Source organism: Pteropus medius, unplaced genomic scaffold (genome assembly GCF_902729225.1).
Source record: "Pteropus medius unplaced genomic scaffold, Ma_sr-lr_union100, whole genome shotgun sequence".
In the NCBI taxonomy this organism is placed as follows: Eukaryota; Metazoa; Chordata; class Mammalia; order Chiroptera; family Pteropodidae; genus Pteropus; species Pteropus medius.
In genome coordinates, this window is record NW_024354886.1 from 3,692,314 (window position 1) to 3,828,601 (window position 136,288).

The 136,288-nt window shown below is 44.3% G+C and overlaps 3 protein-coding genes, 1 long non-coding RNA gene and 2 pseudogenes across 7 annotated transcripts in view; 4 read left to right on the plus strand and 2 right to left on the minus strand.

Annotated features, from left to right (window-relative positions):
• Nucleotides 1–639, minus strand: part of LOC120597580 (uncharacterized) — a 10,166-nt gene extending 9,527 nt beyond the window's left edge. The window contains exon 1 of the long non-coding RNA XR_005651418.1: nt 438–639. This is a non-coding gene — a long non-coding RNA (uncharacterized LOC120597580). The remainder of the gene's footprint in view (nt 1–437) is intronic.
• The window catches only part of ETV7 (ETS variant transcription factor 7), a 20,212-nt gene extending 548 nt beyond the window's left edge, over nt 1–19,664 (plus strand). Inside the window, exons 2-8 of one of the 2 annotated variants that reach the window (XM_039856131.1) lie at nt 1,277–1,412; nt 11,077–11,241; nt 11,646–11,771; nt 13,736–13,963; nt 15,320–15,462; nt 17,252–17,352; nt 17,463–19,664. In XM_039856131.1, the coding sequence (XP_039712065.1) occupies nt 1,277–1,412; nt 11,077–11,241; nt 11,646–11,771; nt 13,736–13,963; nt 15,320–15,462; nt 17,252–17,352; nt 17,463–17,580 (1,017 nt within the window). In that variant the 3' untranslated portion in view covers nt 17,581–19,664. Of the gene's footprint in view, nt 1–1,276; nt 1,413–11,076; nt 11,287–11,645; nt 11,772–13,735; nt 13,964–15,319; nt 15,463–17,251; nt 17,353–17,462 lie in introns of those variants that run through there. The other variant, XM_039856132.1, reaches the window with a different exon arrangement.
• An 11,535-nt stretch (nt 19,665–31,199) lies between these two features.
• Nucleotides 31,200–65,411, plus strand: BNIP5 (BCL2 interacting protein 5). Its single transcript, XM_039856134.1, has 13 exons — nt 31,200–31,423; nt 31,563–31,813; nt 51,113–51,747; nt 52,711–52,833; nt 54,378–54,442; nt 54,670–54,910; nt 55,986–56,117; nt 57,276–57,337; nt 57,663–57,903; nt 58,741–58,875; nt 59,771–59,835; nt 61,192–61,449; nt 63,015–65,411. Exons 3-13 carry the CDS (start codon nt 51,117–51,119, stop codon nt 63,048–63,050), a joined length of 1,989 nt encoding a protein of 662 aa, XP_039712068.1. The 5' UTR covers nt 31,200–31,423; nt 31,563–31,813; nt 51,113–51,116; the 3' UTR covers nt 63,051–65,411.
• A 1,219-nt stretch (nt 65,412–66,630) lies between these two features.
• Nucleotides 66,631–110,149, minus strand: PNPLA1 (patatin like domain 1, omega-hydroxyceramide transacylase). 3 transcript variants are annotated; one of them, XM_039856120.1, is made up of 10 exons: nt 109,339–110,149; nt 89,694–89,926; nt 88,224–88,289; nt 86,791–87,000; nt 85,792–85,852; nt 78,785–79,363; nt 76,369–76,444; nt 74,815–74,940; nt 71,665–71,770; nt 66,631–67,879 (listed from the first exon to the last, which is right to left on the minus strand). In XM_039856120.1, the coding sequence occupies exons 1-10, from the start codon at nt 109,541–109,543 to the stop codon at nt 67,874–67,876; spliced, it is 1,668 nt and encodes a 555-aa protein (XP_039712054.1). In that variant the 5' UTR covers nt 109,544–110,149; the 3' UTR covers nt 66,631–67,873. The 3 variants fall into 3 exon arrangements, with proteins under 3 accessions (XP_039712054.1, XP_039712052.1, XP_039712055.1); XM_039856118.1 differs by having other exon boundaries at nt 66,631–67,883; XM_039856121.1 differs by lacking the exon at nt 71,665–71,770 and having other exon boundaries at nt 66,631–67,883.
• Nucleotides 75,260–75,378, plus strand: LOC120597727 (uncharacterized; annotated as a pseudogene).
• A 713-nt stretch (nt 110,150–110,862) lies between the features above and the next one.
• On the plus strand, nt 110,863–110,981 carry LOC120597736 (uncharacterized; annotated as a pseudogene).
• Nucleotides 110,982–136,288: the final 25,307 nt, after the last annotated feature.

A 136,288-nucleotide genomic window follows, 5' to 3' on the forward strand; every position in this document is an offset into this window, starting at 1 on the left:
CCCTCCTCTTCACTCTACATCAGCCAGATGTGGTCTCTGGGAGTTCCTGCACACTTCACAGCTGGCACACACGGCTAGGCAGGCCTTCCCCCCACCCCTCCTCTTAGCGGTCCCTCTCCATTTGCCATATTTCCGTGGGAACTTCAGAACTGTCCCCAGAGCTGGGCCCCCCCTCCCACTGCCGAGGCCTTTCCCCACTCCCATCTCTCCAAGATCCATATCCATATTTGTATTTTATCAGACCTCTCCCTGGCCTTCATGTTGAAACTCAGCTCTAACTCTCAGCAGCCCTGGAATTCCCCTTTGCTCTTGCATGGAAGAGGGTGGAAGAGTAGAGAAGGAGCTTCCTGGAAGTCCTAGGCAAGTCCTTGGCTTTGAGCCCCTACTCCAGCTTGGCAAGCCCCACTGCCAAGTGGCAGCCTCTGAGGCTGGGTTACCTGGGAAACAGCCCTAACTGGGGCAGGGAGCTGGGGGCCAGTTGGCCAGAAACGAAGTGGGAGCTACCCCAAAAGGTGTTGAATCTTCTGCAGTGGCCAAGGTTTCTGTAGTTCTCTGGCTTCAGAGTCACAGTCTTTTACTGAAGACAGCCTTCCTCAGACACCAAGAGATGAATGTAGTGCTCTTAGAGATCCTAGAGTGAAAAAATAACTCTTGCTGGAACTGGTTTCACTTTTACTTTTCACTGTGTGGCAGCCCGTGGCTGGGTGTGAGCCCCGAGAATCCCTTGTTTCTACAAAATCCTGTCATTTTTTTCATCCCCTCATTCTGATGGATGAGTCAAGTCACCTCTGGGCTAGGCTGATTATAAAATTGTAAAGATACGGACATCCCTTTGTGGGTTTTTGGGGTTCATAAATTTATCCGCTCCTTTTCTCTTTGGAAAAGAGCATTTACTTGTTAATTTATTATTTCTGATTTAAGGTCTTTTTATCCTGACTCTTCAGGTTCCCTGTGTCCTCTCACTAAGGTTCCAGTGAGTGTTCCTAGGTCCTTAGATTTCCAGCTTACAAGTCAAGTCTTGGTAGGGGAGCCTGAGGATCCTTCTGGTGGGGTTAGGCATATACATGAAAAGCTTGAATTGGAAAGATGAAATTTATCAAGTGTCCACTGTGTACATGATGTTAATCAAGCTGAAGACATATAAGGTTCCCATCTCTAAGGCAAATGTGGAGACGGATGCTCTTTCTTTTTGACTGAAATTCTTGATACATTTGAGGATGAACGAGCCTTGATCAAGATGCTGATTTTTGACTGTCTTGGCTTTTTCTTTCTCTAGGAGGTAGCATTGGCTGGTTCTCCTGTGAGCCTCACAGCAGCCACGCCACCCCCAGGGACCCAAGCCCAAGCCAGATGGGAAGCTCGAGTGGACCTGCTGGGTGAGGGGGGAATCTGCAAGCTGCCAGGAAGACTCCGTGAGTAGAAGAGAGGAGAAAGGCTGATTTTTTTAAAGGATATAAATGTGATGCATAAACTCTTCTTCTCTAAGGAATCAACATCTCTCCATTATCTATTTCTTTGCTGACTTTTCTTTAACTGTTCCTTGGTGGGAAGTCAGAGGAGGTAGGCCGAGTGTGAGGGCGGCAGTCTCCTCATTGGTAGGACGAGGGTTGGAGTCAGATGAACGATTGGATCCCTTCCAGCCTAAAGACAAAGAGTTGGGGATGTTTCCAGTGAGGAAGCCAGATGAGGCTAAACAGTGAACAGATGTATGCATGCAGAACCCTCTTTTAAATAATTATGTTTAAATTTTATTGTTACAAGCGTAGCATGTGCTTATTGTCAAAAATTGGGAAATGACAGAGAAGCATAAGATGAATATATGTAGAACAATCAAATTCACCCAAAGGTAACCACAGGAAATATATTGGCCATGTCTTTTCATTTCCTTTTTCCAAGTAATACTCTAGCCTGAGGAAACTCATAACCATGGAGCAGGCTGTAGATTAATATCTTTATGCCTATGTTTCAAATGACAAATCTGAGAGGTAGAAGAGCTAAGTGATATGATGAAGATCACACAGGCTCTCCATGCTAAGGCTAAACCCTGCTAACAATCTAAGAGATTTTAAAATGCACTTCCTCAGCTGTGGAAATCATGGGATAGGCAGCTAGCCGATGGCCTATAGGATCTTCGATCTTGAGTGGAGTCTTGGGGCAGCTGTGGGAAGGCACAATTGACCTGGATTGTAAAGTATTCAGGCCACTTCCTGCTTGGCTGGCCCAGTGGCTGGAACACTGCTTTGCTGATTTCACACCCTCCAGATTTCCTGGCCACAATCTGCTTATTGACAAGACTGAGCACAATGTGGGGGTATGACTTGCAGGCCTTGGGAAGACCCCGCTGCCCCCAACTGCTCTTGCTGTCCACTGCCCGGCATTCTCTTAATTGGGAACAGAGCTTATCTTTTCGTGGTTAAAGGGAAGGTGGGGACTGAAACATGGACAAAAGGACAAGAGAGAACTCCAGAGTGTGGAGGTGGCCCTGTGCCTCAGAGCAGTGCTAGAAGGAAGTGGCAGTATGTTTTGAGGAGAAGGGCGGGGAGCTCTGTAAGGAACCTCTGTTGTTCCATTCTGGCCAAATGCCAACACTGACTGGTAGCTTGGGACTCAGGGGTGCTCCAAGGAGATATTTGGCAACCGTTACATAGAGGGTAGGATTTGGGTTCCATTCCCGGCCCAAACTGTGGTGATGAGGAAAACAGGACCTTGGGGACAGACCTGAAGACCCAGAGTGTTGCTGCTGAGAATGACCTTAGAGGTCATTTAATCCAGTCCCCTCATGGCAACTGAGAACAGCGAGCCTCAGAGAGGGAGGGGCTTTTCTGCAGGTCCCACAGGGCCCTCTGGATTGTCCCCCATTACCTCCCTCATATACAGAGACCACTCCCACAACCGGCTCACCAAGTCCTAGAATGTCAAAGCTGGTGGAGACCGTAGATGCCGCCTCAGGTAACTCCCTCATGTTCCGAATAAGGAAACAGGTCCAAGAGATTTGTTCTGACCTACTGTCAAGTAACCTGCAGTCCCTTCCCTTCTTCCCTTCTTCCGGATGTCTAGCTCAAGTTTACTGGGTGAGAGAGTACAGGAGGAGAACAGGGGATTTAGAAAGTTTAGTCGCCGTCTTGGCAAATATAGTTATGCGAGCCTTTTTATTTTTTGAAGCCCCTGCCAGTGGGACCCTTCAAGGTAGTCATCATCTAACTCACTAAATTCCTGCACATTTCTAGTAACAGGAATTCCCCCCAATCCCACCCCCGCTCCTCATTGAGTCAGTCTGTTCTCTGGTTACACAAGAATACAGGATCATTATGATATATTTAGAGCTCCAGAGGTACTAGTCCTACTGCCGTGGGTTAGATTTCTCCAGAAGCAGACCCTAAAATACTTCTCCACAGAGAAGAGAAGGAATTCAAAAGAGTGTTCTCTTGGGCCAGTCAGCCCTGTGGGCAAGTGGAGCTCAATCTCAATGGTGGACCTCCGGGGGACAGTGAGAGCATGTTCTGAGTTATCCCAACCCAGGGGTAAGGAAGCTGGGTTTTTATTCACTCGAGTCCCATCCTGAAGGGGCAAGGGCTGCTTCCAGGAGCATGCACTCCCCAGCTGTCCAAGTAGCCCTGTTCACTGGCTGATTCAGGCTCAGAGTCAGGGGCAGCATTTGGCATTTGGCTGCCGTCAGACTGTGGAGGTGGAGAGCCAAGGGCCATGGGCAGGGCACCAACAGCTTCTCTTCTTAGATTCCATGACTCACATTTACTTCTGAAAATATTCAGACAACATAGTTCTGGCCCTTAGTGAATATCTAACAGTCTTAAAAGATAGGGTATACTAAATGACTCATTTTCCTGTCAACAACATCCCAAATAAGCAAACTGCTGACACCTAAGGAAGGTTTAACCTTTCAGATGGCTGGGGTGATGTCAGCCCCAACTCTTACATTTCTAGAAGTTGGGTTTCTATTGCTGGACATCTCTCTGACATTTGTTCCCAGTCACTCACCCCATTCCCTCCTCTACCTCCAGCTTCCTTTCCAGTCATCAGGGCTGATTTGCCTCAGCAGGAAGGTGAACAAACAAAACAAATCTGGTTTAGCTTTGTGAGTCAGTGCCAAGTGGAGCACACAAGCTAGTTCCCTGTAGAGCTCACTTTGTGTTTATTTGCCTGACAAAGATATGCAGTAGAGCAGTGGAAAGTCCACTCCGAGGACGAGGACGATTGTGATGTCTAGTGACAGGAGGAGGTCTAGGGTGGAGGGGCCTGATCCACAAGAGCTTCACAGAGTGTCCCCCACTCACAAAAGGAGACTCACGACCACGTGTCCCTCTGGAAGTGGAGAGTGAAAGAGAATTCACACCCTCTTCCCCTGGCCTGTGGCCCGGAGGGTCTGCCTGAGGCCAGGGTGAGTTGGAAGCTATGGAGGCAGTGCAGGCCCTATGACCACTTGCAGGACCCAGGCTGAGGCCACAGGGGGATGAGTCTAGGAGGAGATGATGTCACCTCAAGGGACAACTTGGGGGAATTTTGAGAGGAGGCAATTTAGAGATGATGACCAGCACAGCCTCATTCACTGACAGGGAAACTGAGACTGCTTGAGAGCAAGAGTCATCTGTGATGCTGGAACCTCAACCCAGGCTTTTAGTTCCTGGTCCCGAGTCTCTTCGTTTTCTAGGAGCTTATTCCTGGAGGAAAAGCTCTGTGAACTTCCCATTGTTGGATGTAGAGGGATGGAGATATTTTTGTGTTTCGACATTGACTTTCAAAGCTCCTAGTTGTGACTAAGCCTCAGGAAGAGATATCTAGTATCACCTTAGATTTTCAGATGTCACAGGCAGAGGGGTGGTACCTTGCTGCAACTCTCTGGCAGTATAAATAAGGACAAAGGGTCCTAAGAGAGCTACAACAGAGTTTTCGTGCTCCTGCTAAAGTTCACATCCTTCACTTAGAAGGGAGTCCTGGGTACTTATTCTAATAGATACCAACTGTGCCTTCCTGGTATTCTAAACCAGGGATTTTCCAATTTTAATGTGCTCATGAATCTCCTGGGAGCTTGTGGAAATGCAGATTCTGCTTCCGTAGGCCTGGGGTGGGGCCTGAGATTCCACAGCTCTAATAAGCTCCCAGGTGCTGCTGCTGCTGGAAATGCATTTGAGGACCTCATTTCATGCAGCCAAATCCTAACATTGATTCTCAAAGTGCTGGTCAAAACTCACTAAGGAGGTGAGTCAATTTTGTGGGTCAAGATAGGTATTTTTACAAAATGAAATAGCGTTTATCAGAGTACATCATAAATAGTAAAGGTGATTTCATGAATTTTGTTTTGGTGATATATATGTGTGTGTGTCGGGAGGAGGGTCATGACATAAAACATATTTTTTACTGTGGGTTGAGGTCAGAATGGTTTGAGAAATGCTGCCCTAGATCATGGCATATTAGGAGCAATAAGTTAGAGAGAGGCAGGTGTAAAAGAGAGAGGCAGGGTGGAGTGGGGAGAAATGAAGTTTCTGGAAGCTGTGAGTATTGACAGTGGTGTCATCACCTGACAATGAAAGGGAATATGGCAAATAGCAAACAGGTGGGAGATCCTAGAACTAACAATTTGAGGACAAAGAGCCTCCCCCTCTAAACTCAGGGCCTGGGCTAGGCCATATGCATCTTTGTGCAAATGGAAAAGACCCCTCCTTTGAGGATATTAGCCCACCCCCCATTGATGACCATAAAGCTAAGTGTGATTATCAAGAAAAGCAGTACCAGCCAAGACAACCAGGGCAAGCAATGGGTGACAGATTTGAGGGGCCTCTGGACAGACAGTGTCACACAATAAACTAAGGACAATGTTAACGCTAAGTCACAGTCATCATGGCAGAGAAACAAGCTAGTCCCTTTGTTTTTAGGCAGGCTCAACAATGACAATGCTAATAATCATGACAAAGGCCATTTGCTGAGTTTTTACTCGTGACCAGGTATTGTACTGGGCATGTCAGATACACCATTTGATTTAATGTACTCAGTAGACTTGGGAAGTAGATTCTGTTATTATCCCCACCTTACAGATGTGAAAACCTGCCTTAGAGTGAGGTGAATTATCTTGTCCATAATCATCCATCAGTAAAATGGTTAAATTGGGATTTGAACCCACATCCTTCAGACCCCACAGCTGTCACTCAATCTGAACAATAGCTTCCAGCATCGGATGATGACAGCTCCCATTTTTAGGAGACCAACCAAGCACTGTACATTGTCTCCTGTATTCGTTCTGAGGCTCTGCCAGGTGAGTAGAAGCCAGCTGTTAGTTTTGGTTGAGTTGCTGAAGGTTGGTCCAGCTCTGTGCTCCCGGAGGTCACTAGACCTAGTAATCTGCAGGGTATGGTGAGGAATAGCAGGAAATAGCCTTGATCAGGTGGGGAGGGGCTTCTTGAGGGGATCTCAAAACCAGGGCAATGGGATTTTGACTTGATGGGGTTGATAATTGGGAGCCACTTTAGTTTTTTGAGCAAAAGAGTGAAAGAGATGCTGTGGGAAGAAGGATCTGGTAGGGGTGGGGCTCAGGGCTGGCTAAGGGCTTGGTCAGGATGCCGAGGACTTTTTGGCCCATGCTGATTTGCTCAGCAATCTCATTTAGGCAATTTATATTTATTGAGCATCTACTCTGTGCCAGGCATAGCTCTAGATGCTGGAGAGACAGTAATGACAGACTGGTAAATTCTGTGCCTCGTGGGGCTGACATTCTAGTGGAGGATGCAGTGCCTGCATGAGGAAACACTAAGCCCAGTGATAAGGGCAGCGGAGGGCAATACAGCTGATAGGGGGAGGGGAGCCCCCACTTCCAGCCCTGATCCAAGGTGAGGGATGGAGTGTTGACTCTTCAGGGAGACGCCTGAGCCCTCCCACTCTGTCCTGGAGAGTCAGCTCCTCTGGCTACCCCAGCTAGTGGGGGTTCTGTCTAGATCTGTCCAGAAAGTAGGGTCTGGCCAAGGTGGAAATTCCCAATGAGCAAGTCTTGGGAAAGCAGAGTAAGGCGATATTTGGCTGGAGTCTACAAAGACAAAGGTGGTTAGTGTGAAGGAACTGAAGATACAGTGGATCATTGCTGACAGAGGGAGAAGCCCTGGGCTGGTCTGCAGGTAAAGCCCCAGAAATTTGGTTAGCTTGGTAAGCGGGGACCCAGTTAGGCCCATCCCAGTCATTAGGTTAGGCTTCGGGATAGTGGGGTGGACACCTGAGGTAATGCTCACCAGCATCTGTTGAGCTGTTAGGTGTGCTGGGCCCCGTGCCAAGCATTTTACACGTGTTACCTCATCTAACATTACGAGCTCTATTTGTCTCGGAAAGCGTCTGCCACGTGCCAGATACCAGACTTTAAATGGAATCTGTTGTAGAGTTCTCATGACAGCCCTGTGTGGCTGGTATTATTTGTTCCTCAAATGAGGAAATAAAGACACAGTCATTTAGATCCCATCTTTTATGGCTGGCCTGGCGCCATCATTGGTACTTTTTGTTATTGTATGTTTTTACTTTTACTTTTTTTTTGAGATATAACTTGCACACAGTCAAGTGTACAAACTTTAAGTGTACGACTCCATGAATTTTTAGTTATGTATACACCCGTGTAGCCACCATGTAGATCATTTCCAGTAGATCTAGACCATTTCCAGTGCTCCAGAAAGTTCCCTTGTGTCTCTTCCCAGTCGATTTCCCTCAAAAGGGCGACCGCTCTTCGGATTTCTCTCCCTAGATTATCACTATCTATTCTTGATCTTAGTTTTATGTCTGGATTCTTTCCCCAACATAGTATCTTTGAGCTTTATCCATGTCATGAGCACTCATTTGTATTTTCTGTTTACTGCTGAGCAGCATTCCTTTGCATGAAATCATCACAGTTCGATTGTCCGTTCTCTGGCTGGTGGATATTTGGGATGTTTCCAGTTCTTGTCTGTCGTGAACAGAGCCACAGTGGACATTTACATACATGCCTTTTGGTGGATGCTTTTACCAAGTCTCAGGTCTTTACTTAGGAGTGGGAATGCTCGATATAATTTGTACAGTATGTAGTCTGGGCTCCCTAACTTCAGCACCATGCTGCCCCTCAAACAGCCCAGCAGCCCAGAGAGGCAGTGTTATCATCCCATTTCACAGAGGGGGATGTTGAGGCCAAGAGAAGTTGAGTGGCTTATCTGAGGTGACTTGGCTGGTAAGGGGCTGAGCGGGAACCCAAACCCTGAACTTGGGAAATTGATCCCAACCTAGATAGTTGATTCACTGTTTGGAACCTGGTTCTTTCCTAGGGCACAAGTCCTATTTGAAAAGACTTTTGACCTTAATATTCTTTGACGACACGGGGAACAAAAAAGTCCCTTTTATTTATCACTGAACTGGAGGTACTGGCAGCAGTGGGATGAAAGGTGAGGGTAGCAGTGTGCACGGCATAATGAAAGAAAAACCAAATTACACTCCAGGCAAATGACAGGTTTCAAGGTTTCAAGTGCTACTGTGGGCTGTGTGTGACCTCAGGGTCCCTGAGAAACAGCTTGGGAAGTCCCCTGACCATCTCTGCGGACCTGGGAGAAGGACCACATCTATGGCTGATAATGTCTGCAAAGTTCAGGGTTTTCCCCTCTTAGTGTAGTTGTAGTGTTTTCATGGAGGCAGAATAGCCAGAGAGGGGTGGAATTCATCCCCACTCTCTGACCAAACACAGGAATCATAGTTTTGAGTTTTCAAACTGACAGCCTCAAATACCATGACATAGACAATGCTGCAAGAAATTCAATTACCAGTTGGCGCCAGAGCCTGGAAGCCCTGGCTGGCTGTGTAGGCCACCTCCTGAATGTCACCACCATGTTGTCTCCAAGTGTACACCATAAAGCTTTTCTGTCTCACTTTCTTATCACCGGACCGATCTCCTACAGAGGCTTTAAATTCCTAGTTCCACCAACAAGGCATCCTTTTCCGTGCATTCTGCCAGGTGTAGGTGTTATTAAAATGATGTCTCATTCTTCTGTGAATGCGCCTGTCCCTGACTACTGAGGTGACATGTCTTTTCACATGTTTATTAGTGAATCTGCTCGCCTGCAGAGATTCTCAACTGGCAGTGATTTTGCTTCCCTCTCCTTGGGGACATTTGACAATGTCTGAAGATATTTTTGGTTGTCACAAACGTGTGTGTGTGTGTGTGTGTGTGTGTAAGTGCGTGCGCTGCTGACATCAAGCAAGTAGAGGCCGGCCGAGGCCAGGGATGCTGCTAAACCTTCTACAAAGCTCCAGACAGCCCCATACCAAAGAATTACCAGGCCTAAAGTGTTAATCCTGCTCTACTATGAATTAAAATTTCAGAGGTGCTCTTGACCTATGATAGGCATTAGCCTTTTATCTTTCATTTGCACTGCAAATAGTTTTCTGAAATCTGTTTTATTTTAGTTTTGTTATGGTATCTTTGCCACACACACAAATTTAATGTAGCCAAATGTGTCTTTCATTTTTATTATAGCCTCTGAGTTTCCTGTCATAGTTGAGGTCGCCCCTACCTTTGTTTAGTTCATATGGTTTCTTATTTCTACTTCTATTGAGGTTTCCATTGTTCTATTCGTTAGGCCTTAATTCATCTGTAATTGATTTTTGTGAATGGTGGGAGGTGAGTGTCCAAATACCATTTTTCCCCATGGAGAGCCAGTTATGGTTTTACTATAACTTAAATTAACTATCCTTTCCTGCTAAATTAAAATCCCACCTCTGTCATATATTAACTTTACACACACACGCGTGCGCGCGCGCACACACACACACACACACGCATCTCTGGGTTCCTTCTTCTTTTCCAATGATACTTGTCAATACTAGCGTAATACCATCAGATCTCGATTACATGGCTTTGTGGCACAAAGATCAGTTGTTTTTCCCTTTAAATAAATTTTTTTGGTCAGTTTCAGATTTTCTTCCTTTTTATTCACTCTTAGACCCCAAAGTCAGGTAAGGGAAGCCTTTCCTTCCTTCCCAGCCGGGCTACGGTGCCCTGCTTTGTGCGTTTGTTGCACAGTGCACTTCTCTTTTGTGCTGTTAATCAAGATTGTCATTAGATAGCTGGTGGTTGCTGGGGTCCCTCCCTCCTGCCAGCCTCACTCTGTGCTGTGGCCCCAGCAGTGGCACATGAATTGGCATATGGCCGGTGCTCCTTAGATATTGGCTGCATGAATAAACGAGTACATGATGCAGTCATGAAATATAATTTAAAATGTTTTTCTTTAGTGGAGAAAGTGGCCCATGAAGGCAAGAGTTCCAAGGGCTCACGAGAGTCATAATGTGGCTCTGCTAAACACAATCCAGTTTAGTGAGTTCAACAATTGGCATTAGGAGCATAATAGCCAAGGCAGAGTAGAGGCATAGGGGGAATAAGAGAAGGCAGATAAGAACATATGAACCGAAGGTGGATGCGGGAAACTCCTTTGCCCCCTGAGCAAAGCCAGGTCTGAGCTGGCAAAGCAGAATAGAAGCATACGGCCGCTAGACAGACCTGGCTATATGTCGTGCTACCTGTGTGACCTTGGGCTAGTCACTTGACCCCTGGGAACCTCAGTTTCCTGATTTGGAAAACAGCAACAATAACAACTTCTTTGTAGGATTGTTTGGTCATTCAGCATGTGTTTATTGAGCGCCTACTATGTTCCAGGCACTGTCCTGGAATACATACAGGAGTGTGCCCAGCTCAGTGCCTGGCACATTAAACATGTGTTGAATGAATAATTGGAAAACAGGCCAGGGGTTGGGAGGGAGCACCAAAACTAAATAAGCGAATATATACATAACGCATAGATAATGATAAACATATAGTTATATCAAATGTAAAGTGTAATTACAAAGAAAGTAATATGCCAGGATGGGAAAGAATAGGACATGGTGACAGAGAAAATGATGGGGCGTGAGGGGCAGGACAGGAGAGTGAGCATCTGCTCAGATGGAGTGTTCAGGGTGGGCTTCTCTGAGGAGGTGACATTCAAGCAAAGGCCTGAAGTAGGATGCAAGATTGATGGAGGAGAGTCCTGCCCCATCCCCATGCCCTTCCTTCAGCCCCTGCCCTTGCTGTTACAGGCATCCAGCCTGCGCTCTGGAGCAGGGAGGATGTGCTGCACTGGCTGCGCTGGGCCGAGCAGGAGTACTCTCTGCAGCGCACCCGGGAGCATGGCTTCGAGATGAATGGCCGTGCCCTCTGCATCCTCACCAAGGACGACTTCCGGCTCCGCGCGCCAGGTTCAGGTCTGGGAAACTCACTGGCTTTGCTCTAGAACGATGGAAACCCAGGTAGGCCCAGGGAGGGAGATGGAGGATTGGTTGGAGGATCATGCTCACCTCCCAGCACTGCAGACACCTCTCTTTTTAATAAATGTTTGCCTAGTGTTTTCCTAGCTAGAGCTGCAGCAGAAGAGTCAATCTGGCTGCTGTTTTGCAGAGCCCCAGGGGTCTGTCCCGCTCTCACTTTTCCCTCTCGTTCCCTGTGGCCCTCGTCTCCCCTACCCCTTTCTGCCCTATGGCCTCTCATCTCCATCAGCATGAAGCTTGTGACAAGACATGCCACCTGGGAGGCAGGTGACTGCAGTGGAATGTGGCCAGCTTTCCCCACCCAGTCTGGCCAGCAGTCCCCCTCCCATCTCCTTCCCCAGGTGATGTCCTATATGAGCTGCTCCAGTACATCAAGACCCAGCGGCAAGCCCTGGTATGTGGGCCCATTTTTGGAAGTGCCTTCAGGCAGAAGATGCCCACTCAGCACTTCCCCTACCCCATGCAAGGTGAGGAGGCCCTTGGTAGAGCTCTGAGATCCTTCCCCAAATTGGCAGGGCTTCTTCCAGGCAAGATAATGAAAGAGGCAGAGATGTGGTGAGCTCTCTATCTCCTCCCTGCCCTGTCCACTCAGCTCTCACCTCTTGCCCTCTGGGACACCCCTAGCCACCTGGGGTGCTGCAGCCCTCTGGCCAAGAAGCCTTACCTCTCGCCTCCTCATTTCTCTGCTCTCCTCTGTAGAAAAGGGTTGTTTGTTTGGTGTCTCTTTCTTTTCCTCCTGATCTCTCCATAGAAACCACTCTTGTCAGGGGATCCAGGGACCTGAACTTAGGGATGAATCCTTACTTGCTGTGACCTCTCACAGTCTTTGATCCAGCAAATTTCCCTTGGCTTCTAGGATACTGTACTCATCACTTCTGCTCAGTCTCCTGGTTTCTCCTCTTCTCTCCTACTTCTAAATGTTGGGGTACTCCAGGGCTCAGGGGACCTCTTTTCTATCTACACTCAGACCTAGGTAATTTCCTCTAGTCTTCAGAGTTAAATACCATCTAGTGCCAATGATTCCCATGTATACGTGGACCTCTCTGAATTCCAGCCTTGAGCACCCCACACTGCCTGCCCCGCACCTCCTCTGGGATGTCTGATGGGCATCTCAACCCTAACAGCAACTCAACTTCTAAAGCAAAGACTTGGTTCCTACCCTCTCCCCACCCTCCCACCCCCAAATCCTGCTCTTCTTTTTCCTAATTGCTTAGGGCAAAATGTTGGATGTTATCTTTGATCATTTTCTTTTTTTCTCAGACTTGAATCTCCTCACTGGTTTCTTTGCTTCTACTCTTGATCTCCTATGACCTATTCTTAACAGAGCAGCCGGAGAGATCCATAAGTCAGGTCATGTCACTTCTCTGCTCAAAATCTTCCAATGACTCCCATCTTACTCAAAGTCAAAGCCACAGTCCTTAAAATGAGCTCCTCACCCTCTGCCATCCTCTGCCACTTCTCTCCTCTTTGCTTATGCTTCTCTAGCCACCCTGGCCTCCTTGTTCATTGAATAAGCCAGGGACACTCCTGCCTCAGGGCCTTTGCACTTCCTGTCCCCTCCGCCTGGCATTCCTTCCTCTAGATACCCACATAACTTATTCCTCTACCTCAGGGGTCCTCAACCCCCAGGCCGTGGACCAGCGCTGGTCCGTGGCCTGTTAGGAACTGGGCTGCATAGCAGGAGGTGAGCAACAAGTGAGCAAACGAAGCTTCATCTGTATTTGCAGCTGCTCCCTAGCACTAGCATCACCACCTCAGCTCCAGCTCAGATCATCAGATACTAGATTCTCACAGAAGCACCGGTCCCTGGTGCCAAAAAGGTTGGGGACCACTGATCTACTTCCTTTAGGTGTCTGTTCAAATGTCAGTGAGGCCTTTGCAAACATTTTCTATCTGCTTTATGATTATTTTTGTCCCCCATATTTTATACTGTTTCTATTTACTTTTTTATTTTAACCATTTATCTCCCCCCTCCCCCCACATCTCCAGCTAGAATATAAGCTCCATGAGAGGACAAGGGGCTATTTTGGGGTTTAGTGATGTGTGACCAAGCTCCTTAGAACAATGCGTGGCTCATTGGGGGTTCCCAATAACTATTTATTGGGCGTATGGAGAAAATGTTGGACTGAGATACAGGGCACCTGATCTCTGGACCTGGCTCTGCCACCCCTTGGCTTTGCCAACAATTTTACAGATGAGGGAACAGGTTTGAGAGGTGAAGTTACCTATCTGGGAGCTGGGGTTAGCACCTGGGCTGTCTGGTCCTCACCCATGCCCTCCACTGCATCCCTGACCTTCTAACCAGGGGCTGGGTAGAGGAAGAGTGTTAGGAGTGCTGTCCCACGAGGCTCTCAGGCATGTTATTTAGGGGGAATGGTATGGGGGAGGCTGTGGGCCCACAGAATCACTGGTGCTCATTTGCCGGCAACAGGGACCAGGCTCTCTCAGATCACCCTCCAAAGGGGCCTCCTGCAGCAGCCACCAGACCTGGGGCTTGCCAGTTCCTTGAGCCACCTGGATGCCCCTGGCCTGGACAGGTGGCCCCTCGGCAGAGAGGAGTCCCTCAGCTTATCTCACTGTGTGAAGCTCGGCTGCAGGGCTGAGGGAGTCTGCTCCTTCCCCACGGTGCCACAGGCCCCCATTGACGGCAGGATCGCAGGTGAGTAGGAGGCTGTGTTCCCCTGACCTGGAGGGAGGTGTGCTGAGACCGAGTCCCAGAGAGGTCACAGGTGACAAAGAGGAGGGTGGTTTTGGTCTTGGTGATGAGAAAGTCTGTGCTGAGCAGTAGGGATTCTGAGTGACTGTCCTGTATGCTGGCCGTAATCTGGCCACAGTGGGCAGTGCTGCCTGGGATTGGCAAGTCATAGTCAGTCAGTCAGAGTAGCATGGAGTACCAACACCCCCCCACCCCCTTGCTGGCCACCTCTGCCTTTAAAGCCTTATTTATTTTTAAATAGTCGAGCACTTACTATGTGCCAGGTATGATTCTAAGGCCTTTATTTAATCCCACTTTGAGGTTGGTATTATTATCAACTCCATTTACAGATAAGAAAAATGAGGCACAGGAAGTGTGAGTGACTTCCTCATGTTCACACAGCGGTAAGTGGAAGAGTAGGGATGCGGATCCAGGTAGTCTGACTCTAGAGCTGAACTCTAAGCGGATGATATACTTCCACCTCAGATTTGTTATTAAAGGATTGACTAACAGACAGGCAAGCAGACAGACTGACAGATGAGCCATGGTGGGGCCACTATACTTATTCTAAGACACCCCCGAGGGAGAAGCCAGGCTTCTGGGTTGGAAATGACGGGGAAGCACTAAAACACAATCATTCGATCTTTTTGATAATAACCCTTAACGTTCTTTGAGCACTTACTCTGTACCAGGCACTGTGCTAGGGCTTTTTTTTTTTCCTTTTGTCTATTATGTTACTTCATCCTCACATCATCCCATAAGAAAACTGGCTGGAGGCCCAGCTTGTGGGACTTCCGGTCCCTCAGTGCTCTCGGGCTCCCGCTGCCACTTGCCCCCCACGATGGCACGTTGATTTTTTTTTTTTTGAACCTCCCATTAGGGAGAGCGAAGAGGATGGATGTTACAAACTTGAGTTAACAGAGACCCAAGGGGCTGAGCGACTGGGCCGGGGGCAGAGAGGGCTCTGGCCACAGCCCCCTGCCCCTACTGCCTGGCCCTGAGGGAGGCTTTTGTGTCTGCACAGCTGGGTTAGGCTCCCTGCACTGCCTGCCACCTGGGAGCTTGGTGACTTAAGACATATCTGTACCTCTCTCAGCCCATTGCCTCATCTCTCCCTGAGGATACAGGCAGCTACCTTCTGGAGTTAGGGTAATTGAATGAGACAACAAGTAATAGGCCCCCGTTTCTGTTAATACCATCGTCTTCACCATCCTGCTGCATGCGTGGGTTCTAGCCTCGAGGACCCCAGAGCGCCTTTCTAATGCCCGTCCTCCCAGCCCCAGGAAAGCACCCTGTCTGCACCCCTGTGTTCGATTGCAGACTGCCGGCTGCTGTGGGATTACGTGTACCAGCTGCTCTCTGACACTAGGTACGAGTCCTACATCAGGTGGGAAGACAAGAACGCCAAGATCTTTCGAGTTGTGGATCCTAATGGGCTCGCCAAACTCTGGGGAAACCACAAGGTGAACCTTAGCCAGCAGGCGGGATGGTCTCAACAAATCCAGAAGAGGAGATGGCAGGGGGTCAGAGTGGACCCCTCAGCACTGGGGACAGTCCTCAACTGATGGGGGCTTCACCAGCAGCCCTAGAAGTATTGGGATCAGTTTATTTTGGGAGATCCTGAGGTACAGTTATTTCTTGAAGATGGGGACTATCTCCAGAACTTGGGAGTCTTGCCTTCTAATCTCTTAATTCCACCTTCATTTAACATTTGAACTTTTCAAAGCACATGTACAGGGATTTGTCAGCATACCCTGTGGGGTGGTTAGGCCAGATGGTTCCTTAGGGTAATCTGGGACAAAAATCCAGGTCTCAGGCCATGCAGGAGCATCTGGTGTCAAGGCTGGGAAGGCCTGGGAACGACTGAGCCCAGCATCCATGATGCAAAAAATGCCCATACCTAAATGGATGTCCACCAGGGGATTCTAATATATATATATTTTTAGTAAGAATTAGGATTAAAAAATTTAACTATTGTATTGATCTCATCATTTACAATGGTGATATAAAGCAAGTGTCCTTATCCATAAATTAATTCATTCATTTAAGTGAAAAGAATGAGCCTTTTAAAGAAAACTATTAACAATAATAATAATCTGCAATATGTAACATGTCTTAAAATGGTATAGCATATGATTGGCAGGCACTACTCTGAAGGCTTTACCTGTATTAACTCATTTAATTCTCACAACAACCTCGTGAGGGTAGGTATTTTCAGATGAGAAACTGAGGCACAGAATGGTTTATCAACTTGTCCTAGAATCTGCAGCCAGAAGGTGGCAAAGCAGGGACTTGAACCCAGACCACATAGTTCTCTCCTCCACTCTATTTTATTTCCTCTCAGTAGTGCTGGTGGCTGGAAGAATGCAAATGTCTCCAGTTTGGACATGCTTATCTGGTCTAATCCCTGTATAGTACAGGGAGGGAAAATGAGGCTCAGAGAGTAGTAATTTCATTTAATGACCACATACTACATGTCAGGCACTATGCTAAGGGCTCGCATGGATTAGCAGTTTAATTCTTACGACAAACTCATGAGATGGATGTTTTTATCCTCACTTTATATCTGGGGAAACAGATTCAGAGAGGTAAAGAAACTTGTCCGAAGTCACACAGCTGCCAAATGGTCAGCTGGGGCTTAAATTGACACCAAAGCCCAGCCTCTTTGCTCCTACTCTGCATCACCCACTCCCCAGAGAGAGAGAGGAAAAAGCAAGGCCCTCCTGTCCCCTTCATCATGCTGTCTCTCTGATTACATTTCCAACTATATATATATATATACATATACATATATATATACATATATATGTATATGTATATATATATACATATATATATGTATATATATATGTGTATATATATACATACATGCACACACACACACATATATATACACACACACACACACACACACACATACATATGTGTGTGTGTGTGTCTGTGTGTGTGTGTGTGTATATATATATATATCTTTTTTTTTTTATTTGTTAGTACTTGTGATGTTCTCTACTTAAAAACGACACATGATTCATTCCTGCCCTATGTTTCTCAGTTAGACAGGTGAGAGAAACATCCCATTATTTCTCCCTCAAACTTTCCCTGCCTTTGTCCATCCAAATTCAAGAGAACTCTCATACACCCTCACGGAATCCTGGGCTGAGGAACTTAAGAAACCACCCAGTCCAAACTGTTCTCTTCCAGGTGTGGAAATTGAGGAGTAGGGAGGTGATTTGTGACTGCTTTGCTTTCCAGAATCGGGTGAACATGACCTATGAGAAGATGTCACGGGCCCTGCGCCACTACTATAAGCTGAATATCATTAAGAAGGAACCCGGGCAGAAACTCCTGTTCAGGTGAGTAGTCTTGGGCTGAGGTGCAAAGGGGAATCAGCGCTGGGGCTGGGTGGGCTGGAAGACTGCGCAGCTGGACCAGGGCTGATTTGTAGCTGGGACCTGAATTCCAGATTTCTGAAGATACCTGGGAAGACCATCCAGGACAAGGGCAGCTGCCTGGAGCAGCTGGAGAGCCAGGAACAGGACAGGATGGATTTCAAGGAAGAGATGCTGGAAGTCTCTCCATGAGAGACACGCGAACTCAAGGCACCGGGCACCGATGGGACAGACTGAGTCTCCCATGAAGGCAGCTAACTTCATGACCTCCTCCCTCCTCTCAGGGCATAATGGGTCCCTAGCTGGATTTTGCACTCACAAGATCACAGCTGTTGTGTCAGACCTCAAAGCTGCCTGGAGCCCTGAGCAGGCTGAGAACTGGGAGGCCCACATCCGGGACATTGTGGGGCATCATCCTTTGGGTAGGGCAGCCCTGGGGCTCAGCAGGGGCTAAGCAGGGGCACAAGGCGTGAACTCTCTCCCCGTCCTACCCCTGGGTACCTGCCCAGCTTGGGAGAGATAGCTGGGTCCTGAGAGCATCCAGCCCAACTCCTTCAATTTACAGAAGAAGGAAACAGGTTTTTTACTGAGCCTCAGCCTTTTCATCTGTCAAAGGGACCATTTCATGGAAACCTGCCCTCAGGGGGCTGATGCATAAAATGGACAAAAGGATTATTGCTTTGTCAACCTTAGTAATAGTGAAAACAATGATACCTGACGTTTAAGGGCTGACTGTGTGCAGGCCTGGTGCTAAGGATCCTACCTATATTTTATCTCATTCAATTCACACACTAGCCCCATGAGGTTTAAAGACAGGGAAACAGAGACTGACTTGCAGAGATGGGCTGCCTTTCCAGAACCCAGTGCTCTTACCTGTTTGCTTTTAGTGCCTCTGAGTGTCTTGGGCACTTCTCAAGCAGAGGCCATGTCCCTACCCCTCTGCCCTTGGATTCTTGTGAAATGGTTCATTTCACTTGGCCCAAACCCTTGTCCTCAGTGAAAAAGTCCTTCGGCGACTCTGCGACTATGATCCAGTGAAGATTGCCACCCCTCTCCACCTGTGGCTTCCTGTGCTCCTGTGCCTGTAACTGCCATCTGACTTTGTTTCACCTCTCTGGAGCTTCCGGTTCCTCGTCTGTAAAATGGGAAGGCCACTCTCTACTGATCTCGCAGTATAGCCAGAAACCTTCAAGAAGACGATATTTGTGAAGAGCTTAGTGTATGCCTGCTCTGTAGGAGCACCTCGCCTGTTTTAGCTTAGAAAACTCTGCAAACCGAAAACTGCTCTAAAGCATGAAAATGCTTCTGTCTCCTCTCTGCTCCCCAACCCCCAAGACTGGCTGGGGCCTCCTGGGGAGGTTGAGGAGCAAGGGAAAGGAGTGTTTTCACTTAGTCGGAATAAAACTTCTTAGATTTGTATCTTCTTTCTTAAAAAGAGGAAACTACCTCTGCCTCTTGCCCCCAGCAGGTCAGAACTGACCCCTCACCCCCACCTGACACACACACCCTGTCTGGCTGAGCCTGAGTTGGCCTTGAATCCCCGAACAGGAGAAGCTGATCAGGGTTCTTGGACTTTGGGACTCAAAGCCGTGACCGCTCGTGAGCAGGAAAACTCCTGGCTTAGTCCTGGGGCCTTGGCAAAAAGGGTCAGGAGGAAAATCCTTGTCTCTTCCATCTTCCTTGAGACTGTTCTATCTCCTTGACTTCACTCCAGGATAAACTCACACCCCATAGCCTTTCTCATCATCTCCAAACCAGAACTACATAGCTAGACTGGGAGGGACTGTCAAAATCAACTTGTCCAGCCTCTCCTTTTATAGATGAACAGCTGAGGCTAGAGATAGAGAGTGACTTGCTCAAGGTTACACAGCCCACCTCAGCCTGCTGGCCCCTAATGTTGCCTCATTTATTCTTGTCTCACATCTTGCTCATGGGTTCAAGATATAGAGGTTTAAACAAGAGAATGGAGTCATAAATCACCTCCAGTTACGATGTTGGTATTTGCCCACTGGCTTGTTAATGGTTGAAAACAGCTGTATATCTGAGGGACTATTCCTTGACTCAGGATGATGTATCTCATCCAACATAGGGACCATGGGGGCCGGGAGTGGGCTGTGGGATGTGGGCTTGGGCAGAGTCCACTGCCCCAGATCCATGATCACTGGACTCTCCACCCAGCCCTGAGCTCAGCTTCACCCTCTGCCTGTCTCCCCAGGCACATTAAGCTCTGGGATGGACACCCAAGTGTGAGGAATAAAGAGATTCTTTAGCTCTTCCTTCCATGAGCATTAATTGAGCACCTGCTATGTACCTGGCATCAGGCAAGGCTCTGGGTTTACATCCATTTTTCACACAATTCAATTCCTAAAAAGTCATGGATCACAGAAAACAATATATGTCAAAATGGACTTTCTCACAGATAATTTTAACAAGCAGAAAATATATTCTCATGGTTCGAAAAAGTAGCCAGCCATATCGTTTTTTTTTTGCCAGATTATATTACTATCAACAATAAATAGTTTACGAAAAAAGTGAGTATATTAAGTTCATAATGAAACAAATGATGCAAGTCACTGTCTCCATCCAGTCAAGCCGTTTAGAACATTAACCCGGGAACACAGGCTCCATGATTGTCCATCTTTTCCATGACATGGATTCTTGCTGAGAAAGGCTTTTTCCCTCACAAGGAAGCTCCAGATCCAGCACTCTCCCCGCTCCAGCTTTTTTGAGATGTGATTGATATATAACACTGTGTAACTTTAAGGAATACAACGTGTGGCACTTTCTTCAATCCCGATGGCTCTGCCACGTCTCAGGCCCTCACTGCAGGAAGCCTGGTTGATGCTGGTGACCCATTGTCTTTCTTGTGCAGGATCTTGACTTCATCCTCTGGTCCCTCCCCATGATATCAATCCATATTTTCTACTCAAGTGTTTTCTCAACAGTTTTATAGAGACGTGCAGAAAACACATACATTTACAGAGCAAGGGCTTGGTGTCTCCAAACTAGCCAGCATCTAGTGGCAAATGCAAAGATGGCTCAGAAAGAGCCTTGTCCAAGGCTGATGTCAGGTCCCCCTCCTCCTTGCTGGCTTGGCCACTCCATGGGACCTTTGAATTCAGCTCCCACTGGAACAGCCCCAAGATTAGTGTGGATTGTCCTGAAAATTGAATGTGCGTATTTTAAACATATTTTGATCATGATCTTGCTTTTTTAAATTTCCAAATCCTTGTAAGTTAATTGCTCGTATGGGGAGGAGTGAAGGTGGGGGTGTTGTACAAAGGAGAGTAGGGCCCCACCCTTGGGAAGTTCACACATCAGTGGGGGAAGCGGAAGTAGCTGACCAGCAGAGAGGCACGCCCATCGGGCCAGTGGGCGACAAAGTGGCACCGGTGAATTCTGCTTGGCAGGCGCCAGAGAAGGTGCTCCTAGGAGGATCATACAGGCTTCTGCTCTGTTTTTCCCCCTTTCCTTTTGGAGGGGTAAGGTCTGGAGGTGCAGTGGGGAGGTAGGACTTCTGATCATGATGGGTCAGGGAGAATGCAGGGTGCAGGGGAAATAGGAAGGGGGCTGACTGCAGAGGCAAGGAAGGGGTCCCTGAGGTCCAAGCACATACCCCACTCTGTGGAACACTGATGCTGTGGGGAGGAAAAAAAAACGCATTATCTGAAGCCATTCCACTAGGAGCCTCAGTTGTTCACCCAACAGACTTTACTGAGAAGCGTGGCCCCAGGCCCTGGGCTCGGGGCTTCCCTGCACCACTTCACTGGAGCCTCTGGCCTCTGACTCATAGTTCTAGGCTTGGGGTGATTAAAATTATGCCTTTTTCTCAGAAATGAAGTGAAACCGGAAGGAGAAATAGTGAGAGAAGCAGCTGGCCTGGGACAGGGGCTCAGCACAGGGCAGGGAGCACGTTCCCCTCAGGGAATCACCCAGAGCAGAAAGTCAGGGCCAGGAACCAGAGCCCATTTCAGTATTGCAAGAAGGCTGAGCAGAATCCAACACTTACCTCAGATGGAGCGGCACTGGCCCACTGAGCTCTCAAACGTCTTTGATTTTGCTCAAATTAAGTGAACTCAGTGAGGTGTTGCTAATGCACGAAGCTTGTCATGGTTACTACTGGCAGTTGCAAAGGCCTTTGATAATAACAAATGACGCAATAAGATAATAAACATAAATACTAATATAACAAATATGAAAAGATGCAGTTTGGTAGATAAAATCTTTCAGAATCTGATGTCTGTGGGGAAAAAACTTAAAGAAGTTTTTACTAGGTAGTAGGGGATTTTCATTTGTTTGGTGGTTTCATGGAGGCTCGTGAAGAACTGAACTCAGTTGGGAACTTTTTCCTCTGGGCAAAGACAATTCAGGGTCACTCCCAAATACATAGGTGAGCAGAATGAACAAGTGAGTCTCCTGCTGCCCTCCTCCAGGCAGCTTCCCAGTTTGTTACCCCAGGAATCTGGAATAAAGTTTGGGAAGGATATGTCCCCTCCAATCCCAGGACACCTCTGAGCAACCTCTGAGTCTCGTTAATAAGTCCTCCCTGTAATATTGACCTCTCTGACACCTGCTGGTGCCTGGCCCAGTGCAAGAGTCTGGCTGAGCTCTCACAAACTGGGCGAGTCCTCATGAAACATTACTCTGTTCTGGCTTTACTGCCCAGGATTCTGGGAACACCCAGGCTCCCAAGCTTCTCTCCATAGAGGAGCCTGCAGTTCAAAACTATGTCCACCAGGTAGCGCAAAAGCCTCATATAGGTTTTGGAGACCGCTGTCTGTCTGCCTGTTCTATGACGCAGCATGCCTGCCTTCTACTAGGGTATGAATACTACACTCCAACTTAGGCATACTCCATAAGTAGACATCCAGCCCCTGCTCGAACACCTCTAGTGCCATCTCTCGGGGCAGAGTAAGTAACAGAGGTGAGGGTGGAACTAAAGGCCCCGAAAGGCCACCTGTTCAATGATGCCACTCTTCGTCTCCCAACCCGGAGGTCAATAGTTTTTGAAATTGCTATCTTCCTAGTCTCCTCATAGGAATAGCTTATTATCTCCTTTTCTTTTTACATTATCCCTGAGTGGTTTACCAACTTTCTGAGCAGAGGCCCCAATGAGACCTGTTACAGGTCTGGGGCACGGGTCTGGGGTGTGCCAAAAGCCTCTCTGCCCTCGTCCCACACACGCAGCCCCTGATTACGAATCAAAAGGACTGAGGCTCTCTCAGTTCCCCAGCAGCCCTAGTGAAGTCACCTTCTGGGCTCAGTTTCTACATCTGCAAAATGAGTAACAGCACCCTCTGCCTTGCTTGCCACGTTAAGTTGTCGAGAAACTTCAAATGAAATAAGTATTTATTTAGTTAACATGTATTTATTGAGCACCTAGTATATGCTAGGCACTGTTCTAGAAAATGGGGGATACAGTGGTGACCAAGACTGGTAAATAAATAATAAATGACAGCATATGATGTCAAATGGTGATAAGCATCATTTAGAAAAAGAAAATAGAGTCACATGAAGGGGGCTAACATCAAATTAGGCAGCCAGAGATGTGAAAACCTCGTGAAAGTTAGAGCAAGTCATCTTCACCTATATCCGTTTTCCCCCTGTAGTCTGTCTGCCCCCGTCTATTTGGTCTGTGGTTCATGCCTGAGATAGACACTGTTGTTAGGTCTGTTATGTGCAATCAAATATAATCCTAATGGGTATGAATAATGCAGGCAGGAAGGCTGGAGGGCGACCAACTCTCTATACCCCTCCTTTGCCCATGGGGGAGCCACAAACTAAGACCAAAGAGATCATAAAGTCTCCTGAACAGACTTCAATGCTAAAGGTCGGGCCTGTCTAAACATCCCAACTCAAAGAAGCGCCGTGTATTGTGTTCTGGCTGGAAAGCCCCAGAGTTCTACACGTGGTTCTTGAAATCCAGCAATTCTGATCAGCGAGGGATTCCTCTCTATCATATGATCACACTTTCCAGCCAGAGACCTGCTCAGATTCTCAACCTGTGGGGTGGGGCGGGGAGTGCATATCAGCTTCTCAAGGAGCAGATGCCTGGGGGTGAGGAGTGGTCATGGCGTGTGACTCTCCAGAGAGACTCTGAAGCACCTGACAAGGCACTTTTTTCCCCACAGGCCCTCGCAAACATCATGATCTGACCCAGTTTTAGGCATGGAGAAACTGAAAGTTGGAGATGCCAAGAGAGCCTGAGGGTCCAGGATCTAGGCTTTTATCCAGACTCCCTTCCAAGCTTTGGAACAGACCCTGCCAACAAAACTCTAAAGTGATTTGCAATAAAAAACATGTTTTCCTCGCTGAACAGTGGATAATTCACCAACTTAAGTCTTGTTCGACCACAAAAAGAAAAATAGGGCCTTTGACAAAGCAGGAGATCTGAACTAGAGCTAACAGCAGAAGGTCCCCGAAGAAATACGTAATAAAAACAAAAGCTTGTGGCTCAACAATATCTTTATTTTGAGCAAGGTAAAATGCCTTTCTGATAATACAAATTCATTCACCTGACTTCATACTGGGGGAGATGCACCCAGATCAAAATCTGGCTCCTTTTCTAAGGAAGCCAGTCCTGATGATTCTGCTTCTACTATAGCACATAGACTACAATCTCAGTGGCTTAACATGACAGCCATTTGTTTCTCAGTCATGCCAAGTTTCGTTGGTGGGGTTGGAGGGGATCCTCTCCATGAAAGGCATTTGGGGATCCAGGCTCTGCTCTTTCTCATGTGGTTTCCATGTTGGGGGTTGGGCTCCAGCCAGCAGGTTGGGGGAAGAGGCAGCATAGAGGGTTGGGAAGGCGTTTAAATGGGCGAGATTGAAAGGGGAGGCACTCATTTCTGCTCACACTCCATTGCCAGAACTCAGGCAGGTGGCACGCCAAATACGTTCCTTGCTTCTTCTGAAAGACTTTCTGTCCTTATTCAAACCACTCTCCACTCTTCTTCTTCCTGCTCTGTGATCAAGAGGCTGACCTGTATGGATTGCACCAATAGGCTCCCTTGTCTTCTGCTTCTAAATGGGTTTGTCAAGGAAGCCACTGGCGGGAGTTTGGAGGAGAGCGTGGCCGAGTATTTCCCCCAGTTCCTCCTTGTCGGCTATGTCTCTTATTGGCTGTGTTCCTGTACTAAAGGGCCACGGTTTCTGTCACCGCCCTTTCCATACAGTCTCTCCCATGGTTTCTGTCACTGCCCTTTCCATACAGTCCCTCCCTGTGTGTCTCTGGTGGCAACAACTCCTACTGTTGTTAGCCTCAGAAAACTGCACCATCATTTGTTGCTTTCTCTATACCCTGCACGTGTCCCCATAAACAGTCTCATTATTGACTCTACGTGATTGTTCAGAATGAGTGTGCCATCTATTTCTTGCTGTGACTCTGACTGCTACACATGGTTACACATAGAAGCTGAGGGGCAGGCACTGGAGTCTTGGCCTGGGCAGCCCCTCCCCACAGTATGGAAAGAACTTTTCAGTGGACATGTCTCTTCCCCATTCGCTCTGATCTCTATGTCTACTGGCCATTTTGTATGTTATTTGTGTGTCCTTGGGAAATGTCTCGTCTCTGCACCCAGTTTTCTCATCTGTAAAATGAGTGGCTGGACCAGGAAATTTATTCAACTGACATTTAGTAGCCCTTCCAGCTGCAAAGTATCTCAGTTGGCTCCTTACCTGTGAACACAAATGCAATTTTCTCTTTCTGGCTCCAGAAAATAAGTAATCCTATAATCCATTGCCTACCATATATCTTAACTGCATTTTATGAACTAAATTATATCTCTCCCCTTGCCACTCCACCTCAAATTCATATGTTGAAGGCCTAACCCCCAGCGCCTCAGGATGTGACTGTATTTGGAGGTAAGGCCTTTAAAAAGTTAATTAAACCAAAATGAGGCCATTTAGCATTGGCACTAATCCAAATGGACTAGTGTTATAAAAAAAGATTAGGACACAGAGAGACATCCAGGATGGGTACGCGCACAGAGGAAAGACCACATGAGGACGTGACGAGCAGGCGGCTGTCTACAAGCCAGAGAACCTCAGAAGAAACTAAATCCTGCTAGCACCTTGATCTCGGACTTCCAGGCTTCAGAACTGTGAGAAAGTACATTTTTGTTGCTTACACTACCCAGTCTGTGGTACTTTGTTATGGCAGCCCAAGCACACTAACTCATGTCCTGTCCCGGATTCTAGCCCTTTGGGGCTTCTCCTTTTATGGCTCAGTACTTTGATAAATTAACCTATAATGATGTTTTGATGGAGGTGATGGAGTCGTTCAAATTTCTCCCAATAACGTATCTACACTTGAAACATCAATGCTTAACCCCTAAAAGAGATTGGCAGTGAGGTAATACTGTATCAACCCAGCACCCCTCTTGCCATCCTCTTGGCAATAATTGATTTTGCCTCTGGGAGCAGCTCTTCTCCTTCTTCATCACAGTCTCCTGTCTCTGGCGATGGTGGAGGGCCCTGTAACCTAAGTAGGGCCACTGAGGGCAGGTCCCTTGACCACAGCAATTGGTCTGGAGAAGGTACATGACCTAGGACAGACCAATAGGAGTCTTCCCCTGGAATTTTTCTAACTGGAGCTGGCAAGGAAGTTATCTCCAAACTGCTGGTGGCCATGTCCTCTGCCATGCAGGGATACCAGAGAAGCAGAAGGTGAAGTAAGGTCCCAACAGGGTCTGGTCTTCCAGTTTCAATCCTTGGGATTTCTGAGCTGTCCTGATCCTTGTGTATCTCCTTTCAAATAAATCTCCTCTCACTTAAGTTGGTTTGAGCTGGGGTTTTGTCTTGTGCAAGTAAGAAAGCTCTGACTATATTTTGAGGAGTAGGTACAATTTTTAGTCAAAGGATTGTTTTGAACCCTTCAAGGTCACTTCCAGGCCAACCATATCTCTCTGTCCTAGAAGGTGACTTGCCCATCATCAGAGGTTTTGAAGCAGAGAGGAGATGTCCTTTGGGATGAATCAGAGGGAATTACTGCATTGGAGCTCAAGAGATTTAACTGAGCAGCATCAGATATTCTCAGTAATAATCATTAATCCCATTGTGCATAGTCTCCTCCTGCCAGGGGTTTTAGAGGCCTAGTATTTGAATATGGTTCTAGTTTTCTCACAAATGCATGGATCAAGAGTTTATGAACATCACTGTAATACACCATATTAATAAAATGAAAAACAAAACCCACGTGATAATCTCAATGGACATAGAAGAAGCATTTGACAAACTCCAAATGCTTTTATAATAAAAATACTCAGCGAACTAAGACTAGAAGAAAATGTTCTCAACCTGATAAATCTTGCTAAAAAGAAATAAAAGGCATCCGGATTGGAAAGGAAGAGGTAATACTATGTCTATTGATAGGTGACATGATATTATTGTATAGGAAAAAATCTATTAGAACTAATGAATGAATTCAGCAAGTTTTCAGGATACAAAATTAATCTACAAAAGTCAATTGTATTTCTATACGATAATAATGAACAATCTGAAAAATGAAATTAAAAACAATTAAATTTACAATAGTATCAAGAAGAATAAAATAGGAATAAACTTAAACAAAATGCAAAAAATATGCTCAGGAAACCACAAATTGTTGAAAGAAAAGAAGACCTAAATAAATGTGCAGACATCCATGTTCATGTATCAGAAGACTTAATATTGTTAACATTGTTAATATGGCAATACTTTTCAAATTCATCTATAGATCAAATGCAATCCCTGTCAAAATTCCAACTTCTTTTTTTTTTTTACAGAAAAAGAAAGGCTGATTCTAATATTCATATGGAATTGCAAAATTCCTAAATAGCCAAAACAATCTTGAAATGAAAAATGATGTTGGAGAACCCACATTTCCCAATTTCAAAACTTACTGCAAAACTGCAGTAACCAAAACAATGTGGTACTGGCATAAGGATAGACATATAGGTCGATGAAAGAAAATTGAGAATCTTGAAATAAACCTATACATCTATGACAATTGATTTTCGATAAGGGTGCCGAGACCATTCAATGGGGGAAAGAATAGTCTTTCCAACAAATGGTGTTGAGACAACTGGGTATCCACATGCAAAACAATGAAATTGTACCCTTATCTCACACCATATACAAAAATTGACTTGAAATATATCAAGGACATAAATATAAGAAACAAAACTATAAAACTCTTGGAAGAAAACATAGGAGTAAATCTTCATGACCTTGGTTGGATTAAGCAATGGTTTCTTAAATATGATACCAAAAGCACAAGCAACAGAAGAAAAAGAAGTTGACTTAATTAAATTTAAAAACTTTTGTGTTTCAAGGGACATAATCAAGAAACTGAAAAGACAACACAGAAATTGTATAAAAGATCTCCAAAATGTATATCTGAAACATGACTTGTATCCAGGATCTACAGAGTTAGGTAGTGACGATTGACATACAACTGAGTTAATATACTGAAACCATTGAACCGTACACTTGAAAAGGGTGAACTTTATGACATGAATTAAATTCTCAATAAAGATATTATTAAAGAGGAAAAGAGTTTATGAACAAATAGGGCCATAGTAGAGTTTCAACTTCCCCCAAGAGAGCAGTTGGTTAGGAATACTTTCCTAGGACTGTAAGAGTGAGATGCAGCATAAGGGTTAAAACCCAGGCTTTAAACCCCAACGATTGTGAATTTGAATCCTGATTCTACCTTTTATGAATTATGGAACGTTAGGACTCTGAGCTTCTCATCTAAAATAAAACTAATTCTTAGTTCGTAGGGCTTTTATGAGGATTAACTGCTTGATAGCTTGAAGTATTGAATAAATAGCTATTTTAATTATTTTCTCTTGGACACAGAGGAAAGAGGTCTCTAGAAGGAAACTTTGGCCTTGAATGAAAGGTAGAAAGAAGAGGCCCAGCTTAAATAAGTAGACAAAGAGATTTTGGGTTCTTGCTTGGGCTGGAAGGATATGGAGGACCCTCTCCATGCTTGGCGGATGGCCGGAGGAGGCCAGGGAGGATGATGGGAGAGAGAAAGAGTACAGGTACTCCATCTCCTGCTTGTGTTGCCAGGTCTGTGTGTTGGAACTAAGAGGCAAACCGGGTAAGGCATTATTACCACATTCCATTGCCGCAGCCTCTCTCCCTTCCTCTCGAGAAAGGGCTGGGAGCTGCTCTGCAGTCTCGCGTTAGATGTTAAGAGTGTGCACCCAAATCTGCCCATGCTCTACCTGGCTAGGCTGGTAATTCTGCTTTCAGATGAACAGCAGCAGCTGGCTGATTAGGACCAATATCTCAGTGGGGCCGAATGTTTTCTTCTCATCAATATTTAATTCTTGTGTAATAACAGATGATGTTTATTTCATCTTTTCTGCCTTTTTAGTACTTTTCAAGTTTTCTACAGGAACGAGGTATCTGATTAAAGTGTTGTTAAGAAGGATGATCCATGATAGCATTGCCCTTTGTCTAGGTTTTCTTCATTGTGTCTTAAATGGTTCTGTCAAGGTTAAGTATTTGTAAGCTGTATCAGTCAGGGTTCAGTTGGAGGAAACAAACTTCATCAGCTAATTTTAGCAGAAAAAGAATAGGGGGCTGACAAAATCATTAGAAGGGTTAGAGGAGTGGTTTCCAAATGGCCTCCAAGAATGTTCCAGAATGCCACCATCTGACAGCAGGTGCTGTTGCTCTTTGGAGTGCCCACATGCTGGGATGCTGCTGAAAAACACCCAACTTCTCTTGACCTTGCTTGTCCCAGAGCAGCTGGGTCCATGGGAAGATGCCTCTATCTCACTTGCTCTTCCCAAACCTTGGGCCAGGACTTCTAATTGTCAGATCCGAATTCATATCTGAAACTCCAGCTGCAAACGAGTTTGGGGAAGTGTGCTTTCCAGCCCCTGTGATAGAGGAAGGGACCAGACCCTTAGAGGAGGGTGAGAGGGATGAGAATGGGGTTAATCCATCAGGACTGGCCTCTTTTATCAAGATTCTAACATTTAATTTGGCTTAATACTTACGCGAGCTAAACAAGTGATGGTCCTTTTTTTTAATCTGTATAAAATTCATATTTGCAATATTAAATAATTTTTTCACCAATTTGTGGCATCTATAAATTGACCTCTGAAGCCCTGTCTGTGACATAATACTTGGAAACCTGGAAAAAAGGTTTCGTTTGAGGAGTCCTCGTAATTGACTCCAAGTGCTTTACATTTGCTGATGCTGAAATGAATAATCGCTTTCTCTATAGGAAGTGAGAAACTCCTGTGCAGTACAGGAAGCAAGAGCTTCCATGTATTCTCTTGAGCAGAATGAGCACTTCCTGGAGGAAACAATATAACTCGATAAGTTGAATCTTTTTTCAATAAAGAACCAGCTGGCCAAATTCAGAGGCCAAGAAGCCTTTGAGAAGATGCTTAACTTCACTAATAAAGAAAGGCAGATTAAAACAAGAGTGGCTCATCTGATTAACAACAATGAACAGGCTCAGTAGTGTCCACTGTGGGACACATAAACTACAGCTGGAGGTGAGAGGAGGTGACAAGATTTGGAAGAGAATTCAGCAGGACCTACCAAAAATTTAAATCTGTCTCCCCTGTGACCTAGCCATTCTGCTTCTGAGAATACGCCTTCCAGAAATGTTCTCACATACACGCAAAAATATAGAGAAATTCTCTGAAGCACGGGTTGCAGTTAACAAAATCTTGGGAAAAATCTAAATGACTAGCAATGCAGTTTGGATAAACAAATACAATGGAATACTATGCAGCCAATGTAAAGAAAAGTAGACCTGCAAGTCCTGAGAAGGAGGAGACATGTAGACACTCCCGAAGGTGCGGGGCTGGGTGTCTTGGCCCTTTGCCAAATGGTGATGCCACCCTTGTCCGTGGACATTTGGAACTGGTAAAATCATGATTCAGAGAACATGGCGCAGTAAGGCTTAGGTTAATTTTGTTCTGTAAAATAATTTATGTAAATTATATCAAGGACTTAGATTAAAAGCATGGGATATTCTCTAGTCTTCATGTCTTCCATTAAGTCGTGGGAATTTTACTTACCTCTCGGCACCTGCAGTAAGAAAAGAAAAGTTGAACCTGGATGTTCTAATTGTCAACCACTTGAGATTTAAGAGAGGTGACCTAGCCTTGGACAAGCTGATTTTGGTCCCAGCTCCTCATCCTCCCCTCTCATCCATTTCAGAGACAAAGGTCATCAGCAAAAGGCTGAGAAGCCAGTGTGGGTAAAATGCAATTTTCTTAATGTCACTTTATGAGGGAAATATAGGGACACGGCTGAACACCCCTCTTGAGTATTGACTGTCTCTCGAGTTTGAAGCCTTTCACTTGCTAAGTTAAGAAAATAAACTATTTAGGACTTGGAAGGGAGAAGGAAGTCTCCCCTGCTCTTTGGCCAAAAACTCCCTTAAGAACAATGTTTATGGTGGAACCACCATAAGAACAGAAACAAAAAAAAAGAAAAAAAAAAAGGAGTGAATTGTGGAACAGTGTATATTGAATGCTGTGAAAATGATGATGGTGATGATGATGATGGTGATGATGATGATAATAAGTAGTAGTGATGCTATGCTCTTTTCTATAAAAAGGATCCCAGAAGAGCTTCTTCAAAACAGTGCCTATCTCCAAAGTGTGGGGGTGTTATTTTAAGTCACACATAAACCTGTATTGTTGTAGTGCGGCAGCTCTCCTCCAGCAAAACTGGCCCAACGGGATTGCCTGCCTGTCAAGGTGCTTGTTTTGATAAGATAAGATCTTCAAAGGTTCAATTTCTGGTTCCCTAATGGGAGTGAAGTGACTTTAACTTATCAGCTGAGAGACAGTCACCTGCTAAGGCAAAGGTCCATCGCTTCCCTGAAACACGGCTCATTCCTGCTTGGGCCTGGTTCCTGAGAGCCTGATCACATTGCCCGGGGAATTTCAGGATGGTCAGAAGATCCTGACTCTCACATCTCACCTTGTGGGCAACCTCTGCAGGTGGAAACCTGGTCCTACTTGGAAACTGGAGCTAAGAATAAAAGTCATTAAGGGCAGAAAAAGCTGTGAGTAATGCTTTAGGAATCAACCTTGGCTTTCGTTTCCTTGATACTGGCTTTACGTTTTTAATTTCACAATAAATTAATTTCTCTTTTATGTCACTTTATTTGCGAGCAGAAAATAAATCGACATGTTTTTTTTTAGGGCCACGAAGGGAATACTTTGAAGATAACAGGATAGCACTGTCGTCTGCCTGGCGCGCATCCCTTCTGCTGGACAATCAGAAATCAGAGCGGCATGCTGCTGAGTGCTTCCTCCAGCAGGAAACAGAGTATTCCAGTGGATTTCTGACTCAGAGGAGACAGGCAGCAGAACCATGAGCTTGGATTAGCATTAGCCGAGTTGGGGCACCAGAACCTGCAGACCCACACTGCTGAACGGTTATGTACATAAGAGTGTGTATTAGTTTCCTGTACTGTAACAAATTACCACAAACTTGGGGGCTTAAAACAACATAAATCTATTCTTTCACAGGAGGCTAGAGGTCCAAAAGCAAGGTATTGGCAAGGTTGGTTCCCTCTGGAGGCTCTGAGGGAGAATTCATTCCATGCCTTTCTCCTAGATTCTTGTGGTTGCGGACGACCTTGGCAATCTGTGGTTTGTGGATGCTTCACTCCAACCTCTGCCTCCATCCTTATATGGCTGTCTCCCCTCTGTGTGTCTCGTGAGTCTCAAAACTCCTTCTGCCTTTCTCTTATAAGGACATCTGTCATTGGATTTAGGGCCTGCTCTAAGTCCAGGATGAACTCATCATGATGTCCTAAACTTAATTACATCTGCAAAGTCCTTTCCCAAATAAACTCATATTTATAGATTCTGGGGGTTAGGACTTGGACATATTCTTTTGGGAGTCATTGTTCAACCCACTACAGAGATAGACCCAGTGGGACTCAGGATAGTAGCTGCTTTAATTAGTAATAGCATGTTGCAAATCTCTTTGCCTAATAATTTGCAAAACCCAGATCTGTAAAAGAGGTCCTAGCTGACAAATGGCATCCTTCCAGACAGTTGAGACCTGGTTGGAAGATGGGCATAATGAAGCCCAGAGGAAACAGGATGCTTAATAGAAGGAGGACTAGATGGATACTTCGGGACAGGTGGTCAGCTCCTCAGGAACAAGGGCCTTCTTGAGACCCCTCTCCTACCCTCTGCCTGTTGTCACTTCCAGGCCCTGAGCTGGTGAGGACACTCCCCCACACAAGATGGGAGGGCTTGATTTGGGTTTGTACAGTGCCCAGGGAGGTGGAGCCACTTGGCTTTTTCTTTGGGAAGGAGGTAGTGACAGAGGAGGTATGGCCTGCAGCTTAAATTTCTCTGAAACTGAGGGACCCAGTGCGACATGTTTGAGGCCCTGTGTGGACAGGCAGGAAGCTTTCCATGGGCACGGCAGCCTGGAAGCTGTAGCTGGGTGAGGTACTCCAGGAGCCCTCCCCTCAAACCCCATTTGCCAAAAAGAGGTTAGCCATTCATATAATTTGCCTGATCAGGGACCAAGCCAGGGAAATATTGTTAACTAATTTTCAAAAGTGGAGTATATAAATAATTCATATTTACTATAGAAAAATGGGAATGTTTGACAAAGAATAAAAAAAATAATAAAAATCACCTATAATTCCATTCTAAATGAAAGTCACTTAAAATATCTAGATGATTATACTTCCATTTTTAAAAAACACATGTATGATTTAACTTAATATCATTCGGATAGTTCTGTATATGCAATTTTATATCATGATTTTTCTACTTAATGTCGTGTCACAGTATATATGCATGGAGGTAAACTGTGCATATGAGGTAGAGTCATATATTAACAAAGTTAAACTTTTATCATATATTTATTGATTACTTTTAAATTTATTTTTATTTTTACATTAAAAAAATTTACATCCTTTAAAAAATAAGGAGAGTATATTTTGCCTGTATTATTTGTTGCAAATAATTTTCCCTAGTTTGGTAGTTTGCTCTTTAACCTTTTATAGTGTTTTTGGTATGCAGACGTTTATAATTCTGACTTAGCCAAGACTATATTCTTTTCTTATGTGACTCCTCTCATTATTGTTCTTATCCTTAAAATGCCTTTCACTCAAATTTAGTTATCTACTTATTTTTTAAGTTTTTTAAATCGGCGTTATTTTTACATGTAATGTTTTAATGCATCTGGAAATTATTTTATATTACAGAATAAAGTGTAGCTCTAATTTAATCCACCCCAACTTTCAGCCAGTTTCTCCAATCTCATTTGCTCTCTAATTCACCTCTTTTTGTTGGTTTATTAGCTTTCTTTCTCATCCATGAAATTTATATGTTACTTGAAAGTGTTTCAGAACTATCTATATTTTCCCATTGATTTGCCCATTAATTCTTGTTGATACAATCTTGTTTTACTTCTTTAGCTATATAATACATTTAATATTTGGCAGAGAAAATGTCCCTTCCTCATCCCAATTATTTTTCTTTTCCAAAAAATTTATAGTAATCTTACCTGTTAATTTTCCAGGAAATATAGCCAAGAAAATTTTGTCAATTTCTAAATTCTAATTGTGTCAAATTCTTTAGAATTCTCCTTGGAAGTGTGGTGAACTATAATTTTTTTTTTTTTTTTAACAGCCAAAAGAAAAGCTTTTTCAGAAGGGAAAGTACTCTTCTAGACGTGGAAGTGGGCCTGAGCAAGAGAAGCGTGGCTCAACGGCCTTTCATTTTTTATTTTATTTTATTTTTTTATGGTGAACTATAATTTAACAAGCAGAGACTTGAACTTTTTTTCGTAAGTTTTTCACTCAAGAATATGGATGTATTTATATTTTCTCACATCTTTTATAGTGCTTGTAGATCTCATACATTTCTTAGGGTAGTTAGGGTATTTTTAATTGCTATTATGGCTGAAATATTTTCTGCCATCACACATTCTAACTGTTAATATAGAAATAAAGTAAGTAATAAATAGAAAATATAGTAAATAACAGTAAATAGAAAAACTTGATTTTTGTGGGTGTGTAGTTATTTTGCACACAGGCTCCTTTGTGTTATTAATTCTTTTGTGTGTGTCTCATAGAGTTTTAATTAATCAATCAATTAATTAATTAATTAAAGAAATGATTTAAATTTCTTTTTCCCTGTCTACCTTCCCCTTCCCCCTCCCCCTTCTTCTCTGGTAATCACTAGTCCATTGTCTATGTCCACGAGTTTCTGTTTGTCCTGTTCATTTTAGGTTTATATTCCACATGTAAGTGATATGTGATTTTCATCTTCTGTCTGGCTTATTTCGCTTAGCATGATTATCTCAACGTCCATCCATGTTGTTGCAATGGCAGTATTTCATCTCTTTTTGTGGCTGAGTAATATTCCATTGTGTATATGTACCACAGCTTCTTTATCCAATCATCTGTTGTAGGACACTTCGGTTGTTTCCATGTCCTGGCCACTGCGAATAATGCTGCTATGTGAGTTATTAATTCTAAAAGTTTTTAGTTGATCCCAATTTTCTGGCTGTGTAATTATAGTTTTACAAGTGATGATATTGCCTTCCTATCTATAACTATATCATCTGTATCTATATCTATATCATTTATATTTATATCTATCTATATCTATAACTCTAAAGGATTTCAATCTAAAATAGAACCCGAGGATATGAAATGGAGAATCTCATACATGCACCCTCAGAAGAATAGAACTTAAGAACTGAGACTAATTTCCAGAAAACCAAGACTTATCTTCTGACCAATTAACATCCACCAAGAACCTCTCTTCATCCTCAAGCCAATAAACTTAGTGCTTGGACTCTGGCTGGACTTCTCCCTTTTTGTACTCCTTGCCCATAAATACAGTCTATCCTAAACCCTCAATGGACTTGCCTGTAGCTAGCTACAATATGTGTTTCTAGAACTGCAATTCTGCTATTCCCAAATAAACTCAAATTTCTGATAACTTCCTTTTGCCTCAGTTTAGCTCCTTATTGAGGTTGACATTCAATCCTGTCAGAGGTAGGATCAGAAGGAGATGACCCTTGGAATCAAGTGAGGCACCCTCACTGACCCTCTTGATCTCAAACTTCTGTAAGTTGCCTTCTGTTTCTGGTGTGGTGAGTCTCCTCTTGGGTTTAGAGCACCCTCCTTTTGGTCAAGCTCTCCAACTTTAGTTAGGATTCGGATAAGGATAGATTGTCTTCCTGGTGAGTACTCCTTGGTTTCTGAATTAGAATGCACTTGGTTTGGATTTAAATTTATGGATTTAACTGAAAGCAGAACTAAGATAAAATTAATGGGCACAGGTTGAACACCTAAATGCTGCTAGAGTGCTTGCCACATTTACGTGAGAGACAGCCACCTCTGAAACAAAAGACTCCGGTGTAAGGATAACGTGGTCACGGATAAGCAAGTATTACAATGGGTTGTTCACCACCCGCAAGAAAATTCTGGGCAACGATGGACACCTGGTTATGGGTCAGACAAATAGAGCAAAGGCTGTCTGCCGGGAAAGAGAAGTATCTCATGAAAAGCACACTATCAAACAAAACTGAAGTCCCAATCCTACATATATCCCTTAGGCTGTCTAGGGTTATTTTTTCTTTGCTCTCAGGAAAACACCAAATATGGGATCTTAGTCATCTAAATGCTTTAAGTGTGGCTCTCTATTTAGGAACTCTGCCTGATTTTGTGTTACAAAAGTTATGGTCTCTCCTCATGTGCATGGACCAATTTTACTGAAGACAACTTAGAACTATAATGGACGTTATGAGGAATGTTCTCATTAGACAAGATCATTCATTTAAGAAGTGCGCTTGAAAGCAAGGGTTCCCAAGTTAAACAAACAGAATGGGATACCTATTCTAATTGGCATTCAGAAGGCTCCAAAAGGCTTCAAGATTCCAAAACAGCTTTATCGAAGGATTAACTGCAAAGACTAATGAAAAATAAAAGATATAAGAGGCACCTAAAACAAAGACTGTGAGACTGATGTAACCCTGACTGCTCCTCTCTGTTATCCTTTACTTGAATTTTCATTCTACCAATCATCTGTCTGAATTGGCTTTCCATTCTGAAGAGACTATGTGATTATAAACAAAAGTCTGCCAAGAAAGTGGCCTTACGGACACCCTCCATATCTACCCTTGAAGGAGGGCCTCCAGATGGGCCCCTCCCAGGGCTGATAGGAGTCTGAGAAATTAAAATTAGTGGAAAATCTTGCCAAATTCTGGTAGATAGCAGAGCTGCACTCTCTACTTTAAATCCTACTTGATTTGGAGCCTGCAGATTAAATCCTGGGAAAACTGGCAGAAGCCGGTGAAGGGTGAGCATTCTTACAGAGCCAGCTCTCCCAAATCTCTATCGGTAGTACCCATTTGAGAGAGGAAGGTAACCTTTCCCATTGTCGGTTCTTTTCCAAATCCAGATCCATTCATATTGATCTTTTCTCTCCCAAGAGTAGCTGTTACCTTCTTGTCGGTCTCATTTTTGTCCCGAGAGCTTGGCTTGCCAATCATCAGGTTGGAGACCTCAAAGCATAGCTGACAGAAATATGGGTTGTATGCTATTTGTGGTTAGATATGGCAAGACAGAAATATGGGTTCCATCCCATTTGCAGCTAGAGTTTACTGCCAGCCCTCAGGGGAATTGTCCAAGTCTTTATTTTTTTGGTTATCTTTGGGAGTGACTCTGGATATTGGGAGTGTAGTATCTTTTGCACCCTCTTTGGGGATGCCTCTTGGGTCCATGGGGTTTGTTCAATACTTTCAGGAATATTTACTGTTTTTCCTGGCTGAAACCTGACACGATATTTGAAAGAATTTTTTTTAAAGTAGCTCTATGGTCAGAAGGTGGCTAAATTGGAAAATGATTATATCTGTATCTCTATCTATCTATTTTTCTATTCATCTACCTACCTATTTTACTTTTTATTTCTAGCTCATGTCTTATTGCATCGGTCAGAAATTTTGAGAACAATGTTAACCAATTATGAGATAATTGACTTTATCTTTTATTCCTGTTTTCAATTGAAATACCTCTGGCATTTCACAATTGTGTCTGACATTTGCAAATTTAAGAGATTTATTCTTTTCTTGTTTGCCTTTGTTTTGTTTGTTTCTTTGTTTTGGGGTTTTACAGGACCTCAGGTGCAGTTCGTGGTATGACATTATTGGCCTGTGCAAGGCCCCCTCTAGTACGTGTTATGTATGAATTTATCCATCGTATGTCTTCCTTTCCCAAAGTAACCTGGCTTATGTGTTGAATGTGTATCTTTTTGTTTGTGTTCTTACAAACCTGGCACTGTTGTTTTGCCTACTTGTATTTTTAATGTATATTATGTTATTTGGTACATCTCATTCTGTTTTTTTACTTTTTTTCGCTGAACACTGCATTTTTAGGATATTTCCATGTTGCTACGTGGTCATCTAATCGAATGCCTCTAACATGTAAATAATTCTCCAGGGTGTACATCCATTATATTTTATCTGTCCTTCTCCCAGGATCTTTCGACTCCCTGATACCACAGATAGTGCTGCAGCGAACACCCTTGTTCACGTGTCTTTAAGGAGACGTGTGAGAATGTGGAGGAGTGGAATTGCTAGGTCCTGGGACTACAACACCAGTTGTCCCTGATTGTTGTTCAGAATGGCTGTGCCAGTCCATGTGCCTCCCATTCCCAACAGAGCATGGACGTTTCTGTATCCTCACAGACTCACTAACATCCACACATCATTGTAACATGTGAAACCTGGTTAAAAAAAAACAACAACAACTTAGCATTGCAGGAAACTCACTCGCATTTCCACTCCCTGGAGGTAACCAGTCTCAGTTAATTTTGGTCTTCAGTTTTTCCAATGGTTCCTTTCATTATCTAAACAACATTTTGGGTATTATTTAAGATAAATAATCCTTATCATGAAAAAGAAATACCTTTCTATGCCTAGTTTTAAAAATTTCCATCAGGATTGCATATAGAAATTGTCAAACAGTTTTGTTTAAACCCATTGACATGGTTCCCTGATGGAAACAATTCCTTAACCTTAAATTATCTTGATTTCTAAAATACTGCCTACTGGATGATGACTAAGTCATAGTGTACTTTCAAGTTTAATTTACTGCTTGATATTAAGAAATACCTTTGTATTACTGCTCTGTGTGATCCTGCTGTACCCCGAGAGTGACCTGGAAAACCCAAAGCATGTGACTGTGTTAATCGGAGTGAGCATACTAAGGCTTGTCACCTATTTTTGTATGTCTCAAAGCCAAAAGCCTTTGAGAACGGTTTTTACATTTTTAGATGCTTGAAAAATTTTTTTAAAGAATAATATTTCATGACATGTAAAATTTACATGAAATTCAAATTCAGCTCCCATAAACACAGCCACACTCATTTGTTTACATGTTATCTATGGCTGTGTGCTCACACCAACCACAGAGGTGAAGAGTTGTGAAAGAGGTCATATGGCCTACAGAGCTGAAAATACTTACCATCTGTCCCTTTGCATAAAAGTTTTGCTTTTTACCTCTGGTATACATGATTCAATCAACAAAAGTTTATGGAGAACCTACTAGTGAAGGACATGCTGTTCTGATCCCCTTTGGGTATTTATTGTCCTGCTAGGAAGACAGTCACAACCCTGGGTGACAAATGCTAGGATGGAGCAGGATTGGGGGTTTAAGGCAGATATAGCAGAGGCCTCTGAGCTGCACTGGGGAGATCAGAGAAAGCTTGTCAGAGGCAATAATGTCTCAGCAGAAACCTAGAGAGTGAGAAGGAGCTGGCCATGTGAAGACGGGTGATTAGAGGCTGGAAGAGGCAGGAAAAATGTTCTGGGCAAAGAGAACAGCATGTCCAGTGGCCAGAGGTGTCATGGGTTGTTGGAGAAACTGGAAGATGTTTGCATTATCATTTGCATTATAGGCTTAATTGTAGTTAACCCAAGTTTAGTTTGCATATAAATAAATAATTGCCTATAGAGGGGCTCTTGGTGGTATAAGCAAGGCAGCGAGGAGGTCGAATATCGATGGATTGATTCACTCATTTGTTCATTCAGTGAGAATTTATTGAGCACCTTCTTAGAGCTGAGCAGTGGGCTAAGTTCTGAGGACAGCAGTAAATAGGAGGTAGTCCCTGTCCTGAAGGTTCTCATGGTCTTGTGAGAAAAGCAGATAGAAAAATAATTTCCACAGGTGTGAGGAGTGCTCACACTGCCATGCCATGGAGGGCCCGCTCTATTTCTAATTCCCTTATCCCTGGTCACCTAGTCATTTTCCCAGCCTCCCTTGCAGCTAGGGGTGAACATATAACTAGTTTTGACCAGTAAGACATAGGAGAGATCTGCTGGGAAATTTTGAAGAAAACTCTTCAGATGAAAGGTGAAGCCGCAGATGACACCATCATTTCCTCTCTCTTGCCTGCCTTTGAATGGGATTGTGACAGTGACACAATGGGATCTGTGGCAGTCACCTCGTGGTCATCAGCATAAAACTGGTTCTTGTTGGCATCATCAAGCTGCTGCACCAAACCTGGAACTACCTACCTTGGAGACTTGTAGTTAGATGAAATCATTACACAGCATTATTGCATAAACTAGCTGTTCTCAGCTGGGGGTGATTTGCCCTCCAGAGGATGTTTGGCAATGTCTGGGGACAGTTTTGGTTTTCACTGCTGGCATCTGGTGGATAGAGACCAGGGTGATACTAAACATCTCACGATACAAAAGACAGGCCACACAGCAAATAATTATCTGGTCTGCAATGTCAACAGAGCCAAGATGAGAAACCCTGGCTTCAGCCATTGCTGACCAAGTGCTTTCTTTATTCACACAGAGTGTGAGAGTCTGGCCTGAGCCATAGAGGGTTAGCAGACCAATGTCCTCCTTGGGGCACAGGAAGAGGAGTGCAGGGAATTATTCCAGCCACCTTCACTCATGCAACACTGTTAGACTTGGACCGAGTGCTATGAGAGAGTTATGGGCCCTAGTTGTGCTTTGGAGACTGACAGGTTTTAATCTGCCAATTGACAGTGTCTCTTAAGCATTTTATTTTATCTTTTTCAGCATCATTTTCCAAAAACATTATTATGGGGGTAAAAATAAATAATGCATGTTAAGGCTCTTAGTACAGGGTCTGCCATAGAGTAAACATTTCACAAATGGCTGTTATTGTTAGCACTATTACTAATCAGTGTTACTATTGTTAGTGCTATTACTGGTATGCCCCCTGGGGGCGAGGAGCTGGAGTTGCAGTGCGGCTGTGTTCATGTCAAAGCTGCTATCCTGATGGTCAACTGAGTTGCCCACTTGCAAGGGGAACCCAGGAATAACTAAAGGAGGGGCGATTCTGGGAGCCACTGGAGGGACAGAAAAAGTTACTGAGGCAGGAGAGCGTAGATGAGAATTGAAATTCACTGAGTATTTTAGGCACAAGACCTAAATTCAGTCACGTGTGCAGGAACCAAAAGGATATTCTGAGACCACCTTCTGGCCAGGGCACTTAAAGGGTCAGGTCACAGTCCTTCAGGTACCCCTCAATGAAGAGAGACGAGATACCTCTCCAGGAGCTTGGTTGGTGGGAGGCCCAAACAGAGCAAGTCAGCGCTGGACCTTGGGTTGGTGGATTCCAGAGGGCGTGGCCCTGGGAAGGAGGGTGAGTTCCCCAGGCTTGCTCTTTGCTCTTTGGAGTTGCCAAAGGCTGTGGTAATTTCCATAATGCAAATAGTCTTGCCAATATAGAGGCAGATTTCTGGGAATTGAGGTTCCAAAGTCAGAGAGGTTTGAGTGTTTCGTGAAATTCTTCCTCTCTTAAATATGTGGCTAAGAACTGCCCTGCCCATGACTCCTGAGACCAAGGTGTTCTCCTCTACCCACCTTCGTTTTCATTCAAGACCATGTTTATTTTCTATGTTGCACACCCAGGTCACACAAGAGGGTCAAGAGTCTTTCTAAACAAACATACAGACTCTCAGGGAAAAAAAAGTCAACATTTCGTGACTATACCACTGTTTAGTCATTTTATTGTTACTGGGCATTTGAGTAGTTTCAAGTTTTTGAGTTTTGAGCTGTTACAAACAGTGCTGATGTATCTATCATTCTTATAAACATTGTTTCAGAGGCAGGCGTGCGTGCATTTCTGTTGTGTACATATTGAGGAGTGGGTCAACTGGCAGGTGACTGTTCAGCTTTAGTAGATATTGTCACTCCATTTTCCAAAGTGTCTGTACCATCTTCCACTCCCACTAGCACCATATGAAGGCTCTTTCTGGTTGTCCCACATCCTCTCTGACACTTGGTATTGTCAGTCTGGGAATTTACAGCTACAGCTACACACAGCAGTGTGGCTGACTGTCATAAAGTTGAAATAGAGTGGGGGCAAAAAGCCAGACAGAAAAGAAAACACGTAGTCTGATTCTCATTTATATAAAACCCCCAAACAGGCAAAAAAATATCTAAGCTTTTAGAAGTCAGGATAATGGTACCCATGAGAAGCACAAGGGGTGACGTCTAGGGTGCAGGTAATGTTTCGTTTCTTAGTCTGGGTGCTAGTTAGACAGGTTTATTCCCTTTGTGAAAATTTATTAGGCTGTATAGTTATGATTTGTGCACTTTTACCTATGTCATACTTAAGTTTAATTTTCAAAAAATATTTTCTCTTAATCTTCCCCTTTCTCATCTTCTGTCATCTTTCTTCACATACTTGGTTGGGAACTGTTCCCATCAGAGTCCCCTTCATGGCTGTGTGACTGGTATAAGTTACACAGGGCCCGCACTCAAGAGGGCCTGAGATTGGTTTCATGCTCTGCTGTCTCTGTCTTAAAAAATTCTTAGCACTTTTGGAACAAGGAGCCCTTTGTTTTTCTTTGGCTCTGGGCCTCATACATCATGTAGCTGGCCCTGGCCACAGGCAGCTGCCAGTGACTCTCCACAGATCCCTCTCCAAGGTTTGGTCTTTGACAGGCACCGAAGACAGGGCTAGGTTGCCCCTCTGCCTGATGGGAGAGGTGCCAAATGCCCACGATGGCCTCAGGACTGTTCTCCCCCCATGAGAACCTGGGATTGTACATACCTGTGGATGGAATTACTGGGTCATAGGGTAGGTTCATGCACAATGCCCCCAAGTGGCTCTCTGCCCCTGACCTTCCATCTGATTTCTTTTTTAAATTGTGATAAAAAATACATAACACAAAATTGATCATGTTAACCATCTTTAAATCTACAACCCATTAGCATTAAGTATATTCACATTGTTCTACAACCATCTCCACAATCCATCTCTAGAGTGTTCTCATTTCTCAAACTGATTCTTTGAACCCACAAAACAATAACTCCTCATTCTCCTCCACCTGCTTTTGTGATTTTCTCTTTGTGTCTCTCTTCCCAACTATACTGTGAATCCCATGAGGTCAAGGAATGGCTTATTCACCTCTGAGCAAGAAGGAGCATGTATGATGCATACAGGCCTTGGAGGAGGTGGTTAAGAAAACACAGTTTTGTCAAATAAATGACAAATTAGAGATATGATTTAACCATTGTTTGAAACTGGGTTGGCTCTTGGGCTAATAAATTCTCTAAATTCGGTATTGAGACAGTGCCCAGCACATAGCTAGACTGAAAATCCAAATGAATGAATAAATGAAGCATTAATAACTCTGCTACAAAAATACAATATTGGCACTTTATCGAGCATGAGTTAGGTGCTAGGCACTCAATACACAGAAAAATGCCTGGCACTCAATACATTATCATATAACATATAGATATATATTTCATATAATATAAACAAAGGGACTAGTTTTTTGAGTGAGAAACAAGCTCAGAGACATTGTGTCTTCTGCCAGAGGTCACACAGCTGGCAGATGGCTCCAGGTGTGGGCAACTCTAAAGTTCAGTATTTACTTTTGAAATATTATATAAGTAAATAAATAAATACAATTTATACTCTGGAAATTGCAATTTGTAATAACTCCCCATGTCAATTAATTAAAATAAAATTTCTGACATTTTTTACTTTTGTTTAAATAAAACTAGTTTTTCTTTTCTGATTATAAATATGTATGTACTCTATCTAAAAAAAAATTCTGGCGCTTCAGAAAGTGAAAATGTGATGTTTTTAAAGACTCGTTAGAATGTTCTGTCAAGATTCAAGGCAACCCTATCCAGGGGTAACAGGATTTGGAAACCACGACTCTTATCAACTCTTCCCCTCGAGTTTTGTCTCCAGGTAAAGGAATATATGTGTTCCATTCCATGACCTTTCCTTCCAGATCTTTTCTTTTTTGGTGTGCTTCAGAGGGAACTGAGGGAGGGTGTCGAGACGATAAAATGACCTTCTTTCCCCTCACCCGCGTTTCACATAAGCGCTTGTTTTCTGTTCCATGGACTGGCCTTCCTCCTGCTAGATCCAGGGTTGTTTTTCTGAGCATTGATTTCTTATTGGGGTTTAGGTGTAATAAGGAAGTTGTCAAGTGAAACTCTTTTTTCCACAGTGGCTGAGGTCAGCCTCCTATCACTGAAGGAGTGGGAAGCAGTGCCAGGATAGGGAGGGATAGGGCAGGACAGGGTGTAATGGGCGGCCCCTGGATTGGCTGCCTGTGAGCTCAGCTCCTGGGAGATACAATATATATATGACTGTGACGAAAGCACTCTGGAAATTGGTAGCTGCCATAGCAGCATCTTCTCCCTGGAAGAGCTGGACCTACTATCCCTCACTGAATACAACTTTTAGCTGACAGAGAGCGGTGCTCAGCCATTGCAGAGGTCCCTGATACAGAGCCAGATCTGGAAGTCCTGGCCAAAGGTGTCCTGGGACAGGAGTAACTTTCGTGATCCGAGGTTGGTTGAATGATTTTCTCTCCTTAGGGGCTGGAGCAGTAGGTAGGTATTTCGGGGTTTCGAAAAAGAGCATAGACCCTTTGTTCAGTTCCAATTTGCTTTTTAACTTCCTGGGCCCTCCCTGAGCTTTAGTTTCTTCATCTCTAGAAGGACAGAACAGGGTTCAATGATGTGATCTCAACTGGGTCTATAAACTCTGAACTCAAGTCCCAGTCCTGCTGCGTACTAGCCCAGCAACCCTGAGGAAGGAACTTCATTTCCTTGGGCCTCAGTTTCCTGATCTGCAGAATGGGGGTGGTGTTCCATACTTCTTCTGCTCATTTTCCTGTAGAATGTTTTATAGGTCATACTATAGACATTATGCACAGGTATGCAGTAAAGGGAAACTCTGCATAAATAGGAGGTGGTATGATTACCTATGGCTGGATTAAGGTTTAGATTTCAAGGTTCTTGGAAGTTAGTCTAAAGGCAGGGAAATCTTATGAAGAGAATTCTGGCAGTCTGCTGCTCTGACAGGGATTGGAGGGGCATTACCACATTGCACTGCCTGTGGTCTTGGATAGAGGACAAAAGGGGGTGAGGATGTGATGTGGGCATCTCCGGAGCACAAACTCCAGCGTTGGATGCAAGTGAGCAGTGGTCATTGTTGACGTTCTCCAACTTTGTGAACCATGTCCCACTGCCCCCGTTCCAGGTCTGACTCACTGCTGTGTCATAGTGACCTAAGTTCCACTATTAGCAAGCTCATTCTTCTAGGTTTTGAAAAATTCTCAGAAGATGAAAATCCTGCCCTTCTGGAAAATAGGCACCAGGTAATAAGTTTCGTGATGAAAACAAGGACAGGCAGATGGTCAAAGTCCATACTTTGCACTGAGCTGTAGGTTGGCCCCAGCAGAGCTGACACCCCTAGTGGTGCCAAGTGGCTGCTCAGATGACTCTGTGACCTGAGGCTTGGTGCGGAGAGCCCACTGGGATCTGGAACCCTCCGTCTGGGCCAGGGCCTTATGTTTTGAAGTGGATAAGGACCATCTGAGGAATATCCAAGAAAGGGTGCCCAGGCATGGATGGGTCTAGAAGCAATGTGACTTGAGGAATCACCAAGAGACCTGGGCAATCGGGGCTATGGACTTGAACAGGGAGGACTCAGGGGTGACATGACTTCTTCTTGAGGTGTGAAGGACTTCACTCAATCTGAGGAGGGCTTTTCTTAAAATCCATATTGGCCAACAGTGGAATGATCTCACCTTCAAAAGTGGTGGGTTCCCATTGCAAGAAGTGTTCCAATGGAGATTGCAAGTCTACCTGCCAGGAATGTGGCATACAGCAGTCTTATACTGCAAGAGGTGGGGCTAGATACTTCTCAGGTCCCTAACAGGGATCCCACAAAAAAGAAGGAATATCTTGAACTGTTACTACCTAACACTTGTGAGGTGCGCTTGGAAACAGGATAGGTCCAGTGTTGAGGGAAGAGATTATCACCTTGTCCCCAACTTAAGTCTGGCCAGTGGAGGTTGAGGGTCTTTTCCCAGCAGGCCCCTTGCTACCCTGCATGTGCCAAGATGTGATCTGTGAGGGGACCCGCACCATCAAGGGAGCTCAGGTTGAAGACTTTGAGCTTGGACAAGAACGGCTTTTCCCCAGGGGTTCGGAGTGTCCATGGGGCTGCCTGTGCTGAAGAGAAGTAAACATGAGCTCAGGGTGTACCCCTTTACCCTCTAGCCCACTGACTGGCTTCCTGCCCAGGAGTCTGTGAGCCCTACAGACTTTCACAGAGCCCTGAAGGAGATTGTGTTGACAATCTTTGTCTCTGGGGCACAGGTATATCTATACCTGGGCATGTGTGAATGTGTGAGTCTGTGTGTACAGGTCATGGTGGGCATGTATGTAGATGTAGCTATCTCTGTTGGTGTCAAATAAATTTGCTCACCTCTATGTGTGTGTGTGTGTGTGTGTGTGTGTGTGTGTGTGTGTGTGTGTTTACTGGAAGCCACTTGGTGTGGGAGAGAGAATAAAGAATTTGGAATCCAGAGAAGTGGGTTCAAGCCTCAACTTTTTCTGCTTTCTCACTGTGGGACCTTGGGCAAGTCACTTAATGCTTCAGAGCCTCTATTTATAAACTGCCAGCTCACTTGATTCACAGGGCATGGCCAAGATGAAATGAGATAGATAATAAGATGAAAGGGCATTCTGAACACCATGTGGCAGCACGCAGGTGAGCTGGTCACATCTGTGTATAGCTGTGTATTGTTTGTTTGTTTCACAAACACTGAGAATCTTCCAGGCAGTGACATGGCAGAGGATCATGCAGGCTCAGGTCCTTCCTTTGGAACTCGGTAGGTAGATGAGGAGGTAGATGAGGAGGACAGATGGTAAATAGATGCTCAGATAATTCTTCCCTTGCACTTGGGGTGGGAAAAACACAAGGTATTATGAGTCCATGTAGGTTTACGGTATGCGTGAGTATATTACTGTGACACATGAGTGTCTTAGTCATTTGGGCTGCTATAACAAACTACCATAAACTGGTAAACTGGGTGGCTTATAAACAACAGAAATTTATTTCTCATGGTTCTGGAGGCTGGAAGATTGAGTGAGGTACAGGTGCCAGCAGATTCAGTGTCTGGTGAAGGTTGCCTGGTTCATGGACAGTCAATTTCTCTCTGTGGCCCCACATGGTGGAAGGAACAAGAGAGCTCCCTGGGGTCTCTTTTATAATATAAGGCCACTAATCTCTTTAATGAGGGCTCTGCTCTCATGACCTAATCACCTCCCAAAGGCCCTACCTTCTAACACCGTCGCATTGGTTGTTAGGACTTAACATGAATTTGGGGGGACACAAACATTCAGTCTATAGCAATGAGTATCTGTGGGTATTGATTCTAAGTCCACATGCATGTGCCACACACACTCCCTTGGAGTGGAGAGGGGAGCAGCAAAATCTGTCTATGAAACAGTGCCCACCGCCTGAGCAGTTATAGAGTAACCTAGCCGGCTGAATAAATTAGAGAATAGTGTATAGATGAGGTCAGTGTATAACTTAGAAGATAAACCAAAATGGCAGCATGCTTGGGGAAAAAATTAGCAAGCTTCCTGCTCTGCAGTAAGTCAAGGTCAGTTCTGTACGCTGTTTGTGGTGGTTTGTTGGTGTGTCATGTCTTATCAGAAGTCCCGTGATCTGCAGATCAGTTGAGTATTTCTGAGTAGACTTGGACTTTGCTCTAAAATTGGCTTTCTGCCAAGTCGATAAACAAGTTTACAGGAGTAGCTGGGTTTTTACGCAGGGAGGATCTGCTGCTGTTTTGGGGTTATTAGTTTGGAAGCGTGTTCTGGTCTGAGTGGAATTCCTCAACAGGCCAAATGTGGGTGGACCCCCAGGGAAAGAGGAAGAGAAAAAGAAAGTCTCGCTTTGATGAATTCTGAATGGGTAGCATCTTACATTTAGAAAGTCTGAAAATATTTTATTTCAGCACACATAGAATTTCATGTGTGCATGTGTGTATGAGAGAGAAGCGAGGTGGAGAGAAAGAGAGAGAACGCAATCTTCTCAGAGCTTAGGGACTTTAAAAATCTGAGGACACATTGGCCAAAGAGAGTCTCCCTGAGGTGGGTGGGTTTGCCCTCCTTTGCTAGCCACTCACTCAATCCCTGGACCTAATATTGGAAGACAATCTTAGGAACTTTATGGAGAAGGAGTCAATGGGAGGGGAGCCAGGCTAAGCTTGGTCACAGCTGCCCAGAGAGGAAAAAGTTGCAGAAGAAGGGAATAGACTTGGTCTCAAATGCTGCAGCACCTTAAGGAAGGATGGGGTTTTGGAATTAGGAGGCTTTGTGATTTCCTGGAGTCTCTCCTCACTATGGAAATACTCCTGGATGGCTAAGGCTACACATCACCCATCTTGCCTCCCCCTGCCTCTGCTGCCGCTGCTCCACTCCTCAATCCCCTCACCTCCCTCTGGGCTCAGGGCACTGTTGTTCCAGGGAGGGGGTGGTCAAGTCAAGGCAGTCTTCTTGAAAAAATACCATTGCCTGGTGGAATGGTACTGATGCTCTGATTTAAAGTAGGAGCGAGTCCTTTGAATGTCGTAGGAGGACATGGCAATGGTGAAAATGGTTTCCATAGCAATAATAGCTTTGTAAAAGATTACTGTACCTCTTTTTCCATTAGCTGAGGAAGGATTCTCTGGCCCTCTGTGCTATGAGCCCCCTCAAGCCAAGTTAGTGCAGGAAGAAGAGGGGCTGAGCCAAACAGGGGTGTCCTGTATGTGTGGCTGGTTCTGTAGTTTTGCTATTGAACAGCTTCTCTGCCAACCCCATTCAATTTGCCCTGAGCCTAGGAACATACAGAAAAAGCAGAGAGAACCCTGACAACATTCAGTAAATATTTCTGGCTCAGCTTACCTGGATTTTAAAATCTTCAACCTAAATTTTTCTTCTTTTAAGACCATGTGCTACTGAAGAGGGAGCAGATATCAGGGAACTAGAGGGTCGCTGTCATCATCACTCACTCACATCCTCACTTCTGCACACTTGAAAACCAGAGCGTTCTCCTGGAGGGCCCAACCTGCATCTTGTTCATTATCACATCCCTAGCAATGAGCATAATTTCTGGAACATAGTAGGTGCTTATTAATCTTTGTTGAAAGAAATAAATGAGAAAAAAGATTTCTTCTCCTTATCTCACCCTACTTTCTATTTTGGAAACACAACTCTAAAGCAGCCTCTGAGGCTTTCAAGATCATTAATCAGTTTCCATATAAGGCACAGACATATATTGCTAAAAGTGTTTGTGTAACTCAGAAGTTTCTTTTAAGGAATAGTAAACAACAAATAAAGCCTTCCGAATTGCCAGCCTCTGCCCTGACCCGTTTTGTCATTTTCTCCAAGATTGTCCACATGTGGACGCCCAGCAGTGCCGGTGGTAGCCTCTGGCCCCTGGCCTTCCTCTCTAGTCTTTCCTCCCCAGATCCATGCTTAAAGGAGGGACATCTTCCTGAATGTAACTGTCAGTTTCAAATCTCTCTGAGTTTCCCCGTGCCTTTTCTTCTCTCTCTTTGTGTGTCTTCCTCACGTTCACATGGATCATTCCACATCTGAAATCGCAATTATAGGTTCATATTTTTGCCTCTAAGCTGGACATAGTAATAGAGTACATTTTAAAGAAAACAGTAAGTGCAGGAAATGTGATATAAATACATAACATATAAATACAGTAAATTATACTTAGTAAATGCATGATAAGACTATAATTACAAATTAAAGCAGGCAATCCATGAATCTAAACTACATAGGAATCTCTGAGAGCTCAGGTTTTGAGATGCAAAACCACATTTTATTTTTCTTTTATCTTCACCGAAAGGTAAAGGGTTTCTCAATAACTTTGAAAAAATTGTAAAGCCAGGGGTTTTCAGATTAATGACACACAAATTAGCTGCCCACGCCCAGAGCTGCTTAAAGTACTGCCCAGGAGGAGGTGGTTCTTTTGTCTTTTTCTGTGGGTAGCTGCTTCATTCTGGTTGGAGAATGGAAGGGCTCCTGCTGCTCTAAGATGGGGCTGGTCCAGTTACATTTATTGTATGTTAACCACATACACAGAGATACTTTAAGTATTGTACAGTTTACTGTTTGCATCACATATTTATTCATTCATTTAATAAGTACATATTGAGTGCCACTGATGTGCTGGGCATTGTTCTGGGCACTCAGGATACAAGGCCTAGCAAAAGAGACAGGGCAGGGGAGAGAGACTTAGACAACAAACAATTAAACATCCAGTGATAAACTAAGGGGGTGGGGTGAGGTACACAGGGAAGACCTTTATGGGAAGGTGACATTTGAGCAGAGCCCTGAAAGAAGTGAGAGAACAAATTATAAGGCTGTCTAGGGAAAGAATGTTCCAGAAAGACTGACTGGTCAATGTGAAGGTCCTGAGGCAGAGCATGTCTGAGGGACAGTGAGCAGGGCTATGTGAGTGGAGTAGAGTGGAGTGAGTGAAAGGTTATCGGAGAGGTAAGCGGGGCCAGGGTGTGTGGGGCCTTGCCACCCATTGTAAGGACTTTGACTTTGACTGTAAGTGTAAGGGCAGCCATTAGAGTTGGGAGAGTGGCCTGCTCTAACTTATGTTAGAAAAGCCCCGTGGCTGCTGGGAGACATTATTGTAAGGAGAACAAGAGTAGAGCAGAGAGACCAGTTCGGAGGTACCACGTCCAGGTGAGCGGAGATGGGACCTAGACCCAGGTGGTGGTGAAGGAGGTGGAGAGACATGGTTGAGGTCAGGATGTGGTTGAAAATGGAGCCAACGGGCTTTGCTGGTGGATCAGATGTGGAGAGTGAGAGAAAGAAAGGAGTCAGGGATGACTTCGAATTTTTGTCTTGAGCAATTGGAAGAAAAGAGTTGCCATTTACTGAGCTGTCTTGTGAAATATTCTTAACAGCCTCTGAGATAGATAGACAGGTCTCAGGCACATTTCAGATGAGAACATTGGGCCAGAAAAGGTGCATGAGCTGCCCCATGTCCTGAGGCTAGTAAGGAGCAGGACTTGGAACAACACAAATTAACTGTCTTACAGTTCTGGAGGTCAGAAGTCCAAAATCAGTCTCAATGGACTAAAATCAAGGTGTTGGCAGGTCTGGGCTCCTTCTGGAGGCTCTGGAGGCACTATGGACCAGCTGTGAGATCTGGGCCCTGACCTCCCATGCCTGTTTCTTCCTCTGGAAAATGGAGACAAGGATACCCCTCCCTCCCAGGGTTGTTGAGAAATTTAAGTGGGACAACAGCTTTGAGAGCTAAAGTTACTCACATTAGTGGGTAGGGTGGATGGGCGTACAGGTCAGCATCGTTGGCCCACCTGGGAAGTCTCTGGTGGGCTTCTTCTAAGGGAGCTGTTTGTTTTTGTTGTAGCTCAATGGAGCATCCACAAGGCCCGAGGAAGCCTCTGTCACACAGGAGAGCCAGGTCTCTGGACAGGGCGCAGAACCCTAAGAAGAACTCAGAGTCATGGGACTGCCGGTGCCTTTCCTTGCCCACCACCCCCTCCAGGCGGGTGCTCCCGCGGAGGGCCAGCGATGGGAGCAGACCTCTTGAGAGCCCAGAACAGTCTTCGGAGGCTCAGGGCATCATGGGCTCAGCCCTCAGCCTGGAGAAGACCAGGGAGTGTCTCCCCAGTGACCAGAGGCCTCCACAGGACACCAAAAAGGACAAGGCCCAGAGGTGGGCCCAGCCAGGGTGGCTGAAGATATTACTAAACTTCCTGAGGATAGGCACCGAGGAGACCAAAGAAAAGGCTGGCAAGAGGGCAAAGGGGAGGGAGGGCCTCCTCCAGCCCACAGAAACCTCTGAGGCACCAAGGGAGCCAGCTCCCAGGAAGAAAGCCCATGACAAGAGGGCCAGCCGCAAGAAACATAGTCACAAGAAACATGCTGATGAGGAAACAAAAGAGGACCAAGATCAGGAAGCTGAAGGCCAGGAGGCGACACTGCCCGACATGGCTGCTGCCTCGCATTCTGAAGAGGCTGATCTAAGCCCAGCGCCCAGGGGTGAGCAGACCATGCCTGTTTCTATAGCAACCCCATTGCCCCACCCCCAAGGGTTAGGGCCCTCTAAGCTGGCTCCTCCAACCTCCCAACAGAGGTATGTTGCAGGTGGGACAACTATCAAGGACAAACAGCACTGTGAAATTTTTTTGAGGCAGAGTGGCACTGTGGCTGTGAGCTTGAGGTCAAACCCAAGTTCCACACCAGCTGTGTGACCTGGGGCTGGCAACTTTCCTCTCTGAGCCTCAATTTTTTCTCGTCAATAAAGTGGAGCTAATAACAGTTGCTGTCTCATGGGGCGGCTATGGCCCAGAGCTGGCACATGGAAAGTGCTTCATACACAATAGCTGTTACTGTTACGTACTCTAGTTCAAGGAACATGAACCAAGGAGAAATGGGAAGGCAGGAAGGAGGGAGGAAGGAAGCCCTACCTCCCACAGTACTGCACATGAGAGGACTGGGGTGGGTACTGGGGAAGTAGACAGAACCGGCTGCTGGGTGCTGGTTCTAGACTTGACTCCATCAGGAATAAAAGATGTGTGACCTTGAGCAAGTTGGTGCCCCTCTCTGGAATTCTTTGATTCCTCATTTGTAAAACGAGGGAGCTGGTTCCCAAGGTGCCTTTCTTTTCTGACTCCTGGAGTCCTAGAGTTGATTGCCCCACAGGCACCTAGAGGGAGATGGAGATTTTCCCTTAGCATTCAAAAGTCACTATGTTTTTAATGGAGAGAAGAGACTCAAGGAAGATCCAGGATATTTTTTGGGGTGGGAAAAGGATGTCTGAGTTGGGGCAGACTCTTTTTAAATGGAAACCCTGGTAAGTTTCTGATATTTTGGTTAAGCCTAGAGCTGGCTATAGCTGTGCCCGATCTGCTGTGAATTCTGTGCTCTTTTCTTGTGTTGATTAACAAAGTCAGACACACCCACAAACACCCACATCCTCACTTGCTTTCCCTTTTATTCCAGGAGGGGAGGATTCTGATCTTCACCAGTCTGAGGATAAAGGCCGGAGGCGGCGTGCTGGTGTCTTCGGGCTTTCTTTCCAAGCCCCAGGTCACTCGCAGGAAGAGGAGCTCAAAAAGCTTGATGGTGAGTCAGAATCTACTTAGTGTCCTCTTTGTAGCTGTTACTAAATGAGACGGGCTGCTCTGGATGACAGCTTATGCCTTGGAGGGTCACTCTCAAAATGCATGTACTGATCTTGCCCTTTCTGGTGCTTCTGGTCACTTTTACTTATTTTAAAGTTTCACTGAAGGGAGAATGGCTGCTGGCAAATGCTCCTGCTTGCGCGTTAATGAGCTTGGGACATTTTTTTTAGTCTTTTAAAATTTACAGGACTGTTGAATAAAGGAATATAGAATTTATATATATATTTAAATATACATATATTTAAATATATAGAAGAGTGGAAAGAAGAGTTCTATGCACACTCATATTCCCACAATTCTTAATTCGGCTGATTTGCTCTGTGTGTGTGTATGTGTGTGTATGTGTGTGTGTGTAATTTTGTTGCTAAACCATTTTAAATAAATGATGTTTCATCCTTAAATACTTAAGCATGGGTCTCCAAGAAATAAGGACAGTCTCATACACAACCACAACACTGTTATTGCTCCTAATAAAACTGATAATTCTCCATTAACCAAATTCTATAAAGAATGGGCATATTTTTAAAGACGTGAAATGAAGGAGTTATGCATCTGACAAAGAATAAGTAAAAGGCGTTCGGTTGGTTATTTTGCAGGATGTTTATTTTACATGCTAATTGTTTTGTCACACGGTCAGCTGGTATGCTGAGTCAAGAAGAAAAGCCAAACAAGATATATAAATGAGAGAAGTGAGGGAGGGAAGTGAGAAGTGAAAAAGTCTGAAGACAGCCTGGGAACACAGAATCTTGTTTGTACCCGCTTTGTGTAAATTGATCAACTGGAAACTAGAGGTACATTGTCTTTGCCCAGAGACAAAGGGTGACTGGGGTATCAAAGAAAACCATTAACATTGCTTGTGGCTTCTCTGTAATGACTCAGTAGTGTGGCTGAAGCATCAACGTGGCAGGCTGTCTGTGTCACGTGGGCTGGAGTCCCTCCAGCCCCTACCTCCAACCCTAGGCCAGGTTCTCACCCTTTTTTCCACTGGCATTTTATGGGTTGGAATGTCAGCGTTAGCCTTGCAGAATATTTCCAAGCACAGTCTTTCATTTGATGGCCTGACAGCCTTCTGAGGGAAGCAGAACAAGGATTATGATCCACATTTCGCAGGGGAAGAGATGAAGGCCCAGGGAGATTAAGAAATGTACCCAAGGTCACACGGTTTGCTGAACCTAAAGGAGATATTTACAGATCTGTAAAGTTCAAAGGAAATAGTGGGCACAAGTTGAATGTTTGAAAGACTGACCTGAAATTTTCTGCATAAAAGTTTATGCTTTGGACCAGTACCCTTCCTCTGTGGATCTCCCAACCCTCTCTCAGAAGGACCAGACCCTGGGATGTGGTGCTTTCCACCACTTCTGTGGCCTAAGAGGACCCTCATTTGATACAGAAGGCCCAAGTTGGTCTCAGAAGTCCAAGACAGTTATTACAAAGAGTTCTCTGTGCATCTAGAAAGATTAACCAGGTACATTCACTTTCTTCCAGAGGATATTATCATCCGGATGATAGTGCAACTTCTCCAAAAAGTGGGAGACCAGTGGGAAGAAGAGGTGAGGAGCTGACTGTGTGTGTAGATCCCCAGGGGCTTGCTGTCTTCTCCTCCACCACCTCCTTCTCCTTGCTCAAGCCCTACCTGTCCTCCATGCCTCCTAGCTCTCCTGCTCTGGGCTCTGTTGCCTCCCTTGCCTGAGGCCACCCTGAAGCACTTGGTTGCTTCTCAGGGAGCTTTCCCATCTCCTCCAGGTCAGGGACCCAACTCAGTTTCTTTCCCCTACAGCAACTCCAAGCCTCTCAGCCAGAGGTGTCTCCACAAAACCCAGCACCAGCTGTCAGGAAGAAATCCCAGGAGAAAAAGTCTAACCTCAAGAGAGTCTTTTCACTTAAGAAACATGGCTCTGAGGAGTCCAAGAGAATGGAGGCTGCAGATGTTTCCAGCCCGGAGTCCCGGCCGTCAAGGAAGATCAGCTTTCTGCCCCTGTGTGTTGGGGGCCATCGGCCCTCCATCTCCAGCAGTCCTGGTGAGCAGGCTCACAGTTACCATAGCAACACTGCAGCTCTGGAAGCTTCCCCAGGGCTGGAATTGGCCACTTTAAGAGCTGCCATCCCAGTCCTGACTTTTGCTCTTCCCTGAGCAATGGGGGGAAGACTGTGGGGAGGAGAAAAGGGATGCCAGCAGATCGCCTCCACACACGAAACCTCACCATCTAGGCAATCCAGCTAAGCCCTCGATGGAAATTGTATTCAGGGATCCCCACCATCCTCAGCTCTCCAAAGCCTCAGTTTCCACACCCTGGGCGTGGGATGCATGTGCAGGAAGGAACTGGAGCCTGAGAGTCAGGAGACCTGGGTTCTGAGCTGTTCATTCTATGTCATTCCCCATCTCTGTGCCTCAGTCTCCTCACCTTTAAAATAAGACACATACCTAGTGCAAATCTATACTCAATCGGTCCTCACAGCTATTTTATGAAGTACATATTATTATCTCCATTTTACAGATGAGGGCACTGATACTTAGGGAGGTCAAATAACATGTTCAATGTCACATGGCCCATCAATGACGGAGTCAGAGCCAGAGGGAGGAAGGATTGTCTTGGGTGTCAGAGGGGAACAGCAGAGTGGGTCATCCTGACCAAGGGACTTTACATTTTAAAAAGGAGAGGGCAATGCTTAACACCAAAGAGTGGATCCCCAGTGGTGAAGTCTCAGGCCATAAGGGGAGAGATTTTCGCGCAGGGTATTCTGGCCTGATGTGTTCATTAATTCTATGGAATCAGGCATTTACTCTAACTCCTAAATCAGGCCAAGATGATGGTGAAGGGGTGAGGTTGCTAGGGGAGGGAGGTGAGTGGGGCAAAGCCAAGGAAGCCAGGTGTGTGAAAGTGCAAAGGGATAAGGGATCTGGGGCAATAAACCGGAACCATGGCCCTGCCCAGCAGCTCACCTCCGCCCCTGCTCACCTCCGCCCTGGCTCACTCCACCGTCCACACGATCTGGCCATGAACGAGCACAAGGTAGAGGCTCCGCTAATTTTTTTGCAGTAGTCAACACCCTCCGACTGACGAAACACTCCCATTATTTCACCTCTCTTCTCAGGCTTGGAAGAACCTGAAGTCCAAGAGTCCTTGTCTACAGATAGTGGGGGTCCAAGTTCCTCAGAGCTTTCCACCCAAGCAGGAAGCCAGAGACTAGAAGAGGACTTGCATCTGGACAGAGCCTCGGAATCCAGTCAGTACCCCCTCTCCTTTTCTCAGAGGTCCCGTGGGAATCGTCTAGCCTGACCCCTCCACTTGTGGAAGAGAAACTGAACCAGAGAGGCAGTGACTTGTCCTGACCTCCCTCTGAGTGCAGCAGGCTGGAGAGACAGCGTGGGGTTCAGAGCGCAGGCCCTGAGCCAGACTGTTGTAACTTACCCTGTCTGAGCCTCAGCTGTAAACCACAATAGTGATGACACCCTCTTTGGTGACTCGGACATAAAGCGCTGCGTGGAAAGCACTGGCCCCACAGCAAGAGCTTGGTAGATGGTGTGATTTAGGGCTGGGTTTGAATTGGATTCTGATGTCTTTAAGCTGTGTGAACTTGGACAAGTTGCTTCATCTTGGTCTCAGTTTCCTCATCTGTAGAATGGGGATAATAATAGTACCGACTTCCTAGAGTCATTGGAAGCGCTAAACAAATTCATGACGATAAGGCATTTGGAGCAGTACCCATTAGTAGCTAATAAATGTTAGCCGTCGTTTATTGTTATTATTATTGTTGTGGTTATGCAAAGTCTCAGGAAAAGTAAAGAGGATAGGAAGGGGCCATAGGAGAGAAGCTCTACAGATGGTAGCTATTGTCACTATTATTATTTTATCACTGGCAGAGCCAAGCTTAGAATTATATAATCACTGTCAGTTCTGTGTGTCTGAAGATACTTTTAAAGATCTGCCTCTCTCACTTCCCCCTTTCTGCCTTGTTAACTTTTCACACACACAAAAAAATGTGCCCCAAAGAGGAATCGAGACGGGTCCCTGTTCTACCTAGAAGAGGGATAAGGGGATTTGTGGGACCAGACCTTTCTAGATGGCCTTGCGGCACCTTCTCCCGGAGGCAGGGGCCTCAGCTGTTTTTCTCGCACCTAATGTGGCACATCTAGGCCCCCACTGGTAAATAGATAAGTGAATATGTTCCCTTGAAACCAGCTCTGCCCTCAGGTCACATCTGAGAACTCTGTGGGTCCCTCTGGGTCTGGACTGGGGGACAATCACAAATGCAAGCTCGTTAGCACTTTGGAGACCTGTGAGAATCACCCAGGGAGCCACCTGGGCCTTAGGAAATAAAGATGGACCACAGAAAAGCTTTTCTCAGCAGTAGAGTATAAGCAACCACTTTGTTCTTTTTTAGAAGAATTTATCCAGAAGATCATTGCCCTACTCCAAGATGTGGAGGAGCAGGAAGGAGAGAAGGTGAGGAGGACGTTCCCCAGGGAAACCATGACCCTCACTGTGGACACGCCTGCCCCTGCCTGGAGTAATGCCTTCCCTGCCCCTCCCTCAATCCCACATCTTGCCAGAGCCCTGCTCCTGTCCCTCCTCCTCTCTGAGCCTCCCCTGATTGCTGCAGGCCAAACTTGTTTTTCCATCTCTGAGCATCAGTGGCTCTTCTCTCTAGGCCACCCGCTCTGGTCCACAGTGGGTCTCTGTTTCAGAGCGTGCTGGTCTCTTTCTCACCTCACTTGCAGTTTCTTCAAAGTCGAGGGCCCTGACTCAGATTCTCTCATTTTATCCGCAGCAACTTCAAGTCCAGGAGCCAGTGATGGCTGTGGAAAACCAAGCCCCACCCTGCAGGAAGAAATCCCAAGAGAAAAAATCCAGCTTCAGAAAACCCTTTTCTCATAAAAAACATGGTTCCAAGGAGCCCAAGAGAGCGGGGGCTGCAGATGCCTCCAGCCCGGAGTCCCGGCCACACAAGAGGCCCAGCTATCTGCCCCTGTGTGTTGGGGGCCATCGGTCCTCCATCTCCAGCAGCCTTGGTGAGTAGGCCTGGTGTTGCCACGGTAACAGAGGCTGCCTCTGACCTGAGGCTTCCTCCAGGGCAGCGGCTGGCCTCTTGTTTAGTCTTGACTTCTGCTCTCTGTTCTGAGCGGAGTGGGGAGGTGCAGTTGGGCTGTAGAGGAGAGAGGTTGCTTACTGGTAGGTCCCACCACTCACAACACACTCTTCCCTCCCGCCACCCCCACACATAGACACTTAAAGACATATGTGGTATGAAAGCAGTGCATCAGAATCACCTGGAAAGCTAATAGAAAAAAGAGAGGCCCCAGTTTTGACGAAGGAGGTATGACCTGGGCTTTCTTTTCACTGCACCTAAGTGCGAGGGCCCCCGGTATATAATGACTCCTCCCTTTACATTTACGGAGTGTTTACCACAGGTGCTTTCACACATGTTATCTCGTTTAGCCAGCTCACAACCCTGTGAGGCCAGTCTCATTACTGCCATTGGACAGATAGAGAAAGTGAAGTTCTGACAGGCTGTGTGACTAGGCGAAGCCTCGGGGAGTTAAAGGGGAAATGTGTTCACTTGGTGGGACCTGTTGGCAGGCCTGCTTGTTTTCCTCCTAGACTGAGAGGAGGCAGAGGGGGATGGTGGAAGAAAGAATGAGATTTCTGGAGGGGACAAATAGAGCCCTGTGAACTCCTCTGAGGTGGGTCCAGGGTGGCCAGGGGTTCACCAAGGAGCCTAGGAAACCGACCCCTCTCGTGCCAATGCCTTTGGACAGCTTCTTGTCAGAACCTGGACATGGCGATTTGAGTCACTGGATTTGAGACAGGTACAAGCACACTCATACCATCTTCTTTTTTGCCCTCAGATCTGGAGGGTCTCGAGTTCCCGGAGTCCTTGTCTGCAGAAGGGGGACCGGTTGGATCCTCAGAAGCACCCTCCCAGGCCCGAAGCCACAATAAGGCAGAAGGGAGACCTCTGCAGGATGGAGCATGTGAATCTAGTTAGTACCTCTCTGCTCTCACCTGGGATGGTTCCCCTTAGATTTCGCAGGCTGAATCCAAGTAGGGAACTGGAAGGGCAGCTGACAAATATCCAGGAAACTCTAGCAGGGCAGGGAGAAGACAGGGCTGGCCTTTCATCTGGGGTCGTTGGGACAGAGTTGGAGGTGGAGAGCTTTCTTCAAGTAGAGAACATGTATCTATTCGGTGGGATGTGACTTAACCTCACCCCATTGTTTTGTTTAAATATTTGATTAAATTCTTAGCTTGCTCTGGGTCTCATAACCAGTGCTTTACTGGCAAAAGGCTACTGGTGTCGGGGTGGGGTGTCAAGGAGGGGGAAGCCGTGATCTATAGCATTTGCAGATTTCTGTGGTATAAATATTCCCACCGTGGCCAGTTTCAGTGTGCCAACGGTTTATAACAATGGGTCCACCGATTCCTAAATATGTACAATTCACTCTTGGTATGAGCAGCCACTGGCCACACGGCCGTTTGTAGCCCTGGCTGATGGGAGCATATTCCTGCTGCGGCAGTAGCCCTGGGGTTTCCCCACCCTGCGTTCTGATTAGCTGCTCCTGGCCCCAACGCCCATTCCCGACCACACTACTCTGTAGCCTTGGTAAGAGACACTGGGAGGTCTCAGATTTCCCATCTGTCAGATGGAGCTGAATGTGGTTATAGGCGAGCGTGGCAGGCCAAAGTCCCTTCTGTTTCTATAAGGCAAACCCAAACAAAGCTCTCATGCTCTAGCTCTAGTTTGGGGAAGATTTTTTTCTTTCCCCTTCATAACTAATCTGTGTGCTGGGTTTTAGAGACAGAATATTGTCTGTAGTCGATGAATGAGTTACTGCAGAATTTTTCAACAGTCCCGCAATCCTTCTTTTTTATCTTCAGAGGAGCTGATCATCCAGAAGCTGGTGGCCCTTCTCCAAGAAATGGATAGCCATTTGGGGGAGCAGGTGAGAACTGAGACCTGAGGTCAATCTCCATCTCTGTATCTGGGTGACCTTGGGTGTGTCCCTGAACCTCTCTGAGACTCGCTTTCCTTTTTTGCAAAATTGGGGATAAAAATCTACCTGACAAAGTTTAGTGCATATATAGAAAATGCCACACATGTAGCAGATGAGATAAATGTTACTTTAAGATAATATAAAGCTCAGGTGGCTCCCCCTGCCAGCCAGAACCTCCCCTGATCCAAATCCTCCTTGAAGTTCAGCTCACGTCCCACCTCCCTGGAAGCCTCCTCCCAGGAGTCTGGAAGGATTTGGATTGGGGGAGGTCCTGGCACACACTTCAAGCTTTTAGATTTTCCTCCCCTGCTAGATTGCCTATAACAGAAGGTTCCCTGCCCTTGTAAACCTCACAGTCTACTTGGAGAGACAAACACAGGTCACATATGAAGAGGTCATCAGGTGTGAGTACAGGTCACTGATGAGCGATCAGTGTAGCAGACACTGTTGGCACCTGACCTTGGTGTACACTGGCCACTCCCAACGCCAGCACCTGCATCTTTTTGCCTGAAGACTGGCCCCCAGAGCCACTTTGCCACCCCGTGGCAGGCCAGAATTAACACCCTCCACCTCCCCAGGAGCAGCCCTCAACTAATGGCTCATGGGAGCTGGTGGGTACATACTCAGCTTCTTCTCCCTGGGGGATAGCGGGGGAAGAACTTTGAGTAGCTGGTTCCTGGAATGCCCCGAGGGAATTCAGCTCCAGATGCCAGCGTGTGTGGCTGCCTTCCTATCCTTGTCTCAATCTTCATTTCCCCATCAGTTTCTCGGGATTACTTACAGCATAAAGAAATGCACCTGAGACCTTGTCTCTGAGTCTGCCTCCGGGGGAACCCAATCTAAGACCTTTGGGTAGGAAGAGGAGGAGTCTTAGGGTGAGAACTAAAATCCATCCAACATCTACTCTGCACAAAACATTTTACATAAACTATCTCCCTTAATCCCCTCTCCCAATAATGATCAAGGAGGGCGGGGATATTATTATATCTCCGTTTTGTACATGAGTAAGCAGAGGCTCAGAGAGGTCACACAACTAGTAAGTGAGATTTAAGCATCACTATCTGGATCCAAAGACCTGTATTTTTTTTTTCTTTTCTTTCTTTTTACTTTGTCTTGCTATTTGCAGCCAGACCTTGCAGAGCAGATTCTGAGTGCCTGTGGGTGGTGGAGGAATTTATCTGGGAGCTCACCTCAGGGGCAATGAGGTGTGCCTAGCCTGGCTGTGTGGAGTTGAGGGAGGGGACAGTTGGTGGGCAGGGATACCTACTGGCAACACTGATGACCTGCCCTCATTTCTGCTTCCAGATCAGGCGACGCCCCAGCTTCAAGAGGTTTTTTTACCAGCTCCCGGACTCCTCTCTCATAAAGCTGGCAGCCACCCTGAGCAGACAGGGGGCCAGCTCCACTGAGCCTGACCGGAACCTCGCTGAGAGACGCTACCAGTTTGCCTTTGGCTTGGCTAACAAATTTGCTGGGAACAACCACCATGCTGTCCTCAGGTTCATGGGTCTGCGCTACAGACAACACAGTTACCCCCAATTCTCGTACAGGGAAGCCCAGCAGGTGAGAAAGGGCAATGAGGCACAAGTGATGACAGGCTCATGGTCATGCAGGATCTATTTACTATCCTCTCCCCACTCCTGCTTAATTCAGAACTTTTAGGGTCCAGCTCAAATGCCAACTCCTTGCTGAGACAATTCTACACCACAGTGACCTTTTCCTTTCCCCAAACTCTCACTGGCTTTGCTCGATAATTAGCATCTTCTTTATTTGGCTCTGGTCTCTAACTATGTGCATTCTTCCATACCTTTTGCTATCAGTATGGAATGCTGGACTGGCTGCTATCTTAGCTTGCCCTCTTATTATTTCATGGGTTCTGCTGCTTGGCTTCTCAGTTCAAGACTGTCATAAAATTTAAGTAACAAAACACAGTAAGATTACATTTAAAATAAGGGGTGATAGGTGGAGGTAGATGAGAAGAATCCATGCGCTGTCTGGTTCTGGAAGGCTTCCAGAAGGTGTTCCTTCACTGACCTTCAGCATGGCCTCTCCCCTGCCATTACTCTCACTCTTCCCATCGATTTCACATTTTCCCCGCCCCTAAGGCTCTGAGAAGTTCCCTTTAGAAATAATACTGACCACTGATTTTTTAAAAAAATATGAGTTTTCACGTGTTTTCTGAGGACTCCGATAGGTTTCCCCACCCTTTTCAAAATCACTTATGATAACCTGCTTACAAACATTAGACCCAGATCTATAGAGTAGAAGCTACTGAATGAAAGCATGACTTTAAAGGAATAAATGTTCTGTTTATTGGTGTTGGACAAATGGGACCAGAATTTCTACATCCAAATGGTCCCCTGGGGAATCAGAGTGTTATTGCAATGATGTCACCATCATTCAAACACTCTGTCTTCCTCTCCTGGAACTACCTTTAGAAGCCATGTGCTAAGTCTTGCAAGAAAGCCAGTCTTATTTTATGTTACATGTACCTTGTTATTCCAATGCCCTGCACAACTTTGGCTTGTTTTCCTGATGAAAATTCCTGTGACCTTAGACCTCTCTTTTCTCAGCCTCATTTCTTCTCCCAGAGAATTGGGATATTACAGATAATTTGCCTTCTAAGACGGGTTAGGTAATAGTTTATGAAGGGATCTGAGTTTTTTGTGAAGATCGGTTTTGACATCCTCAGTAGCCCTAACTCTGTCCTCTGGTTTTACTAATCATTCATTCATTCACTTATTCATTCAACCAATATATAGTGTGCAAAGTGCTGTGAGGGCCTGTGGAAGGTTTTATTAGTGGAAAAGACAGAATGTTTACTGTTGACAAAATTAAATATCAGTTAAATGCTAAATTAGGGGTAACACAGGTCGATAAAGTAGGTCAGTTCTGGGAGACTTCTAGGAGGCGGCAGGCATTGATTTTTACTTTTGACGATGGAGAGTTGTAGATGGGGAGACAGGACCAGGAGAACACTGTAGGCAGAAGGTACCGTGTGAGCAAAGACTCAGAGGTGGGAGCTAATGTGGTACGTTGATGGATTAATGAGAAGTCTATTGTTATCAGAGTGGGATCCACAAATAATTGAGCTCTGGCTAAAACCTATGTTCCTCTTCTCCCCGCAGAACATCACAAGTCCTGAGAGCCAAAGTCCAGATTGAAAGCTGAGCTTTGAACTCAAATGCCCTTGAACGAGCCAAACAGCTGATGGCTTTAGCCAGGAGAGCTTGAAGATGCTTCACGATGTCCCAATCCAGTGCTTTGCAAACATGACTGCAGATAAGAGTGCATAGCCATTCTGTGTACATGCATCGCCATGGAGTTACTGAGACTGAGAATGCACAAAACATTCTTCCACAAAGCTAAAGGCAGATACTGTGTTGGGAGAGATAAGCACTGGACTGGGAGTTAGGAGACTCAGGGCTCCAACTGCTGATCTGCTTCAAACTTGTTACAAGACCCTATACATGTCCCCTCTCCTGTCCAGACCTTGGGTTCTGGGCTGGACTAGGTGACCCATTGGATCTCTTCTGATCTACATTGCTGAAATCTTCCTAAAGAGAAGTAGTGAGTGCTTTTACTTTGTGGCTAAATACACCCTCCCTACTGAGCTGAAGGCAATCTTTAAGTCCTTGCTGAATGAATGAATGAATGAATGAATGAACGAATAAGGCAGAGAACTAAGATCCAGGCAGTTCCGCCAGGTATTCTCTGGGAGGCATTGCTTCTCAGCTGGAATTGTGCAACCATTGCTTCTGTCTCTAAATCGTGGGTTAGGGTGGACATGGGGGCACTTTCTCGATGAACATTGGTCTGGAGCATTGGACTGGGAGTCAAAGCCCTTGCATTCTGGGGACGGCTCTAGTGCTGGCCTACGTGCCTCTGGGTGAGTCTCCTGGTTTTTACTTTAAGAGTTACCAAATCCTTAATCTTATTTTTTTATCATCATTCATTTTCTTGATCCACAGGGGCTAACACTATGCCTACTATCATATAGAAGGCCTGCTGACATTTTTTCAGGTGTTAGTTTTAAATGAGTCTTAAAAGTAAATTTTTGTTTCACCAGAATGTCCACATGCATTTAAATAGATGTGCAATTATGCACAACACATAATTTATTCAGTTGACTGACAGTGCTTAATGCCCAGATGGATTTGTAGATGCCTCCCAGGAACTCTGCAGCCCCAGATAAGGGAAGACCTGTGGCTTGGGGATCAGTGGTCTCTCAGTGTCCTATAATTCTGTCGCCAAAGAAATAAAGCTGATCGTTTCACCTCTCCCATTTCATGGGAGTTTGCCAAGAGTCAGTGAAAATGAATGTGAAGGGTTCTGAAAGTTACATAGTGCCATGTCCATGTATGTTGTTATTTTTATTATGGCCATAGTCTGGGTAGTTTTCAGGAAATGGGGAAGGGCTTCAAGCTGGATCACCATGGATGGTTGCACAGGTGTGCACTGTTCAAGAGCATCATGCCCTTATTTACTTCCTAGACATTGTGGATTTGCAGATTTATGACAATTTCCCAGCTGAAGGCAGTAAAGTGTCTTGAGAAAGATACTTTACAGGAAAGAAACTTCTTATTTTTGCACGAAGGTGGGGTATAAGTTGTTAGAGGCTCTGCCTTCCACACAACTGAACAGTTTCAACAGCTTGGCTCAGGTGGACAATTTACCGTGTGTCCATTATCTACATGGGCATCTGATATTATAGCCGTGAACACAGCCTGGAACACGTGGCCATAGGGGAGAGGGTATTAAAACCTGCATGGCAAACTCAATTTTATTACCCACAGTGAACATTGTTTTGCTGTTGAACCTATGGTGAGAACGGTGGGTGGACCTGGGGAGGATGAGAAGCCCTGGGCAGAGAGGGCTTGGGCATTCAGATGGGACTGGCCTCAAATCTGAGGCAAAGTTTTAGGAATCTCAACTAAGCATATTCTGAAAGTCATTTAATTTTATTGCTTCTAAGAAGTGGGGAGAGATGAGCTGTTTGTGGATTTATTTTCGGCACTGTTCAGGAACACAGGCAGTGTTCAGGAACACAGTGAAGGATCAGAATCAATTCTGAACTGAGGGTCAGGAACCTTCTGTATGTAGTTTCTTATTTGGAATGATGTTCTTTAAGCTGTATGAGTATTTGGTATGAGTTCCCGATGCTGGCATCTAAGTCTCATTTTTGTACTTCATTATTTGAACAAATAAAGAAACTGACTCACACAAAGGTCTTATTATTCACAATGGAGGCTTGGGGATACACCAGCCACATCTAGGCCAGTCTGGTTACTGCAAGGCTATTGGAGTCAGCCTCTTTGTCTCTACCTGGGGGTTCTCTCTGGATGTTTTCCGGGTGTCCCATCCTTGGAGTGCCAACTTGCTGAGGCAGTAAAAAAAAGTGCTCTGGGCTGGGCATCAGGAGTCCTGGATTTTAGTCTAGTCGACCATAAGCTGATGACCTCCAGACCTGAGATTCTATAACTCTGTGACTCTTAAGGTGACAGTTAATTACGTGTTTAGGAAAATATGGGCCAGTCGTGATTCTATATCATCTGTCTTATTAGTGCCTAAATTCTGGTGCCCAAACTCAGAACCAGATAGACTTGAGAGAATACAGTGCCTGGTTTTCAGTCTAGAAAATGTGGTCGCCACTGAAAGACATTTAAGGCTTCCTTTCCCTTCCCTCAGATAACATGTGAGTTCTTCCAGTGGCTTCCTGGGGAGGTAACCCTTTTGTGTGCATAGCTTGTCTTCTTTTCAAACCACGTTTCCATTTCCCAACACTTGAAGGCTCACAGTGATGGCTTTGAGGAGGGCAGGAGAGGGCAGTATTATCCTTGTTTCACAGATGAGAAAGCTAAGGCTCAGAGTGGGGCAGTGACTTGTTCAAAGTCACACAGTCAGCTACAGACAGAACTAGGCTGGGACCCAGCTCTAAGAACTCCTGTTTTTGTGCCTTCCCCATTATTGTCTAATCCATTAGGTCATTTATTCAACCAATATTTATTGAGCACTAACTATGTTCCAGGTCTCACGTAAAAGACATAGCTCCCACCCTTGGGATGCTAATGGTTTATGGGAATTTTGTGCCATTAGGAATATAGAATGTTTGAGGGTGGGCCTCTCTCATTTTATACCATGGAGGCTTTCAAGAGCATTGGGGTACATGGGAGACCATACTGCTTTGAAAGCCTTTTAAAAGGTGGGCAAGTAACATCTGGACATAATTAACCTAATTTCTCACCCTAAGAAATCAGGAAGCTAAGTGGGTGAGTCAGAGATAATGGGGTCAGCTGAGAACTGGTTGAGTTCAGGGTGTTAGCCAGGTTACAGGGAGGGCTGGATTGTAGGTGTCATTCAGATATGCTTGTTTGGAAAGCCAGAGAGTGTTATGGCTTTGATCTTTGTACCAGTGAGACCTCTCAATTTGACTGTTGCATCAAAAAACAATCCATTAGTGTTGGTTTGAAAAAAAAAAGCGTATAAAAAGGAGAAAGAAACTAATTAGGGTTGCCAAATTTAGCAAATAAAAATATGGGTGGCCCAGTTAAATTTGAATTTCAGATATACAACAAATAATTGCATTACTGGTGACATACTTACACTAAATAATAATTCATCATTTATCCGAAATTCAAATTTAACAAAGTTTCATGTATTTTATCTGGCAAACCTGGAACTAATGCAAGAACTAGTCTCTCAATTACCTCAAAATGAGGAAATGGGAAATTAAGCAAAATGAAGAAAAATATGCAAGGGCATTTATTGATACTTATAACTGTAACATAAGAGCATCTCAGTTCTAAGTACGGGCTTTGAGTTAAAACAACAGTTAATATGAGAGTAAGCAGAGAGGGCACTCACATCTGCGATTTGATTCTGCTCAGGTCTCTCAAAAGTACGTTCAGGCTCTTCCAAGCAGAACCTTCTGAAGGGGGCTCGCGTAGACTCATGTTCCCTGACGTGGTTCTGTTAAATGTAGCTCTACCTGGGACTCCTTGCCATAATAGCTTCCCATTCTTTATGGCTAAATTTGTATGCATCATCCTCATGTGCCCCAGTCCAATTCAAGGTTGTTTTCCATCTAGGCCTCTGGATTTTGCATTCCAGGATTTGTTAAGCAAATGCCTCTGAGGCCTGTGGGCAGTCAGGCCTTCCTTACTGAGCCTGGCTGGCGCTGCAGGTTATGCACACTCTGGGGAGCAGAGTGGCTAATTTTTTCCTGGACAGGCTGGAAAAGTTGAGGCTGAAGGTGTCTCTTTTGTGAAACAGCAAAGTCTGCCCTCATTTGGGTTGGGAGATGTGAGGGGCAGGTGTAGTAGGCCTTTCACTTCCTCTACAACTTCACCGGGACTCAGGGAAGTCCAGGGCGGCCAGCTCAACATGGCTGCACCACATAGTCCCTGGGGAGCTCTTAAAGCCCGCGTGCCAGATTAACTCCATCAGGGGAGTCTAGTGAGCAGCTGAGGTGGAGTCTAGTGGTTCCAAGTGGAGCCTTTCGTTATGCTGTGTGAATTAAAAACAAAACAAAAGAAGAACTTGGTCTCTTGACACCACAAAAAACAGGGAAGTGTGTCCATGGCTCAGCCTTGTCTGACACCTTCCTCATCCCCTGAGTTTTGCCCTATAGACTACATCCCGCGGGCTAGGATTGATCTGGCTCATTTCAAAAAAGCAAACTTGGGCTGGGGTTTGGAGGAAGGCTCTTCAGTTCCAGTCTATGTTGACGTCTGTCCCTGTCCATCCTTCTGTCCAGAGCAGGGTAGTGGAAGGATTGGAAGTACCACAGGGAAGCCGAGAAGATGCTTAGTCAAGTTCTCGCCTGGAGGAAGCAGGACTCTCTACACCAACAGTCTTGGTAGTGGGTGCCACCTTAGTCCCCAAAAGGCCAAGGGTGAGGGGTGGGCATCTGAGAACAGTGGGGAGAAGGCTTGAACTTGGAGTTGTCAGGTTCTCTCCTGTTCCAGCTCAAGTTTGCTTTCTCGGCTCACAGCTTCCTAGAGAAAGGACACAGATTCATCATTTCTAAGTTCTTCACCTACGACTTCCCTCCCTTTATGTCCACTGAGAACATTTCCCACAGCTTAATACCCCTAAGACTGACCTGAGCAAGTAGCCAGGCCCCATTATAGCCAACCAACCTGATACATCAAAATTGAAAATCTCAATTTACACTGAAAGCCACTTAAGAGATTTGCTTTATGATTAATGAAATCAAGAGCTGGTTCTTTGAAAGGATAAACAAAATTGACAGACCTTTAACCAGATTCATCAAAGAAAAAAGAGAGAGGACTCAAATAAATAAAATCAGAAATGAAAAAGGAGAAATAACCACGGACTCCACAGAAATACAATGGATCATGAGAAAATACTATGAGCAATTATATGCCAACAAATTGGACAATCTGGAAAAAACAGACACATTCCTAGAAACATACAATCTCCCAATAGTGAGTCAAGAACAAACAGGAAATCTGAACCGTCTGATTATCACCAATGAAATAGAATCAGTAATTAAAAACCTCCCCCAAAACAAAAGTCCTGGACCAGATGGCTTCATAGGTGAATTTTACCAAACATTCAAAAAGAATTATCACCTATTCTTCTCAAACTATTCCAAAAAATTCAAGAAGAGGGAAGGGTCCCTAACTCCTTTTATGAGGCCACCATTACCTAGATTCCAAAACCAGGCAAAGACATTACAAAAAAAGGAAATGGTAGGCTGATATCTCTTATGAACATTGATACAAAAATCCTCAACAGAATATTAGCAAACCAAATTCAGCAATACATTTAAAATATCATACACCATGATGAAGTTGGGTTTATTCCTGGGATGCAAGGTTGGTTCAATATCTGCAAATCAATTAATGTGATACACCACATTAACAAATCGAAAGATAAAAAACCATATGATCATATCGATACATGCAGAAAAAGCGTTTGACAAAATCCAGCATCCATTTATGATAAAAACTCTCAGTGAAGTGGGAATAGAGGGAACATACCTCAACATAATAAAGGCCATATATGATAAACCTACAGCTAACATCATACTCATGTATGATGTTACATGAAAGGGGAAAGGCTTAAAGCATTTTCCTTGAGATCAGGAACAAGACAAGGATGCCCACTTTCATCACTCCTCTTCAACATTGCATTGGAAGTCTTAGCCACAGCAATAAGACAAGAAAGAGAAATAAAAGGCATCTGAATTAGAAAGGAAGAAGTAAAACTCTTGTTATTTGCCGATGACATTATACTATATAGAGAGAACCCTAAAGATTCCACCAAAAAACTGTTAGAACTGATCAATGAATTCAGTAAAGTAGCAGGTTACAAAATAAATATTCAGAAGACAGTGGCATTTTTATACACCAATGATGAACTTTCAGAAAGAGAAATTAAGAAAACAATTCCACTTACAATTGCATCGAAAACTATAAAATACTTGGGAATCAAAGAAGGTAGAAGACCTGTTTTCAGAAAATTATAAGTCAATGAAAAAAGGAATTGAAGAAGATACAAATAAATGGAAGCATATATACCCTGTTCGTGGCTAGGAAGAATCAACATTGTTAAAATGGCCAATACTACACAAAGCAATCTATAGAGTCAATGAAATCCCTATCAGAATACCAATGGCATTTTTCAGAGAGCTAGAACAAATAATCCTAGAATTTATATGGAGCCATAAAAAACCCCGAATAGCCATGGCAATTTTGAGAAAGAAGAACAAAATTGGAGGTATCACACTACCTGATATCAAACTATACTACAAGCTTACAGTAATCAAAACAGCATGGTACTGGCATAAAAACAGATACATTGATCAATGGAATAGAATAGAGAGCCAAGAAATAAATCCATGCATATATGCTCATTTAATATACGACAAAGGAAGTAAGAATATATGGTGGGTTAAAGACAGTCTCTTCAATAAGTGGTGTTGAGAAAATTGCAAGACTTAAATATAAGACCTGAAACCATAAAACTTTTAGAGGAAAACATAGGCAGTAAACTCTCTGATATTACTAACAGGAATTTCTTTTCAGATATATCTCCTCAGGCAAGGGAAACAAAAGAAAAAATAAACAAAGCAGACTACATCAAACTAAAAAGTTTTTGTACAGCAAAGGAAACCATCAACAAAACAAAAAGACAACCAGCTCTCTGGGAGAAGATATTCACTAATGATACATCTGATAAGGGGTTAATGTCCAAAATTTATAAAGAACTTATACAACTCAAAAACAAAAAAACCAAACAATCCAATTAAAAAATGGGCAGAAGACCTGAACAGATACTTCCCCAAAGAGGAAATACAGATGGCTAACAGACATATGAAAAGATGCTCAAGGTCACTAATCATCAGAGAAATGCAAATTAAAATCACAATGAGATATCACCTCACACCTGTCAGAATGGCTATCATCAATAAATCAAAAAACAGCAAGTGTTGGCGAGGATGCAGAGAAAAGGGAACCCTCATACATTGTTGGTGGGATTGCAAATTGGTACAGCCACTATGGAAAGCAGTATGGAAGTTTCTCAAAAAATTGAAAATGGATATTTTGACCCAGCAATTGCACTTTTGGGTATTTATCCAAAGAAAACCAAAACAATAATTCATAAAGATCTATGTACTCCAATACTCATGGCAGCACAATTTACAATAGCCAAGATGTGGAAGCAACCTAAATGCCCATCAACGGACAATTGGATAAAGAAATTATGGTTCATATATACAATGGAATATTACTCAGCCATTAAAAAAACTGAAATCCTACCATTTGCAACAACATGGATAGACCTAGAGGTTCTTATGTTGAGTGAAATCAGTCAGACAGAGAAAGAGAAATACCATATGATTTCACTTATATGTGGAATCTAAGGAACAAAAAAACCAAACTAATCAAAAACAGACTCACGAATATAGTGGACAATTTGATGACAGACAGAGGGGAGGGAGATTGGGGGACTGGGAGAATGGAGTGAAGGGTTAAAGAAGTATAAATTAGTAGTTGATAGTTGGGCACGGGGATGGGATGCATGGCAGAGGAAATGCAGTTAGCATTAATATGATGGCTAAGTGGAGGGCCAGGGGAGGGAGGGAGCAATTGGGGGGATCATTTTATGAACAAAATAGATGTCTAACCAATGTACTGTATAATTGAAACTAATTCAAATAAATAAATTTATATTAAACCAAAGAGGTTTCCTTTATTATCCAAGTGTCTTTTGTAAATAAAGAATTCCATTTGCAGAGCGGGAGTTGACAAAAGAATATTTGAAATGTTATTTGGTTTACAAAAGTCCAGTGAATATTTGGGTTTTCAGGAAGGGGGAAGAGGTGTAGTGGCCTCCAGAGTGCTGGGTATATAGACTGAAGATATTCTGCCAATACAAAGGGGTAGGTACTTCATGGACATACTTATGTCATATGTTATCTATACAACTTTCTATGTTATTTATATAGTTTTGTAGCTTTGTATATCATTCATACAGATTTCTAGCAGTTAGCAGTCAATTGTTCTAACAAAATCATGTATTGTGACAATCCTCTAGCAGCTGGCAGTCAATTTCTCAAGGAAGGTGTGCTGTTTTCTTAGTGTACAAGGCATTACGTGGGCTAGTGGTGGCCTTGACTGTGACCACAGGAAGAGGCAGCTGCGGGCAGAAAGGAAGCTGGATTGATGATGCTCAGGGGACACCGTAGCATCTCAGGACAGGGCAGGCAGTGTCTAGTCTCCAGGGACACCGTGGGGAGTATCACACCTCAGGGCAGCTGTATTCCTGGATCCGGCTGGGATGAGGCCTGTAGGTGACCCAAACAGTCTCGGGAGTGGAGAGCAGAGAGAAGTCGATCGGGTAGGGAACAGATCTGGATGTGAGAAGCCAAGAAAACACAGGTGAAGAGAAAGGAGACAAAACTGAGAATGGGAAGACCTGAGTTCAGAACCTTCCTCCGCCTGCTGTGTGACCTTGGGCAAGTCAGTTGCCCTCTCTGGGAAATTGCAGGGAGATACCTGCTGAGCCCACCTTGGAGAAACGCTAGGATGTGAATTTGCATATTTCTGGGTAATTTTCAAATCTGACTGTGTCATTCCCCAGCACCACAGGTGAAGTCCAACCTCGTTAGCATAGCACCCTGACATACACCCTACTATGTCTCCCTAGGTACCTCCAAGTGCTCCTCTAGGCCTCTCCCTGCCCAAGTGGAGAAACCATGATTAGACCCTGTGACTTCCAGCTCTGGGTGGCTTCCCTAGGTGGCTTTATCACTTTGTGGCTTTATCGCTGGGTTGGGATCCTACCTCTGCCACCTACCAACTGTGTGACTTTGGGCATTACTTAACCTCTTTGTATCACAGTGCTTAAAACATAACCACTATCTAAGTTTTAGCTATTGTTACTACATTCATATTGAATAGGTGGGAAATCCATAGTAACTCAAAGAAGGGGCTTTTGAGTAGTGGTGGTTTGGGGAGTCTGACAGACTTGGTAGCAATTAGGAGGATTTGAGCAGCGATTAGCAAGATGGACCTCCTCCTTTTCCATCTGGAGCCTGTACAGGCAGTCTCTCAATTTCTCCATCTGTCTTTTCACATAGGTCAGTTACACAACCTGAGTCAGATGACCACTGAATTCTTATTGAGGGATAGCAAAGCTAGCAGAGGAAAATTATGCTGATACATCTAGCTATACTCCAGAGAAAGACAGATCTGGCACAACTGCTGTTTTGGAATGAAAGAGCCAGGGAGCAGACGTGACCCCATCCTGTAGCCTAAGCTATCCCATCCAACTCATAGATCTACGAAAGAGAAAAACAAATGTTTGTTTTGTAATGCACTGAGATTTGAGGGCGATTGTTTGTTATGCAGCATTATCATAGTAGTAATAAATGACCAATGCAACTCACATCAGAGGATAAATTGAACCTCTGATTTAAAGGACACTTCTGCACACATGCGCACGAGTGCACATGCGCATACACATTAATGTATGGAACATCTGCCTTGTGGCTTTTATTCTAGCCTCTCTTCTCTTTGTTGGCAGGGGGGATATCAGCTGAGGACCAGGAGTTATTACAGGACTAGCCCATGGATGTGACAGTGTCTCTCGTGATTGTAGTTTGAAAGGAAATGAGCAGATTTCTTTTCTTCCTGGATCACTCCTCCTGCTCTATGCTTAACATTTTTGAGCTTCTCTTTTCCAGCTCCTCCCCTGTTTTTTGAAGCTCAGAGCAGTAAATCTGTATCTGCATAGAATTGCTTCAGATCATTGATTGGTAAGTTGCCTCCAGGCAGTTGCACAATCTGTTCTATAAAAGAGCACCACAGACAGGATATGTGACCCACTGACAACAGTGTCTCTCACAGCTTATGACTGTTGTTTTGTTTGTTTTAATCACAGCCTGCTTTTTAATAAAGCATCTAGATTCCTAGAAGTTTATCAACCAATGTAGCTCTGGCTGAATTGCATAGCTTCCACAGCTCTGATGTATGGGAAGAGGCCTGACCCTAGGTCAAGAGACTCAAGTCTGGACCTGGCTCCCAGATGGTACCAAGTCAGGGAGGCTTCCCCACACCCACTGCAGACCTGCCTACGTTCTCATGACCAAACTTGAGCTCCTAGGGACAGAGCTATGGCTACTCAAAGTTCAAGGAGATCTTGGGGCTGGATACCGAGGAATAGAGTGAGACTAATCCCAGGCTACACTGACCCAGTGACCTCCAGGGACTGCTGACTGCCTGTTGGGTCCTGCACCCTCCCTGCCCATCCCTTAACCCAGAAAGTGACTTTTATGTCTGCCCCACGTCCTGCACAACCTCTGGGAATCTCCTCCCCACTACACTGCTTTCCACCACCCACCAAGTACCTACTGGCCCAGACTTTGAAGTGGGCCTGTGGCTGCAGGGGTGAGCTTCTGGCCCTCATCTACTTCATACATTCCATCCAGGACAGGAGCAACCTGGAAGGATGTCCCTTAGAATGATTAAGGAGTTTTTTTGACCAACAAATGCTTGAAGCAAATTAAACAGCAGTGCGGATCTGTTCCATTTGGAGAATACTTTGCTAATGCAACAAATAATTATAGGTGACACCCAGCTTGCTTTGTGTTTCAGGCTGGCATTTTGAATTTGTGACTGTACACATGTATGCATGTGCCTTTAACAACATTATGGTTTAGAAAAAAAAATTAAGGCTTGGTTTATATCAGGTTCACAGTTCATCAGATTAGTATGTTTTATTCTTGTCTTTAGTTTGAAGTTCAATTTGGGATAAATTCTTGAAAGTCGGAGCATTGAGTTTAATTCATCTTTGATTTCCCCAGAGCCCAGAAAAATGCTTGGCACTTAGTAGATGCTCAATAAAGATTGATTGATTAAATCAATGACAATATAATATAGTGAAGAAACTGTAAGAAGCAGGCCTATGTTGTTTAGGGCTATTAGTTGTAGGATGGGAACAGTTAGGAGCTCACACATTGATGGTCTCATGGTCACCCACCTGTCTAGTTTGGTTTTTTAGTACAGTTCTATTCAGAAACTAAGAGTTAGCTAGTCAGCTTCCGGGGGTTATGTAACCATAGTATCTACTAATTATTGAGTGCTACTACACATCTTGCACTGTGCGAAGCAATTTCCATAGCTGACTTCATTAAATGCTCACAACAACCTTATGAGCTGCTGTTATCTCTATTTTACAGATCAGGAAATAGAGACTCAGAGAGACTACATGTCCCAAGCGTGCTCACTGAGCAAGACTATGGAAATGGGGGATTTTATATTGGGTGCGTCCAATTCCAAAGCCCAGCTTCTAACCCCTACTACTGACCCCCCTTCCACCCCTTGTAATCTTCCTACAGACCATTCCCAAAGCCACTCCTCTCTGTGGAATTAAAAAAACATTAGTCATGCTTACTGCGCTTTGCTGCCCGATTTTTTGGATCGTGGATGTCTTAGGAAGCCTTTTCTGGTGCCACTTGTCTTTTGTTTGTTCTTCATGAATACCTTGCTCACCCAATTGGAGTCTTCAGGAGGGCTCACCCTGGGCAAAGAGATGAAGTGGTTTGTTAATGACCTGCTCTGCTCCAGCTCAGAAGGTATCAGACACACCAATGCTGTGATTCTCAGCCCTGGCTAAGCATCAGAGTTCCCCAGCGACCTTTATTTTGTAATCAATGAATATTTATCTGTGTAACATCATGCCAACTAGTCAAATGAAACTCAAACTTTTGTATAGTTATATGTCAATGCAATAAAGTTTAAATCATGTGAACAAAATGTGGAATTTATGCCCAGGCACAAAATTATTAAGTTCATGCAAACTCTTTCAAAAGTTTTATAATTAAAATGATACTTAATGGGTCTACAGCCATGCTACCCCGAACAAGCCCGATTCCGTCTGATCTCGGAAGCTAAGCAGGGTCGGGCCTGGTTAGTACTTGGATGGGAAACCACCTAGGAAGACCAGGTGCTGTAGGCATAAAAAATAAAAAAATAAGGGATTGTAAGCTGACAAGGTCCTTTCAATCTGTGAGGTCAACCAAGGGTTGCCTCGCCTAAAATAAAAAAATTATACTTAATGGAAGAAGCAGGTATATTTTAATATACTTGACATAATATGATGTGATATGACATGATATGATATGGAGTGGGAACATCAAAAGTAAGAGTGCCTCAGGCTCTGCTCTCCCAATATCACAGAGGAACCCAGTCACTGCCGGAGCTGCCCCAAGGCAGGAAGGGATGACGTTGGTGGGCAGAAACACTCTTGACCCACCCTCTGATCTCCTGCTGGTGCCTTCCACTGGCTAATCCAACCAGCATCCAGCCAGTAAGGGAGTCTGGGTAATGTGGTTCCCAGGGAGCTTAAAAATATAGAGATCTCTGGGTCCTCTCTTAATGACTGCAAAGATAATAATGGAGTACACGTTACATAACCTTGACAATTGATGTGTATTATAAGAAAGATTTTCTGGGGACATCCCACAGCATAGAAATATTAGCTTCTTTATCATGCTGATAGAAAATAATTTAGATTAAGGGAAGCTTTTGGTAGAGTTCCTCAATTCATACTGTGCAGTGGCTACCTAAGGCTAGAATGCAGCATGCCTGCTAACTCTCTTGAACTGAGACATCACCAGAGAGTAAGATACTAGGGGGTGGCATGTTCTCACTGCACTCAGAGAAGGTGCATTCCCCAGTGTGCATAGCAGGCAGCTGAAGAGAATGACATTGTCAGCATGAATAGGCTGATTTCCCACACATTGCCTCCACTGAAGGAGAGAGAAGAGGGAGGCGTGGCTTGTGAAATGTAAAGGGGCGAACTGTAACACACAAACTAAAAAAGCATCCCAGTGTTCCTAGGGCAGCTAAAGAGATGGAAATGTCACTTGGCTCCCCCTCTCCGTCCCCCCACCCCATCCCTCCCCATTAAAGGAAAGTATGTGATCTCAATTAAGGAGAAACTTACATGGCATAAGGCTTGCTGGTGGTTTCCTTCACATTAACTAGCGGCACAGTTTTTGGATTTGAAGAGGTAAGAGGAACTATAGCCAAAAGTAAAAATATAGGAGACATGAGTGAGATGAGGTGGGGGAGGGGTACTTAGTCATTTTTGATATATAACAATAGGAAGTAAGCAAGAGTGTTTAGAAGGAGTAAAAAACTGTCTTATTTTCAAATTCTCATATTCGGGACCAGAATTATATTGTTGGATTTAACAATAATGCAGTGGCATCTGTGGAAGGATAGTTGTTGATCTTTGATAGAATATTATCAACAATTCCCTCACAAAAAACAGTCATATTAGAGAAAGTTTCAGAAAAATACCCCACAGGGGCTTGAATCTTCCATTACTTGCTTTATATAATGCCTTTTTCTTTTTTTATTGGAATAGAAAGTATTGATAATTTTATGATCATTCTTTTTAAGTAAGCTCTTTCCATGTTTTCAGAGTGTGGGGATATGTAATATATGTAGATTAATTATGTAATTATGTAATACATGTAAAAAATAATATAGAATATATTTAGATTCCTCTACTCGAAGTTCTTTCATTTGGGGCCTGGTGGCTAATCCCAAATCTAGTTGCAGTTCTTTTGTTTATGAATTTTGCTAGGACTCTTTGCAACACCCCACCCTCAACAATATGGCCCTCATAAATGACTGATAACACTAATCCCTGGGGAGGTTCCTCTCTGCCCACCTCTCACCTCTGGCCTAGGATGTTGCTGTAGAGGCTCAGCTGGAGGCTATAACAGGATTTTCAGTCTCATTAAGGAGCAGATAATTCTTTGTCATAAGGACCCTCCTGTACATTGTAGGATGTTTAGCAATATCTTTGACTTCTACTCATTAGATGTCATCTACTAGGTGACAACCCAAAATGTCTCCTGGGGGTGAAATTGCCCCAGTTTGGAACCACTGGGCTATCTTTACCCTTCACCCACTCCCAGTATGAGTGAGGAATGCCAACTCCATGCCCAGGATTGCTCAGGCATCTGAAGATGGCTACCTTTAGGCAAAGGTGCGATAGCATAAAAATAAATGTACTTTATTTAACAGGAAATAAGAGAGCACATGAAACACTTTGACCAATTTTCTGACTCTTAATGTTCTTATATTTTAGTTTCATTGTGATCAAAAGAATCAAAGTAATCCTATTCCAGAGAAAGGGTCATCCGTGACTTGGGACAGATCTGAAAAGGAGGAAAGCTTGCTAATCTTTCTGTTTGCCACTGTTTACCATAACAACTATGGAAATGTGGCTGATGGGCCATAAGGACCCTACAACCTGGCTTCATTCATCATTTGGAGCCCTCTTCCTTTGCCACCACCTTGACCATCTACAGTGGCCACACCCGCACCCTCTTCATCCTGAATGTACCTTGCACTTTCCCTTCTGCACCTAAGCTCGTAGAGTAAACAAAATCTGAAATGCGCTTTCTACTCCATCCAATCCCATCGCACAGACCATGACTGTCAATATCCTGCCTATTTCAGCTCGCTTGTCACCCCGAGGAAACCTTCCTTATTTCCCCAGAAAGAAGTGATCTTATTCTCCGTGAATACCCCAACATGTTTTTGTTAGTTATATGGTACTTAATAATTCATCTTGTATTTTTGAGGTAGGTATCCATGTTATCCCTTCTTTTGGAGGGTAGATTTCCTGAGAGTGAGGAATTGAGAACAGTTTGTCTTTGCGACCCCTACAACTGTGCTTCTCAAACTGTCTGCAGCAAAGAACCAGTTTTTAAAAATCTTACTTACGATCCATAATGGACTAGTAGTTTTGTGAAATATAGTACAAATGAATTAGTAGGAAAACTCTTGGATACCATGGCAATATGTTTTTGCTATAAACATTTCTAAATGCTTCCTCTCAATTTCTGTGTTCTTTTCAATGTGAACTAGGAACAAATAGGGGACTGGCACTGATCCACAGACCACTTTGAGTAGCACTGCCCCGGCACAACGGCTTTCACAAGAAAAATCTACCAGAACAGCAGTTTTCAAATGTGAGCAGACAAAACAATCACTTGGCAGCCTTGTAAAAACAACAGCTGGGTCCCACCCGCAGATCCTGTGATTTAGCAGGTCTGTGGTGGGGCCTGAGAATTCTCATTTCTAATACCTTCTCAGGTGATGTTATTGTTGCTGGTTGGGGACTACACTTTGAGAATCACTGGACTAAAGAAATGAACAAATGTCAAGCAAACTGTTCTTTTGTGGTATCCTGTCCTCATAACGGGTCGAGCCGCTAGAGCTAACTGCTAACTTCTTCGATGCAGCTCTCTAAACCAATGGTCATCAGCCACCATTTTGACACATTTGCCGGGGGGCTTCGAACATGGAGAAGCCTTAAGAAGCCTTAAGGGGGTCCATACCTTGCGACTGATCTGAGCCTAGTTCCTCCACAGCGGGTTGTGCAGGTGATGCTGAAGAACATCGGGGCAATGTTTGATGTGCCTCCACAGCTGAAGGCTCCAGGGGTGGCCTGGGTGACATAGGTGACTGGGAGGGCGGGGATCTGGGTGGTGATCCAGTTGGTTGTACCTGCTGTTGTGGTGACGCAGGTGTTGAGCTGGGTCGTCGGTGCACAGCTGGCAGTGATACATGTGGCAAGTCAGTTGGAGAATGTGATGGTGATGAGGCCCGTGGCAATGCAGGTGACTGCTCAAATGAAGAAACAGGTGGTGAAACAGGTGACTCCACGGGCCACCCACATGTAGATTCAGGTGTCTGCATAGGTGGGGACGTAGGTGGACCATGGCCACTGCTTCCTTCCCCTGTGGGAGCCCATTGTGTATGAAGTTGTGTGGATTCTTCCAGACTGGCCTGTTCTGTTTGGAGGCTTGGTTGACTGTGTTCGGGGCACTCACTGCCAAGGGCGAGTTCTATTTGGCAGTACACTTCTACCCGGGGGAAAATCACTCTCTTGGAGGGAGAATTAAGGTAAGCAGCGTCTAGGAAAAACAATAGTATGGATGGCATTACTAATGCCTGGCATCAGCATGACATTTGCAAAAAATTGTTTTTCAAATTATTTTCATAAACAGAATTAGTGCTCATCAATGGTATTGCTGTACTTACTTGGATTTATATTGAGTATTAGGTTATGTATCAATTCGCTTATTCAGTGGATATTTATTGAGCATCTATACATGCCAGGCATTATACCAGGCACTGAGGAGGTGTAGGAGACAAAAACAGGCGTGATGGTCCCTGGTCTCTTGCAGCTTACAGTCCAGTGTGAGGGCAGGCACTGACCACCCAAATAATCTCAAGTTTTAACAAAGACAAGTGCTAAGCAAGAGAAGAACACGGTCCTAAGAGAGAGGGAAGCAGGGAGGACTTAACTGAGAGGCTTCCCTGAGGGAGTGACTTTTAAACTGAGATCTGAAGGGCAAGTGGTCCAGCGGATGGTAGGGGTGGGGTAGAGAGGAACATTTCAGACAGAGGGAACAGCATGCACAAAGACCACAGGTTCGAAGGAGCACCAGGACATTTAGGGCCTGAAAGGTAGTGTGGCTGGAGCAGGGGTGGGGCACAGAAGTGGAAGATGGGTTCGAGGAGGCCAAGGGACTAGATCACGCCAGGGCTTATAGGCAGCACTGAGGACCCCGGTTTTCATGGAGACCATGAAGACATATAGGCAAGGACGTGCTGACTTGACTGGTTTTGACAAGATCACTGTGGCTGCTGTGGAAAGCCACTGACAAGGGCATAGGGGACCCAGGGAAATCTGTCGGGGTGCTGCAGAGAGGTATTTGAAGTTTGCACTTGGAAAGAGATAGAAAGAAGTAGAAGATTCTATTTAGGAGGTTAATGAATGAGAATTGGTGAAGGCTCAATTAGGGAGTGAGGGGAGGTAGGTGGCTTGCACAATTGAAGGGATGCTGGTGCCGTTTGCCGAGACTACGACGATAGGAGGGAAAGGTTGGGGTGGGGAGCTCAGGTTATAAGCTTGTTTGGGGACATATTGAGTTTAGGAGGCCTTGGAGATGTCCGAGAAAAGATGACAAGTTGGCAGTTGAATATGTGGATTTGGGTCTCAGAGAAGAGATGAGGGTTACAGACATATGTTTGGGCGCCCCCTATGGGTAGCAACTGAAGCTGCGATGGTAGCTGTGGAGGAGATTGCCTAGGGAGGAAAAGCAGTGAGAAGTGGGAGGCCAGGATAGAGTCAGGAGGCAGAGAGAGAGGATCCAGGGGAAGTTTCTTAAAGTAGGCAAGACTGGTGTAGATTTAAAAGTTGCTGGTAAGAAAAATCATGGACGGGTAGAAAATATTTACAAGTAATATTTCTGACAAAGGGCATCTATCTAGAATATATAAAAGATTTTAAACAAGAAAACAAACAATTCGATTTTTTTAAATGTGCAAAAGAGCCAACTGAAGGAGCTCCCAATGGCCAAAGCTGGAACAATTTGAGTAACAAAATAAAGTCAGACTGAATAATAACCCAAAGTATGAAATAAGCATCCATGTGTCCATTTGTTATATATAAACAAATGATTGAATAAGTAAATAAAAGGGGGAGAAGAGATAAATCTTCCAAGTAGTGGAATTCCAAATAATTTATGTAGACATCTTACTCTGAAGGAAATGAAGAATAATTCCTCACTTTTTCAGTGTAAGCTTTGCAATGACATCCTTCCAAAAAGCACAGCATGAGAAGGAGAGAAAGAGTAACTCTATCATGGAGAAACCTGACAAGCGCCATTGCAGTCAGGTGGTCAAGGTCAACATCATCAGTGATATGTCATGTAGATAGCATGTATTCTGATATAATGTGATGAGAATGGCACTTTTCCTCTGTGGTCTTCCTCCTCCAGATTCATAACCCCTGTCTAATCATGAGGAAAACATCGGACAAATCCCAGATGAGGGACATTAGAAAATATCAGGCCAGTACTAAAACCTGCCAAGGTTATTAAAAACGAAGAGAGTCTGAGAAACTGCCACTGGCAAGAGGAGCCTAAAGAGACATCATAACTTAATGTGATGTGGTATCCTGGATGAAATCTTGGACATTAGGTAAAAACGAAGTAAATCCGATTAAAGTATTGACTTCAGTTAATAATAATTTGTCAATATTTGTTCATTAATTATAAACATTACATCAAACTATGTACCAAACTATAACATCTAACAAATGTGAGACATGATAATAGGTAAACCTGGATGTGAATCTAAAACTACTCTAAAATATAAAGCTTTTAAAAGATTTAGGGGGAAATGGGCAAAAGAGTTGAACAGATACTTTACCAAAGAAGATATCTAGGCAACTAATAAACAAATGAAAAGACGCTCAACATCATTGGTCGTCAGGGAAATGAAAAGACGCTCAACATCATTAGTCATCAGGGAAATGCAAATTAAACCACACACAGAATGGCTAAAATTAAAAAGACCTACCATACCAAGTGTTGGTGATAATATGGGGAAACTGGAATGCCTGTACACTGCTGTTGAGAATGTAAAATGGTTCAAGCACTTTGGAAAACAATTTGGCGCTTTCTTAAAAAATTAAACATACATCTGGGCCTATGTCTTAGTCCACATATATCCAAAAGGATTGAAAATAGAATCTTGAAGAGATATTTGCACACTCATGTTCATTGTAGCATTATTCGCAAGAGGTGGAAGCAACCCAAATGTCCATTGAAATGAATGGAAAGAGAAAATGTGGTACATACACTGCTGCCAAGGGAGGCAGAGAGTGGAGAGGGAGGCTTGGCTGGCAGCAGAAACAATTAGCTGGATGTGAATTCTCAGGAGGGAGGAGAAAGAGGGTGCCAGAATGAGTTGTAATATCATTCAACCTTAAAAAGGAAGGAAATCCTGTCAGGTGCTACAATATACTTGAAATTTGAGCACATTATAAGTGAAACAAACCTGTCATAAAAAGACAAATATGGTATGCTCCACTTATATGAGATATCTAAAGTAGTCTAAAGTAGAATGGTGGTGGCCAGGGCCTAAGGGGAGGGGGAGTTGCCAGCCAATGGGTATAGAGTTTCAGTTTGCAAAATGAAAAAGTTCTGGAGGTTAGCTGCACAACAATGTGAATATGCTTAACACTACTGAACTGTACACTTAAAAATGGTTACGATAGTAAATTTTATATTGTGTTTTTATCATAATTTTACATGTATAAATTATATATTACATATAATGTAATTATATAATTATACATAATCACATATAATTTTATTTATTTGTATATATAACACACACGTACCATATGATCTAACATTCAACTCCTAGTACTTATCTAAGAGAAATGAAAGCATATGTCCATACAAAGATGCATGCATGAGTGTTCATAGAAGCTTTATTCAGAATAGCCCAAAGTGGATACAACCTAAATGTCCATTAACAGGTGAATGGATAAATAAACTGTGGTATATTCATACAGTGGAAAGAATGTAAAAAGGAATGAACTGTATTTATCATGGAATAACTTGGACGAATCTCAGAATAATTATGCTGAGTGAAAATATGCAAACAAAAAAGAGTTCATACTATAAGATTCCATTTATCGAAAACTTCAGAAAAGACAATTAATATATAATGACAGAAATATAATCAGAAGTTGCTTGGGGATTGGGGGCGGGTGAGGGAAGATGGGAGGAGTCACTGGAAACTTTGGTCATGATGGACTGTTCACTATCTTGATTGCGGTGTTGTTTCTCAGGTGTGTGTGTATGAAAACTTATCAAATTGTGAGGAGGAAGGGAGAGAGAGAAGGAAGAATGGCAGGGAAGGAGGGAGGGAAGGAGAAAGGAAGGAAGGTGGGTTCAGGTGGACATGCCTGGATGTCGAATGGATATTTTCAGACATGGTGTCCTCTGAGCTCCAACCTCACTTAACACCCATACTCAACACGTCTATGTTGGGAATGTGGATTTTCAAGCACACCAGCAAGCATACCCTCCCCTTTGGCAGAAGGATGCTGCCAAGGGAAGCCAAGAATGGAGAGGAAGGCTTGGCTGGCAGCAGAAATAATTAGGTGGATGTAAATCCTTAGGAGGGTGGAGAAAGAAGATGCCAGGAGTTGAGTTGTTGCGGGTGACACCTTGTAAGTTAGGCTTCCTGACGGAGCTGACCCATATCCAGAAAGCAGCTGGGTGGGAGGCTGGAGTGGACTCCCATTTTCTGTTCCCAGATGGCAGGTGGGGATTAAGAGTGTCGCTGTGGGCACCAACCACAATTACTTAGGATGTGTCAATAACACCTGCTTGCATCTGGTGCCAGAAGAAAAATCCAGCCCAACCAAACCCAAAAGGATTTAGGTGGTGGAGCTCAAATCTGCACTGAGAAAGCATGTACACACTGGCAAATTGGGAGGAGTACAAATAGCTGGTAGCCAGACAAGACATTGTCTCCCTTGTGAATTGTGTCTGTTTCTACTTGGAGTGATTTCAGGGCCATTGGGAAAACCTGCTATCCTCCATACACTGCCCCAAATCAGGAATGGATGCCTTAAATCCTACTATTAGAGTTTCACCCTTGGGTTTGAGACCACCATTCATACCTGTGAAAATGTCCACGTCGGCTAAGAGTGGAAGGGTAGGGGAGGGTGAGAGGGCATTGGGTTTCTCCAAGAGGTAGAAGGGTAGAAGAAGGGTCTATTGAGAAATAGGGAAGACTAGAGATGCTTAACCACTCACTTTGTAACTCTCCCCAGGGCTTGTCCTGAGAGAAAGAAGAAAGGAAAATTTCTAGGGGAGAGATAGGTATGGAGGTAGCCAGGTAGCCAGGGGGCCAGGCTGTAACATGTGTTACAGCTTGAGGTGTGCAGAGGGGTCTCCTGGGGCAAGGAACTGGTATCTGCTCTAAGATCCAAAGCCCAAATCAGGGGATCCCCCAAGCCCCAAGTCCCCAGCCTGCACTGTCACTGAGGAAAGACCGAATGGGCTCCCCAGCTGGTGGAAGAAAGGACCTTTGGCTCCAGCTAGCCCCTCCTATTCTGATGCCTCATCTCTACCCTCCACTGATACTCCCCAGGTCCTTCACCTTTTGGACACCTGGGGCTCACTTTTCACAGCTGTTACCTGTGTAAATGTGGAAGATGGGGAAGTTGTCAGAAGAGAGTCAGGGTTAGTGTGTCTTGCAGAGAGGTGAGAAGAGGGGCCTGTTTCTGAGGTCAGAGAGGGCAGTGGACTATATTGTCTGGCAAGGACACAGGTAGGGGTCAGGAACCAGGATCTAAATCCTTCTTATAGATTAAGAGATCAAGACTCAGAGATGGGGAATGATTCCCCTGAGCTCATACAGCTGGAGGGATGAGGGCCCTGGCCCAGGCTACTTGCCTCCAGAGCTCACATTCTCTCCATCCTGCTCTCCTATTCCCCACCCCCACCCACATCCCCACCTTGTTGGGTGAAAGGACCCAGGAGAAAGTAAAGAGTTAGAACAAGGGGAGCTTGGGAATGCAAGAAGCAATTTTGAAGGGGGGGAAAAAAAATGAATGTATCCTAAGGGAAAAACTTCATTCAACCCCTAACCTCACCTCCAAAATATTTTTTAAAAAATTATATACACAAGAACACCATAGCATTACTTATAATAGTGAACATTTAGAAACTCAAGCGAATGACCAAGCTAAGTTTTCTGTACAACTGTGATGAAATATAAAACTGCCAAAAAAGACTATTATAAAGCCATACAGCAATATAGAAAAAACATAATATCACACAGATAAAATACCCTTTGATTCAGGAATCTCCTTCTCTGGAAATACATTCCATGGAAAAGAACATAACTCTAAATATGAAAAAGCTTTTTCTCTTTCCTTTTAACAAAGATGTCCTCCATGGCCTTCATCAAGTTAGAGCATATAATACATGTCATTAGAATCTTTCTTCTACCAACTGATGCACAGAGGATACACAGGTGTGGGGACCACAATTTCCAAACCAACACAGGGCAAGGGCTCTTTCTCTCTCATTTGTTGATCAATGTGTCATTTGAAGTCTTATACAAATGTAAATTAGTCACATTTAGTTCTATATTAACGATAGTTTTATTGGAAAGAGTATAAATATGGAAGAGAATGAAACGACATGAAAATGGAAGGTATGAGCTATGTATTTCCTAAATATAGTTATTAAATCCAGAAATATATTTGTATACGAGTCCTAGACACTGTCCCATCAGTTAACCTAAAAGCCCCCTTTGCACGAAAATTCTTATTTCTGGCCAGAGTGGCCTGTCCTGGACAATGCAGGCTGTCAGGTCCTGCACCCATTTCTGGCTCTCCTGAGTGAAGAGCATCTCCAGGTCATAAATTTGGAGGGAACGCTCCTCCATTCAGCCCTTCTACTTCCTGTCTTTGCCCCACCCTCCAATCCTCCCTTTTCCTGGGGCTCCACATGGTACTTACTCAGCCGCCTCAAGTACGAAACGGCATCTTCGTACCCTCGGTAGTAGTAATCGTGCAGGATCTGCAAGGCGGGCACACCAGGAAAATGACTCAGGCTGAAGCAACGGTGAGAGTTGTGGTCCTCACCCAGAGCAGCTACTTTCACCACTCTTGAGTTTTATTTGATGAGCTCTTCAAAATGTACCTATCCAGCGTCCCATCCTTCACTATCTGCTAAGAAGTGGGGAGTAGCTCCTGATCACATGTCCACAGTGATGCCACATTAATGTGTTAAACCATTCACAGCTGATCATCAGCTTCCCCTGGGCAGGAGGAGTGAGATGTTTATAGTAGAACGAGAGGTGTATTTGAACCATAAGAAGAGCAGAATTTGGAGACTGGGTTCAAATCCCAGTACTGCCACTTATTGGCTGTATGGCTATAATCTCTCACAGACTCAGTTTCTTCATCCATAAAATGGGGATTATAATAGTATCTATTACAGAAGATACTGCAGGATCACTCAAGATATTGCCCACAAAACCTTTTCTGTAAAGGGACAGATAGCAAATATTTTGAGGTTTGTAGACCACATATAGTTTCTGTCACTTCTTTTTCTTTTTTTTACAGCCCTTTAAAAATGGAAAGCCCATTCTTTGCTCACAGGTTGTACAGAAATAAGCCATGGGCTGGATACAGCCCGTGAGCCATAGTTTGCTGACCCAACATTGCATGTCAGAGTGGAAGAGTTCAGTTTAAAATTCCTATCAGCGATTTTGATATTATCTCATTGTATAGGGGAGAAAATTGAGGCTGGGAGCCCTTAGGAGACTTGGTCAAGGTCACATAGCTCATTAGCAAAAAGGCTAGGACACAGGTGTGGGAGAAAGTTTAAGGGATGATTTGAGGGGAGGAGACACAGATGCAACTCATTGGGTCCCATTGGCTTCCCCCTTGCACCTCTAGCCCTTGCCACCCTCCCCCGGGCCGCCTAACCCTCCAGATCCCTCTGTCTCTCACCATCAGGTCTGGGGGGAATAGGGCATGAGTCATCCTGGTGATGTTCTCCAGGGAGAATTGGAAGGAGCAGTTGAACATGCGGAAGTCATGGAAGATGGCAGGGCAGTCCCGGGGGCAAATGTCCTGCTGCCCGCTGAAGGCGGAGATGGTGACGCAGTCAGTCCAGAAGGAGCAGGGCTGCATGCCCGTGAAGCCCCCATCGATATACCGCTGTAGGGTGAGGCAGAGTGAAAAATGCTCATCTTGAGTCAGAGGTCTTCTCCCCCAGGCAGGGAGTACACCAAGGAAATGGGTTCCCCTGGACAAGCCTTGAGGTCTAGGTTCTGGTGGGTAAGTGTTATGCCTAAGGTCACTCAATGAGTCCATTGTGGTCTCTGCACTTCCAGCCCAGTGCTCTGTCCCTGCACATCTCACTGGTGCTGAGATGGGGCTCCCAGGGCTCTGTGGGGAGGGGAACATTGGAGAAATCAGGAGCAAATGCTCACAGCTACCCCTCCCAGGCTACCCCTCCTGGAGCCACTCAAATGCTGAGAGCAGAGCTGGAGAATGGAGCCACACATCATGATTTCTTAAGAAGTGTGCTCATGGTGGGTCTGAGCTGGTCATAAATATCCCCTCTCCAGACTGCCATGGGTCCAAACTGCCTCCCTCTGTTGAGGTCTGGAACCCTTTTCATTCTCCAGAGCACCCTTGACCATGGCCTCACCCGCAGCCACCATATGTTCACCCTCAAGTCCCGTCCCCTCTGGAGCTTCTGTTTCCTCAGCTGGGAACAAAGGACCACAAATACCGAGGCTCTAACTTTCTGGGCTACCTGAGAAGTACATGGTTGACATGCAAGAGGGGCTCCATCTACTAGGTGAAACTTAATCTCTGGATCTCATCTTCTCTATACATAAAGTAAAGAGGGAGCGTGGTTTAGACCTTCCTACTCGGAGTGTGGTCGTGGACCAGCAACACCCACACCAACTGAAGCCAGTTAGAGGTGCAGAGTCTCGGGCCCCACCCGAGACCTACTGGAGCAGAATTCGCATTATTTTACAGGACCCCCAAGTGATTCATGGGCACATTGAAGTTTGGGAGGCACCAGCCTAGATGACCTGAAAGGTCCTCATCGTTCAAAGTTCTAGTGTTGCAGGATTTGTATTCTACACTGTCTGTCAAGTCCGGGAAAATCTGGCAAGTCTCTTGTGTCTCAGTAATGAATTGATGTGTCCAGAGAGAAGCCCATCCTAGTTGGGGGAGTTTACCTTAAAACCCCAGAAATCCATCTATGCTGGGAATTCTGGGTAGAAAAACGCAATAACCTTTCTAATTCTTGGTCTTCCCACCGAATTCCAAGATCACCCCTCTGTTCTCCCAGATGTGGGTCACAGGGGCCCCGAGGCACCCTTGGATCCTGGCTCACTCCCATCTCATGCCAAAGCACTCACCACACCACGGTAAGTTGGAGGGATGAGGCCGCAGTACACTGGGACAAAGCAGCTGCAGTACAGGGCCTGTGGGGGAAGAACAGGTCTGAGATGCTAGAGGCCCTGGTGAGTTGGGTAGAAAGGGCTCACCTGCAGGCCTCAGGGACACTGCCAGCCTGGCCTTCCTTAAATTCAAGGTGAAGGCACTGCCCTCCACCCGAGTTCCACTTTGGCCTGGCCCTGACTAGCTGGATTTTCGGTAACCAGCTTGGTCAGGCTGGGATTCAACAATGATTCATGTGTATCTGGCTCGTGCCAGGCCCTGGCATTAAAGGAGAGTGAGATGCCCACCCTTGGGAGTGCTCAGAGGGGAGTAAGCAAACGGGTGATAGTACAGCGGCGACAGGTGCTATGATGGAGGTGAGCATGGGCATTGTAGCACCAACAGATGAGCACCCAACAGAGGGAGGGGTGCAGGGCAGGCAGGTGGGAAGCAAGTTCCCTGGCAGGAGTGACTGGTCTTGTCAAGCAAGTGAAGGGGAGCCAGAAGGAGATAAGAACATTCCAGGCAGAGGCCACAGCAGGTGCAAAGGCACAAAAGCCTACTTTGTATGTGCTTTGCTCTGTTTGGCTTGGGTAGGAGTGGGAGGTGGTGGAAGAAGGCTGAGGAGACAAAAGTCTTGAAGAGCTGGGTGCTAATAAACCTAGGAGAATGTGAAGTGGGCGGAGTAGGTATTCATGCCACTGCCTATTCATCTTCCACCCCCAGGATCATAGTCAGGCCACACTGTGAGGACGCGAGGATGGGCAGCAAGGGCCTTGGATTCCGGGTAGGGGAGAGGAATAAAATTATGGGATGGAGGGTCATACCGCTTAACCCTTGTCAAGAAAGAAAATTGGGTATATCCACAGCACTCTCTAGCAATCATAATTCATGGCTAAAATTTATATTAATGAGCTTAGTTAGAACAGTGCCCTGTTAGAGTGCACTTTCCTAAGTGATAACTCATTTAGGGATAATTCAGTCCTTTTATCAAGGGCCACTGGAAGAGGAGGACAATGGGGAGGGTCGTACCCACAGATTGGGAGTAATTCAAGGGGGACACACTGTAACCTAGGCTGGGAGGCCCTAAAGGAGACATGGCACCTCTGTTGGTAACACTCGGGACTCTGAGAAGCTCCAGAATTAGCACCTGGGCAGGGCAGAGGAAAAAGGAGGGGCTGAGCCTCTGGGGACTCTGGGTGTTGAAGTGTTGAGAACGGTGACCAAGTCTTATTTGTCTTGGACTTCTCTCTGTCCACCTCCTCTAACAGTGTGCCTGACAGAGAGGTGCCAGGAGGGTGAAGGGAGGGGAGGACGAGGGAAGAAAAAAATAGATGGGATGCAGGCAGGTCGACCTTCCCAGGGCTCAGTCAAGAGAAGGAGGACACGCCCCCAACCTCTCCTTTCCCGCCCCCAGCCTCCACCCCCACCCAGTCCCTGCCCCTTGCCTCAATGAGTTCTTCCTTGGATGTGTACTCTGAAACCACGACACTCTCTCCATCCGTCAACCGGGTGAGGCTCACGTGGAGCTTCCCCGTGGCGGCCTTGTAGGAGTCCTCAGGCAGGACCTGGTACAGAAACTGCCTCATAATCCGCACCATCTTGCAGGAGGGGGCCAAGGGCCCGAGGAAGGATTTCTTCACCTCGGCCACACCCACGTTGAGAACTCTGAGGTATTCATCTGTGGAGGAAGCAGAGAGGAGCAGCGGTCAGCGGCCCGTGGCCAAGAGAGATCAACGGCGATTTTCCATCTCATCTTGATCCAACAAATGGGAAAACCTAGAATTCTGAAGCAGGAAAGTACTCAGGAATCCACCTGTCATTCTGCACACGAGGAAAGAAAAACACTGGGGAATTAAGTCACTGGCTCCAGAGAGCCCACAGCTAATCAATGGCAGAACTAGACCCAGGCCTCCTGACTCCGTGCATATTGAGGTCAAAGGACCACTTTCCTACCCCCAAATAGCTTTCCCTAACTTCCTGTCACCATGCCACCATCAGACTATACTCTTTTGGGGTCTTAGAGGCTTTCTGCCCTATATGAGATTGCCGTCAAAACACTGACTGTTGGAAGCCTTCACCAAGTGACACCCTAGGACACTGGCTTAGTGCCAGCTAAATATGAGGGTGGAGTTGGGGGGAGGCTGTTGGCCTTGAAGTAGATGAATTTCAGAGACAGGTGAACTACGTCTTGAAACCATTGCATTATCTTCCCTTTATGGCCCCTGGTACAGGCCTGAGAGGGAGACGGCCCTGGAAGTGGAACACAGCTGTGCCAGGCTGTGCGGCAGGTGCCCCAGGAGGCGGGGATGAACATTCTTCCTCCTTTTGAGAGGAGAGCAGCCAGGGCACATGTCCCAGATAGGGCTCGGGGGCCAGATGTGTTGTGCAGAGGGTGGCAGAGAAAGGACTAACCCACCCTCCACCCCAGTCTCCAGAATTCCACTGGGGAAGTTTGGGATTGTAGGCTTAGTAAGAAGTGCTATCATGCTTGATTCTCACATGAATACTATAAAGAAGATATCTCTGTCCTAACTTTACTAATCAGGAAACTGAGGCTTGGAGAGGTAATATAAGTTTTCCAAGGTCAATCATCTAGTAAGTGGACAAAGCGGGGTTTTAACCTAGAGTGCGTGACCCTGGAACCCACACTTCTTCCTCTAAACTAAGCCACAAGCTTCTGGAGCTGGACCCGGACCTGCTTCTTGCCTATTGCTGCTAATATCTACCTTGTGCGAGCTCTCTGGAAAAATCAGGAGTGAAAATAGCTCTAAAAAGGACTGCTAAAACAAATATTTAATTGTGAAACATTCTATATAGGAGAACTTTCTTACAGTCATTGTCACAGCAATGGCTACTTGGGAAACCGTGCAATCATGAGCTCTCTGCCACTAGAAGTAATCAAGCAGAGGCAGGGCAAGTGCCCCGGTTAGAGTGCTTATCAGAGATTCCTGGATGGACAGTAAGGGCTAGGATTCCTTCTAATTTTGAGATTCTTGGATTCTCATGGGAGCTTGACAATGTATCTGGGAAGTTGTCACAGTGGGCATTGTTTTCCTAAATAGAGCAGCTGAGGCACAGAGAAGTTAAGTGATTTGTCCAAAGTTACAGCAATTTAAGGACAAACCAAAGCTAGTGATGCTCTACTCCTCTTCTGTTTTACAGTTCACAGATTATTCCTCATTAATTCTGGAGGTGGGTAGTATAGGAGCTTCAGCATCATGTTACAGAATGTAGAAACTAAGGCAGAGAAAAGCTAAGTGTCTAGCTTAAGGTGAGATAGCCAGGCAGTGTTTGTTCTGACTCCGACCCCACCTTCTTTCTCAGAGGCTGAGTGAGCCTGGGTTGCCATGGTGATGGCCTTTTTCTCACCAACACTCAGAAACGCAACTGCATATGTGTAGTAAGGATTGATCTGAGCAACAGAGTTTCTTAGCTGTCACCCCCTTAGAGGGGAGGATGCTCCTGGAAGGTGGGAAGGCCCTGTGGTTTTAGTGAGGTTAGCTTTACCATGTGCCAACTTGTACAGCATTTTCCCTCAAGGAAGGGAAGGAAGCTGGCAACCCACCAGCAGGTTATGAAACAACTGAGCATTTGCATACCAAGGCGTTGGGTTCCTGAGTTCTCGTCCACAAGACCAGTTAGGATGGGGAATCGAACCAGGGTGGGGACATGCTATTTTTGGCATTTTTAATGAACAACTTGCAGTGGTCTCGAAAGTGTTGGTGGCCTTGGAGCCAGAAGCACTGGATTCAGCTTGCCCGTACACTCCTGGACACCCAGCAGGAGGCTCTCGCTGGGGACAATGGAAGGAAATTTGTTCTTATTGCACAAGAAAAATATATGTTCACTGTGGGGAAAAATTTTTTTAATGCAGATAAGCAAAAAGAAAAATCTTCCTAGATTATATATTTTATATTTATTCTTACTTATAAGAATACTTTAATGGAGTCAATTTATTTACACTATTTTGTAACTTATTCTTCTTAGCTAACAAGTCATGTCTTTCCACATCAAGAAGTGCCCATTTATAACCTAATTTATAAGCAGTATGGAAAGCTATTGTAAGGATATAAGATCATTTATTGAGCGGGTCCCCCAAAGGGGTTGGCTATTTAGTTTGTTTCTTTGGTTTTATAAACAATGCTGCAATTAATAATCTTATGCCTGTGTCCTTACTTATTTTCCTTAGGATAATTCATAGAGGTGGGAATGCTAGGTCAAAGACATGCATATTTAGTCTTGTAATGCTTATTTTAATCATGGCTTTTGTATATTATCCATTTACAGTCAACTCAAAGGGTGGTAGTGGGTAACAGGAACAAAACAGTGTCCAAGATAATAGAAATAGTATAGACATCTCCAATATACTTATATCTGAAAACGGTGCTACCTGGAAATTAACAATATGCTAGCCAAAATTGTGTTGCTAGAGAGAAAGGAGACAGGAGATTGTCTGATTTCTTCCACTCAAGTGCCCAGTTTAATATTTTTTCCTGTTGCTCTTTGGGGATACGTACCAAAGGATGCCTTTATCTCTGCCTCTCCTTACTTCTCTTCAGGTTGCTGTGTGTCTCTGTCTTCAGAGTCTCTTTCTCTGTCTCTCTCTTTTTTTCTCTCTCTCTCCCTCTCTCTCTCTCTCTACCCCTCCGCCACCCCCACTCCACTCTCCTAGCTGAGGAAAAGCAATGAATCTTCTGGTTAAATAAGTCTCTGTTGGTGGAAAGTCAAGTGTTAAGCATAGCAATTGCTGGGTGCTGCGAGGAGGGATAAATTTAGCTTGCTTCTTTATGCATCTCTGTACTTTCCAGAACCTTCTCCCATTTAAAGGATTCCAAGCTACAGGCTGCTGGGCTCTGAGATGCGGTGTCCCACACCAACCACAGCAAGATGGGATTTAAAAGCAGCAACGCAGGAAATCCAAGCTTCGCTGCTCCCACCCCCAGCCCACATTCACCAGGTCCTTTCACACCTTCGTATTATCTTAGGATGAGTCTGTCTATGGCCTATCATTGTGTTTTCTCCATAGAAAGCCCTTCAGAAAGCTTTGCTATAAGCTTAGAACATCTCATGGCAGGGGATGGGTCATACTCACCTACACCCACTAAGCCTCCCACGACACTTGGTGGATGCTCAATGTCTGTTCAGTGTGTGAACAAAGGCAAATAGAAACCAGACAGGGAGGAAAAGCAAATGATGAAGGGGCTCACAAGGAAAAGTTACTTGACTTAATTCCCAATGAAAGCTTAAAGGCAAGATGATCCCATATAGATGGATAGGTAGTGGAATTAACTATATTGATAAGTGTGGCTAATTCACTGGGTTTTATGAGTCTATAGTGCTAAAAACCTTAGTAGAAAAAGAAATAAATAAGATCCTGGGACTGGGAGGTTTTGAAGGTCATTTGGAAGCTGCTCTAAGTCTCAGCCACTCAGAGAGTCTTACTGTTTTCTATGATCAGATTCATTTCTTGGAAAGAGCTCAGGCTTTGGAGTCAGAGAGATTTTGTTCAAATCTCAGATTTGCCACCTACTATCTGGGCCATAACTGGCAAGTCAAATAACTTCTTCCAGCCTCAATTCGCCACCTATAATATGGGAATAAGAATACTTATCTTACTGGGTTGCTATGAGGCAGATCCTTTTTTTAAGTGTTTGCATATAATAAGCACTCAATGTTGGTTATGTTGGTAATTCCTCATGGGACCATGGATAAGCTTTCTTAATGTTTCTGCCTTTCAGCTTTCTCATCTGAACAGGGGACAATTATCCCTGTGCCACGTCTTTATTGAGGCGCGTTCAGGCTCACATGTGAATACAAAAGATGTAAAAGCACCGTAGAGACAAGAGTGTGTACCCTGTTTCAGAGTGTGGAAAGGGGATGAGTTAGTACAGGTATGGTGGCGGCAGCACTCCCACCTCTGTCAACTTGAGAGACCCCACAGATCTACTAGGGAAAAGGAGGGAGTGGTTAGAAAAGCCACTGAAGGGGAAGGAAAGGGATATTTAGATATGTTTATCTTATTTACTTGCTTAAGTGCCTAATGTTTCTCCCTTCGTGAGGGCAAGGATGGTATCTTTCTCATTCATCTCTTTGTCCCTAGCACCTGATATAATGCTTGGAACATAAGCATTTAATAAACATGAATGCATACATGAATAATGAATAAATGAATGAACCCCAAGAACTGAAGGAGGACACTGAGGTCCAGAGAGAGAAGCAGCTATTCAAGGTGACTCAGAATAAAAACTGCTTCTCTTCCCATCTTCCACAAGGCTTCTTGCTAAGTGAAAAATCCTAGAAAGATAGGTATTTTGCAGCCGACAATTTAAATCGCTGGAGATCCCTTTCACAGGGTGCACTAATTAGGTCGGCTGTGTAGGATGGATCTGCCATGGAGGATGGGACTTCGCAGGACCCAGTCTCCCGCGGACTGGTAGCCTAGCAACAACCTCCGGTTCAGCCAATCACTGCTGAGACTCCTCCCGCCGCCTGCCCTGCTCCCCCTGCTGCGAGCGGGTGGGCACCAGCGAAGCAGGGAGACACAACAGCCCCTGGGGAGGCGCCGGCGCGCAGACCTGCATTCCCAGGAAAACCCCGCAATTCTCGGAGTCCCTGTGTGGAGCCCCTGGGAGTCTGCTGCTTCTACCTGGTCCCCAATTGTAGGCTGAATTATAGGCTACATTTCTCTGCGGGTATAGCTTGACTATCTGACTCCACTATAATAATTATTATTGTCATCTTAACAACAGTCGTTTACCCCAAGCAGGTTTTCACACTTATAATCTCAGTTTATCCTCACGATGACAGCGAGCCCCTGAGGAACAGTGACGCTGGTTTATTCACCATTTTATTTCTATACCCCACACTGCAAGAGCATTTATTGAAAAACAATTTGTCTTGAAGCTACAGTGTCATCACTGAAAGGTCCCCAGAGACCCTCTGGGGCAGTGATTTTTCAGTCAGTGAGCCTGCGTTCAGAAGAAATCTTAAGTGGAGAATATGTAAAACAATTAAAAACAGGGTTGTTCTGAGTTGAAACCAAGCAGGGTCTTAGACTTGTCCGATTGCCCCCACCTCACCCTAAGAAGGAAGCCCCTGAAAGCACCATGCTGAAACTCTAAGATTCTAGGAGTTGAGGTCAAAATACTAATTCTCTCATTTTACAGGTAAAAAATCCAGCTCAGGATAAAGGTTAAGCTCAATAACCATGGCTGAAGGCTGGCTGAATGGATGGATGGAGAAATGAATAAAGAATGGATATACCCTAGGCCTCACAGTCTATGTTAGTTTAAGTTGGAACTGGAATGTACGAAAAAATTCATTTTTCTGCTCTGTTCTGAACGCATTATAGGCTTTAGCCAAAAGCAAAACAACTCTGACCTAGTAAGCTCTTAATGAAACAAAAACAATACTTTTTTTTTATGGATAATAATCTTCCACACATACCTTTTTCTAACCCTGAGTTTACTAAAAAATTGGCTTTAAAAGTTCAGATTGGCTTATATATCAGGTTGCCATGGAAACCATAGTGCCTCCCACTGGTTCATCACTGGATTCTTATTAAGGTGCCGTGGGGCTCTTTCCCAAGGCCTGGGCCCTCATCCTGTTTCTGTGTGCTTCTTCTCCCTCAGAATCCAGGCACACTCTCCCTAACTTTTCACTGAAGTATCTGCTGATCACCTTGGAGTGAAGCAGGCAGAGGAGGAGCGTGTCTAGAAAGTTCTCACAATGTTCTCAGGGCCATTGCTCTGCTTTTTTTTCTCCTTGTTTTCTTTGGTAGATCTAGAATTCCCTTTGGGATTCTGCTTCAATATAAAAACCAATACTGTCCGCTTCCAGGCTGTAACCCATCCTACCACCCTACAGACTCTCTTGCACCACTGAGGGGACACTGGGATAACCCAAGAGTTGTGAACTAGTCAGCCTCCAGTCTTGAGTTGTTTTTGTTTTGTTTTATCTTGTTTTGGTGTGTGTGTGTGGGGGGGTCAGGGGACCTTCAGGTGAGGCTCTGCTATTCAGAAAAAAGGCCAACTCAGAGCATTTGTTCAAATTAGGGCACCACTGCCTTCCTCTTTCAAAACCATGATAATTAAAGTTCATTTCTACTGACTAGAGTTATTCACTGCTCCAGCTATTCAAGACTTCAATTGGTTGGATGCGTTACCTGCGTCTCTCTCCATCTATGTTACATGAGTCTTGAAGTGCTCATGAAACCCACCCCACTGTTTACTGCTCTTACCAGCTATCACTGTTTGTTACTTCCTTGGTGTTAGGTGCTGTGTCAGGCGCTAAGGCTTCATTGTCTCATTTAATCTTCATGACACTTTGTTGAGGTAGGTACTATGGTTATCTCTTCTTTACAGGTGAAGAAACTCATTTAGTAGCTTGCTCAAGGCCACACAGCTGAAAAACGGCAGAGTCAGGCCTTGAAGTCCTGAGGGTCCCAAAGCCAGTGTCCTTTTCACCACAGCTCTTTGGCTCTGCCAGGGAGGGACATGCCCTCCATCTCTCAGAAACTCTGTTCCCCACTGTGAGGCGAAGGGGTAGTCCCACAAAAACTCTCAGGCTCTGCCTTTCTAGGATTTGGTTTAGGCACACCTCCTAAGGACTCAGATGTCCCTAGGAGACAGGAAGACTCTCTTTAGAGCAACAGAACCCCAAGCACGTCTTCAAACGCATGCTCCTCTAGCCCCTGACTCAAAGCCCCTTCTCGGGTCAGGTCTGTCTCTTCCCTCATAGTAAGCACAAAGAGCACAATCCTGCTTTTCGCTCCCCCGACACACACTTTTTTTTTTTTTTTAAACATCTGTGCAGACCTCGCCCTAAGCCCAGCTTATGTTCTGGGCTTCCTCCTTAAAGCCTTCCCTGATCACCTTCACTCTTAGCTCTCTCTCTCCCCTTACTGTCTGCACCAGTTATCTCAGGCTGTCTCAGTGGCCGCTCCTGTCTCTCTGAGTAGCTACGTCAATAATAATATACCAGTGTTGATGTCTTCATGTTGACGGGGAGAACAGGGCCTGTATCCCCCATTATTGCTTAGCTCAGAGTAGAACACTTAGTAGGTATTCAAGAATGAATAAGTTAACTATTTAATGTTCCACAAGCAGGGATTATTTCTGTTTTGTTCCCCCTTATGCCCCTAGCATTTAATTCGGTATCTGGAAAACTCACTGTAGGGACTTAATAAATGTTTGCTGAATAAAGTAATAATGAATGGTTAAAAAAATGAATGAACGAATGAATGAATGAACTGAAGGAGGAATTCAAAGAATGCCTTCTCCACTGCACTGATAGGAGTCTTTCCAACTAGTGGTCAGGAAGGTAGAATTCTTCAGTGACTCAGCTGGACTTGGGGTTGTGATGAGGCAAACCACAGAGCAATTTGCTCTGTCAGCCCTGGTCCTAACTCTTGTCCCCATATCGATGGACATAAGACCCTAACCGGGGGCAGAGGAGGAGATTCTCTTTTATGTGGTGGTCTCAAAGGACAGAGTTGGGTTGCCCTCAGGATCAAGTTGCCCAACTCCTAACTTGAATGGGAGCCAAGCCAGTCCTGAGGTTTGTTTATTGTTTTTTTATTTTTATTTTTACCTGTTTTCCCTGTAGAGTTGGAAATGGAGCTCAACTATCTTTGCTGAATTTGATTCTAAAGTAAAGCAAAGAAAACAATGATATTTTAATACTCTCTGAGTAAGTTGGTTTAAAAATGGGTCTACCAAGTACAGTGCAGGATCCTGGATTGATTCTGGGACAGAAAAGAGACATTAGTAGAAAAACTGGTGAAATCCATAGTTAATAATAATGTACTAATGTTGATGTCTTCGTGTTGACAAAGGTACCGAGGTTACGTAAGATGTTAATGTTAGGGAAACCTGGGTGAAGGATATATGAAACCATCTGTACTATCTCAGCAACTTTTCTCTAAATCTGGCATTATTCCAGAATAACAAGTTTATCATTATAAAAGAAAAAACAGATTAACTAAAGTTGTTAGACACATAGTGCCTGCCACACAGCAGGGCCTCAGATAACATCTGCTATTATTGGGGGAAATGGATCCAGTATGTTACCTGCAAGAGATGCTTTCCAAATAGTCAGATGTTTCTATTGTGTAACCAACACATTTAGAGTTTTACCAGATTTTCCATTCAAGTCTTTTCTACTTAAGAGTCAAAAGGATTGTTTGGGGAAAATAAATCTTTATCCGTTTGGTCAGAGAGGTTAAACATGTAAAACGCAAGTTACTTTGCGTGAATTGAAAGATTGATTCTAATGTGGCAGTGGGAGTTACAGCACATAGTGACATCATTTCTATATCATGTTATAAAAAGCCTTTTTTGCAGACATCATGTCATCTGATCTCATTTTCTTAACCAATGTGCATATGATTGCTTGGCTGATAGAGTTTGGCAGGAAAGCTGTCGTGTTGCTTGCAAAGCAACTTCTGAAATAATGTTTAAAGAGGCTGTAGAATGCCAAAATTAAGGGATCCCAGGCTTGGCTCTGTTGTATAAACCTGGGAAAGTTATCTAATCTTTCTCAATACCTGTTTCCTCCTTGGGTATAAATGGGTATAAATATAGTAGCTACTTGATAGGGTTGTAAGAAGAGTAAAGTAAATGATTAGCGCAACATTGAGCACACTGCCTGGCACATTGTGAGTGCTTGATAAATAGCTATTATTAATGTGACACTAAGATATAAATCAGAACAGGGTCCCTTTTTATAGAAAACGCTGCCATCTCAGGCAGATAAATAACCCTGGCAATGGTTTTTGATGAAGACATTTTGATTCCAAAAGTGTACCCAGAATCCAAGAAGACGATAAGAAGGAACTGAAAGCCATCCATTCATTCACACGAGAGAGAAAGTTGTTGATGGGGTTATTGGACTAGAAACTGAATTCCCATGAGAGAGAAAGCTGTCGATGGGGTTATTGGACTAGAAACTGGCGAGGACAGGGACTGTGGTCCTGTCCTGTGTGAGGGGGATTGAACTGAGACCCTCGCTTAAAGCCAGGACTCTGCAACAGATGCTGGACTAGTGAAAGGTGCCAGTGGCTTGTCTCTGTCCAGGACTGTGGGTGAAAAACACAGCCTCCCATAGAAACTCAAAGCTCCAGGCCTGCATTATGTGTGGGTTTAGAGCTTGAATTGACGCAATCTACAGAGAAATTACCATGAAAATTGGTCCTGAGTTGGAGGTAGCCCTGGGGTGCCTGGCCAAGGTCACTGCGAACCAGCTTAGACGGGCCCTTCTTCCACCCAGGTCACACAGAATTCCCATGGAAAAACCAAATCCTTGTGCAGATGAGTCCACAATTAAAGTATTAAAAACGTTAATCAGACCGGGTTGGAGATCAGTGACTTTTGTTTTAATGTTTAGGAAATTATCTAGGACATTCTTCCTAAGTTTGAAAAATGCTGTTTTACCTATGCTTTTCTATTTCGAGATAATTTTCTTTTCACTTATTCATCCATTCATTCAGCATTCATTCATCAAAGGTTTATTTCGTGACTAAAATTTGTAAGGCACTGTGCCAGGAACATCCATGACTTCTTTTGTCCCTCACTATAATGTCCACGGGATGTGTCCCCACTCAAGTTACAAATGGGAAAACCGAGAGTGAGGCAGGTCCCCGGCAGGTTAAGGACCCACAGCGATTAACAGCAGAGTCATTTCCTGTCCAGGAGGACAGCTGTCTTCCTGTCTGAGAATGCAAACACATTTGTGCTACAGGGATGCTGCACCTGCTGATCTCCAGCCCGAAACACTCTTCTCTCATTGCACATGTGGCCCTTCCTTCCCCCTCACTTAGAGGCCTCTCCTGACCAGCCCACTTAAAATGTCAGTCTTTAATCATTCACCACGCCCTTCTCCTGCTTTATTTTCAACTTTGAGTGTGCATACTGGAACTTTTTTATATGTTTGGTTATTTATGGCTTGATCTCACCAAGAGACTACCAGCTCCATGAGGGCAGACAGGACCTAAATGAATGAATGGGTAAGGGGTCTGTTTAATTATTGTAATTCAGACCTCAGCTTTTTTGTCTGCACATTGAAGGAATTAGGTTCAAACAGTGGCCTTCAAGTTAAAAGCAAAAAATCACTAAAACACTTTAAGGAAAATTTTAGGGAAAAAAACAACCCATGTGTAAGATGGACAATAGCAGGGCTATACTTGTCGGCCCCAGGGCTTCAGTGTGTGTCCTCTCCCTGATCTCCTGCTCCTAACCCTCCTTGCCCTCTCCGTAGAAGCCTGGGGCTCCTTGGAACACAGTTTGGAAACCACTGGACTAAGTGGTTTACAATCATTTGTAAAATAAAGCTGAACTTCCTCCTATGATATACTAGTATTATGTCTTATCTATAAATACAGAAAATCATCTAAGAGCCAGGTAAACACCAAAATAGAAATTGCAAAGACATTCGGTGGCATGCCTGCCAACAGCCAGCAATTGAAGTTGATCGAGCTGCTCTTATTTGAAGAGCAATTTGTGGGAGCCATGGGGTTGATAAGATCTCAGATTGCCAATCTAGTTGATGAAATGAGAAATGACATCTGAAATGATTAAGCAGCATATCATCAAGTACTAGAAAAGGTGGATAGATTCTGTGAGCAAGCTAGAGATTATGGAAAGAGATCCAGTGGGGCAAAATGGGAGAGTTCTTGGGAGGAGGTGAGATATCTGGAGAGAAGAACAGAAGTCATTTCAGGTAGTGGAGGCAATGGGTGCTGATGCACTGCCTGGGATCCCCGGCTGGACTGAGGCACTCTAGCCCCCAGCTGCCAGGAGGGCATCCTACTGATGATTCAGAGCTGAGCCCCTCTTCGACCAACAGACTGGACTTGACTCTGTGGTTATGGAGTCATGGTTTTGGTCCCACGCAGGGACAGAGTCTCTCCGTCATCGTCATATCACCAATCATGGTTATTGTGGTGGACTGCTATTTGTCTTTGATATCTACTCTCCTTTTTTCTTAGTAATCAAACCTCCAATTTTTAGCTAGACACATGACCTCCCAAAATAAAGTCTACATTTCTCAGACTCCTCTGCAGTCAGGTGTGGCCATGTGACTAGCTCTGATCCATTGGATGTAAGGTGACATGATGTGTGTCACCTCTAAGGTCTGCCCTTAAAGGGAAGAGACATGCCCTCCCCTTTCCCCTTTCCCCTTTCCAACTAGCTGGAATGCAGATATGTTGGGGAGCCCTCTTGGATTGTGAGCAGCTCCATGGGAAGATCCCGAGTACTACTTCTGTGAAGCCACCATGCCAGCCTTGGAGAACTGGAGCGCAAAGGCCACATGAGCGAGCAATGCTCTCCTGTCTTGTTGAAGCCTCTGCTGTCCCAACCAATACAACTATACTACCGATCCCTTACTTGGCAAAGCTCATTTATAAAAACCACTGCTGAGTCCCAGAGCCAGTCCCAAGGAGGGGAGGCATTGTTTTCTCACATTATTCAGCAGCTGAGCTGGGCTCAGGGCAGCTTGAGTGCATTCCTGGGACGAGAGGGAAGGGAGAGGGCTGGAGAGAGGAGTTTGGACTTCAGGGTCAGACCAGCTTTGGTCCAAACCCCACCTCCTTCCTTACTAAACCCCACTCTGAAAGACCATGTGAGAAAAAGTGTGTAACAAGCTAGGCTCATAATCTGACACTAGGACACTTAGACAGCCTTTGTTCTTAGAATCTAGAAAGCCTGCTTCCTAGTCAGTGCTCTTTCCCATGGGGATTCTGGTCTCTGAGGCAAGTGCTACCCCAGAGCTGGCTGTGGGAGCACTAGGGATTTAGCGCCTGATGGGAATTGGGAGAGACTCTCAGAGGAGCTGACGTCTGAGGTAGACCTTGGAGAATGGGAAGAGGATGAAACAGAGGGAGAGAAGAAAGGGGACGGCATCCCTGGGAGCTGGAACGGCTCGAGCAAAGGCACAGAGACACGATGCATCCTGAGACTATTGTGGAAGTGAGAGAAGATTTCCCAGTTCCAGCCCTAATCCTTAGCTCCACCCTTTTGATATTTTAGTTAGTGGTTTGGGCATTTGTCGGGGGAAGTTGAGGTTGGCATTGTTGAAAAGGCAGGGTGGGAGGTATTGAAAAACAATTACTGTATGAGGTTGAAACAAGATTGCCTGATGATCTCTGCTGAGTCAGCTTTGTTCCTTCATCCCTCCCCTCGTCTATCAGCTACTGGAGCAGGTGCCTGCCCTGCGCTGTCCTGTGCTGTGAGGAGATCAACCAGCCTCACTCACCTGGGCTTTTCCCTAGACTCACAGTCCTTATATGCAGAGATACATGCTCTGAAATGCTCTCGCGAAAACAAGGCTAGGTGAGCCCACATGCAACTTCTGTGTGACTTTAAAATGATTTCCAAATAAAAAATAAAACAAACAAACAAATAAAACGAACCAGAGCGAGGGGTAAATAGATAAAACCCAGTTGGTAAATGCTGATAATTGTTGAAATTAGATGGTGGGTCCTTGGAGTTCATTATATTATTCTTTCCAATATGTTTTAAATTTTCCCATTAAAAAATTTACTGAAGAGTTTTAAAAAATGTACATAAATGTTCATATTCATAGTAGCCCAAAGTAAAAACAACACAAATGTATATCCAATGTATGGATAAATAAAATGTGGTATATCCAAACAATGGAATATTATTTGACAATAAAAAGGAATGAGTACCGGCACATCCTACAACATGGATGAATCTTGAAAACATGCTAAGTGAAAGAAACCAGACACAAAACACCACATATTGTATGATCCTGTTTATATTAAATGTCCAGAATAGGCAAATATAGAGAGACAGAAACTAGATTAGTGGCTGCCAGGAACTTAGGGGAATGGAGAAATTGAGCGGTGATATCTAAGGAGTATGGGGATTTTGGGGGGGATAATTAAAATGTTCTATAATTGAGTGTGATGTTGGATGGACAATTGTGAGTATATTGAAAGCCACTGAATTATACACTTTAAATGGGCAACTTGTATGATATATAAAGTATAACTTAGTAAAGCTGTTTTAAAAGTTAAAAAATGGGTAGAGGGGAAGAAAAACAGCCAACAGAGGCTCTGGGCCAAAGATGTCAACCACTTCTCTGAAAAATAGATTGGGAGTGGGAATTGGCTAAGGGGAGAAGATAAATGACCCCCCTTAACCAAATTCAGTCTTTCTCATTTGTGGCCCAGCCAGAGGCCCTCATTAAAAACTAATCCAGCCTAATGCCACTGTAGTGAAACTGTTTCTCTCACCCCAGACTAATGAAAATTCTGTATCTGATTATTAATTATTAGTCAGATATGGAATTTTCATTAGTCCAGGACTTTGATGGGTATCTTCCAGGTTTCTATGTGAAATGCCTGATCCATTCCCACCGTCTGGCCATACACTCATAGCATCCTTAGGTAGATAATACATCTTAGTTTTCCGAAGTGCACTGGGTTGCAATCATCACTGTACACTGGAATCACCTGGGTGACTAGCTCTGCCCACCTTCCCCCCACCCCCCCTCAGAGATCCTGATTTTAATTTGTTTGGGAGAAGTCTGAGCAATGAACATTTTCAAAGCTTCCCAGGTGAGTTGGATGTACAGCTGAGATTGAGGACCATTGATTTAATGAAGATTTTTTTAAAGTCTCTCTAGAAGAGACACAAAATTATGGCGTAGAGTATAGTAAGTATTCTACTATGAAACTGTTCCTTTAGTTAATGTTTACACTGAGTCACAATATAAAAAAAAATACTTCTCACTGTGGGTTTCAGTTCAGGAATCTGAAGATCTCAGGTTTACAGGTCCTTTTAGTCACTGTACTAAATTATAAGGGCCCCTGGAGCATCAAACAAGCACTGAGGGCAGGTGCTCTTCTTCTTCAGAACATCCCCAGGACTTTGATGGGTATTTTACAGGTGTCTATATGAAATGCCCGATCCATACACTAATAGCATCCTCAGGAAGGTAATACACCTTAGTTTTCTAAAGTTCACTGCGTCTCGACCATGGCTGTACATCGGAAAGGCTGTACCTTTCCCATCTTGGACAACTCTTGCTGAGCCAAAAGTCGCCTTTCTGACACCCTTGTGTCCACCTGCACTCTCCACCGTCCCCCTGGAAGCATCACATTTCCCACTGCATAACTCTGTTGTCATGCCATGTCCTCCCTAGAAGCCTAGGTTCCTGCCTAACCTGTCTCTACCTGTCAAACTTCTACTCACCTTTCAAGCACTAGCTCAAATGCCACTTCCACGAGGCCTTCCACAATGGGAGGCATTTACTCCCTCCCTCTGCACTCCTATGCCTTTTAATTTTCTAACATTCGGTTGGAACTTTCTTGTATCATTATTACCTGGCGGCTGCCTTTGAGTTTGAGTAGACTGTAAGCTCCTTGAGGACCAGAGTTTCACTTTGTATTATATCTCTGCATCCTGTGCAGGGGCTAGTGTATACGCAACAAACACTCGTCGAATGAATGAGTGAATACAGCATTCACTTGCCAGATAGTTTTTATAGAAGGAAAGTTGCCAAAGTCATAGCTTAAGTGGAGACAGGGTTTTAAATCCACCAAATCCTTACTTTATGATAAGAAAAATATTTTTCAAAATTATGCAAATGCAGCTTTGAGGCAAGTTCTCAGCCCCACTTCTGACCAGACTGGAAATCCTGAGCTCTCTGAAGGGTGTCATGGAGATCATCTCTCCTCAGATTAATGAATGAATGAACGAAGGTTTAGTGCATCTCAAAAACCAGGCACTGTGTAAGTGCTTTTACAAACATTTTTACATGCCCCCAAATTGGTCCTATTACAGAGCTAAGCACTCATCTCCAGAAGATGAACCTACACGAGCTTTCTCAGGAACAAAACACACAATCTCAGGACAGAAAAGCCAAGGCTGGGAACTAGAGAAGCTCTGGGGGCCATGCGTTGAAGAATTTTTTTTAAAGAGACAAACCTCTGGTTATATGCAGACAGTGTAATTACACATAAAACGTGGGATAATCTACCAACATACTTTTAGAAATGTTAAGAAGGTTCAACAAAGTTGCTCAAAACAAAATTAATATGGCAAAAATGTCAACAATCCTTTATATCGGCAATAATCAATTAGATTAGAAAATGTGATAGGAAAAAAACATCCCATTCCTCACAACAACAAAAACTGATATATCTAATAAGAAACATACAAAATCTTTATTGAAGGACAAAATCGGCCAGAAGAAATAAAGAGATAGATTATGTTTATAAATGGAAAGATGTCATTTCAATCAAAATCCCAATGGAGCTTTTCACGTGGGGAACAAACGGGATCAAGAATAACAGAAGCAATATTTGAAGAAGAAATTGGAACACAAGGAGGAGAGGGATTGCTATATATGATGTGCCCTTTATTATAAAGCTCTGGTGATTAAAACAGTGATATGGTGCAGAAGTAGACAAATTAGCCAATGGAAAAGAAGAGAGATTCCAAGGATAGACTCTTGAGAATCCAGGAACCTGAATAAGCCAGAGGCAGCATTTCAAACAAGTGTAGAAAGAGCTGTCTATAAATATTGTGGGGTAATTGGTCAGCACATGGCGAAACCATTAAAAACATAGATTTCTACCTCGAATTAGCCACAAAATAAATTCCAGATGAATTAACCTAAAACTTTTCAAAGAAAATATAGAAGAAATCATTGTCACAAAAAAGGTATTAAAAAACACAAATTGTAATAGGAAAAGATTGATACATTTGACTTATTAAAATTGAAATTTTCTGAATGACAAGAGATATCGTAAATAAAATAAAAGGACAAGCGGTGGAATGGACTAAGATAGCTACAATGTCTACAACTGACAAACGATTCGTGTACAGACTATAAAAAGAACTTCTACATGTTAAAGAGAAAAAGCTAACTCTACAAAAACGGGAAAAGGTCATGAGCAGGCAAGTTATAGAAGAGGAAACACAAGCGGTCAATAGATATATTGACCAGAATATGCAGTAATCAGAATATGCAGATTAAATAAGCGAAATGAAGTGAGATATAACTTCACATTCCTTAGATTGAATTAGAACTTTTTAGTCTGACAGTAAGTACTAACGGTTGCTGACATTGTGGAGAAATTAGTGATTAAATTGGTACAGCTACTTTGGAGAGTAATTTAGCCAGTTCTGTATAGTTAACGTGATGTGTACTCAAGGGAAACATTCCATGCAGACACGGTGGACACAAATAAGGATACTTTTTGTAATGTTGTTTATAACAACAAAAACTGGTCCATATCCATCAACAGAATGGTTCCATGAACAATGATATACTCTCAGTGAAATATATACTGAAAGAGGTAAAAAGCCTTGAAGAAAGTCAGAAGACTGAGTCCTGGGCTCTTGTTCTGCTTCTAACTGATGATGGGACGTTACACAGGTCACTTGTCCCTCTGTGAAGCATGCTCTCCCCGGTATTCTCATGGCTCATTCCCTCACCTCCTTCAGGTCTGTGTGCAAATTCCACCTGAGCCCACTATTTACACAACCAGCATCCGCACCCCCTGATACTCCTTCATCAAGAAGCAGAATGGTTTAAAGGCTGGGTCCGTAGACTCTGGGCAGACTTGGTTCAAACCCCATCTTTACCAAATACTGTTTGTATGACCTTAGGCAAGTTATTTAAGCTTTCTGTGACTCAGTTTCCTCCTCTGTAAAATGAAGATAATAATAGTTTTCACCTCGGAGGGTTGTTGTGAGGACTGAGTGAATTAATACCCCAAATATTTAGAACAGTGCCTGTTATAAAGGAGGTGCTCGTGAATAGAAAATGACGTGGCAGTTCAAATGAATGAAGGAGACTGGAGTGACATGGGTACATCTCACAAACAGGCTGCTGAGTGAAAAGAGGGGGTCCTGCATGGTCCTGAACTTCTCTCCTCTAATCACAGGCCCCACACGGTCCAGCCCTTAGTTGCACCCACAGTTAGGTGTCCCTCTCATGGGTTTTAGTGCCTCTCGCCTGCTGTCCATGCCCATCACAGCTTGGCCAAGGAGGTTTTTGGCAATATGTTTTGAATCGATTGAATCGAATTAATTCCGAAAAGTCCTTGAATGCCAGAGGATGAAGACACCATTGACTTTCTCAGAGAATAAAGACATGAGGAGAGTGGGAGCAACAGAGCAGGTGAGCGACACGGACCCCCAGAAAGGGAGAGAATCCCAGAGGCAGGATGTCTCCAAGGGCAGGAATTCTGTGAGTCCAGGACGAGGGAGTGGGGGCTCTCCCCACAGCCCCTTTCTGAAGGCCTGTCCTGGGTCCATTGGGTGACTGAAGTTTGAACTGCCACGTTCGCAGAGGACTCTGTGCATAAAAAAAGATCTAGAAGGGTCCCAGGGAAGGCCCTAGCACTGACTGCAGGTGGAGAGTGGGGTTGGAGACCAGGGGGTTTGGGGACCAACGGAGGCTTTTTCTTTACTTCCTGTAATTTTACTCTCTGTACTTTTGCATTGATTGAGTTTTATACAGTGAGAAAGAATTCGTTTATCAAAAAGAAAAATTATCTTGCATGTAAGAAGTACTCAGTGAACAGGCATTACTATCATCTTTAAAACAAAGGTAAAGAAGACAGAGACCTCCTTCAGGGCGCAGAAGTCCCCAGGCGGGAAGGCACCCTGCTGGCACCTCTTCCTCGCACAGTGCAGCCGGTCCTTCAGTAAGTCTCGCTGGCACTACCTTCCGAGCACGTCCTGAATCCAGTCGCTTCCCCCTTCCTTCACCACCCAGCCACCTGCCTTGCTCATCCCTAGCTTAGTTGTACAATAGCCTCCTTGTTCCTACCCTAGGAATTAGGTACTACTAGAATCTCCACTTTGCAGGCGCAGCAACTGAGGCACAGAGAGTTAAAAAATTTGCCTCAGGTCCACATGTGAAATGGCAGAGCTGGGATCCAACCCAGGTGGAGTATGTGCTCTTCGCCAGCCCCTCCACGTTGCCTCCCTCTTAGCCTGTCTGTGCACCCCATCTCTCTCATTAGAACTTGCTACTCTGTCTGTAAGGCTCTGTGTGTTCTGGCCCTGGCCTACCTCTCCAGCCTTATCCCCACTCCCCTCCTCCTCACCCACCGATTCCCAGCCCCACTGGCTTCCTTGGCTACTCCTCCACCTCGAACATTCTTTCCTTCCTAGTCTTCAAATGGCTTATTTTCTCCCTTCACTCAGGCCTCTGCTTGATTGTTACCTCTTGCAAAAGGGATCCCCTGACCACCCTTTCTAAAAAAGTCCCCACTTTATTCTGACCCTTTCCTGCCATAATTTTATTCATAGATCTTACACTTCTTGACGTGACATCATGTTTGAATATTTATTACGTGTCTCCTCTCCCTAGAATTTCTGCTCCACGAGGACAAGGACTTTGTCCCCAGTGCCTGGAACAGAGCCTGGCACAGAACAGCAGCTCGTAAATGAATAAATGAGCCCAAGACAGCCCATGTGGACACTGGGCCTCTCTAGCACCAGATCTAGGCCTACTGTCTGTGGCTGCTTGGAAAGTGTCTGTACCCCTGCACGGGATGGCGCTTTTGCCCTCTGGGTCAACAGCGTGGCCCCATCCTTCTCTCTGGGGCCCCTGGACCGGCAGGGTAGAAGGTGAAGTGAGAATTTCCATATCCTTCCCAGTTTGTCCCCCTTCTGCCCCTCCCGCCACCTGAAAGAGGATCTGACAAATCCATCCCCACCAAGGTGATGAAGATGTGAGGTGCTGCCCTTGCCGGGGATCTCTGCATTTTGAATGAGGCCCAGGCAGGAGACACTTCACCCCTATGTCTCACTATGTCGTGTTGTAACTCCTGAGACCAGAATGTTTGGGGGAGACCCTGCCTTTCCTTCTCTGAGGCCCCAGGAGACCAGGAGACAGGGCTTACCTGGTCAGAGTGTTGAGGGAGAAGGAGAGATGCGACTCGAATGTTGCAGCCCCTGCCATCCCCTTTGATCTACCTCATCTTTTCCTGCTGCCCCAAAGGCCTGGCTTGCTTTCAAAAGGATCCCCAAGCAATCCTGAGGCTCTGCTTTGGGGAATGCCCCCAGAGGCTCCCCAGGGAGCCCAGGACAAAAGTCTTACCCATCTCAATCCCGCAGATGACCAGGGCCGCAATCACGGCACCTGCTGAAGTCCCAGAGAAGCGATGAGCTGTTTCCAGCATCCGGGGGGCCAGATCCCGTAGGGCGTCCACAGCCCCAGCCTGGTAGTAGGAGAGGAATCCGCTGCCAGAGAAGGAGATGGAATGAGGGGTGTCTGGGTCTCCCTTGAACACCTGTTCTTCCATCTCCTCGGCCTGGGGCCCTCTGTGGTGGAGAGGAGTCGCCCCTCAGCACTGGTCTACTTGAGCCGGGGCTGCCCTCCGGTTGGAACTCTGTCAAGCTTCTGTGCCAGTCCGGAGCCTGGAATGTGGCCGTCTCTCCCCCGCCGGCTGGGGCACCCCCGGGTGGCTCAGGCAGCTGTGGCCTGGGCCTGTTGATCTCTGCCAGGAGACAGCCCCAAAGCCTAGTAAAGGGCCCCAGACCCAAGGCGAGGCGTATGAGCAGCGTCTGGTCCTGCGAGGGCACCCGAGCTTCATTGTGTAGCTACTTCATTGTGTAGCTAGATTCATCTCCGGTACAGAATCCTCAGCCCTCCGCCCATACCTAGGGGCATTCACGGCTGCCACTCAGGGCCAGGCCCAAAGAGGCGGGTGTTACTCAGCCCTCAGCCCAGAAGGCTTCACACATGGGAGTTGCAAAACTTCCTCCGATGGTTATCAGAGGGTGCCTCTCTCTCTCTCCTTGACTGCTGTGGCAGTAAAGGAATTGAACACTGGCCTCCCTCCAGGAGGTCGAGTCCCTCCCTGAAGGGGCAGGGCTGGCATATTGGCTCTGGTTGTTGAAGGAGAGGCACTCCCGCCACCCACACTCCCCACAGTCTTGCCCCTCCCTGGGCTCCTTCTCCAGGCTCCGTGAGGCATGTGTGGTATGTTGCACCATTGTTTTTTTATTTGTTCTTATTAAGTAAACTCTCCTTTGCGTATTCACTTGTTTGTTCACATGTTACGACTGGCTAGAGGCAAAATTGTAAAGAAAGACAAGTTTTGCCTCTGGGGCCCCACCCACTGCTGCCTCTCCATCCTCCCTGTCTTTTTTTCCCTGGCCCTTCAATGACCCATTGACCCCTAGTCAAGTGCCCTCTCACTAAACCCGAAAACTTCGTGCTGTCTCCTAAGTATCTGGAAAGAAATCCGTCTAAAATCTAGATCCTTCTAAGTGTTTGGGGCTTCATATTGTATGTTCTTCCCACTTTGAAACGAGAAGTATGAGATGGCACTATTTAACTCCAAGAATGAACAACTTGAGAGACCAGATATGGGAACATCAGAATCAGAGCAGAGATGTTTTGGAGCCCAGAAGGCAAGGGAGGTGGCACATGGGGACCAGGGTAGTTCCAGGGGCACCAGTCATGCCCCCTCTGAAGCTGTGCAGTGTGGCCCTGGAAAGGAGAGTCTTCCTCATATATCCAAAACTTCAGGATGTGGTTCCGTAGCGTAGCAGTTAGCACGTCTGCTTTACAAGCAGGAGGTCCTGGGTTCGTGCCCCAGTGGAGCCACAGTCAATGGTCTACAGACATGCCACCCTGAACAAGCCTGATCCCGTCTGATCTCAGAAGCTAAGCAGGGTCGGGCCTGGTTAGTACTTGGATGAGAGACTACCTAGGAAGACCAGGTGTTGTAGGCATAAATAATAATAAATAAATAGATAGAAAACTTTACGGCCAAGTGGCAAGATCACGTCTCTCCCCTTCCTCCATGCCCCGCCCCAGACCATCCAGAGACAGAACCAGAATTAGAATCGAGACACCAAATCCTGCCCGATGGCCAGTCCAGCTCCATACTCTGTTAGGATGTGGTATCAGTGCTTCACCCACCCCAGGGTGCTCCCAGCACTGAGCCGTGTTGGAATTCCACAATGAGGGCAACACCCAGTATTCACGTAGAAGGGAGCTCTCTCTCTTGGGTAGGTAGTTCCAGGTATAGAATTACCTCTGTCTGTAAAGAGACCTTTTGATTAAATGTGTGTGCAGCAGAGAAACTGTGTGTGTGTGTGTGTGTGTGTGTGTGTGTATACATGCATGGAGAGACTTGAGGCTTACCATTGGGGGGGTGGGGTGTGCCAGGGTGGGGTCCGACCGGCTTTTGGAGCACTGGGACCTTACCTCCTTCCTGGGAGATCAGGTCAGTTCCACTGAGTGTTTCGCACCCAGCTCAGTGCCGGGGCCCTTGGGGACCGGAGTGAATGGAAGCACCATCCCTTAACCCAGACACTTCCAGGCTTTTGAGAACAAGACTGGCAAATGTGACGTAACTAGAGAGCCAGACAAGGCAGTCTGTGATTACGTATCGAGTTGTGTGGGGCTGCGATTCCTGCCAGAAAAGCTGAGAGACGTGGGTGAGCAGCGTGGGAATGAGCCACCAGTGAAGGTGTGCGGTGGAGCTGGTGGGGGGTTTGAAGAAGCTGTGGGGAAGAGGGAGGGTACTGTGGCAAGGAACAGCACCAGCTCCATGCGGAGGAGGGCATAGGCGCGATGGGCGAGATGGTGGGCAGTTACACAGGAGGAAGGGCTTCAGATCAGATAGACTTGGGTCGAATCCCAGATTTGCTCTTTACAGGTAGGGTGACCTGTGTGACCTCTCCAGGCCTCAATTTTCCTCATTCGTAAAGGAGACAATGACACCTATGCTTCACAGTGGTTGTAAAAATTAAGGATCTGGCTGTAAAATACCTGGCATGTGGTATGTCTATTATTATCAAAGGGTAGTAAGAGCTGAGACTTCTGGAACAGATGAACCAGGGACCTTAGCTGGAACAGAAAGGTGGAGTTGGAAGAGGAAGGCCTTATCTATTTTCAACATTCAGGAGGAGCTGGAAGAGCTTTCAAGCAGGAGAGTCCTGAGAGGGCAGCGAGACCAGGGCTGGAGGACAAAGGAGGAGGATAGTGCTGCCTCCTCAGGGATGTTGGTGGCCGGGCCAGGGCCGTGGCTGAAGGAGGACAAGTTAATGAAACCATCACTGCAGAGACTCTCAGGACCAGGGGACTGGTGGTTTGGGCGGGATGAGTCATGGCTGATGCCTAGTTTTTAGCCTGGGGGCTGGGAGGGGTGGGGCTGCCTTTTGCTGACTTGGGGAAACTGGATGGAGGATGAGTTAACTTTAAGATGAGTTTGAGATGACAGTAAGATATAGGGGCAGTTGGGAGAAGACTCTAGAGAGGGGGACAGAGATCCCTGCCATTGAGACAGCAAAGTAGGGTAGCAGCTGGAGGTGGGCACAGGGTCATGTTGAAAAAAGACAGCCTTGGAAAAACATTCTCTTTCCAGGTCATCTCACTATTCCCAGTGAAATAGGAAGCAAGCCCGCCTTGCTCTACGTGGGCTTCAGGGACTTGAGACGTCTGCGGGCCCACCATCCTTTCAAGGACAGTGCCTTGTCCCAACGTGGCTCCTAGTGTCCTCACTCCTCAGGCCTGGCTGTCACATTAGTCCAAGATCTTCACTGAGAGAACACATTCTTCAGTTCCTTCAGCTCCACAGGGACAGAGACAAGAGAGACCACGGCAGGTACAGCATATTCTCTATGTAAACAAGCAGACTTGAAGTTCACGATCCCAGACAAGGTCCCATGGTAGCTGTTAACATGTTCGCCAAGCGCTGACCCCCACACAGAGCTCTGCACATCAGACCTCAGGACCACAGAGGTCGCTTGTCCTACGCCTCGCTGTCAAACGGTTGAGGAGGTTCATCTCATTTCCCCTTGTTCCCGACATTATACCTAAAGCCTCAAGTGGAAGTCATCCTGAGGGGATCACATTCCAACATTTCTGCGTTTGATTTTAAAAGTAAGCTCATAATGGTCTCAGGTGTTTTAAACTAAGTTAACACGGCTCACATGATTTGTCATCCCCTGAGGAAATCACATGCAAGAAACTGAGACTGCTTATTACACACAATTCCAGCAAGACAACCCAAAATAAATTTATAAGAGAACACAGAGTTCCCATAAGTGTAAGACAAGTGAAGCCTCCTAGATTTGCGGTTAGCTTTTCATTGATGATGCACCACCACCCTCTGCTTAAATCTTGTAAAATGTTTACTTGGTGAAGGTCCCAGTTGTTTCTTGATGTGAGAGAGTATGAAGGTCATGATTAATCTTGATGACAATGTTTAACCTGAATCTAATTGAGGCCTAATTTCCAGTTTATTGTGAATACAGAGCATGAAGAAACATGTAAAATGATGCCAGGTGAAAACAACCAGATAAATTTCAACTGCAGGAATGGCTGGTAGATAGTGTTGTTGCCACACAGCAGACATTCCCGGCCTATTTGTTCCTTGTCCACTTTCCTACAAAGCAGCTGAAAGGCCCATTACTTGATTCCCCAGCCTCCCTTGCAGCTAGAGGCGATCATGAGACCCAGTTCTGGCCAATGAGAAGTAAGGGGAAATCTGCTGGGTGACTTCTAAGAAAGATTTTCCCCCTTGATAAAAGGAGAAAGGTACATAAGGAGAGCCCCTTTACCCCCCTCCTCCTTTCTTCCTGCCTGAGATGCTGTCCTGTGAAAAGAACATGATATTTGGAGCTATTGCAGCCCTCTTATACCTATTAGGGGAAACATGGTAGACACACTGGGTGTATTAGTTATCTATTGCTGTGTCACGGATTACCTAAAAACTAATCCCGTAAAATAATAAACATTTATTATCTTACACAATTTCTGAGGACTTGGAATCCAGAAATGGCTTAGCTGGGTAGTCCTGGCTCAGGGTTTCTCAACAGTCAAGCTGATAGCAAGGGTGGCATTCATCTCAAGGGGCTATTGGGGTAGAAGAATCCACTTCCAAACCCACTCTCATGGTTGTCAGTAGGCATCAGTTCTTAGCTGGCTGTTGATAAAAAGCTCAGTGCCTCGCCACATGAGCCACTTCATTGGGCTGCTCAGACGATGTCAGCTTGCTTTTCTCAGAGTAAGAGATGTAAGGGAGTAAAAGAGAGTAAGATGGTGGGGGAAGGAGGCGGAGAACAAGAGAGAGTGTGAACCTGAGATGGAAGCCATATTCTTTCTATAACTTAATCTCTGAAGATTAAGTTAATGCCATCCCTTCTGCCATATCCATGCCCCTCCCATATTTCACCAGGGCCAAGGCCACAAGACCAACCCTGGTAAAAAGTGGGAGGGGTGTGAATATCGGAAGGTGGGTATCATTAAAGACCAGTTTGGAGGCTGGCTACTACAAACTTCTGAGGATAGCAGAAGAGAAAGAAAGAGCCTGGGTCCTTGGGGAGATTGTTGAGTGACTACACCACCCGCAAACCATTTGTCCCCTTCCTATGATATCAGATTAGCAAATATCTTTATTGTTTAAGCCACTGTTCATTTGATATTTGCTTCTGAAAACCTCATGACTAATGCAAGGACTATTAAATATTTCTGGTAAAATGTAGAAATATTATCTTGAGGAGAACAAATAAAATATGCCCTTTGCTTTTAGTTTTTTTAAAAAAGAAATACTTTAAGGTATAGAGAGTTTGTTATTACAGGTGAAATAATGCTAATTCATGATGATTCTGCAAAATTTAATTAAAAATTTCAGAAATTTTTATATAGCTTTTAGAAATTGTTTAATGATTATTACTTTTGTTAGAAGAAAAATAATATTTTCTCTTCCTTATTCCTCCTGAAATATAAAGTGGGGTTCTGCTAATTAATTAAACAGCCTTCTAATGCAGCACTTGCCTTTTGAGGTATGTGACGTCATTTTCAAATACTTAATCAATATATAAGCATATCCTCTGTGAGAGTGCAAGTATTTATACCTTTTCTTAAAAGTCAGTGATTTTTGAAAATAAGACAAGGAGAGAGGAGAAAACTTGACATAGTTGAGGTAGGCACAGAGCTTTCTGGCATACTTTTATGTCATCCTTTTACATGACCTTGAGATCGTTCATGCAGCCTAAATCATTCTTCTCTCATTATGAAATAGCTCAAGCATACAGTAAACTATCAAAAATAGAATAGCAAATATCCATGTATATACCAGGCAGATTGAACAAATCTTAACATTTCACTACATCTCAGTCAAATATTGGTTTGGTTTTAAAGAAATAAAACATGACAGATAAGAGGTGAAGCCTCCTTTGAACTCTTTCTTAATTTTACCCGTCTTTCACCTGTGGGAAATCAGATTAGAGAGAATCTTTCCCTTCCATATTTTTATATTTTTAATATGTGAATATGTTTTATAAACAATACACAGTATTGTTTTATAAATGTTTTAAAATTTCATGTAAGCGAACACATTGATTTATTCATAATTTTCAATTTTTGTTAAGTGCTCAGATATATGGCTCTAGTCTTTCTCATTTTACTGCTTTTGCTAACCTATTATGAGACCATGGGGCCATATATTCATCATTCTCTTACTGATGGACATTTGAATTGTTTCCAGCATTTCACTACAACCAATCTTGTATACATCTCCCTTTGCATTGGCTATAGAAATCTCTCAGGTTGTAATGTGGGTGTGTCAATTGTACACATGGAATTTTAATTAACAGAGGTGACTAAGTGACAACACGGAGAGGCTAATGCCTTTCAAAGAAGATTTTTATTACTTACATTTCTGGAGACAAGGGGGCATGCCATGCCACTCCAGGCCACACGAAGAAGCACCAGGTTTGGACAGGAGGTAGAAGAAATGAGAGGAAAGCATGGCTCAAAGCCTTTATTGTGTTTTCTGTGAGAAAGGCAAGGCAGGGCAGATGAAACAGTCTAGTTTTATTGGACATAGCTTAGTATGTCTGGTTTAAATAATGTCAGCAGTCTCTGGACTATAGAGGTGGTCTCTAGTTGTCTGGCACCTGGCCCTGGGTGATTAGGGCAGAGGAATATTGCCTCCAGGAATGTAGGAGCCAGATAGAGGACCTGGTTCAGAGTAGAGCTCTAAGTTTGTTAGTACGCACATAAAAGGATGCTTCCAGCTCTTTGCTGTCAATAAGAATTGGCTAGCTCTGGGAGGGGCAGTCTCTCCCCAGTTAGGGAGGCCACAAATGCCAGAGCACCAAGGATATACAAAATAAGAAAATATAGTTAATGCCGTGGACCCTTCTTCAATGTGACTATGTGTTGCCAAATTGCTCCATAGAGTGAGTGGTTGTGCCAATTTACACTCCCACTGAGAGTTTATAAGAGATCTAATTGCTTTGCTTTTTTTGGTATTACCAGAATAAAAATATTTTGCCAGTCTGAGAAGTATGAACTGCTATCCCACTGAGACCGAGATTTTGTTGTTTAATTGAGATTTTCCTGATTATTTGTGAGGCTGGCATCCTTTCATCTGTCCATTGGTCATTCTAGTTTCCCTTGCTCCGAATTGCTTATTCTTAGCCTTTTGCCATTGGGGTGGGGGTAGTGTTTGTCTTTTGCTAATAATGTGAAGATGTTGGTACTCATATTAGCTAATATTAATAATGCTGATAATATGAACATTAGCAATTGAATGCATTGCAAATATCCTCTTCCAGTTTGTGGCTTGTCTTTTAACTTTTAAATGATGTTTCTATGGTACAGAAGTTTAAAATGTATTATTCTTATCGTTTTTGATTGAAGTCTTCGTCTGAAAGTTGTAGAGATGCTCTCTCATATAAAAAAGAGTCTTGGTTATTTCAAATGATTTAACCATCAAGCAAAAGCTATTCAGTCTCCATTGAAAAACTATAGTCTGGTGGACAATTTGGCACTATCTATTTTAAAGTAGATGCTTATAGGAATTTACCTTGCAGAAATACTTACAGGAGTTCCCCAAAATATATGCACAGGATTGTTAAATACAACGCCAATTGTAGTAGCAAAAATCTAGAAGAAACCTAAATACCTATCAGTGGAAAGCTAATTAAATGAATTACAGTATAGCAAATAATGTAACTCTTTGTAGTCACAGAAAAGAATAAAGGAGATCTGGATGTGCTCATATGGAAAGTTCTCAAGGTATATTGGTAAGTAGGAAAAATAAAAATAAGAAAACAAGAACCCAAATGCTTAGCATGCTACCATGTATGTGGAAATGAAAAACAATTTTCTATGTGTATGTATGTAAATTTTCAGAAATAAAACTATTGAGCGTGGTTATTTCTGAGGAGGGGGACCAGAATTTGAGAATGGGACGGAAAACCTATTTTTCACTGTCAGTCTTTTATGCCGTTTTCATTGTTACCTCCATTAGAGCAAACAAAGCAGAACTGCTATGGAGGGTCCCGTTTGCTGTAAGCTGCTATTTGGTTTGGCATTTGAAATATTCTGAGGTGAAGAGGGCCTTTCATTCCAATAGCTGAGAAGAAATTGAATTATTAGCAATGGGGCAGGAGACTGGGCATCAGCTGGACAGTTTCATTACATGTTCTCTGTAGCCAGATCTGAAGGCATAAAGGGCAGTGCTCACAGCAGCGCGCTGGTTGATAAGATTCAGGCTTGCCTTTGTCTCAGGTCCGGTGGGAGTAGGGGGAGGTGTCTGCGAACCAAGGGGAGGGGTTGGGAGAAGTGGGGGATGGGAGGTTATCTGTGGGATGGCAGTGTGGGGAGGGGACGGAGGATGGACGGTTGGGACAGATCTGAACCAAGAGGATCCCTTCAGTTTTCTGCAGCCCAAGACCAGCTGTCTGAGTCCCACGGTCTGAGCCACTCTAGGCTCTGAGTCTCCTTGTGCTGTGTGGCTGCAGAGTAAGAAGAAGCTCTGCACCCTCTACTTCAGTGAAGGAGGAGAGCCCCTGCCCTTCCCCGCAAAGCTTCTGGCAGGAAATTCTCTGGAGATGAGAGGAAAAAAAAAAAAGCCATGCTCAACCTAGGAAAACGCTTAGCCAATAAATGAGAATTGAAGGCACCCCGCGTTTACCGTTGTTGAGACTTAAGAGGAAGGGAAGAATGGACTGGCGTCCATAGAACAGAGACAAAATGTGCCCCAGGATTATGTCCCACTGCCTTTCCTTGGACAGTACAGAGTAGTTGGTTGCGGGGCTAGGCTGTCTGGGTTTAAACCACAGCTTGGTCGATTCCACCTCTGGCAAGTTACTTAACATCACTATGCCTCAGTTTTCCTATCGTAAAATGGAAAAATAATTATACTTACCCATATGGGGTTGACCTGGCATATGGTAAGAGCTTACAAAGTGCTAACCAGTATTATTCTTTATTTATTTACCATTTTTGTAAATTCACTGCAGCTGGGGAGCAGGGCAGTGACACAGTCAGCACGTGGAGGTTGGATTTGTGTCTGAGACTGATGCACATTAACCAAGTTCTCAAGCCTAATGAATAAGCCATAGCCCAGCTTGTTCATATACACTGGCCCGCGCATGTAGGCGAATCCATCGACACCTTCTCTTCTCTCTTCTCCCCAGGTGGGACCCTAGACTATACTCAGTTTCCTTGGGGGAATGGGAACACTTCTGTGCTCTTATTTATTTCCATGTCTGCTCTCCCTGCTTGACTGTCAGCCCCAGGGGAAGACACTTTTGTACATAGGAGGATCGCAGTTCATGGTTGTCAAATAAATACTTGTTGAATGAGTAAATGGTCATCTGGTGTTCCCTGTCATAGCAACACTGCAAATGACCTACATGCTCAACAGAAGGGAATTATTATTAAATCGTGGCCAGTCACCTCACAAAACTGAATAGTCATCAAAAAAGGATAATTATAGCAATTATATAGAAAGATAGAGAAATGCTTGTGATGTAATTCTTAGAAAAACAAATGAAATCAAAATGATCTGGCCATGATGGGGATCCATGTTGATGACATTTTAAGTAGAAAAACAAAGGTCAGAAAAAGGGAGTATAATATGCCACCATTTGTGTTAAAAAGGGAAAAAGAATATAAGATTTCACTTGTAAGAGTAAAATACCTCAAAAGACTGAAAACACGGGGCCTCTAGAGAGGAGACTGAGAGCTAGACAGTCGGGAGACAAGTCACTGGCAATACTTTGTACCTTCTGAATGTTGAAACATGAGCATGTTTCAGAATCAAATAATTTAAGGCACTTTCTGGTACATAACAAAGTAAAATAGATCAATATATTTTTTCTACTATATTCCTCAATTTTAAAGTACTTATTTCCATTCCCCCCCCACCCCCTACCACCACACACACATTTCGATTTCTAATATTGGGATATATCTCACTATCAATGGGCATTCTTACTAGTTTCTTGTGGGTTTTTTTTTTCCCCCTAAAAAGCTTTTACTAAATCAATGCTTAGTCTTAAAACTGATTGAATTTTAGAATCAAGGAAGCATAGCACGTAAAAATATGGAATGTGAAAAGGGACTGTAACAATGAAAACCATCGTGTGTGGGGGATTGTGGGATCTTTCTTTTTGAAAACGGTCTTTGCTGGTATGTTTACATTATCTCTTCAACAGTTTTTTTAAAGCATATTTTTAACTGTTTTTAGGAGACAATCAATGGTTTTAGAGGAAGATATCCTCCAGCACCAGGGTCTAGGTAACCTGCTAAGCAGTAAACCCATGCAAATAACCAATTTCTCAGCTTAGTTTTGCTTGAATAATTACCAGACAAAAGCCCTGGGCCTTAAGTTTAGCTATGGTTACAAAGAAAGACTCATTTTCCTTGGATTTTTCCTGAGATACCCATCTTCCTGGTATAGTTTGTCAAAAACTGGGATAACACTTACTTGGGCATCATAGGCGTCTATTCCAGCAATTGGTTCAGACCCTCGGGTTTTGGTCTAAACCATTGCCGTGGTTCACAGAATGATTGTTGAGTTGGAAACACTGATAAAATCCAATGCCTGCTGGTCAGGCTGCCACAGTAGTGAAGCATGCTGAGTATTTTGACCAAAATGTGGCCTGAGAACCTTCCTGCTTTCAGTTCAGACCAGTGTTCTGAGTGTACCCCACAAGACCCCATGAATAAAGGATTTCTTAACCAAATAAATAAATTTAAAGAATATTGTGATTGAGATTGGAATATATTGGAGATTCACAATTTCATATTAAAGGCACCTAAAAGTCCCATATGGCAAGTTTCATCAGTTTCCAGCTTAACAGCCATTCTCACCTTTTTCCTGGCTAATCAAACCCTAATTCTGTTTACTTTCTTCAGGGCAACCATGCCCTTCAGGGCAAGCAAGTCCCAGAACAAAGGGGATTGAGAAAGAACATATGAACACACTTTTGGCCAATAAAACAGAGAATAAAGTCTTCTTTGCTTTTTAAAGAGAGACCAAGAAAAATTCTGCATTCAGCAATGGCTGAACAACTCTTATAAAACCACAAACATCCCACATAACAAAATTATGAAAATCAACTATTAAGACACTAGAGAGTGGTCAAAGCACACAGATAATGGAGAGGAGTCAACACTTGAAAGAAGGGAATAACACTGGACAAGTTTTTTTGTTTTTTTGTTTTTTTTGGTAGCTTTTTGCCTGAGGAAAAGCCCTAGTCAGGGTCATGTGTGGTGGTTAAAACTTGGATAGAAACCCAGAGCTGTACTGGCATTAAAAGCCAAGGAACAGAGTTCTGATGACCACATGGCTGGAAAGCGGGGAAAGAAACCCTGAAAAGGATAGGGAACCATAAAGTGGGGGCCCCCAAATCTGTGTAGACTCTGTTCAAATCTCTGAACCACACATGGATAAGAAAACTCTAAGCAACACAGCTGAGGCTAAAAGATCTAAACTGAGATTTCAGCTTCCATCTACCAAAGAGGAGACAATATATGCAGTTCAAGATTTCAGCCAAGTTACCTGCCTACTAAAACAAATAAACACTAAAAGGAATACTCTTCAGAAGAGCAAAAGAAATCCAGAGTCTCTACAACATATCGTTTACAATGTTTAGGATACAATCCAAAGGTACTTGACATTAGAAGAAACACGAAAAGGTGCCCAGTACAAAAGAGAAAGACAAAAGAGACCAATCTCAAGATGGTCTAAATGTTAGATTTAGCAGACAAAGATTTTAAAGCAGCTATTATAACTGTGTTCAAGAAAAGAAAGGAAAATATCCTCACAATGAATGAGATAGGAGATCTCAGCAGAGAAAAAGAAACTATAAAAAGACCAAAATAGAAATTCTAGAACTGAAAAATCAACACCTGAAAGAAAAAGACTAAAAGAATAAAGAGCCAATATTTTGTCTTTGGCCATGATAAGGATGTTATGCTTATTTTGCCTCAGTCAAAACTTCTGCCAGGCTTCTTGCATTGGGAGAAAAAAAATGTCCTTCTTTAAGCAATTTTTTAAAATAATTTTTTTTATTTTTTAATTACAGTTAGCATACAATATTATATTAGTTTCAGGTGTACAACATAGTGATTATATATTTATATAACTTACAAAGTGATCACCCTAATAAATCTAGTATTCATCTGACACCATACAGTTATTACATTATTGACTATATTCCTTATGCTGTACTTTACATCCCCATGACTATTTTGTAATTACTAATTTGTACTTCTTTATTATTTGCTTTTTAAAATTTTAATTAGTTTCAAGTATACAGTACACTGGTTACACATCTATATAGTTAGTAAAATCGTCCCCCCAATTGCTCCCTCCTTCCCCTGACCCTCCACCTAGCCAATGTATTAATAATGCTAATTGCATTCCCTATGCCATGCTCCCCATTCCCATGACCATCCATCAGCTACTAATTTGTACTTCTTTAACCCTTCACCTCATTGTCTCAGCTCCCCAAACCCTCCTCCCCTCTGTCTGTCACTAAATTGTCCACTTATTTGTGAGTCTGTTTTTGACTAGTTTGTTCTTTATATTCCTTAGATTCTGCATATAAGTGAAATCATATAGTGTTTGTCTTTCTCTGTCTGACTTAAATACCTTCTAGGCGCATCAAAGTGATATCTTTTTCTATCATCTTCCTTTTCATATGTAGGGGTCTTGTTTTCTTATCCTTTCAGCCACTCTATCTTTTGGTTGGAGCATTTAATTCTTTTCCATTTAAGGTACTTATTGATAGGAATGTAGTTGTTACTCTTCTTTATTCCTGTTTTTGAAACACGTTTTTTCTTTTTAAAGAAGTCCTTCCAACATTTCACGTAATACTGGCTTAATGGTGATAAATTCCTTTAGTTTATTTTTGTCTGGGAAGCTCTTTATCTGTCCTTCAACTCTAAATGATAGCTTTGCTGGATAAATTATTCTTGGTTGTAGATCCTGGGTCTTCATCCTTTGGAATATTTTTTGCCAAGCCCTTCTGTCTTGCATAGTTTCTTTTGAGAAATCAGCTGCCAGTCTTATGAGTGTTCCCTTATAAGTAATTATTTCTTTTTCTCTTGCCGCTTTTAATATTCTTTCTTTGTATTTAACCTTTGACATTTTAATTATGATGTGTCTTGGTGTGGGCCTCTTTGGATCCCTGATGTTTGGAATTCTCTGAGCTTCCTGGGGTTTTATGTCCATTTCCTTCACCAAGTTAGGAAAGTTTTCCATCATTATTTCTTCAAATAGCTGCTCAACATCTTGATTTTCTTCTATTACACCATTCGGATGAATATTTGGAGCCTTAATAGTGTCCCATGTCTTCCTTATATTATTTTTATAGTCTTGGCATCTTTTTGCTTGCCATTCTGATTGAGTGTCCTGATTAGCTTTCTTGTCTTCTAGATAGAGCATTTGATCCTTTTCTTTATTTACTTTGTTTATTCCATTTAGTATACTTTTCATCTCAAATAATGTGTTCTCCATTTCAAACTGGTTCCCTTTTATAATTTCCATTTCCATTTTTATCTCTTTGTTGGAGTTCTCTACACTTCCCAAAAGTTCATTGAGCATCTTTATAACCAGTGTTTTGAACTCTGCACCTGTTAGATTACTTGACTCCGTTATATCTGGATCTGTTTTATTCCCTCATATGGTTTCTGCTTTTTTGTTTTCCCATTTTGGCTGCCTTTCTGTGTCTGTTTCTATGTACTAAGCAAAGCTCCTAAGTCTCCCAGTCTTATTAGTGTGGATTTGTGAAGTAAGTGTCCAGTGGCACAGTCCTGAGAGGGGTTCAGCTGCAGGCCAAATTTAGCCCAAGCCTCTGCCCCTCTGGGGCCACCTATTAAGATTCAGCAAGCAATCCACAGATGCTGTGCTTATAGTTGCCTCAAAAGGCCACACCAGAAACCAAAGCCAGCTGCCTCTACCAGTGTGTCTCAGCAAGGAGCACCTGACTTGCTGATGAAACACCTGGAGGTGGCTTGGGTTGGGGGGCGCCCAAGTTGGGGCAGGTGTGGTTTCAGAGAATCCTCTGGGTAGAGCAACCTCTGTTTCCCAGTTTGATGATGTCACAGCTTTGGCAGCGCTGTGTGGGGCACACTGGTAGTGGGGAGGACTCAACAGGGAACAATGGATACTGCCGGCACTTCTGTATGGAGCGAATCTCACCTTGGCCCTCACTCCGACAATGTCTCCCTGTAAGTCCCTGGTGCGCCCTGCATGCAGCTGAACAGTCAGTGGTGCTCAGGGCAAGCAGGTCCGTTACCGTGAAAATTCACTCGTGGATGCGGCCCCTTTAAGACGTGTCTGCAGCTACCACTGCCGCAGTCTCCCTCTCACTCAGCCGCTTCGGACCAGGCAGCCCCGCGTCCTCGCCCCGTTCTACCTTCTGCCATTACAGGATGCTTTCTTGGATTTCTCCCTAGCTGTATGGCTTGTTCATTACGATCCCAGGTGATTTTTCCTTGCTGCTGCTCCTTGTTTCTGTCACAACTTTGATTTGGTCACCAGAGGAATGAACAGAGCCTCTATCATCTACACCATTTTTTTTCTCCTCCTTAAACAATTTTTATTCGGGTTTTATGTTATATGAGGAAGAAAGTATCATAAGCTATAACGCTCTGCAGTAAAGAACTTGGCTTAATTTCGTTTAACCAAAGGTTCACCAAATTTATGTGAACATATCTTTTTAAACTAGTGTTCATTGAAATGTCAAGCACACTTAGAAAAGTCCTGTGTAGACCCTTGTTTCTACCTTCTAAATCTGGCCATTCAATTATATCACATGTAGAATATTAAAGGCCACAGGCTGTTTTGATCATATACTACATGGGATTGAAGTCTGCCAGGAATCTACTATTAGAAAATTTCATGTTTGCAATTTGCAGTGTGTGAACCAGCAGCAGCGCATCTTATACTCCAAATCTACTAAGGCTAAGATCTGTACTCTAACGAGACTTCCAGGTGATTCATATGCATATTATAATTTGAGAAGAACTACTGGAAAGTATAAACTGCAATATAGATGTTATTAATTTAAATAAGCTGCCTTATTATTAATTTAAAAAAACTAATAGGTTTTTAAATCTATTTCGAAGACCTTCCTATAGTCATCTCATTTGGTTTCCACAGCAATACTGAGGATTAGAGTTTTTAAACCCCTGTTTATAGGAGAGAAAATGAGATTCAGAGAAGTAAAGTGACACTTATTATATTGAGTTTTGCTAGTCCTATAATTGGAGAAAATGTTGCCAATTCATCGTTCAGATAGTGATAGTTTTTGATGATGCAGAAATTTGATGTCTAGCCAAAGTGGGAGGTAAGCCACCCCCTTTTTTTTCTGAACATCCTTTTCCAGTCTCTGCTAGGATTGTGCTCCTCTCTCAATGCCCAGGGCTACCCTGTCCCTCAAGAGGAGAGAGATGACAGGGCCCAGAGAGGTCTTGGCCCCTGCGGGGAGCCTGAGCCCAAGGGTTAAGTAAACACAATAGCCAGGATAACGGATTCCTGGTGTGGGAAGCCAGACAGGTCCTTACATCAGCCCTGTAAGGACTTTTTAATTCCACTCCAGTTAGAATGGCCCATGCTAATCAGAGGACCGAGCCCAGGATGAGAATAGGCTGTGACTGAAAATAATTGGGGATTAGTAAGAAAAGAACAGAAGCGTTTATTTCTAAGAAACTAAAGTACTACTTAAATCTAAGAGTTTATTTTTTAAAGCATTTCAAGATGTTGAATTATTTACTCGTTTTACTATTTAATGGCTACTTTGTTTAGCTGTTTGATAAAGGGTTCTGACTTTGTTTTTTAGAAAAGATGAGGAAACATATTGCTTTCTAGCTCAGCAACAGTATCTACCAAACAAGCCCCATGTTCAGACTGTATGAGCTCAGAACGGGAGCAGCATACCCTAACTGTAAACAACCTAAGGTGAAAAGGACAGTCCTGACGGTTAAGCTTGCAAGGTGAAAATAGCCATAATATATACTAAATTCTTTCTGATTCAGGTGATTCAGTCATGCATTTTTAATGTTAAGCAAAATTCTCATATGCCCTGGTAGAAGCATTTTGGAAAGCAATTTAGCTATTTATCAAGGATCGTAGCAATTGTCTCTTGGGTGATGATGACCACTTTCCATTTTTCTTTGAATTAGTGATTGTACTTCTGGAAATGTATCCTAAGGATGTCTAAAGCATAAAAACTCTAGCCAAAAGAGCTCACCACAGCACTATTTTAAATATTTAAGCATTGAAAACCCAGAACATCCAAGAATAAAGGAATGGTTAAATGGCCTACGATATAATCTCCTAATAAAATATTAAATAGCCATATTTTAAACGATGCTTATATTTATATTTGATATTGAACTGGATTGTCCTATCGCGTTTCCATCTAACACATGAAAATGGTTAAGAAAAATTAAAAATACAAGTTGTAAGGCAAACATTATTTGTAAAATACTAGCTATGAAATCTGGTCTCAGATATATTAGGAAGGGCCTGACTAGACTATCATCACCTCTATCAATCCAGGCCCAAAGCCCAGCCATACTTCAAGTCCTGCCTTCTTCATGAAGCCAGCCTGACTCTTCAGCCTGCCCTCCATCCTCTCAGACCTTGCAGCACACAGGGGCCCTTGGCACAGGCAAAACACCTGTACAGCGGTGTTTTCATTCAGTATGTGTCTCTCCCACTGGGATCCTTGACATCAGCGACTGAGTTTGTAGAGCGCTTTTATTCTGCACAGCACACAGCTCAACTCCTCTACACAATCTATCACCAAATCTTATCAATTTTACTTCCTAGCTTTCTTCAACTTTATCCTTTCCTCTCTATCCCTTCCACTGAGGCCTGTGTTCAGGGCCTTCTCTCTCACATGGATTCCTGCAACATTGTAGCTATCAACGTTGTATCAGTTAGGGTACTTTTGGTTGCAAGTAACAGAAAACTCAATGCCAGTAGCCTGAACAATAAGGAAATTTTTTTTTGGTGTGGAAGGGAGAAAAACCCTTCCCAGAAAACCCTCCAGAAGACTCTCCTTCCGGGTCCACTGGCCAACATTGGGTCACACATCCATGCCTTAGCTGCAGGGGAGGCTGGGAAAACCATGGTATGACATTTTCAATCTCCATAATGGGATGCAGGCTTTGCCAGCAGTAAGGAAAGAATGGTGAACAGCAGTTTCTATTAGGGTGAAGAACCAATAGCGTCTGCCTCAAGCTCCCTGCTCGAATCTCCTCACTTTAATTCATTCCCAACACTGCCATTTATTTATTTATTTATTCAATATTATTTACTCATTCATTCAATTATTAATTCATTCATTGGATTAGTCAGGTTTGGCTAGTTTATGTTCCAGTAACAAACAACCTTCAACTACCAACAGGGTTAATTTTCACTGGCCATGGGGGCCAGGGTGGAGATGGGGGCAGAAAGAGCATAAAGATCTATACTAGCTCTCACCTGCTTCTGCCTGAAATTGACATGTATCAATTCTGCTCACATTTTATTGGCTAAAGTGAGTCACATAGACACACCTAACTTCAAAAGGGCATAAAAGTGAGACCATCCTTTGTGCAAGGTGAGCAGCACTAACAGTCACCATGTCCAACAAAAATTTACTGAGCATTGACTATATATTAGGTGAGGTGCTAGAGATATATCGGTAAGAAAAACAATGTTCTGAAAGCACTTACAGTCTAGAAGAAACAATCTACCCTTTCCTTTATGCCCTCATGCTGCCATATAAAGACTTCAATTGTACCACCTCCTACATTTTTATTTCATTAAAAAAAAAACGTGGCTGTCTGCCTGAACAGGCTATAAAAACTTAAATATGTCTTACCTAATACCTAGAATAGTGCCTAGCACTAGTAAAAAATTAATAAATGTTTGTTGAATGATGTATGAGATAGGACGGGCTCTACTACAAGGAATAGGAAACCTGGCTGACAGTGGCTTAAACAGTTTGTACTTTCACATAGTGAGAAGTCCAACAGGCAGGAGCTGCTGTGGTTGGTTTCTCTGTTCAACAATGTCATCCAGGACCCAGGCTCTATTCAGACTTATGCTATGATATGCTTGGCTTGTTGGGTTTTTTTCCTTGTGGTTGTGCCTCATGGTCACAAGACTGCTGCCACTGCTCCGAATAACGTATTCATATTTAAGGTGGGAAGAAACAGAAAGGCAGTGGCAAGGAGCTCTCCTCTGGTGACTGTCCTTTGGAGCAGAAAACAATATCTTTCCTAGAAGCCACGCAGTAGCTTATGTCTTACTACCAAAACATGGATCACATGGCCACCCAAAGCTTGGAGCAAGTCTGGGAAAGGGGTTTTCTGGATCTCTCGTCTCTGTGGTTAGAGGCAGCAAAGAAAGGCCTGGGAATGGTTTGGGTAGCCAGGTGGAAGAATTCACAGCAAATGAAGAATCTGTGCTCAATAAATATTTATTGGTGGAAGTTCAGATTTTTTACGATCAGATTCTTTACTGAATTTCAATAATGTATAAAGAACCCTCATCACCTGTGACTAACCAATATTGAATGCGTCTTCTATTTGTGCTGGGCACTATACCAAGCAAGTTATATGAATTTTCTCATTTGCTTTTCGCAATACCTATGACAGAGGTATTATCAGTCTCCATTTTATATATGAAGAAATTGAATCTCAGAGTAATTAAACAGCTTGTTCCACTTGTTCGCTTACTAGCTTGTAAATGACGAAACAAGGCTTTGAACTCCAGTGTCTGACCCCAGAGCCCATGTTCCTATCATAGAACTTTAGGTCTAGAGGAAAACAGAGAGCTCATCAGATCCAAGCCCTTTATTTTCATGGTGCTGAAGCCCAGAGATGGGAGGTAACCAGCTTAAGGTCACAGAGCAAGCCCAGATCACAGCCAGGCCCCGGACCCAGGAGTTCTGACTGCCAGGCCGTGGTTCCTTCTATCACACCGGGCTGTCTCTATTACCTCACATTAGCTCACCGACCTCTAAAAAGACAGAAGGCCGAACCGGGATCCTGTGGACAATTCAGTTAAGAAAATGTATTTGACTTAAGGTTTGGCAAATTAGAACAAGTTGTCTCCTTTTCTGGAATCAAAACTTGATGATTAGTTGGTTTAAACTCTTTCACCCATCTCAGTGGAAACTCCAGTCTACATTTTTTCAGTTCTTCAGGAATAAGAGGGAAAGAATAGAATGGTCAGAGGGCCTCAGCTGAGACTTACCGAGATTACTTCAGACCCAGAAATGCCTTATTTGTGGTGTTTAAGCACGTCCTGTATAAAGAGCCTTGGGAAGCCTCTTGATAGAGTAGAATGTGTATGGTTCAAATCCCGCTCTGCCATCCACTACTGTGGGATCCTGTGACCTGGGCCCATTGTGAGAATGAAGTGGAGCTAACATACAGAAAACATCTGGCACAAAAAGTGTCGCTGTAAGCGTCAGTTCCCTTTCCCCTGTCCTCTGCTGCTTCCCCTTTGTACTTAGGGCTGAAATGCAGCCAGCGCCCGCCCAGTTTAACAAGCAGAGCCTAACTTGCCCACACCACGTATCTTGTTTCAGATTTGAATTCCTTTGTTAACAGAACTTGAAACTTTCAAAGGAAAAGTTTGCTTAAACTGAAAAATCATTTCGGTGTGGCATTTAAGACCTAAGAGAATAAAGGTTATAAGCATAGACTCTTGAATCACACAGAGATTAGAATTTAGGCTCTGTCACTTCCTAACTATGTGTGTAGTTGTGTAACTTCCTTGTGTCTCAGTTTCCCTCGGAATGCAATGGGGTTAATAATAGCCACTTCAGGGGGTTGTTGTGGAGATTAGGTGCGGGAGTATGTGCAGAGAGCTGAGAACTGTGTGTCATATGCTAAGCACGTCATACAGGTTCACTGGAGCCTTGTCAGATCCTGCAGTATCCTCTATGGCGTTTTTTTTTTTTTTATCTGAGTGTTAGTGTGGGTTAGACAAATCATTTTCTTGTCTTCTTTTAAGGGTAAGGACAATTGGGCAAAAGACTTCATGTGACAGCACAGTGAGGTGGCATAGCAGGGAGTAGCAGAGAACCTAGGACCACAGGGCGGGAAACCTGGGTCCATGTCCAGGCTCTGCCTCCAGCACCCACGTGTTCTTCTTTATCTAGGCTTCAATTCCCTGCTTGTAAAATTTAGGGGTTAAAAAAGGTGACTGGTCAGGTCATCCTGGCCTTACACATCCTTGCTAATCATGGCCAGCCAAACATCTTTTTGGAAGCCTTAAATAACCAAGACTGACAATAGTTGAGTAAAGATTCAGAATCTCGTAATTTGGGTTTGAAAATGAAGAACTCTTTTAAGATCTCCTCCCAGACCAAAAGCCAGTTAGGAAAGAATAGCAAGCTTCTCCTTGGGCAAACCTGAGGACTCCCGGGCCTATCTACCCCATCCCAGCCTTCCCACCCTCCTCCAGCACCCCTGGACACAATGCGATTTCCATCCTCTATTTTTTTCCCCTAGATGTTACCATAAATGAGCTCTCTACACTCTGAAATTCATTCAACAAACATGCACATTCATTAAATGTGCACCCACTATGCACTAGGCACTTTTCTGGGATCGGGGGGTTGGTGGACAGAACACACAGCCACTGCCTCCTGGGGCTGACATTCTAGCAGGGGCAGACTGGAGCAAAATAAACAAGTAGGAGATATGGCAGAGCAGGCTGAGTCGCCGAGAGTTGGGTTTAACTAGGCTGGGATTTTGCTGAGTGAGTACAATCTAGCAAGCTTGAGATACGGGAGAGTAATGACAGTAGGGAGCACTGGAGTTTGCGAAGACCTATTTAATAGTGCAGTTTAATGTTACATTTGGGGAAAACCTCTTTTGTTTTTATGATAAGAACCGCAGAAAGGGAGAGAGTTGTTTATGTCAGGTGAAGCAGGCCTGAGATTTAAGGCTGAGAAATACCTGGGAATATCTTGTTTCATCAGGGATCAAAGCTGCCAGCCGATGGTATATAGCTCTACTTGTGTAATCACAAGCACAAGATGTATACCCAGATAGCCAGAGCCTACGGGACAAAGTGCTGGGACAAGAGGTGGGTGTCAGAATACAGAAGGCAGAAGTGCTTTTACAGTTAAGTCTATGAGAAGATTTGGGGAAAATATAATGAATGGTGCCAAGTGCTGTTAGCAGCTGTCCAACAGATGTTCCTACTCATACAAAATGACCAGAGGTCAAAGCTGTCCGCCGTAGAATGGTTTATGACTGTGTAAGTTTGGAAACCCCTACACACCCACCAAAGAGAGGAGGAAGTGAATATATAGGTTATAAAGCAGAAAAAAGAAAAGCTCTTTGTGAACTGACATGGAAAGACTGCCTGGGAATACCAAGTGAGGAAAGTAAAGAACAGGAGCAAAACAGTACTACAGGATGCCATCATTTGTCATCCAAAAGAGCAGGGGAGAATATCCATAGAATACATGTATTTCTATATGCACAGAATATTCTAAAACTAGTTATAAGAAACTAGTTTGTCTCTAGGAAGGGAAACTGGGACACAGGAGTAAGAAGAGGAATATCATTGAATATCTGTTTGAAATTTTTGATTTGAGACTGTGTAAATGCAATGTCTTTGGAGTGGGAGAGAGAGAGAGAGAACACTGTGTGGGTTCTAGAATCAAATGGATGGGCATGAATCCCAGTTCCACCAGGTCCCGGCTATATGATCTTGCACAAGTTACTCAGCCTTCCTGAAGCTCAGTTTCTGCATGAAAGGGGTATGATACGATGATACCTGCAACCCGCCTGGACTGTTGGAAGATTGAGACCAATGAGTTTGAAATGCTTAGATGGAAAATGGCTGCTGCAGCTATTTAACCAGCCAGGGTTCCCACTCTCCGGATCAGCTTCCAAGCTTCCAGAGGGCACATGCAGTTGCATATTCCTTGTACATGCAATGTACAGCCCGTGGGAGTCTCTGCATTCAGGATACCAGGTCAAAGGAGAGATGGGAGAGAGAAAGGGAGGGGGGCGGTGAAGCCTGCCCTGGGTCAAATGCAATAAAACGCACCCCCCAAGGTTCCTTCCAGAGAAAAAACTCTGCATAACAGCTGCTGGTCTCTCTGGTAACCAGGTCTAGCTCCACTGAACCCCACATCCCTTCACCCTGAGCTGCATCTTCTTACTCTGTTGAAAAGGTGTGCACCTGAATTACGGGTGCGAATCAGATCCCTGAGCCTACCCTAGAATCTCACTTTGCCCACTTAAGCCGCCAAGATGCAGCTCCAGCCACATCTCTGATGCTCAGTTCCATGCTCTTTACACTTCATGTCCCTCCCCAAACTACTCCCCAGTCCTCAAGCACATCCAAAGCTTTCTATCTTCCCCCTCCACACTTCTGATTCTGAGGATCTCTCCCTCAAGAGAAAGATTTCCCCTCTTGCCTGAATGATGCCCATATTGACAGATGCATGTCAAATATCTACTCCCCCAGGAAGCTCCTCCAATTTGGGCTCCCTTCCTCTTCCTCTGGGGGCTCTCAGACCATCTATCATGTCACTATTATGGCTTCTTTGAATCAGAAGTATCCTTGATAACAAAGAAAGCTATTATTTCCAAGTGCACAATTATGAGATGCTTTGTAAACATTGGTCCCCTTCACCCCAAGCCCCAGAGAAGTGTAAATGTCCTTGTTTCATAAAGAAGTGAGCCTCAGGGACATTTGCCCAGGGAGGTACAGCTAATAGGTACTGGGCTGGGATTTTGTCCTAGTCTGTCTGGTTGCTTTTGTATCTGTCACCCTGCTCCCTTTCAGACTATATCCTCTCTGAGAATGGCCATCAGTTACTTTTCCTCTCCTTCAGGATCAGGCAAAGTCCAGCCCCTCAGGGAACACTAACTGTTGAGATGAGGATGGCCATAAGAAGGAGATGCCAGGGTGCAATCCCGAAGAGACTGTGTGGAGGTAGGGGTGGCAGTATTGGGGATCACGGTTTTCTGGGTTGGTTTAGAGGGAAGAGGGGCAGGGAAGTTGAACGTCATCATGTGGGAGAAAAGATGGTATAGTGAAACAAACCAGGGCAGATCCAGTTCCCATTTGGGGGAACTTGGGGAATTAAGGAAATTTGCTGGAAATAGACAGGTACAGGCCTGGAGGGGAGCAAAAACTGTCTTCCATTTTCATCTAAACATCTCAGGAGGTTCCTGTGTAAGAAACTAGCATAAAGACTCCCCATGTACAGATGTGCTTTACCATCTATATACAAAGCTATTCACTGTAGAATTGACTGTAAGAGACTGGAGCCAACTCAGTGTCTATCAATAAGGAACTGGTTAAATCGGTCCGATTTCCATATGATGGAACACTCTCCAGACCAAGAAAGGAGACACATGTAAAAGAATGAAACTGGACCTATGGGCAAGGGAGCAAAATAGACCTTTCTTTAAAGAAGATATATGAAATGCCAACAAATACATGAAAAGATGCTCAACATCACTAGCCATTAGGGAAATGCAAATTAAGCCAAAATGAGATAACACCTCACACTTGTTAGAATGGGCATCATCAAAAAGACAAGAGGTAACGAATGTTGGCAAGGATGTGGAGAAAAGGAAACCCTTGTGCGCTTAGTGGGATTATAAATAGGTGCAGCCACTATGGAAAACAGTATTGAGGATCCTCAAAAATTATAAATAGAACTACCATATGATCCAGCAATCCCATTTCTAGGAATATATCCAAAAGAAATGGAAACACTCAAAAAGTTATCTGCACTCACATGTTCATAGCAGTATTATTTACAATAGCCAATGCGTGGAAACAACCTAAGTGTGCATCAATGGATGAATGGATTAAAAAGTTGTGGTGTGTGTATATGTATACATGTACATATACACACACAACGGCATATTATTCAGACATTAAAAAACAACGTGGAAATCCTACCATCTGCGATAACATGGATGGAACTTGAAGGCACTATGCTAAGTGAAATGAGTCAGACAGAGAAAGACAAATATTGTATGATCTCACTATATGTGAAATCATAAAAACAGAAACAAAAACTCATGGAAAAAGACATCAGACTTGTTTTTACTGGAGGTGCAGGTGGGGGAGGGGGAATTGGAGGAAGGAGGTCGAAAGGTACAAACTTTCAGGTAGAAGATAAATAAGTACCGTGGATGTGATGTACAACACAATGACTACAGCTAACGGTGCTGTAGGATATATAGGAAAGTTGTTATCAGAGTAAATCCTAAGAGTTCTCATTGCAAGGAGAAAATGTTTTTCTTTTCTCCTTCTTTTCTTTTTATTGTATCTATGAGAAGATGAATGTTAACTGAACCTATCGTGATAATCATTTCACAATATATGTTAATCAAACCGTCATGCTGTACACCTTAAACTTACACAGTAATGTATGTCAATTACTTCTCAATAAAGCTGGTGGCGGGGCGGGGGGAAGGAGAAGGAATTCCTCATCGCTGTGATACAGAACAATCACCAAGATATATTTTAAGTAAAAAATAGCAATGTGCATAATTAGGGAAATGACAATATACGTTACTATGAATTATGATTTCAGTTTGGAAAATTTAAATACCTGATAATTCCAAGTGTTGGTGAAGAAGTGGAGCCAAGGCAACTCTCAAATATACTGACAGGTGTGTGAATTGACACAACCATTTTGGAAAACAGTTTGGCATCTCTACTGCAGCTGGCAACGTGCATTCCCTAGGACTCTGCAAGCCCTAGGGAAATCCTTATCCGCCTCTCCCCCAAAAGAACATAGACACCAGGGGAAACAATTAAGAGCATTTATATGAGTGCTGTTTCTAGGAAAAATTAGAAGAAACCCAAATATCCTGAAACATCACAATGAAAAATTAATGGCATTATCTTCATATAATGGAATTCCATGCCAGAGTGAAGATGAACTAACCAGCCATGCATACCAGTGTGACTTGCTCTCAGGACCATAATTGTAGGGACGATCAAAGCAAGTTGCAGAAGACTGCATGCAATACAGTTTCTTCTCTTCAAAATCTAAAAGAGTGAAACACTACACAATATTTATTATACAGTGATATAAACATGTGGAAGGACTATAAAGAAAAGAAGGTCATGATAAGCATAACATTCGGGATAGTATTTAGGAGAAGAGGTGTGGTGGGGAAGGGCCACACAGGATTTTAAAAGCTCTGCTTTTTTGTCTAGGACAGGTGGTGGGCACTGTGGCTTACTGTATCATTGGGTGTTTAAATATATATAGAAGCTAATATATATATATATATATATTACAGCTTCTATTTTTGTGCCTACTCAGTATTTAATAAAAATAATTTTTTAAAATGAGGCCTAGAGCCATATGAACAGTATGCTACCAGTTACACAACAAAGGGGACACACACACACATATGCTAGTATTAAAGTATCTCGGGAAAGTTTCATACACAACTGGTAAAACCGGTTGCCTCTGGGACGGGAACTGGGAGGCTAGGGACAAGGAAGAAGACATCCCTGAATTTCAAAAATTTGAATCGCATAAACCAATTGAAATAAAAAATAATAAAATATGAAGAAAGACTGAGAGAGGGAGACAGAAGAGGAGAAAGGGAAGAGAGGGAATGAGGGAGGGAGGAGGGGAGGGATGGGGACAGGAGGACGACTGGCTGAGCCCTAGCCGCCAAAACCTAGATGTGCCCAGAAAGTACATTAGAGCCAGAAGCCCTGTGGGCCAGCCCAGGAAAGCCTGTGTCCTCTTGAACCTAAGGACAGGGCTGGCTTCAAACAGCTGCCTACATGAACTCTGGCTCTGCAACCTTTTGTTTTCAGAGCTTTGTTTCCAGAAAAAGCTCCCTCGGGTCTCTTTCCCTGACCCTGCCTTCTTATCTCAGACCTTCACCCCACTGGTGATCTGAGCAATTCCTCTGAAGCCGCTTCAGTCTTCTGAGCCTTCATCCTCTATGACTCCGTCTGTGTCACCAAGGTCAACCAACAGCAAATAGGTCCATTTCATCCCCTTTTTAATCCTCCCCACGAGGACCCAGTGTCATTTGCTATACTGCCTCATCAAAACCTGTCCTCATATTCTTTATTTACACTGGAATACTGATAACTCAAAGGAAACAGGGTCACAGGTATGCCCTCAAGAATCATGGCCTTGAGAGGTAAAGGCATGAAATGTTAATGGAATTTCAGGCATTAGCCTGTGGGCAAGGAAGGATTTGGACCCAAAGTGTAGGGCGTGCCTTCTGTCCTGCTTGTACTTAGGTTGCCTGAGGACTGAAGTGTTGGCAGCTTGAGTCCATGTGAGAGTGGGCCACTGAGGCTGAGTTCAGAGCCCCTGAGTCCAATGGCCAGAGATGAGGAGGAAGTCTAGACAATGGTTACCACTGGAGGGGGAGGCAGGGGGTGGGGGGGTGGGGGCGATTGACTAGGAAGGAGCATGAGGATCTCCCTAGGGCACTGGAAATGGTCTGCATTTTAATCTGGGAGGTGGTTTCATGGATAGATATGTATGTGAAAATTCATGGGGATGAAACTTAAGGTTTGTATACCTTAATTACTATATATAAAGTTGTATCTAAAACAATAATATTTAAGCCTAAAGCTCCACTGCTCCTTATCCTGGACCTGACAACTTGGCTACTGATCCTGCCCTCAGAAGATTTTTGTGTACACCTGGAATGACCTGTCATGGAAGATGCTGGTGGTTGTATCTGAGGGCAAAGAGTGGGAGCTTCTCAAGCTAGAGAAGAAATTATATGGCCG

Bases quoted from the DNA above. Each gene is read 5' to 3' on its own strand.
- PNPLA1 (XM_039856118.1), bottom strand. From the start codon at position 109,543: ATGGAAGAACAGGTGTTCAAGGGAGACCCAGACACCCCTCATTCCATC. The intron at 85,853-86,790 runs GTGAGAGACAGA...CCCGCCTTGCAG, and splicing joins TATTCCCCCCAGACCTGATG to ATCCTGCACGATTACTACTA. The intron at 71,771-74,814 runs GTAAGCATGACT...TCTCACATCCAG, and splicing joins AAATCGGGCAGCAAAGCGCA to ATCTGTTCCCTACCCGATCG.
- BNIP5 (XM_039856134.1), top strand. From the start codon at position 51,117: ATGGAGCATCCACAAGGCCCGAGGAAGCCTCTGTCACACAGGAGAGCC. The intron at 52,834-54,377 runs GTGAGTCAGAAT...ACTTTCTTCCAG, and splicing joins GGAGCTCAAAAAGCTTGATG to AGGATATTATCATCCGGATG. The intron at 54,443-54,669 runs GTGAGGAGCTGA...TTTCCCCTACAG, and splicing joins GAGACCAGTGGGAAGAAGAG to CAACTCCAAGCCTCTCAGCC.